This window comes from Rhineura floridana, chromosome 8 (genome assembly GCF_030035675.1).
Source record: "Rhineura floridana isolate rRhiFlo1 chromosome 8, rRhiFlo1.hap2, whole genome shotgun sequence".
NCBI lineage: Eukaryota > Metazoa > Chordata > Lepidosauria > Squamata > Rhineuridae > Rhineura > Rhineura floridana.
This window is the reverse complement of record NC_084487.1, coordinates 2875504-3016690: the sequence shown is the minus strand read 5'-3', so window position 1 is coordinate 3016690 and position 141187 is coordinate 2875504. Positions and strand designations below refer to the sequence as shown.

Below are 141187 nucleotides of genomic sequence, written 5' to 3'. Positions count from 1 at the left end.
GATAGTCACAGCCACTCCCCATAAACACAGACATTTTGCTGCTTGGTTGAGAATGCGCTCCTTCTTAATGCCTTCTTTCACAACAACAGATGTCCCTAGGAGCCAGTAAGCATGAAAGCGGGATTGTTAGCTACTGAAAAGAGTCTTCTCAATGGCTGACTCACTTCCTTTCATTCTGATTGGAAACCAGGAAGGGACAAGGAAGCATATTCCTTGGCAAGGTCCATGAACGAGTGGTTGCCAACCAGCTCCAGACACTCTTGGATGACACCGATTATCTGGACCCATTTCAGTCAGGTTTTAGACCTGGTTTTGGCACGGAGACAGCCTTGGTCGCCCTGTATGATGACCTTTGTCGGGAGAAAGACAGGGGGAGTGTGACCCTACTGATTCTCCTTGATCTCTCAGTGGCTTTCGATACCATCGACCATGGTATCCTTCTGGGACGACTCACTGATTTGGGAGTGGGCGGTACTGTATGGCAATGGTTCCGCTCCTACCTGGTGGGTCGTCTCCAGAGGGTAGTGCTTGGGGAGCATTGCTCGGCACCCTGGGATCTCCAGTATGGGGTCTGTCCCCCATGCTTTTTAATATCTATATGAAGCCGCTGGGTGTGGTCATTAGGAGCTTTGGAATGCGTTGCCATCAGTACGCTGATGACACGCAGCTCTATTTCTCCTTTTCATCTTCTTCAGGTGAGTGTGTCGGCGTGCTGAACCAATGTCTAGCTGCGACAATGGACTGGATGAGAGCTAACAAACTGAGGCTTAATCCAGACAAGACTGAGATGCTGCTGGTGGGTGGTTCTCCTGACAGGATGGGGGATGTTCGACCTGTTCTGGAGGGGGTTGCACTCCCCCTGAAGGAACAGGTTCGTAGCTTGGGAGTTCTTTTAGATCCATCCCTGTCACTTGAGGCTCACATAGCCTTGGTGGCATGGGGTGCTTTTTACCAACTTCGGCTGGTGGCCCAGCTACGCCCCTATCTGGACAGAGAGAACCTCGCTTCAGTAGTTCATGCGCTGGTAACCTCGAAATTAGATTACTGCAATGCGCTCTACGTGGGGCTGCCTATGAAGACGGTTCGGAAACTGCAGCTTGTGCAGAATGCAGCGGCTAGACTGCTCACAGGACCAGACGGTTCGACCACATAACACCGATTCTGGCCCGCTTGCACAGGCTGCCTATTTGTTTCCGGGCCCTGTCAAAGTGCTGGTTCTGACCTACAAAGCCTTACACGGCACAGGACCACAATACCTGTTGGAACGCCTCCCCCATTACGAACCTGCCCGTACACTACGCTCATCATCAAAGACCCTCCTCCGAGTTCCTACTTATAGGGAAGCTCGGAGGGTGGCAACGCGGAAAAGGGCTTTTTCTGTGGTGGCCCCCGAACTGTGGAACGATCTTCTAGAGGAGATACGCCTGGCGCCAACGTTACTATCTTTCCGGCGCCAGGTTAAAACTTTTCTCTTCACCCAGGCTTTTTAACATGTTTGTATGAGCTGATATTGTTTTAATTTTTTAACATTTTAAACTTTTAATGTGTTTATATTGTTACACATTTATTGTATTTTTGATGTTTCTTGTCTTGTGAACTGCCCAGAGAGCTTCGGCTATGGGGCGGTCTATAAGTTTAATGAAATAAATAAATAAATAAATAAATAAATAAATAAATAAATAAATAAATAAATAAATATTAGAAGACTCTTCTCAGTGGCTAACACACTCCCCTTTCATGCTGATTGGCTCATAGGCTGCTGGAGACATAAGGACCCTGCTCCCAAAAAAGTAAGGAGTCTAAGACCCTCCAAGATCCCGGATGGCTACCCCAGTTTACATCATGTATGAATACACAAGCTTGGGGGTGGAATGGAGCACCAGTCGCTCAGTGCTGTTCTCTCTTTGTGAAATAAGATTGCCTAAAAGGGTTACAGAACTCCAGCGTAAGCACTTTTCAAATCCTCACAGAGTCGTTGTTCAAAGCTGAACACATCACAATGTACTACACATGATTGATCCCACGTACATATCCACACTTTATTTTTATTATCAGTATTCATTGAATTTACATCCCGTCCTTCCTCCCGAAACAGCCCAGAGTGGCAAACTTTACAAAGTTAGATCCAGTGTTTGAACCTGCTTTGAGTTTGTTTGATGTATGTCATTCCTCAACGACCTATATCAGATTTGCAGAATCAAACTTAACACACACACACACACACAGAGGAAGCGAGACGGGGTGGAGAAGCAGATAGCGACAGCCCTATAAGAACTTTGAAAAAATGATGAATACACTGAAATAATATAAATAATGTAAAATCATGAAAAAAGATTTAGGCTAGCTCTAAACCATGACAGCAATTCTGACAGCAAATGTGTATAATTCACCCATGATATAAATACTGTGAAATGATGGAACAATCTGTCTGTTTTGATTTTCTCAGTTTCCCATTTTTCCAGTCTTAAATGCAGTTGGTTAATGTACAGATTTTTGCAAACATTTTCTCCCAATATAATGCATTTTTGTATGTTATTTTCACGAATATATACATTTTCATGACCCTTTCCTCTCATCTATGCATTTTTGTAAACACTGGTTAGAGAACTGCGTTGCAAAATGCAGATAAGTGCAAATTTCAAAGGTTGGCTGTGTTTCGGTTCTCATATTGCTTGGGAAAGTGAGAATTAGATAGAGTTGGCTTTAAATGCAAACTGAATCTAATCCCCCCCCCATCCTTACTATGAAACAACATAGCAAAAGGCTCTGAGCAGCAGATGATCTACAACCATGCACAAACTCCACCAGCCTGACCTACCTCACAGGCTTGTTGTGAGGATCACATGGAGAGGAGACACCATGGGTGAATAAATGAATGAATAATTTTATTTCTGTCATAGACCAGCCAGTATAATATAAACATCAAATGGGTGGTATTCAGTGCTAGTCCTACACAGAGTAGTAGACCCACTGAAGTTAATAGACATGACTAACTTGGGTTCATTAATTCCAATGGGTCTACTCTACTCTGAGTAGGGCTTAGTTAAATACAACCCCTTTTATTTATTTATTTATTATTTTATTCAATTTCTATACCGCCCACAGCCAACGGCTCTCTGGGCGGTGTACAACATAAATATAAAAATACAGTAATATAATAAAATCACATAGTAAATACAAACATACCACAAAAATTCCCCAGAGCTAAAAACATATTACACAATTTAAATTTAGAATACCAGAATGTGCTAAATATGCTAAAATATGTTAAAATGCCTGGGAAAAGAGGAAGGTTTTAACCTGGCGCCGAAAGGATAACAAAGTTGGCGCCAGGCGCACCTCATCGGGTAAACTATTCCATAGTTTGGGGGCCACCACTGAGAAGGCCCTAGTTCTTGTTGTCATCCTCCGGGCCTCTTTATGAGTCGGTACCCGGAGGAGGGCCTTCGATGTTGCACGTAGTGTACGGGTAGGTTCATATCGGGAGAGGCGTTCCACCAGCTATTAAGCTCCTTGGATCCCTGACTCATGAGATTTGTTTGAAATCCTTGAATTCTTTTTTTAATTTGCTTCTAAGCTACTGTTTCATGCTGTGTTTTTGTGTCAGAGCTGTTGTTTTTATGCTGAGCACCACTTAGAGTTTTTTTTGAACCCTGTGGGGTTTAAATAAACAGAAAGAAGGAGCTGAACAGCACCTCCCCTTGACTGCGGAGTCTCTTTCGCCCAGCTGTGGGGAACACCTCTGGCTTTCCAGAATTGCTGAACTACAACTCCCATCAACCCTGGTCATTGGCCATGCTTGCTGAGGCTGATGCGAGTGGCACATCAGCAACATCTGGAGGGCCCCCCTCCTTGCTTTTCCTCTTCTGGATCTCGTTTCCTCCTCTGTCTCCCCTCTCCTTTTGAGGGAGTGCCATGGGCACCCATTCATGGAGAGTGGAATCATCAGGCGAAGTCATAGAAGGCCATGTTTGGAAGTTAGTTTATTGACATCACATTCATCTTGGAGCCTGGATTTAGAGTCACTTTGGTACCAGATTGCAGGAACCAGATCATAGGCTTTTGTGGTTGTTTGAAGTTTGCTGGTTTAGGGGTCTGGGCCAAAAGGCTTCTCTGACTAACACCACCACCACCCATCACCACCCTTAAGAAAGTTTTTATTCTTTGTTGTCATGTTTCAAGGAGCAAATTTTCCTTACTTGGGGCTCGTCCAAACGACTGTTTAATCAGTGATATGATCGCTTTGTGTCTTCATTAATTTTCCATGGTCCATACGATGTCGCCCGTTTTCGCGGATGTTATAGCGTTTAAATCCGCATCTGCAGTATCACAAAAAATGTGATTTCCTTTTTTAAAACCAGGAATCACCCACTTCAACATAGCGCTAGGATGCAATACCCCGGACTTTAGCGATGTAGGCGGTTCATGGGTGGTCCTTGGCCATTTCCCCACACCCCTTCCGTCATTCCAGTCCAATCATTTTTGCGCATGTGCGCGAATGTCCGGGGGTTAGAAGCCCGGGAAAAGTGAACCAATCAGGAGCGGAGCTGGGGAAAAGCAAGAAGAAGTATGGGTCCTCCCCGCTGCGTGTGTGTGGGGGGAAAGCATTGTTTTTATATCGGCAAAGAGCGAACAAACAGGCTAGTGGGGACTGTCAGATGACAAAGCGCATATGGAAAACATGGATTATAAAGGTCAGTTTGGATGATCCTTTGGTCAGCATATAATGCAGTAACTTTGCACCCTTCTAACAGCCCAATCCTAACTATGTGTATTCAGAAGTAAGTCCCACTGAATTCAGTGGGGCTTACTCACAGGTAAATGGGGGTCTACCCTTCTTGCAATGCTATAGATGATGTTGGCTTCGAAGATCTTAACTGGTGCTGGCTATTGCTTTTGTGGGAAACTCCAGTAGAAATAACAATATATTTTTAACTACCCAGTGCAGGGCGAGTCACACAGCACCTCCCATCCCATCCCAAGTATTCATTGCAGGCCTTGGAGAATAGCTATCTACAAACTGCACAAGGGGCACCATTGTTTGGTTTGACAACGTGGATTGGTTTAACGAAGTGGATTGGCCTGACATTGTGGATGATGTACTGTTTGACATCAACGTGGATGGGCTTGTTTTTGTCATTGCTCTTGGCATCAGAAGTATGCTTGACACTGGCGTACTTGCAAAGATAGGGCCGCTTTCTACTGCAGTTCTCATCATTCCAGCGCAGATAATCTGGGGGGGGGGGAACAGAAGAAAATATCACCTGATTATCCTTGGCTCTCTTAGGCAGTTCCCCATCTCATTTCAACAAGGCTTGCCCATGCAAACGTCCCCCTGGATGGTGGCCTGCATGCCCTGCAACCAGTCCACAAAGGGAGCAGCAAAAGGGATGCTTGCAAAGAGAGGAGTTTGGGCTTGACTTTCTGTATTTTTATGGCAAAGCAGTGTGGAAAAATGAATGCAAGGGAAGAAAGGTGGCCTCCCAGCTTTGCTAAGGGAGGAAATGATTTGGAAGGGTGAGGAAGAGGGAGAAGACCTGGGAACATCCAAGGAAGAAAAGGAGGGTCACTTGGAGCTAGGGTTGCCAGGTTCAATCCCTGAGACTGATCCTGTATCTTTAGGAGAAGAGACAGTCAGCCAAGTGCAGGTGTTCTTGCAACGCTGTAATGGGAAAAACCACAAGGTGGAATTCTCCCTTCCTCCTGCACAACTTTTAAAGATACAGAAGACCTCCTGGTTGCCAGGCCCAGCCTCCAAGAGGACTTCTGTATCTTTAAAGGTTGTGCAGGGGGAAGGGAGAATTCCACCTTGTGGTTTTTCCCATTACAGTTTTGTCTAGTGGCAAGGGAAGAAGGAAGGGAAGAGGGATGCTTCCATCTCTTTCTCTCTGGGGCACTAAGTTCCTGTGAACAGGGAATCCATGGAGAGGAGAAAGGCACTGATGACCTCCACTTATGGCACACCCCATCTCCCCCCATCACAGCCACTCCCATTATTTCAGACAGCCTGCCGCCTGGACCGCCTCCTCACCTTGTCCGCTCCACAGCTCGACACAGTACTCTTGACTAAACAGAGAGAAATTGTTTGGTTCTCCAGGTCTCCAGGAATAGTAGCTGATAGTGGTGTGGTCTACCCATGACCACTGTTTCCTCTTCTCAGAAGAGGATGTGGGCTGGAAGAAGAAAGACCCCAGTAGTCCCAAGGGCACGATCAGTGTCTGTGGGCCATCATGATGATCAACAGCACTTCCATTAATAATACGCTGTATTAAAGGAGTGGCATGAGGGACCTAGTTCTGCGCCACCCAGGATGCAAAGGACTCACAATGGGGATTATGCACAGGATGGACAAAATGGAGAAGGAGACGTTTTTCTCCCTCTCTCATAGCACTAGACCTCAGGGGCATCCAATGAAGCTGAATGTTGGAGGACTTGGGAAAGACCAAAGAAATTACTCCTTTGCATAGTCGTCTGCAGTTTGCTCCCAGAGGACTCAATGGTGGCCACCAGCCTTAATGGCTTTGTAAGAGGATTAGACAAATTCATGAAGACTAGCAGTGGCTACTGGCCATGATGGCTATGTTCTCCCTCCACTGTGAGGGGCAGCATGTCTCTGAATACTTGTTGCTGGGGATCACAAGTGGAAAGAGTGCTCTTCTGCTCAGGCCCTGCTTCTGGGCTTCTTCCCTTTGGGGCACCTGTTTGTTCAGTGCTGAGAAGAGGATGCTGGACTAGATGGGCCCTCTTTGGCCTGATCCACCAGCCAGGCTCTTCTTAGGTTGTTATGGCTCCTCACAGCCCATGAACAGCCTCTGCGTTACAGAAGGCCACACAGGCTAAGTGCCACACTACCACCACCACCACTAGGGTCAAGAGCTCATCTGAAGAAGGCTAGCACTGGTTGTGGAGGAAGGGGACCTGGCTAGCAATGGCTGGGCGACCACGCATGCAGCAGAGGCAAAGGTGAAAAGGGGCACTCACTTTGTCAACGACGTGCATTCCAATCCACACATTTTTATCGCTAAGGCGGGACATAATGTATTCGGACACCTTCGCCATCTCTGCTCTGCTATGGATGGAGGCAAGGTTGGTATTCATGCTGTGGCAGTCAATCTGAAGTGGGGTGGAAGGAAACACATTTTTGGAGTATTTTCATGAACCTCTGGCCTTTGCCAGAGTGGTAGCAAAGTGGTGGTGAACCTCTGGCCTGTAAGGCCTCCTAAGGCCTGGAGAGGCCATTTTTACCCACCTGCCCTACATATATGATGTCAGGTGTGGGGCAGGCAAAAACGCAGCTCCCTGCCACAAATGGAGGGTTGCAGCTGACTGGTGATGACTGCAAACCTCTGATTTCAAACCATGTGGGCAAAGGAAGCAGGGTTTGACGCAAATCTCAATTTTAGCTGGGATGTAGAAGGGGTGATGTTTTTGTGTGTAGCCTGGTCGAATTCATAGACCAAGGGCGGGGAACCTTTGACACACAGGCCTAATCAGGCCCACCAGGCACCCCACATTTTGGCCAGACACATCTTTTTATCAAAGCCACACCTACCTGCCAACCACCTGTTATTTATTTATTTATTTATTTGATTTATAGCCCGCCCTTCCTCCCAGCAGGAGCCCAGGGTGGCAAACAAAAGCACTAAAAACACTTTAAAACATCATAAAAACAGACTTTGAAATATATTAAAACAAAGCATCTTTAACAACATTTTTTTAAAAAAGCTTTAAAAACATTTTAAAAAAAGAAAATTAAAGGTTTACAAACATATTAACTAGATGGGTCCCCTTTGGCCTGATTCATCAGCCAGCCTGCTGGATCAGGGCAAAGGAGGCCCATCTAGTCATATAAGATGCCAGGTGTGGGCAAGTAAAAAGACAGGTGGGCCAAGAGAGCAGGGCCGGATTAAGCTGAGGAGGGCCCCTAGGCTGATTTTGAGCCGCCCACCATCCCATCCCATCCCATCCCATTCTCTCCGCTTCACCTATCTTTCCACTTTTTTTGCGGCTGCGCGCACAGGTTTGTCATAAATCAAGATGGTGGCAGAGGCTTCAGCCCCTTAGGGAAACTTCGGCCGCCATCTTGATTGATGGCAAATCACAAAAAACAGCAGAGAAAAAGGTAAGTGAAGAGGGGGAATAGTGGGCGCTTTGGAAGCTCTTGTCCCGCGATCCGCGGCTCCTGTCCTGCTTCCGCGGATCGCGGGCCCCCAAGAGCTCCGGGCCCCTAGGCTTCAGCCTACTAAGCCTAATGGATAATCCGGCCCTGCAAGAGAGGCTTCTGAAGCACAACCAATCGGTTGATTGTCACGGCTTTAAAGCACCACGTCAACTGACATCATTGTGGCATCAGGTGATTGACAGGTGGGTGGCCCCACATAGTCATCACATTTGGCCTGCAGAGAGGAGGACAGGGAAGATAATAACTCCCCATCCCTGTGGTAGAGCATCTTGGATATCCCAAATGACAGCCTTCGTGGCTCCAAATTGTTGGGTTTGTGGCAAGGTAACGGGCACGAAAGTTATGCTATCTGAGCATGCGGGTTAATATGTAGTACAATGGCAGTTAACTATGTCATGATGTAGGTACCTATCCAATGAATAAAAGGGATTGCGGGAAGACCAGAGGACGCTGGTGCTGCGGAACTCGCTGCCTATTGACGTTGTGTAGACGCCCTCACAATATTGTTTTAGATGCCTGCTGAATAGTCTGTGTGACTATTTAGGGGACAAATTAAAAAAGACAAATTTTACACCATTTGGTCTGACTTCATTGATTGTATTATATACCTTCCTCTTTCAAGAAGCCTTTTAAGTTGAGACCTTATCCCAGTCTGCTTCTGTTAGAATTGCTTTTTACTATGTTTTTAAACCTTTTTTTTTTAAAAAAGTTTTTTTAAAAAATTTAAGACATCTTCAAAGCTTTTTAAAAAATGTTTTTAAAGTTGTTTTGTTTTAATTTATTTTAAAGTCTGTTTTTATGATGTTTTAAAGTGTTTTAGTGCTTTTGTTTGCTACCCTGGGCTCTTGCTGAGAGGTGGGGCAGGATATAAATCAAATAATAAATAAATAAATAAATATGTAGCAAATTCAGAAGATTCCCAACAGCATATCAGCAAAATATAGTATGTACTTATAGAATCATAGAATCCTAGAGTTGGAAGGGGCCTTGTAGGCCATCGAGTCCAACCCCCTGCTCACAGCAGGAAATCCACAGCTAGAGCATCTCCTGCAGATAGCTGTCCAGCCTCTGCTTGAAGACATCCAGCGAAGGGGATCCCACCACCTCCCTAGGCAGTCGGTTCCATTGCCGAACTGCCCTTACTGTCAAGAAGTTCCTTCTAATGTCCAATCTGAATCTACGCTCCTGCAACTTAAAACCATTAGACCTAGTCCTACCCTCTGGGGCAGCAGAGAACAAATCTGTACCCTCCTCTATGTGACAGCCCTTCAGGTACTTAAAGAGTGCAATCATGTCACCCCTCAGCCTTCTCTTCACCAGACTGAACATGCCAAGTTCCTTCAACCTTTCCTCATAAGACTTGTTCTCCATACCGGCTATCATCCTCGTCGCCCTCTTCTGAACCCGCTCTAACTTGTCTATATCTTTCTTAAAATGAGGCGCCCAGAACTGAACGCAGTATTCCAGATGAGGCCTGACTAATGCAGAATATAGTTTATATGGCATTAAGAAGTCAGTCCTTTCTCCTTCAGATATGCTTGGAGGACAAAATGAGTCATGCTTTATCAAACATGTCTGTGAAGTAACAGACGGATAATTTTTATTTATTTAATATTTGTTGTTATGGATTAATGCATGTATTATGATAAATGGTCCTGGAAAATTTTCTTCTAACTGTAACTAGTTTGAGTTTTGTTTTACTTAATGTTTTCTTTGAATTTGTTTTTCTTTTATCAAAAAAAGTTAAAAAACAAGCTTCCTTTTTGAAAAAAACTATCCAGACATGATTTAATAACTTATATTTGTTTTAAATGTAGTATTACATTTTTGTTTTTAAATTGATAACCTTTTTATGTATATTTGTTTTTAATTGGTTTATGTATTTTAGCCACATTTCACTTATAATTTTATATGTATTCCACTTGGAGACCTTTTTGATCACGTGGTTTACAATCCCACCCCCTAAATAAATAAATATATTCATAAATAATATATTGCAGGTCAGACCTAGAAGAGAAAGTTATAGACAACTGCTTGACACCACTCCAAGAGATCACCAGTGATCCACAGCCCCTCTAACCACAGATATGTTGGGTTTAAGCAAGCTTGCATGCCGCCCCCTTTGATAGGGAATGTCCCCTCTAGCTAGAATTGGAGGACATCTCTATGCTTGTTTACCATGATGTAACTTCCTAAAGGGTGGGGTTATTTACCTTCTCTTCCTCCTTCTTTGTTAAGAGGATATTGATCCTTTTTGCATATTCACCATTAAGCTTGAGGAGAGAGAAGCATCCACATACTTCTCTTCCAAGACGACCATTATCATGGACTAAGACTTCTACTTTTTCTAAGATAGAGCCTATGTTTCCTGAACATATGAGAATAAACATTCTTTATACTTTTTACCTAAGAAGACTGCCTATGTTGTTTATTTCAAATTAACTAGTGTGTATGAGAGGAAGGTGGGACTGGTTATTCTCTGTTCCGCTGTTGCGTATACACTTTGCTAAGAAGTAGGACTACAAACTGCTCCTATTTCATTTAAGCCAAACAAGATATTCACTCGCCACCACCAACAGGCCACATAACAGAGGTGCAAATGCAGGTACCAGAGCCTTCAACGAACCTGGATACCAACTCTTTCCCCACATCTTCCCTGGCAACCCTATTACAAGGACCTAATAATGTCAGCCACAACATCGGGTTCATTTACCCGGTCCCCTCTTCTATTATGATATATGGCACCATCTGCCAGCAATACCCTTCTGCATTCTACATGCTACGCAAAAAAATCAAGGAATATCAATCTGACAACAGAAATGGACATATCTTTAAACCAGTAAGAGAACATCTCAGTCTTCCAGGGTGCTCTGTCACTGATCTTAAGGTGGCCATACTTGTTCAAATATGGAATTGCAAAGGGAGGCTCCAGCATGAAACTGCTGAATCTGCAATTCATCAAGAAGCTCACATCTCTTCCTTTGGGTCTGAATGGAGACAATAGTTTCCTTTCCCACTACACGTGTGAATGAACTCAGCCTTGCCAAGCTGTTGTAAAGGTTCACTGTGCTTGTTTTGCACACATTCTGGCTCTAAGTTGAGCAGTTATTGTGCATCACCCAGCCATTGTCCACACTCACCTCTTCATGGAGAATATGCACACAATCTGTGCATGAAGAGGGAACTGTGCACATTTCACAGTCAATATGCATAAACTCTGAAAGGCTTTGGAAAATGTGCATCTTGACTGCATTTTGTACTTTGTCTTGCCAGAATGCAGGGTCCTGGCCTTCAGGGAATCCTGCTATACTGGAGCAAGTAGCAGGGGAACTGTGGGAACTGGTGTCTTGCAAAGCGAGCGGTCAATGAACTGCTCTTCACCATGACCCAACCACAGCAAGTGGACAATCCCACCAGTTTGACCCGTCACTTTCTATTCTGCTGTGTGGATTGCGGGCAGCAAGCATGGCAAAGTGTCCCTGTCTCCTAATGCCTGAGGTTTTGTCTGCATCAGACTAAAGACAAATCTCTCACCTGTGCATCTGCCCAAGTCTTCTTCTCGGAGAACAGCCCATAGCAAAAGCCTTGGAAGGACAACCAACCCTTGCCGCAGGAGGGTTTGACTTCTGCACATGAGGGTTCGGCTTCTGCAAATGTCCAATGGAAGGGAGGAATGCACAGTTAGCAACTCATGTCTAGAACAGGAGGCAGGCTTCTTCAGGCTAGATCATTGGCCAAGTAACAACCGCATGCCCTTGGCTGAGAAGCGATGTCAAATGGGAACTGCTGTTCTTTTCCATGCCTGGATGTCTTAGCAAAACTGAGTTACTTATTATGAAAACATTGCCCTGCTTCTAAGAACATAAGAACATAAGAAGAGCCTGCTGAATCAGGCCAGTGGCCCATCTAGTCCAGCAGCCTCACAGTGGCCAACCAGGTGCATGGGGGAAGCCCGCAAGCAGGACCCGAGTGCAAGAACACTCTCCCCTCCTGAGGCTTCCGGCAACTGGTTTTCAGAAGCATGCTGCCTCTGACTAGGGTGGCACAGCACAGCCATCATGGCTAGTAGCCATTGATAGCCCTGTCCTCCATGAATTTGTCTAATCTTCTTTTAAAGCCGTCCAAGCTGGTGGCCATCACTGCATCTTGTGGGAGCAAATTCCATAGTTTAACTATGCGCTGAGTAAAGAAGTACTTCCTTTTGTCTGTCCTGAATCTTCCAACATTCAGCTTCTTTGAATGTCCACGACTTCTAGTATTATGAGAGAGGGAGAAAAACTTTTCTCTATCCACTTTCTCAATGCCATGCATAATTTTATACACTTCTATCATGTCTCCTCTGACCCACCTTTTCTCTAAACTAAAAAGCCCCAAATGCTGCAACCTTTCCTCGTAAGGGAGTCGCTCCATCCCCTTGATCATTCTGGTTGCCCTCTTCTGAACCTTTTCCAACTCTATAATATCCTTTATGAGGAGGCGACCAGAACTGTACACAGTATTCCAAATGCGGCCGCACCATAGATTTATACAACGGCATGATGATATCGGCTGTTTTATTTTCAATACCTTTCCTAATTATTGCTAGCATGGAATTTGCCTTTTTCACAGCTGCCGCACACTGGGTCGACATTTTCATCGTGCTGTCTACTACAACCCCGAGGTCTCTCTCCTGGTCGGTCACCGCCAGTTCAGACCCCATGAGCGTATATGTGAAATTAAGATTTTTTGCTCCAATATGCATAATTTTACACTTGTTTATATTGAATTGCATTTGCCATTTTTCTGCCCATTCACTCAGTTTGGAGAGGTCTTTTTGGAGCTCTTCGCAATCCCTTTTTGTTTTAACAACCCTGAACAATTTGATTTGATTTGAGCTGCTTTGTATTTTTTTATTGCTTTGATCAGTTGTCCGCTCTGCCTTAGAGATCAAAGGTCAGGGGATACATGTTTGAAGGGACAGATCAGTAAATAAATATTGGTGTGTGGGTGTGTGATTTCACTGTGGTTTTTAATATAGCACTGTATTTTTAAGATTCTTGCGAGAAGCCAAATCGTGTAGCAATTGCAAGGCTCTGGTTCAAATCTGAGCTCTTGGCTGGAGTGAAGAATATACTGTAGCAGCAGAGCGGACCAGTAGCATGGATTTTCCCTGTATTGAACAATTTGGAGCCTGATTCTCACACAGGGGCAGAAATACAGGGACCAGGATACCTGAAAGACCATTTTATTCCTTATATACCCAGTTGATCATTGTGTTCTGCAGGTGAGGGCCTCCTGCAAATACCATCCTATCAGGAGGTCATACAATCACAGAATAGTAGAGTTGGAAGGGGCCTATAAGGCCATCAAGTCCAACCCCCTGCTCAATGCAGGAGTCCAAATCAAAGCATTCCTGACAGGTGGCTGTCCAGCTGCCTCTTGAATGCCTCCAGTGTCGGAGAGCCCACTACCTCTCTAGGCAATTGGGTCCATTGTCTTATGGCTCTAACAGTTAGGACGTTTTTCCTGAAGTTTATTAATTAATAGTTTATTATTTATTTATTTAGTAGATTTATATCCCACTCTTCCTCCCAGCAGGAGCCCAGGGCAGCAAACAAAAGCACTAAAAACACTTTAAATCATCATAAAAACAGACTTTAAAATACATTAAAACATCTTTAAAAACATTTTTAAAAGCTTTCAAGAAATCTTTTCTTTTTAAAAAAAGGTTAAAAACGTGTGTGTTTTTTTTTAAAAAAAGGTTTAAAAACATTAAAAATCAGTTCCAACACAGAATCAGACTGGGATAAGGTCTCAACTTAAAAAAGGGGGGTTGGGAACTGCTGGTCCAGTCCACAGGGGCCCTCGGTGGCAGTGGCATTACACCCACCACTGCTGGGGGCTTAAATAGGCTTGGCCATGTCATGGATTGGCGTGCTGTGTGCTCACACCTGCCATCACCCAAGATGGTGGGACCATGTTGGTGACCCCAACACTGTCTTGGGTGATGGCAAACATGCATGCACAGTGTGCTCACATGGCAGCGCAGGAAGTTGCACAGCTAGGGCTGGTTCTAAAGGGTGGCCAGGTGGGGCACTGGCCCATGGGGCCCAGAGCTTCAGGAGCCCCTGAGGGGCCCTCCGCTCCTCTTCCAAGATCTGCGGCACCATCCGCTGATTGCAGGGCTGGAGCTTCCGCCTGCCCGCCATTCCCTTGCCCCACCTACCTCTCTCCTGCCTTTTTGCATTGCCCTTAATGAAGATGGCGGCCACGGCTTCCCTAAGGTACTGAAGCCGCTGCCGCCATCTTAGTTGATGGCAGAGATGCGTGCGCGTAGCATGCACGTGTGCCATCAACAAAGATGGCGGCGGAGGCTTCATCCCCTTAGGGAAACCACGTCCACCATCTTCATTAAGGGCAATGGTAAAAGACAGGAGACAGGTAGGTGGGGAGGCGTGGGGGCTGCACGCATGTGCATGCTCGCACATGCCAGGGTTCAGGGCAACCTGATGCCCAAGGGTCCCGGCATGCTTGGAGCCGGCCCTGTGCACAGCCAGTCCTCACCGACGGTAGGGGAGCTGGGAGAGTGGCTGCTGCTCCGCAGTCTGCATCAGCATTGGATTGCAGGGCACACACTCTATGACTTGATCCTAGCACTGATTGTGGAGCAGGAACTACACCCACCCAGCCCCAGTAGCAGGGGCCCCTCTCAGCCCCAGGGACACTCAGCCAGTGCCCAATGTGGATGCCTGCTGGCGCCGAGCCTGTTAATCCATCGTTCTGTTTCCATCCAAATCCCAATATGATGTTTCTAAGCTGGGCCGGACAGGAACAGCCTCCTGCTGTGTTTGTCCTCAGCATCTATAATATCGTGGGTATACTGCCTTCGAAGGTGGTGGTTCCATTTTGACTCACCTTTTAAGAGCAGGCTGACGACAAGGAAGCCATGAAGGGAAAGGCTGAAATACGGATTGCGCCCCATCTTCCTGCTTTCCCTAGGAAAGGAATGCACAGGTGAAGAATGAGGCTGGGACGGGTGTGGAGGCATCATTCTCTTAGAGCAAGAGCACTGCACCCTTACTGGGCTGGACCAATGGCCCATCTCGCTAGGCATCCTGCCTTCCACCCCAAGAATGAAAACCAACTGACCAGAAGAAAATCAGCCTGACCTACTCAGCGGCAGGGCATCAGCTTTGCATGCAGAAAGTCCAAAGTTCAATCTTTGGCATCTCCAAGTAGTGCTGGGAATGTCTCCTGCCTGAAATCCTGCAGAGCCGCTGCCAGTCCAAGTAGGCAATACTGAGCTGCGTGGATCAAGGGTCTGATTTGGCCTAAGGCACCCTCCTGTGTTGCTATGCCTTTCAGAGGTGCAGGAATCAGCAGGTGGCATTTTCATGGCATTCGAAATAAGCATAGCCACTTGCTGATGTCACAGGGCTGTTAAAGACACATCTTTAGGGACCAGTTCTACAACTGGCAACCTGAGTAACCAGCCACCCTGGGGAAGTTTAATTTAATTTTAATTTAATTTTTTATTCAACAACATTTATATACTGCTTGATTGTAGAAAACCTCTAAGTGGTTTACAAAAAAAAAAAAAAATTAAAACTGCCCATAATTAAAAATCTAAAAACATTTTAAAACAATTAAAACAGCAATAGACTAAGAAGATTATAACACATGATCATTTATGTGTTTGGAGTCTGGATAAAAATGTAAATGTACTGCTTTCAAGTCGATTCCGACTTATGGCAACCCTATGAAGAGGGTTTTCATGAGGCTGAGAGGCAGTGGCTGGCCCAAGGTCACCCAGTGAGCTTCATGGCTATGTGGGGATTCGAACTCTGGTCTCCCAGGTCCTAGTCCAACACCTGAACCACTACACCACACTGGGTCTCATGGAGTCTGGATAGGCTTGCCTAAACAAAAATGTTTTAAGCAGGCTCTGAAAAGAAAAGAGCTCAGGCACCTGCCTGGTATCAATAAACCATGTGCGTGCAAAGTTGGGAGGAGGTCAACAGCAGGAGAGAAACCAGACCATGACACACATTGCAGAGGAGGAAGTTTGAGGTGGGGAAGTAAATTATCTGAGAAATTCTCTTAGGACGAACTTGCCTTCAAATTTCAAAAGTAGCAAAATTTTCTTCCAGCTCCACATTGGTGGTGCACTGCTGACTTTTCAAAAGAGGGATGTTGCTGACATGAAGCACCTGTCCAATGTCCAGCATGGAGAGTCTAAGAGACCAAAAGGGGGGATGTAACTCACCTGATTATCCGTCGGTCATTCTCTCTCTCTGAGCTGATAGTTGTCCCTTATTCAAAGCTATAAAACTCGATCTACTCCAGCGTTCAGTGCTGGTGGTCATGGGGCATTTATAGCCTGGATGCTGGAGGGGTGGGTGTGTGCGTGCGTGTGCGTGCGTGCACGTAAGGTCTATGGGATACATGGCTGCACAAGTGAAGCCTAATGGCTGAACACAGAGCTCATTGCCATTAGAAAGCTGCCATGGAAGACCAATTAACCAGCCACTACCAGGAAGTACAAACTAGCTAGAGTCATCCTAGGTCACTGGTCTTTAACATGTGGGGCTGGACCCACTACTGGGTCCCAGCCTGATCCAAGATGGGTTACAATAACAGCACTGCCACTATACGATATATAGTAAAAAAGAAAGAAAGGAAGAAGAAGAAGAAGAAGAAGAAGAAGAAGAAGAAGAAGAAGAAGAAATGGGTCCCTAAATGCATGTTTGGGTGAAAAGGTAAATCTGACTCTGGCAATGTTAAACAGCTGTGCTGTCCTAGGTGAAGAGGATGTAGGAGTGTGGAGGTGGTGGTATGCACAGATCGGGGGGGGGATGAGGAAGATGCAGCAGTGTGATGACAGGAAAAGCAATATAGGGTTGAGATTTGGGGACTGATAAAATGCCCAAACTCAACCTGTTGGACCCAGAAATGATTTCTTGAAGTGGATCCTGGTCCACTAAGTAACATCTGGAACAACAGAGTGGGTGCCCCTTTCGTAGCACATTTTGAAGACCTGCTAGTGACCTGCTTTTTGGGGTTGTAGAAAAAGTTCCCAGTACAAAGGGCAGGATTTTACTGCAGAGAGAATTGTTTTGGATTCTCCAACTGAAAAGTGTATTCACTAGTGGTTTGAATGAAGACCCAGAATTTGCACTTTTGCTGTGGTCTGTCTTCCTGTTTAAAAAGAAATTGGAATAAGCACTTTCAGTAGTCATACAAATGGAATCATTTTATAACCAATTTAGGTGTGCCTTAAAGTAGCCAAATCTTGAATATATTACAATTTTACCCATGAGTATGCTTTTTAGGAGTCCATTTCTTTTTGGCTCATTGTGTCTTTAATCATGACTTAAGATGGGCCACCTGGATTAGCTTTTAAGGTCTGTAAGGAAGATTCCCTTCTTAGTTGGAAGGGGCCTATAGGGCCATTGACTCTGACCTCTGCTCAGTGCAGGAATCCAAACTAAAGCATCCCTGACAGGTGGCTGTCCAGTTGCCACTTGAAGGCCTCCAGTGCTGGAGAGCCCACCACCTCCTTAGGTAATTGGTTCCATTGTCATATGGCTCTAACAGTTAGGAAGTTTTTCCTGATGTCCAGTCGAAATCTGGCTTCCTGCAACTTGAGCCCATTATTCTGTGTCCTGCACTCTGGGACAATCGAGAAGAGATCCCAGCCCTCCTCTGTGTGGCAACCTTTCTTGTACTTATCTCCCCTCAGTCTTCTCTTCTCCAGGCTAAACATGCCCAGTTCTTTCAGTCTCTCCTCATAGGGCTTTGTTTCCAGTCCCCTGGTCATCTTTGTTGCCCTCCTCTGAACCCGTTCCAGTTTGCCTGCATCTTTCTTAAAGTGAGGTGTCCAGAACTGGACGCAGTACTCAAGATGAGGATTAACCAGTGATGAATATAGGGGAAATAGTACTTTATGTGATTTGGGAATCAAACATTAGAGCAGTTTATATCCACTCTGATTATCATTTTCTGTTTGACCCTGGCACTTTGAGGGTCTTTCCTCTCCTAGGTTTGGTGTGTTTTGTGGTGCCTCCCTGTTGCTTCTCCTAGAACTGGAAGAAACCATCTGGGTCAAGTCATTCATCCTTTGCACAAAATACCCTTGCAAGAGACTTCACCAGCCTTTCCTTATAAGCCTCCATATTTCAGAACTTTTCTAGCCAGCCCTTTCTAGTCCTGCGGTTTACAGCTTGTGGACCAGAGTTTGCTGCTCTGCTTTTAACTGAAGTTCAGTCATGCCGCACAACTTAATTCCTGCACAGCAAGCTCCTATTAAAGGTAGAAAAGTGCATCAGGCTGTTTGTTGCAGGCCAGTTGGCAATAATGGCCATTCCTAAACTGCTCTGGGTTGAAGGTGAGGTCCTTAATTTGCCCCAGCGGACAAGGGGTGGAGATCAGATATGACCAGAGGCTGACATCTGTTTCAAAGATGTATTTAAAATACACATAGACCAGTGAAGTGCAGCACAGTACGTGAAAGATGCAAGCATAATCCACAGTTTATTATTTTATTTATGAACATATTTATATACCACTATTTCATTTTTAAAAACATCAGAGTAGTTTGCAACAAATAGAAAGCATACAGTGAAAATACCAATATTGATGTCAAAGGGAAATTAAAAGCACATTATACATAAATTAATCTTAGAGAAGGGAGGAACAATATAAGCAAAGCAGGGGGTAGGATACAAATACTGCATGAAAAAATGAAGAATGAAATACTCTATTAAAGCATCAGGAAAAGTAACAGAGATTGGATTGCAGTGAAGAATCTGAGCTTTATAGTGTTCCCCAATATCCCAGAAACTTTTCCTGCTCACTGATTGGTTCCTTTCATTCTCATCTTCACTCACACTACTAAAATTTAGTTCTTTAGTTTGTAAACGATAGCCCAGGAGGAAAGAGTTCATCACAAGACAACTTTTCTGTCATGGGGGCAGCTGATGCACTGCTTCAAAAATGATAAGGAACCTCCAGACTGTAGGCCTCATTAACCCCATGAGGTCTCCCCATTTTGTCCACAAGGCCCTCCTTGGCCAAGCCACACCCACCTGCCCTACACCTGACTTCATATATGACATCAGGTGAGGGGCAGGAAAAGGAGCAGCTGTGCTAAGAAAGGGTTTGCAGACACCACCAATAGGCTTGCATAGGGCCATGCATGGTGTTTTGAAGCCCCAATGATCAGATGATTGTCAGGGCTTCAAAGTGCTATGCGTGTCGTGCTTGCACCCACAGGGTTTAATTTCAAACTATGTGGACGAAAATGTCATTGTGCCATAAGGTGACCCAGCTGTCACACTTGGCCCACTAGTGATTGGGGGAGACAAGGATCTAGCCCCCTGACCGGATCCAGAGCCCCACCCCTGTCCTAGGGCCTTATCAGGGTGCATTGTAGACCCAGAGCTACTAAAAGAATCCAACTTCATACCTTCTTCACATTATGGTCCATTATGGCACAGTTTAGCCAAGGAGGGTAGTCACCATGGCGACCACTTGTCTGCCTTTTTCACTTCAGAATCTGGAGGTCCAGGCCAAGAGAAATCTCTGCCTCCCTTGCAACAGGAAACAGAGGGTCAGGCTCTTTCAGCCACAATTTGAACCAAAGATTTCTTCCATCCTATAGCTCTGTAGCCTTCAGTACCCCTACACCCACGCACCCACCCACCCCAAAATTTGTCAGACCTACATAGGTATTTAGGAAGTTCTCCCAAATGTTATAATTGCATAACAACTGCTCTGCAGCTGCCATATCCTGTTTCTTGTCCTTCTTGAAGTGGACAGTAGGAATGAGTTAAATATCCCCTACGCCAGTGATGCTGCTTCAGTAAAATTTGACCCTCTCTCTGTGGCTGCTTTTAAATAAACAAATACCTTGGAAGATCTGATCATGGCCCTCCACATCACATCTGTCTCATCCTTCAATTTTACACGGTTGGCAGCCAGGGAGGTAGATGGGCCTTTGGTGTGATCCAATGGAGCAGTCCTTAGGTTCTAATTCTGCTCAGCACCTATCCTACCTCACGGCAGGGCTGGCCTAAGACATTTTGCCTCCTGAGGTGTGTTGCGCTGTGTGTAATTGTGTGCTTAATTTCATTTAAAGCAGCACCACAGCAGCAGAGAGTAACAGCAGATGTTGAAATGCGAGTGTGCCAGCATGTGCTTGCGTTTGCCTAAGAAAGCAGCCTTTTACCCTGCATCAGCATCACTGAGACTTGAGACTTAGTAAAATAGGAAAAGCTACTTTATTTATAGAAATACATAGTAAATAGGAAAGGCATACCTAGTTCTAACTAACTAACTAAGTTGGAGGCATAACGCCCAGGTATGGGAGTTAGCCCCATGCTTGGAGAGAGCAGAGACAAAGGGATGTCTCCTCTCTCCCGGACAGTCAGAGGACAAAGGAATGGAAAAGGCGGAAGGAGGAGGGGCAGGTAAACTTCCCTAAAGACATCACAGTCTAGCGACAAAAGGAAGTCAGTCAGAGCATCACAGGTAAAAGGTAAACAAGCCTATCCATCTGGAGGACCCTAGCCCTATCTTCCCTCTGGAGCTTAAACAAAAGAACAAAACAGGAGTTGCTCTTGCCCCACTTCCAACAAAGTGAAGGACAAGATGGTTTCCCCCTCCCCCAGTTTCATTCTCAGAAGCCGACTGTACTGGCAGATTATTCTTATTTCAGCACTGGTGACACAGGACAGGTTGTGTGTGACACACACAGATCTGCCCCTCCAACATTTTGCTGCCGCTCGCTGCTCCTCCAATATGTGCCACCTGAGGCAGCCGCCTTACTCTGCCTAATGGTAGTGCCGGCCCTGCCTCATGGGATTTCCCTTTTGTGCCTGACATCCTCTAAGTAGTTCTCTCTGAATCCTTGCTGCCTTAAGAATGTCCTTCTTGAATGGTAGTGCCCAGGACAGACCTCGGAAATGAACAATTCCACACGGGGTTCTTGGTAATGCTGAGAGAATGGCTCAATTGCAGCTCCTGAGCTTGATGCTCCTTGAAAACCTGCAGCCTAAAATGACACCTGCAGCTTATGCTCCAACATTATGCAGACAGCTCATGTTCAGGCTATTTTATTCACTAAACTCCCTTGCAACATTCAGTTATCTCCCATCACTAAACAAATTTCACAAGGAAAGTTCTCCACGTTCCTGCAGTCATGAGCTCTCAGTAACAGTAACTGTTGGTGGGTGATAAAGAGAAGCTGGGGATTATGTATTTGGTGCTTAATGGGATACAACTGCCCCTAAGAGACCACATCCGGAGTTTGGGGGTCATTCTTGACTCCCAGCTATCCATGGAGGCACAGGTAGCAGCTGTTAGTTGGGCGACGCTTTACCAACTTCACCTCATTCGTAGGATACGCCCTTACCTCCCGAGCCACCTGCTCCCTAATGTGGTACATGCTCTGGTTCTGTCCCGGCTGGACTATTGTAATGCGTTATATGTGGGTCTTCCCTGGAGAACGTTCCGTAAGCTGCAGCTAGTGCAGAATGCGGCAGCTCGCCTGATTAAGGGCTGCAGCTGCCGTGATCATATTACCCCAGTACTTAAGGAACTGCACTGGCTACCGGTGGTTGCTAGGGCCAAATTTAAGATCCTGGCTTTAACTTTCAAGGCACTCCACGAGGCTGGCCCACTTTACCTACAGAGTCGCCTCCACTCGCACCAGGGGCGCCGGCTTACAAGATCGTCCTTGAATGGTTCGCTTCTTATTCCCCCAACAAAAGCAGCAAGATTGGGGAGGACACGGTCCAGAGCTTTTTCAGTAGTGGCTCCCTCACTTTGGAATTCTTTGCCAACTGACCTCCGTTAGGCCCCTTCCTTGTTATGCTTTCGTCGGGCCTTGAAAACCTGGCTCTTTAACCAGGCTTGAGAAGGGGGTTAGGGTGGCAGAGGGTAGTTCCGTGGGGGTTTATTCAGTTTTTAAATTTTATACTGTTTGCTTTTTGAATTGTTTTTAAGGGGATTATATTGTATTTTGTTGTACGTCGCCCAGAGTGGCAGATTAACCTCTGCCAGATGGACGTCTAATCAAATCTAATAAATAAATAAATAAATAAATAAACAAACAAACAAACAAACAAAAGGAAGTTACCGGCCTAATCACAAATTTCCAGTTGACTAAGGATCACTGGAACACAGAGAAATTTCCTCATGGAATGCAATTTCTTTTTTCTTTTTTTTTTTTTTTTTTCAATAATTTTTATTCAGATTTTCATAAAACATACAAGACGAAATCATAAAACATTCAAAGACAAAAAACAAAATCAAAAATAGTTAAACAAAAAAAAAAAACAAAAAAAAAAACAAAAATAAAAAATAAAGAGTAAAATATTGACTTCCCATTTGTCAAAGATCAAATCAGTTATAAGTCTATAATATATAACAATCCTGTCTCTTAAGTCATATTATAAAATCACTTTCCTCCAGTAGTTATCTTACTTAATCATCAAATCTCATAAACATTACTTTATTCTTTCCACAAAAAGTCAAAGAGAGGTTTCAATTCTTTAAGAAATATATCTATCAATTTTTTTTTCCAGATAAGCATATCGATTAATCCATCTCATTACTAATTATGATAATCTTATTGTCATAACCATAGTCAAAATAAACATTTCAATTAATCCATCACATCAGAATCTGTTAGGTTCAGTAATTTCAGTAGCCATTGTTCTATTATCCCTATTAGTTCCATTTTCCATCTTCCATCTTCAGTAGTCTTGTTAAGTCCAGTAATTTCAATATCCAATCTTCCATTATCAGTATTCCATAATAATCTTGCTGTCAAAGCCATAGTCATATAGTAAGAGTCTGATGGGAATTACCTCTATCCCAAATATTTTCTTGCCATCCATTCTGAATAGGTTGCTGAAATACTGCTGTAAAATCATATCTCTGTTCTTTTTTTCAAAATACACTGGGTCATCTCTTAAAAGTTTTTCCATTGTCACATGGCTGCAGTTAAGTCCATAGATTTTCTCTATATTGGGCTCCATCACATCATTCCAGTCCAGAAGATTATCCATGCCATTGATAACTTTATCTCTAGAATCTTCATTAATTTCTTCAGAGATAACATTGAGTTCCAAACAATAGATTTTATTTCTAAAGTCCATAGACTCCAAATCTTGTTCCTGTTCCACGTTTGTTCCAATCTCCGGGATCTCCTCTCTCACAGGGACCCCTGTTCCAGTCTCCAGGGTCTCCTCTCTCACAGGGACCCCTGTTCCAGTCTCCAGGGTCTCCTCTCTCACAAGGACCCCTATGTCTTTAATCTCCTGTGTCTCCAAACAATAGATTTTGTTTCTAAAGTCCATAGACTCCAAATCTTTTTCCTGTTCCACGTTTGTTCCAATCTCCGGGGTCTCCTCTCTCACAGGGACCCCTTCCAGGGTCACCTCTCTCACAGGGACCCCTATATCTTTAATCTCCTGCTTCATTTTACTCAATTCAATTTTCAGCTCCTTACAACCCTGTCGCAGGTTTTGTTTCGTTATCTCAATCTCATCCATTATTTTCTGAAACATAGTTATTTCCAGATTCTCAGCTACTTTCTTAATTGCCATTTTAAAAGAAAAATATAGGAAAACCACTTCTTATTTCAGCAACAATTGGGTTAATACTCCAAACTTGGTGACATCACAGTATAAACAGAGCAGACAGCCTTATCTCTCCATGCTTAAGTAAACAAAATGCAGTTCCCAGGATCGAAACAATTAATGGCGGTCGTCAGGAAACAGATTCGTCAAAATAAAATAGACCAAAAAGAGAGTAGTCTCAGACAATATAATATTCTTCAAAATAAAAATCTGGAATAGAAATCCCTCTTCTGTGTATATCTTTAGAATGCAAATCCAGGACAGCTTTTTGCAACAAAAACAGAGATAAGCTATTAATTAGTGAGTAGCAGAGAGAAGTTATGGCTCCCCAGTGAGATGTCAAAAACCGATCAATCTGGCAAATCTCTTTTAAACAGCAACAATTTAAGTCAAGTAAAAGAAAAATATAGAAAGAAGGGTGCTTGCCTGTTAGTGCGTTCTCTCTTAGAAGATAAGATGAACGTTCGCTTTATCAGATAGAGCTTGTTGTTGAAAATCCGTCCCACCTTCGTCGGCTGGACCTCGTCCCATAAATTAATGAGATCTGGTCGTCCCAACAAAAATAGGCTTTGAGGTTAATCTCTTCGTTTCTCCCTACCCGGGAGAAGTTTAATCAGTCAAAAAAAAAAAAAAACCTGACTGATATATCTGAATAAGCTTCTTTTGAGGCAGGAGCCCGTCTCAAAAGCAGGCACAGGCTAAGTCACCCTTCCCGGAAGTCCATGGAATGCAATTTCTGAAGACAATTAAGCATCCTGGCAGCCCAGCATGCCCTAGTTCAATTTGGCAGCCACTCTTTGGCTATGCACAGAAGCTGCCCATTGTAGGCCAGGGACCACCACTTTTTCGGTGGGCCTCAGCGCCACAGCCTGTCCTGTACCTCCTCCTATAGGCCAGCCCCTATATATGTTTAAAATGCGTATAAAATATTGCTGAAACAGCTTCCATTTGCTCATATTTGCTTAGCTTATAGCTCATTGATGCATAAGCTGCAAAAAGTAAAAAAGTATTCCTTTTAAAAATGGGCTTCTTGCCCTCCCTTCTGATTAAAGCAATGTTTTACTATGAGGCAAAGGACAAAGTGATAATGACGGCTAGGCGGTCAGCCAACGCTCTGGCTATATCAACAAGGAAGCCCCTTATATGGTGAAGTTAAGCAAACTAGTTGTTGATATAAAACACACTAGGTGTGTCTAGCTAACAACGTGAGGAAGTGGCAGGGAAAGGCACAACGAGAAAGTTGTAGTTGATAAGGCTATGAAGACACCCCCTTCTCTTTGATAAGAAAGTCTATAGAAGCTAAGATTTTACAGCACTCATTGTCCTCCCTGCCATCTGGAGTGAGGGTCGAAGAGAATGCAGGGGAAGCATCCATCTATTCCATCCATGACATTGGATGGGTGATGTATTTCCATGTAGTTTGTAACTTTGGCTCTGTAACAGGACTTTAACTCAGTCTTTCGTCTTTTGTAAACTATTTTAACTAAGAGGTGCCTTCAAAGTCTTATACTTTGATGCTAAACAGATATCCAGCAAAGTCTTTCTTGCTGATATGTATTCCTATTTTCTGTTTTGGCAATGCTGGCGAAAGCCACCTAGAATGCATTTTATTACTTGCGTACAACATATGAATAAATAGTATATATCATAAAGATTATTCTGCTGTCTGAAATCTGACTCCCAAACAGAAAATACCTGGTACCTCCCAAGACTCAAGAATCCTTGAGTGGGGTCTCCTCTATCATCCGCCTACCTTCTGACAACTGCTGTTGATAACCTGTGAGGACTCTGGGCAGATATGGGTGAAGGGAGAAAGCAAGAACCCTCAACCCTGTGCATTCACAAGAAGAGGGCTGGCTTTGCCAGTATCACTTTGAAATTTGCACTTCTCTGAATTTTGTGATGCAGTTTGCCAGCCAAACAATGTTTACAAAAATGTGCATATTAGAGGAAAGCATGCATTTAAAAATGAATATATTAATGAAAATAACACAAAAACGCATTATATTTGGGGGAACTGCTTGCAAAAAAAAGTGCACTTTAGTCAAAGAACCCATGACAGGAACTTCTTGGTGGTGGCTCCTCATTTATGGAATGAATCATAGAATCATAAAATCGTAGTTGGAAGGGGCCTATAAGGCTATCAAGTCCAACCCCCTGCTCAATGCAGGAATCCAAATCCAAGCATTCCCGACAGATGGTTGTTCAGCTGCCCTCCATGGTGAGATGCATCTGTCTGCCTTTGGGAGGGACTGAAGGTAGAGCCTGACACTGATTTTATGGTTTTATGCCTTCTGCATTAAATTTTACCCTTGTAGTCCCCTTTAGTACCACCCCCTATATATGTGTATATGTGTGTGTGTCTGTAGTATTTTATGTATTTTAATTGTACTTTATGTATTTTAATGTTTTTGTGATTTTATTGTTTACAATTTTATTATGTACGTGTTTGATTTTATTTTTGTAAGCCGCCCTGAGTGCCCTATTATAGGGTAGAAGGGCAGGATAGATATATTTTAAATAAATAAATAATACCTCATTATTAACTTTCAGGAAAGATTTGAAAACTTTATTGATTGCAGCAAACAAGCGAGGTTGGCATGGCACTTGGGTGAGGATCTCCAAGCAGCTGGTGGAAAGGCCCTGTGGAAATTGTCCAGCATTCGGACCCCAGGCATAGTGCAGGCCATGACACCTGGCGTCCTGCTGGGCAATCGGTGGGAGAGGACATGTGCTGCAGGAGACTTTGGCCCCATCCAAGCTAGTGGTGTTGCTCATGTATGTCCCCCACTGGACCCCTTACAGGGATCCCTCAAAGCCTGGCCCTGCCCAATGCCATTTCCGCTGAAGTTGTAACTGAGAAAGAATGACGCCAAACAATGTCTAGCCCCAACCTGCTCAACTGGGGCAGGGGGAACAGATTTGGCTGAGAGGACAAATTCTATCCTTCTCCACTTAGAGCAAATGTGGGGAACCTTTGGCCCTCCAGAGGTTGCTGAACTACAACTCCCATCAGCCCAGCAAGTATGGCCAATGGCCAGGGATGATGGGAGTTGTAGTTCAGCAACCTCTGTGGGGCCAAAGGTTCCTCACACCTGAGTTAGAGTTTCTGAATCAGCTGTGTGCAAGAGACCCACATTGAGCATTCTTTTGTGGACAGTCCCCATAATAACCCCTTGTTTCTGGCGGAGTTACTTCCTGTGAGAAGTCCAGCAGCTTTTCTCTTCTTAATATGAATATTTAGCATCATGGTCTCATCATCATTCCAGCTTTTTCCCATATGAGGTTTCCTCGGCATATTTACATTTGCTTACCCTAAGAACTACATGCAACTAAGCATGCTTGCTTGTCATTGCTGCAGCAGAAGCTTGCACACCACATGTACTTTGATATTTGGGGAGGGCAGCAGTGAAGAAGAAGAAGGGATGACATTTTTACACATTTCTGAAGCAGAGGCCATTACGTTCTTGGACAGCAGTGGCTGGTGCCCACTGGGACTGGTAAGGCTTAAAGCAAGGAGCACACCGGCAAGTTGGAGACAGACACCTCCTGGATTGGTTGTCACTATGAAGGCAGGCAGGTGGGGGCTGGCTGAGGCTTGGTGGGGCAGCACCACATTCACCCGCATGGAGCAGCCTCCACTGGTTGGGTCTACAGCAGAGCTTGGAAAAGTTACTTTTTTGAACTACAACTCCCATCAGCCCCAGCCAGCATGGCCACTGGATTGGGCTGATGGGAGTTGTAGTTCAAAAAATAACTTTTCCAAGCTCTGGTCTACAGTAGGGCCCCGCTTTTCAGTGGCCTGCTTTTCGGCGTTCCACTAATATGGCCGTTTTCAATTAGAGTAAGGCCCCACTCATACGGTGCTTGTTCCGCTTTTACGGCATTTTTCAAGTGTCAGGTGCCATGTTATTAATGGAGTTCCACTTTTCGGTGGGTTTCGCTTTTCGGCGGGGGTCTTGAATGTAACCCGCCGTATGAGTGGGGCCCTACTGTATCTTGGCCTCTTTCAAGTGGAAGAGTAAGAAAAGGAAACCAACAAAGTCCTTCTCTGGTCTGAGATGCAAATGGCATCTACAGTAACTTAAAAGGTTTTGTATGTTGCTTTTTATAGATGTCAAAGAGGTTACAATGAATAACCGTTAAAATTAAAATAAGCCATTAAAACGAGCGAAAATTACAGGGAGATAGGAGCAAGCAGCAGCAAAGGGTCAGCTGAAATAGCTCAGTAAAGTGCCACGTCTTGGGCAAGTGACAAAGTGCACAATGGGAAGGGGCTAAGTGGGTTTCTCTGGGAAGGGAATGTCAGAATATGGCGCTGCAGCCAAAAACTCCCTGCCCTTTTTACCGACTGCTTTGGACCTCCATTGACAGGGGGACCCAGAACATGAACTCTGCTGAAGGGCCTGCCCAGAGATACTCACACTCACACACATTTTTTTCTCGAAAGTGGTCAGTGAGCGTGGGGACTGCCTTCAAGTTGATTCTGACTTATGGCGACCTTCTGAATAGGGTTTTCATACGGCATTCAGAGGGGGTTTCCCATTGCCTCCCTCTGAGGCTGAGAGGCAGTGACTGGCCCAAGGTCACCCAGTGTGCTGCATGGCTGTGTGGGGATTCCAACCCTGGTCTCCCAGGTTGTAATCCTAGGACAGGTAAAACTGACCATGGGGGAGGAGGAGGGGGGAGGGGGGAGGGGAAGGGAAGGAGCAGGAGAGGGGGAAGGAGGGGATTGGAAGGGGAAGGGGGAGGGGAAGGGAGGGGTGAAGGAAGGGGGAGGGAAGGGGCAAGAAGGAGGAGATATGAGGGAGGAGGAGAGGAGGGCAGGTTTGATCATTTGCATATCTATTGAGTTCAATGGGATTTATTTCTGTGCAATCATGTTTGAAAATGGAAATGGACTGCCTTCCAGTCGATCCCGACTTATGGCTACCCTATGAATAGGGCTTTCATGTTAAGCGGTATTCAGAGGGGGTTTCCCATTGCCTCCCTCTGAGGCTAGTCCTCCCCAGCTGGCTAGGCCTGCTCAGCTTGCCACAGCTGCACAAGCCAGCCCCTTCCTTGTCCGCAACTGACAGCTGGGGGGCAACTGGGCTCCTTGTAACCCCTGAGCCACTCGCTATGGGGGTGATCTTTAGCTGGCCCTCGACACCCAGGAGACACGAGCGGGGATTTGAACTCAGACCCTGGACTCCCAGCCAGGCTCTCCTCCCCACTGGGCTATACCAGCTGTGTGCCTCCTTAATAACGGCTGCAGATGTTGGGGGTGGGGTCGCCAGTTTTCCCCTCCATGAACTGGGCAGCATTAGCAGATCTCAAAACAGCCAGTCCCTTTTCAGGCCAGTATCATCAGCACGAGGTCACAATGGCCAGTCTCAGAAGCCAGTGTGTGTGGGAACAGTCTCAAATTGAGGTGGGCATTTGCAAGAGCAGCCAGGCACAACCCTTTCTCTTCAAGAGGTTGGTGTTTTAGATGTAGATGCTTTGTTTTATTTTAAGGCCACCGAGAGAAGGAAAGGAACGGGGGGGGGGAGGGATGGCTGGACATTTTCAGGAGGGTTGGTTTGCTCCGCTTGACCCAGCAATGCACCCCAAGTGCTAGCATCTGTCTTTTCAGAATAAGGTCAGTCCAAAGAGAGAGAGTGGCTGCAGGAGTGTGGTGGCAAGTTCAGAAGTGCAGGTTCTCTTCATGACAGCTACAGCCACACTCCTGCCTCTTTTTTGCTGCTGGGTTGAGAATGAGCTCCTTGTTAATGCCTCCTCCCACAACAACAGACTTCCCTAGGAGCCAATAAGCATGGAAGGGGAGAGTGTTAGCTATTGAAGAGTCTTCTTGGTGGCTGACTCACCTCCTTTCACTCTGCTTGGCTGTAATCAGCAGGAAAGGACAAGGAAGTGTGTTAGAAGACTCTTCTCAGTGGCTAACACACTCCCCTTTCATGTTGATTGGCCCGTAGGATGGTGGAAACATAGGGACCCTCCTGGGACACTGCTCCCAAAAAAGGAAGGGGTCTAAGACCACTCAAGACCCTGGACTACTACACACTCGAGGGTAAGCAGAAATCCACAATCTCTTCTTGCATAAGAAGTGTGGGCTTCTTCCAGTGGTGTTACAATGGACAAAGGATCTATATTAAGGAGCTGCTGTTGGTTCCACCTCCGTGGGGGCATGAAATCTGTGCCAGGTTTTAGCCCAAACTTTAAAAAAATGACAGCTCCTTGAACGTTCGGATTAAAACCCAGAGCAGATTCCACTGCCTCACCGAGATGAAGCCACCAGCTGTCTTTGCAGATTTCAACTGAGCATTAACATAAGAGGTGAGAGATGGAGGACCTGGATGCAACAGCCATGTGAAGATCATGCTCAGTTGTGTAGGGTGACCACAGTGGGGGATCCCAGCAGCAGAAGGTTCCCTTTGAGGGGCACCAGCCGCTCCACCAACTCAGGTTCCAGCTGGGAGGCAGTGGGGTCCCACAATGTTGCCTGCCAGGGAAAACATCCACTCCGTTGAAACACTGGTTGGTGGGCAGCATAGAAGACCCCCGCAACCTGAGCCATTGAGTAAATGGTTTTTTTTTAATCCATTTAAAAGCAGTGATCACAGATAAAAATGTGATAAGAGCTTGCCAGAAAAAAATGTCTTTACCAGCTGGAGAAAGGCTTTTTCGCCTTTCCCCCCCTAAACTAAAAATAGAGGGCTGTCTCCAGTGCTAGTCCATTGATTTCAATGGGTCTAACGGTCACTGAGTAGCATTAGCACTGAATACCACCCATATGTTTCTTTACAGCTACAAGAAGATATTAAAAGCAATAAATAAATAAATAGCATAAGTAGTGGAAGCTAGAGAGGTCCTATTATTCCACGTCTGATTCCCTCCCCCAACCCTTGATGCTTGCTTAGCCTACAAGCTAAGCCAGCCTTGGCTGGGCAGTTTACTCACTGCTATCACCTTCCTCCTCTTCATCTCCTTCCAGAGCAAGTAGAAGGAGAGCACCAGAAGTTGGAGATGACTGCAGATGTGTGGGTGGGGAGCTGGCGCCCCCACCGGCCCAGAGGACCAATCGCTGCCCTCTACAGCAGCCCCGGGCCCAAATACGGTCTCCCAACCAATGTAGGTGAGTGAATGGGGGTGTGGTTTCCAGACAATGGGCACTGGCCCATTTCTACAAGAGGTGGCAGACTCCAGTATCCTTTTATCTCAAAACCCTGGAATAGGCCAAGCGGGAATTGGTGCTTCTGTAGCCAGCAGAGAATCAGCTTGTGGAACTCCTTGCCACTGGTTGTTGTGATGGTCAGAGGCATAAAAGGCTAAAAGAAGCCTAGATAGTGGAAAAAAGTCTATCAATGAATGCTACTTCCAGAAATCAAAGCCTTCTCTGTGTTCCAAGGCAGCAGAGCTTCTTCCAGCTGCTGGGGGCAACCAAGAGGGGGTGGGCAGTTGCCATTTTGCCCCGCTTGTGAGCTTTGCTGTGATTGGTCCCTGCCAATTGTCACTTCTTTTCCTCCTCCTTGCAGGCTATCACCAACATGACCCTTCTCGCTTCCGTGCTGCCGCGTACAGCATTGGCAGCCGCCGGTCCCAGAACCAAGAGAGCTGTTCCCCCGGGCCGGGCTACCTTGTCCCCCCCAATATGACCATGAGGGGCAAGGATGGGATTCCTGCATACTCCATCTTCGGACGCCCCAGGGATGTGGTGCCTTTTATGACTCCAGGGCCAGGTCAGTCTTGCGATCTGGGGATGAAATGCCTCCGCTCAGAAGGCTGACACCAGTTGTACCCCAAAAGCCTAAAAAAATAAGTGAGTTTTCAGGTTTCATAGAATCATAGTAGAGTAGGAAGTAGAGTTGGAAGAGGCCTATAAGGCCATCAAGTCCAACCCCATGCTCAATACAATGTTTCACCTGAAACACTGTTAAGATGTGGGACAAACTGCCTTCACATAGGAGGGAATTCCTTAAATAGGGGGCCACCACCAAGAAGGCTCTGTCTCACCATCCTACTTACCACCCACCAATCACAAAGCCAGGGTTGGGAGGACTTGGGGAGTACATTCCTTTCCCCATGATGCAATTTCACAGGGAGGGTGAATGGGGAGAGAGTAAAGAGGCAACTTCCAAGCTGGTCCCCCATTTTTCTCTGGGAAGAAAGGGGCATTTGCAAGGTGCAATGTTCCACTATGTCAGTAGGGATGCTTCCGGGCAGCAGTTTACTGCTGATGCTCAAATTTTGCCCAGTGTCCGTCCCCACAGTGTCATCCCCATGAAGATGCTATCCCATAAGATTTTCTTATTTAACCTCATTTTGCCATTTCTGTGGCAGTAAAAATCAACAACCCAAAACCATGAAAATGGTAAAACCAGGGGCAGCACGCATGCACGCGCACACACACACACACACTGTTGCAAATTGGGAGCCAGTTCGGCACTTTGGATCAGCCTCACTCTGAACGAGGACCATCCAGGGGTGACCTGACTGGGATCTGCTCTCCCCCCCCCCCATTTGATTCAGGGCCAGCCCTAACTCTACTTAAACATGTGGCCAGGAGGGGGAGGAAGAAAATGCTGCAGCCCCTCCACCACATATTTAATCAGGATTTTATCCCAGAGTAGCCCAAATTGGGCTGATTCATTATGTTCTTGGCTTTGGCCAGATCTGGTGCACAGCCCTAGTACATCCAGATTAAGGGGGGAAGAGTGGAGATGGGGCAGCATTTTGATGAGGACATCATCATGTGGGCACTGCAAAACACACACTTGTGTGAGCAACATCGAGTCCACAATACGTGGCTTAGTTTTCCAACTATCTTCCTTTGGGGAATACACTTTTTCCACATCAGCTTGTCTGAAAAGGAGCACTGAGGGTGCTGGCTGTGGAATCCCTGCAAGCTGCAAAGGATTCTGGGATATGTTCTCTTGTGTACACAAGATTCGGTTAACAGGGGGCTTCTCTCACCCTTCTGGCCTCAAGCACATTTGCCGGGAGGGAAAGAGGGATGGTCCGTGGCGTGGGTGACAGCTGTCTTTCAGGGAAGCTCGTCCGTCATTCCTGAGGTTTGCACCGAACCTTTGAAAATAGGGGCTCTAAAATGCAAGATGGGCATCCGTAGATACAGAGAACTCCCTGCTGCAGACAGTGGCCACTCATGAGCTGATGGTGTCAGATGGAGTGGCAGAGCCACCATCTTTGTCCCCTGCAGACCCCCATCACGTGTTTACTTTCCCCTCTTCTAAACCCCTGAAGAGGGCTTCAGATTTGCTGCTCTGGCTGGCCCGTGCCTCAAGCACTTAGGCTCTTAAGGAAGGCCATAGCTCAGTGGCAGAGCAACTGCTTTGTGTGCAGAAGGTCCCAGGTTCAGTCCCTGGCATCTCCAGGTAGGGCTGGGAGAGACTCCTTGTTTGAAACCCTGGGGAGCCGCTGCCAATCAGTGTAGACAATACTGAGCTAGATGGACCAAGGGCCTGACTCAGGATAAGACACCTTCCTGTGCTCCACTTTGTGCAGGAAGGTGGTTAATCTTACATTGGCCAGAAAACTCACCTGTCTCATTTGATTTATCTGGGACTGCAGTTTTTTAGTTGCATTCTTTATTCAGATATTAAGTGGCATATAAACAAATGTCTCTGTTTCCCATTAATGACAATCATCGGAGGCGGGGATGGGGGGGATGCTCAAGACTGAGTCTCAAAGCCTCATGTCTAAAGATGCAGGATGGTGTTATGGATTCGGCCTTGTCATGTGCCCTGGTCTTTCGCTTTTCACAGGCCGGTATTCTCCAGAGAAAGCAGGGAAGTTGGCCTATCCCAGTGCTCCCAACTACTCTCTTGCCTCCCGGACAAAGGACTTTGACTATGACCAGACGCCAGGTGAGAGAACAGGACTCCATCAGCTTGCTCCTTTCTGAGGCCCTAACAAAACGTCCCCTCCAGGACCAGTCTATAATCCAAATTAAAGCACCCTTGAGAAGGCCTGGTTGGTAGATTCCAGCCACACGTGGATCCTGTCTGGGCACTGGGATCTCCGCTCCCTTCCGTGATTTGAGGCAGGGTCGCTGCCTCATGTCGCAGGGCAGGAACTTCGGAGCCCCCACCATTGCCTTCCTCAACCTACCCTTCTCGGCTGTGTTGTGTGGCTGTGTGGGCACAGCACACACAGCGCTGCCCTTAACCAAGATGGGGGCCGAGGTTTCCCTAAGGGGCTGAAGCCTCTGCCGCCACCTTGGCTGATGGCAGGGATGCACGCTGCACACACACATCCCTGCCATCAGCCAAGATGCTTGCAAGGATGTGGGGGCCCAGAGAGCTCTGCTGGCTTTGCTTGGCGCTTCTCCTGCTGTGCTGCTGAACCCCCCCCCCTTTTTCATCTGCCAGTAGGCAGACAGGATTTCCCACTGAATATTTTCTCTCCACTTCCTCCCCCACTTTGCTGTCTTAGGGCCAGCGGCCTATGGCCTGCCCCCCGTGCTTGGGCCGAAGGTGATCAACAAGAGCTCAGCCCCCAATTACTCCATCTTCGGACGCAGCACAATCGGCAGCTTCTACGAGGACCTCAGCAAGGTGAGCAACAGAACTGCCAGGAATGGGAGATTTAGGGGCAAGAGGTTTAGGCAACCATAAAATGATGAAACCACATTCGAGGGAACTAGGCTAGTTATTTTGATATGAGCCCTGATTTGGGTCATAAGCAAAAGAATTCCATAAGCTGGAAATAGTCATATTTTAAAACACTTTTATTGTTCTCCTTGTAAAATCTAGTCTAACCAACTCCTGCTTAGTTTGAGGGCAAAGGCGCTGAGGTCTTGTTGCATTTGTTTCTAAAGCCGAAGATACAAACTATTTAGCAGCTCGGTTTTTGCAACGTTTATCCTATTCCGCACACAAAGGAGCTGAAGGACTACAAAGAATTCTGTTTTGACTTACCCACAGCTCATGTTTTGCAAGATTTAGTTAAGTTTGTAAGTGTTGCAACAAAGGCTTTTACTTTCATCTAGCAAGGCCACTTCTTGGAAAACGTGACTGAGTTGCCAGTTTTAAATGTTGTTTATCTCAACTTGATGAAGGTGGAATTACCCAGAAAAAAAGCTGCCTTTTCTAGACCCGTGGGAGGGGAGCGGGACCCTGCTCCTCACCTCCACACGGCCATAATAAGGGTGGGGGCACCCCAGAAGGGGCTGGAGGGCCACGGGGTGGAGGTGGGCCTTCTCCTGAGCACGCCTGGCTGCTCGTGACCGTTTGCCCCCTTGCACGACAGACTCCAGGGCCCTGCAACTACCGCCTGGTGGATCCCAGCATCTACAAGAACCGCCCGCCGCATTTCAGCATGCTCGCCCGCAACATGCCCCCGGGGGACAACACTGTGAAGCCAGGCCCAGGAGCTTACAGCCCCGAGAAGGTGAGGGGGGGAGGCGGGGTGGTGGTGGAAGGACTTCTGTGGTTCTCACGTAGGGGGTGCTTAGTTTTCCTGCAGCAAAGATGTGAATATTATGGGGTGGTGGTGGGACAGGGGGAATACCTTCTTCCCCTGTGGGTAAGTTTAGCTGCATCAATCTTGCCATGATCTGTGCAAACAGGAGCGTGTGTGTGCGGGCAGCCTGACCAGCCCCCTAAAACATTCTCCAGTCTTCAGCACCCCAGGACCTTCCCTCCGCTGGTGGCGACTAACCATGATCTTCTCCTTCTCTCCTGCCCCCCTCCCACAGTATACCCTGCAACGTGGCTTGACCTTCGGGATCCGCCACTCGGACTACGTGGCTCCTCTCATTGTGGATGTGGCAGAGTAAACCGGACCCATCGGCAGCGATGGGGTGGACAAGAAACGTTAATTTGGGAACCTTGGATCTCTTCAGCCTTTGTGTAGTTGCCGGAAATTTGGGGGGGGGGAGCGGGGTTGACAGTATCTAAGGCCTGGGTGGGTATTCATATATAGATATATATCTATTATTTGATTTATATCCAGCCCTTCCTCCCAGTAAGAGCTGAGGGTGGCAAGTAGGAGTACTCAGAGGTGGGAGTGGGTGGCCTCAGTGGGGCTCAAAGTCCACCCCCTCAGTTCTCTTGGGAGTGGAGGGAATGGTGGGTGGCACCCTTAGGTCTCTCTTTGACAGACTTTTTTGGCTCGATGGCTCTGTGCCCAGGGCTATCTCACCTGTAACTCCCCCCTTAGTAGTCCTAAGGTTGGGTAGGCTGAAGCAGAGCTAGGATAGCCCGGATTCCCCATCACTGCTGCATGGGAAGGAGAATCTAGGAACCTTTGGGAAGGGGGTCCAGGGAGGAAAACAGCCCAATATTTGTACCCTGCAGCTATGATCTATGTTATTTATTTATTTATTTATTTATTTGCCAATTTATAACCCGCTTTCGTTCACTGAATTCAAAGCGGCGAACAACAATATAAGCTCATACAGTGTAAATAAAACTCATAAAATCAAGTAACAAATCCATTAGGCATCAATTAAAAATTAATATTGGATAAAACAGTGACATTTACATTTTAAAACTTGGCGAAAATTAATATAAGATAAACCAATAACATTTACATATTAAAAGCTTGTAAAAGTTTTGCGTTCTTGAAACAAAAAACAATACTCAAAATTCTGTACCCAACAGGGCTGAATTGTGCAACCTGTATAAATTATGGAAAATTGAGAGCATTTACCTCCTTTCCCCAGTTTGCCTCATCTCCTCTTCTTTTGTCAGTTAAAGGTCCTAGCCCCTGGCAGGTGGCAGTCTGAATCAGAGGGTCCTCTGGCTTCTGACCACTTACTTGCCATGATCCCTATGCTTTCAAGCATATCTTCTGAACCATATGGGCTAGGAGGAGCCTGTTATCTTTCCAAATGGAAGCCAAGGTGTTTAGGAAGCTGAATTGTGTCTTCTTAGCATCACGGTCTGCCCTTTGTCAGTCGTTCTGCACAATCAAGGCCTCTGCTAGGGATGGAAAGATCTGTTGCTTTCGGTTCTCTCCATTTCTCACTTTTCTGGTGTTAAATTCAGTCTTCTACATTTCTGCAGCAATCTGCAATTTCTTTTTAAAATCCTCATGAAAATTCTCCACCATTTTAGTGAGAATTTCTCCAAATAAACACATTTTTGTAGGCAGTTTTGACAAACATACATATTTTTGCAAGCCATCGCTCATCATTTCATGCCTTCTTGCATGTTATTTTCACTCACGTATTCATTTTGATGCACACTTTCCCTTAATATATGCATTTTTGTAAATATTGTTTCGTTGGCGAGCTGCATCCCAAAATTCTAATAAATGCCAATTTTTAAGGATGGCTGTTTCACTTCTCATATTGCTTTGGAAAGTGTGAATTTGATAAATTCTGCAATTTTTGAAGCAGTATCAGAACCAAAACATAACCGTTCTTCAAAATAATGCATTTATTCAAATTTTGCAATGCAATTCACCAACCAATATTTACATATATTAGGGGAAAGCATGCATAAAAATGAATAAGAGTGAAAATGGCATGCAAACATTCATTACATTAGGAGAAATTGCTTGCAAGAATGTGTTTATTAGGAGAAATTCACACAAAAATGCTAGGAGAATTTTCGTGAGGATTTTTTTTAAAAAAAAAAATCACAAATGCTGCAGAAATGTGGAGAACTGAATTTAAGACTGGAAAAATGAGAACCGAAGTTGACAGACTTCCCCACCCCTACGTGCAAGAGTCATAGAATCATAAAATAGTAGAGTTGGAAGGGGCCTATAAGGCCATCGTCCAACCCCTTGCTCAGTGCAGGAATCCAAGGCTTCCTGCATTGTTATGATGATGACATAGTCAAATTTTGTCCTACAACACTGTGGGAAAACCATCCCCCCCTCCCCAAAACCGACATCAAGATCAAATGCCCACACACCCTTTTGCTGTGCAAGTTCTGTTGATGTATGTGCCAAGGAGCAGGGCTGGCAAGAAAGGGTGGCAATCATGCCTTCTGTTGCTTCAATGTGCAAACGTACGTGTGGCAAGAGAGGCCATAAAAGATCAATGTGCCAAAGGAGCATTCTTTCTGTGCCAATCCCAGCAGGGCATCCAGCTCCTCGGATTATCCTTTGTTGGGCTAGTTGTGTACTCCACTTGGCTCTGATGGTGGAAGTGCACTGGAAGCTCTCCCATGTCCCCACTGGCTGCTTTAGCTGCCCTTTTGAAGCAGTGGCTGTTGCGCTGTTGTCCATGCCATGTGCAGAAACTCTATGTGCATGCTGTGAAAAAAATCACTGGCCATATTTCTACTCATCAAGTACCACTAAATGCACAAGAGGAGGCCAGGCTGGGCTGTTGTTTCTTTCCTGATCAGTTCATACCTTACTGGAGCAAAAATATTGTAATTTCATATATGCACTCATGGGGTCTGAACTGGCGGTGACTGACCAGGAACTTTGGGGTTGTAGTGGTCCGGAAGCTGAAGTTGGTGCAAAATGCAGCAGCATGACTATTCACTGGGGCAGGGTATGACCAGCATGTCACCTCACTGCTGAAAGAATTACACTGGCTGCCCATTAGCTACTGGGCCAAGTTCATGGTTCTGGTTTTGGTGTACAAAGCCCTATACAGCTCAGGACCAGGATACCTGAAAGACTATCTCACCCTTATATACCCAGTCAATCACTGCGTTCTGCAGGCGAGGGCCTCCTGCAGATATCACAACATAGGAAATGGACCTTTAGTGTGGCGGCACCTACCCTGTGGAATTCCCTCCCCTTAAATATTAGGCAGGCGCCATCTCTGCTATCTTTTCGGTGCCTTTTGAAGACTTTTCTTTTTCAACAAGCCTTTTAAGTAGAGACCTTATCCCAGTCTGCGTCTCTGTTGGTATTGCTTTTATGATGTTTTTAAAGCTGTTTTTTTAACAAGAAGATTTTTTAATGTATAAATATATTTTAAAGTCTGTTTTTAAGATGTTTTAGAGTGTTTTTATTTGCCACCCTGGGCACCTACTGGGAGGAAAGGCGGGATATAAATTAATAATAATAATAATAATAATAATAATAATAATAATAATAATAATAATAATAATAATAATAGGATAGCTCAATGAAGATGTCAGCCCAGTGTGCAGCAGCTGTGAGAAAGGCAAATTGCACGCTAGGGATCATTAGGAAAGATATTGAAAATAAAACAGCCGATATCATAATGCTGTTATACAAATGTATGGTGTGACTACATTTGGAATAATGTATACAGTTCTAGTCGCCTCACTTCAAAAATGTTTATTGTAGAGCTGGAAAAGGTTCAGAAAAGGGTAACCAAAATGATCAAGAGGACGGAACAACTCCCCTATGAGGAAAGGTTGCAGGACTATGACCTGGGAGACCCGGGTTCGAATCCCCACATAGCCATGAAGCTCACTGGGTGACCTTGGGCCAGTCACTGCCTCTCAGCCTCATGAAAACCCTATTCATAGGGTCGCCATAAGTCGGAATTGACTTGAAGGCAGTACATTTACATTTTTAGTTTAGAGAAAAGGCGAGTCAGAGGTGGCATGACAGAAGTGCGTAAAATTATGCATGATATGGAGAAAGTGGATAGAGAAAAGCTTCCCCCCCTCTCTCATTAACACTAGAACTCGTGGGCATCCATTGAAGCTGAAGGTTGGAAGATTCAGGACAGAGAAAAGAAAGTCCTTCATGCGGCGCATAATTAAACTATGAGATTTGCTCCCACAAGAGGCAGTGATGGCCACCAGCTTGGATGGCTTTAAAAGAGGATTAGGCAAATTCATGGAGGAAAAGGCTATCAATGGCTACTAGCCAGGATGGCTATGCTCTGCCTCCATAGTGGGAACCCCAAGAGGGGCGAGTGTTGCTGTTGCGCTCAGGTTCTGCTTGTGGGCTTCCCATGGGCAACTGGTTGGCCACTGAGAGGACAGGAGGCTGGACTAGTTGGGCATGATCCAGCAGGCTCTTCTTATGTTCTTTTTGGGAACAAAGAAAGACCACACCTCCCTCGGGGAGGTCAAGGTGACTTCCAGCCCCAGCAACCTCTGGCATGGAAGGAAGGCACAGCTGGAGAGTGTCAGTATGGAGCAGAATAAGCCAGGTAGCATTTCTTGAAAGCCAAATCTGGGGTGCCAGGAAAGTGAGCTCCCTTTTGGAGCACCCCTCTTCCCCCCGCCTCCAGAAATCTGGCCTTCATGCTCTGCCATCAGTTTGGGCCACTCGTAGCTGACTCTGACCAAACCAACCCTCCACACCTCTCCCATTATCTCACCCAGTGGGGTCTACTCTGACCGGCAGCAGCTCTCCTACATCTCGGGCAGAGAGGAGCCTTTCCCAGCCCCTCTAGAAAATCTGCTTTTAGCTGGAGATGACAAGGAAGACTGAACCTGGGATCCTCGGCCTGAAAGCAGGGACTCCACCATTTTGACCTTTGCCTGCTCCTCCTGAGAAAGAATTGTGCAATAATAACCAGGACCTGTGGAATAATTTATTTTGGTGGATTAATCAATAGTGCAAACCCAAGTGCATGTGTTATGGGATGAGAGCACAGAGGCAGGCTGGCCACAAGCAAGCCTTCCATCCTAAGTGGCTGGTGGTGGAAAGGCGGCGCAGTGGGTTGGTTACCCAGAAGGGGGCGCCAGTGCTTCAAGAGAAACAGCCTCCCCTTCCCCTTGACAAGCAGACCAAACTCTTCGCACCACTCTCTCTTTGAAAGATTTAAAACTCTCTTTCTTAAAAGATTATTTAACCTGAGAAAACATGATATGCTCAGATCTGTCAGAATTGCTTTTTTATTTAACATTTGCACCCCGGGTTGGACACCCAACATGCTAAAGTGACTGGGTTCAGAAGACCTTTCGGGCCCTGTGGCAGTCTTTTTTGGGGGGAGAGGGGCTTTTCCTTACCTGCCAACCCTTTTTTGTCTAACGGTCCTAGCAGACAGGATAAGCCTCCTGTCGCAACCTAGCCCAGCCTCCTCCAACCTGGTGCCCGCCAGACATTTTGGATTACAACTCTCACCATCCCTGGCCATTGGCCATGCTGAATGAGGCTGTTTTGTAGTCCAAAACATCTGGAGGGCGCCACCTTGGCTACCCCTGTTCTATGTTCTCATACAGTATTTTGAAATAAACTAGTTTTTATTTTTTAAAGAATCTGTCAGAACCCGCAGTGAAGCTCAGGAGGCTCATTTTATTGTCACAACAGACCTTATATCACCTAGTTAGCTGATATCTTAGTGTTATCTAAATACCAGAGGGTTGAAAGTCTCCTAAGCGGAGTTGAAAGATGACAAATAAACCCTCTGCATTGCCCCCAAATTCTTCCCTACAAATGTTCCCTCTACACCCGGTTTCATGTGATTTTGGCAACTTAAATTTGGCAACAACAAAATGTGCTTTTTGCCATCTGTCTAAGGGAAAGTGCAGGTGGGATATTGAAAAAATCAGATTTTCACATCCTGGCTTATGAGTTCAGTCAAAGATTAAGTGCTGCCCATTCCAAGTCTGTTTGTTGTTGTTGTTATGAGCCTTCAAGTCGACTACGACTTATGGCGACCCTATGAATCAAGGACCTCCAAGAGCATCTGCCATGAACCACTCTGATCAGATCTTATAAGGTCAGGTCTGTGGCTTCCTTTATGGAATCAATCCATCTCTTGTTTGGCCTTCCTCTTTTTCTACTCCCTGCTGTTTTTCCCAGCATTATTGTCTTTTCTAGTGAATCATGTCTTCTCATTATGTGTCCAAAGTAGGATAACCTCCGTTTCATCATTTTGGCTTCAAGTGACAGTTCTGGTTTAATTTGTTCTAACACCCAATTATTTGTCTTTTTCGCAGTCCATAGTATGTGCAAAGCTCTCCTCCAACACCACATTTCAAACGAGTTGATTTTAAAAAGCAGGGACAGTGGCCGGTGGGGTGACCCTGTTTAGTCCCCCAAGCCCTGCTGCTGTTTATCTAACCCCCACCTCCACCACCAAGCCAGTCACTTTTTGTGGGAGAATCGTCTTCGCCACTTTTGAGCCAGGAGCAAAGGGCTCAGAATCTTCCAGGATCAGGGCCCCCTGCAGGTTGCGTCGGTCAGCATCACTCAGCTCTGGGTTTTCATAGTGGATCCGGATCCATGGATCTCCTAGAAAAGAGAGAGAGAGAAGACGCAGGCTGCTATGATCCGTATCCAGTCAGCTATAGGGAAGGATCTTGGAGAACTGGATGGGCGGGAAGGTGGAGGAGCAGGCAGCCACTGAGGAAAGTGGAGACTGCATCCCTATCCAGATTTGAGGCGGGAACATCCCTTAACTTCATTCACACAGCTGTTTCGTGGTAGCTCACAGGCAGTGCAGGCACATTAAACCTATTCAGAAACAAAGCAGATAGTAGCCTGTGGCTTCCTCCATTTTAGAATGGCTAAGAACATAGCAACCTGCCTTATACTGAATCAGATCACTGGTTTATCTAGCTCAGTACTGCCTACACTGACTGGCAGAGGCTCTCTCGGGCTTCAAGTGGGGAGGGTCTCCTAACTCCGCCTGGAGATGCTAGCAGGGATTGAACCTGGAACCTTCTGCACACCGGGCAGATGCTCTACCATTGAGCTACAGCCCTTCCCTCGAATGCCTGCCAACTGATGATGTCATCACATTGCCCAATTCACTGCTACTGTTGGTGGTCTGCAACCTGTCCTCCCCCTTCATGCTTTGATAACACACCTGAAACGAGACAAGACCTGCCTATGTTTGATTACATATATTTTGCTGAGCACCCAGCTCAACGAGGATCACAATCACGGTTGTGTTAAGAGGCCATTAGTGCAGATGGCTAAGAACTTGTCAGCACCAAGCACCCAAAATGGCATGTAGTAAAATCGTGGAACAAGAAGCCTGGTGGGAGGGGCAATGCTCAAGTTCCTGAGCCAATATCCACCCAAGGGTGTGCTTTTTGGCTCAGGATTCTGGCCTTTTGACCAAGATGTGAATTAGTTCCAGTCTGCATCTGTGCTGGAATTGCTTTTCAATATGTTTTTAAACCTTTTTTTAAAAAAAATGCTTTGAAAGCTTTTTTAAAAAAAAGTTTTTAAAGATGTTTTGTTTTCATGTATTTTAAAGTCTGTTTTTAAAGTGTTTCTAGTGCTTTTGTTTGCTGCCCTGGGCTCCTGCTGGGAGGAAGGGCGGGATAGAAATCAAATAATAAATAAATAAATAAATAGCTTGTTTATATAATTAATTAATTTGCATACTGCTTCATACTTTAAAAGAGGCCTCTAAGCAGTTTACAGTATTTTCAAAAATCAGAAATACAATAAAAATTGCATAATAAAAATTGCACATTTAAAGCAATGCAGAACATTTTAAAAGGCGAGCACAGGAGTCAGTCCTCCGCCGGCTGAGGCTGATGGGAGTTGTAGTCCAGCAGCTTCTGGAGTCCCGCCACAAGCTTCCCGTGCTTCATCTAGCCTAGGGGTAGCCCATGCAGCGCCCTCCAAACGTTTTGGACTACAGCTCACATCATTTGTGACCACTGGCCAGACTGGTCGTCCAAAACAGCTGGAGGGCACCATGTTACCTCTGACCTAGACTTATCGACTCTGACTTGTCTGTTCAGTCACAGCTAGGGATGGGCGAGAAACTAGATTCAATTTGCATTCCAAGCCAGATCCATCAAATGTGCACTTTCCAAGACAACCGAAACACAGCTACCCTTTGACATTCCGGGTTACCTGAATTTGGCGATGTAGTTCGCCAGCCAAACAAACATGCATATGTTTCGGGAAAGTGAGCATAAGAATGAATATATGGACGACTATAACATACCAAAATGCATTATATCAGCAGAAATTGCTTGAAAAATGTGTGAGTCAAAACTGCCAGCAAAAATGCGTTTAGTAAGAGAGATACTGGAGAATTTTCAAGAGAATTTTTTTTTTTAATGCAAATTGCTGCAGAGACATGGAGGACTTGATTTAAGATTGGAAAAATGAGAGATCTGAAATGGACAGATCTTTCCATCCCTAGGCACAGCCATCTAAAGGTGTCCTTGGAGTCTGGCCGTGCATGTAGATTCCACAGCCCTGGCATTCTGGGCACTGAACGGTAGGGATCTTCAAGAATTCCAGCGAAAGCAGAAATGGGGGCAGGAATTGCCAGTGTTGTTCTCTCCTTTGTCCCGTGTCTAGAACGGAGATCAATCCAATGAATACAAGCAGTATTCATCATTGTCGTTGCTTTCAGACTGCAAACAATACATAATTGACATAATCTATTCTTTCTCTCCCCTGTTTGCATTGTGTTTCCTTTGCATTGAAATGAATGGGGTGGGAAAACGTAATTATGTAACTTATTTTGCCACAGCAGACCATTTTTGGTGCAAAAAGGAACTGCAGCAGAATGGAAACAGTGCTGCAAGCGGCAAACACAGGGTGGAATGGGAAATGATGCCTTCTGACATCCCTGCTGAAGAGTTGGTATAACTCCCTCTTGGCACCTCAGGCTGTTACCTTTCCTCACTCGCTGCCCCACCGAGACCAGCAACTCAGCTCCCACTCGGTGATTGATCCATTGCCCCTCCTGGGTGCGGCCGGCTCCCAGACCATGTAACACCTGAGCAATGGGAAGGGCGAAGATCTGCTGAACTGTCCCTATGGAGGAAGGTCAGGAGGGCGGTTAGCAAAATGTGCACGCTGGGCTGGGCAGGAGGAGAAGATCAGACAGCTGCAGCACAAAGCAGAGAACCCTGGAATGTTGGATGGCAAGTCTTCCCCACCCTCCAAAGGAAATGCCGCTGATATAAGGCAATGACACAGTCATCTCTGCAGAGATTCCCACACATGTGGAGGAGGAGAGGCACCACCAACCAGAGCTTGGAAAAGTTACTTTTTTGAACTACAAGTCCCATCAGCCCAATCCAGTGGCCATGCTGGCTGGGGCTGATGGGAGTTGTAGTTCAAAAAAGTAACTTTTCCAAGCTCTGCCACCAACCCCCCTCATTGCAAACCCTTTCCCCTTGATGTTGGATGAATGACACTAGGGCAGCATTTGAACGAAGCAACCACAGCACTCACTCTGGCTCAGGTACATAAGAATGTAAGAAGAGCCTGCTGGATCAGGCCAGTGGCCCATCTAGTCCAGCATCCTGGTCTCACAGTGGCCAACCAGGTGCCCATGGAAAGTCCGCTGGCAGGACCTGAGCGCAAGAGCAATCCCGCCTCCTGCAGCTTCAGGCATCTGGTATTCGGAAGAATACTGCATCTGATTATGGGGGCAGAGCATAGCCGTTATGGCTAGCAGCCATGGACAGCCTTTTCCTTTTGTCTAATCTTGTTTTAAAGCCATCCAAGCTGGTGGCCATCGCTGCATCTTGTGGGAGCAAATTCCATAGTATAACTAAGTGCTATGTGAAGAAGTCCTTTATTTCCTCTGTCCTGAATCTTCCAACATTCAGCTTCGTTGGATACCAACAAGTTCTCAGTATTATGAGAGAGGGAGAAAAACTATCCTCTTTTTCCATGCCATGCATAATTTTAAATGCTTCTATTTCTTTCTTTCTTTCTTTCTTTATATGTGTTTGTATACCGCCCTATAGCTGAAGCTCTCTGGGCAGTTTACAACAATTAAAAACATTAAAAACAAATATACAAATTTAAAAACACATTTTTAGAAAGCAATTTAAAAACACATGCTAAAATGCCTGGGAGAAGAGGAAAGTCTTGACTTGCCTTCTCTCTAAACTAAAAAGCCCCAAATGCTACAACCTTTCCTCTTAGAATCATAGAATCATAGAATTGGAGGGGGCCTATAAGGCCATCCGGTCCAACTCTCTGCTCGATGCAGGAATCCAAATCAAAGCATTCCCGACAGATGGCTGTCCAGCTGCCTCTTGAATGCCTCCAGTGCTGGAGAGCCCACCACCTCCCTAGGTCATGGGTTCCATTGTCGTACCGCTCTGACAATTAGGAAGTTTTGCCTGAGGTTCAGTTGAAATCTGGCTTCCTGTTACTTGAGCTCCCCTCATAGCGGAGTTGCTCCAGACCCTTGACCATTCTCGTTGACTGCCTACTCCAACTTCTGGATGTTTTGGATTGTGGCTCCAGTGAGTATGGGGTAGCATGTAGGCATGGCCAATGGGAGTTGCAGTCCAAAACATCTGGGGTTCACCTGGTTTGGCAAGGCTAGGCTAGACAAACCAAACTCACCCACAGGAGGCCAGCGGTCAAATCATGTAATCCCCACAACTTGATTGATCCAATGTCTCCAGTCGTCCCCTCTCCTCTACAGGAGAGAAACCAAACCCTGCCACCCCACCCCTGGGATTTCCCATGACTCAGAGAAATGGGAGGAGCAAATGAGAGTTCCCCCCATGCCTGCCCTTGCCTTACCTTCATGCTGGGCCACCAGCTCCTCCTGGGACTGGGCTCGCCTCAGCACCTGGAAGCGCTCCTCCTGTGTCCCAGCACACAGGGCACGGGCCACCTCAGCCTCCACCCCTTGCGCCTGCAGCATGGCCCGAAAGGTACTCAGAGCAGAACCATCATCCAGCACTTTGGCAATGTGAGTAGCGCCGTGGGGCATGGAGCTGGCCCTCCCACATTGCCACAGTAAGATTCCCCCTGCAGTCATGGAAGTAAGAACAGAAGAACATCAGAAGAGCCTGCTGGATCCGGCCAGTGGCCCATCTAGTCCAGCATCCTGTTCTCACAGTGGCCAACCAGGTGCCTGGGGGAAGCCCGCAAGCAGGACCCGAGTGCAAGAACACTCTCTGCTAAGTATAACAAAATGAGTGAGGGGGTGGCTTGTGGGGAAGGAGGGGTTCCTCCCCTCCGACCCACACCCTTTCCAAAAGTCAAACTAGCCATTAGGAGGGGAAATAACACTCTCAAGGCTTCATGTCACCCGAATGCAGTGAGCTGGGCTTGGGTGGGGAACTCTTGCAAGAATTCAGATTGTGGAATTCAAATTGTAATACAGCAACACAGAACATATGAGAAATAAAAGAAGGAAGATGCCATAAACCATACAGCACCTAGCCCAGCACATTAGTGTTTCTAAAAAGGTGGGGAAAAGGGGTCCACCAAGTCCCTCAGCAATTTCCAAGTGGTCCTTGGGGGGGAAAGGCTTGAGAATCCCTGCTCTGCACCTATGTGTATATGTACCCACCAATTGAGGGTAAGAAGTGGATTCTAGTCCACAAAACCTTATGCCAAAATAAAGGTGCTCAGTCCAAGCTGCTAGAAGACTCTCCGTGCCATTTTTGCTGCAATGGATCAACACAACTACCTCTCTGGAAGTCCCCCGCTCTCTGTGCTCACTGTATGCACAGCAGACGGGCATCTGATGGATGACTTGCTCCAGGAGGTGGGGTAGACTGGTGTGGAGGAAGAAGACAGTTTGAACGGCTGAACAAACCCCTCAGCATATCCAAGAGCAGGCGAGCCCTAGTGGGCCACCCCACTGGCCCATTGAGTCCAGCATCCTAGTTCAAACCATAGCCAACCAGGTGCCTCTGGGAAGCCCACAAGGAGGACATTTGCCTTCTCCTGTTGTTGATCCTCCAGCAACCGTGGCACAAGTGACCTTCAGCACAATGCCCCTGCTGTGGAACCAGAGGCTAATATCTTTCACCCAGATGAATTGAACCAGGTGAAGAGAGTGGACTTGTGAATGCCCTCTGAAAGAAACCCCTGTGCTATCCTATCTCCCCTCAGTCTTCTCTTCTCCAGGCTAAACATGCCCAGTTCTTTCAGTCTCTCCTCATAGGGCTTTGTTTCCAGTCCCCTGATCATCTTTGTTGCCCTCCTCTGAACCTGTTCCAGTTTGTCTGCATCCTTCTTAAAGTGCGGAGACCGGAACTGGACGCAGTATTCAAGATGAGGCCTAACCAGTGCTGAATCGAGGGGAACTAGTACTTCACGCCATTTGGAAACTATACTTCTGTTAATTGCAGCCTAATATAGCATTTGCCTTTTTTGCAGCCACATCACATTGTTGGCTCATATTCAGCTTGTGATCAACGACAATTCCAAGATCCTTCTCACATGTTGTACTGCTGAGCCAAGTATCCCCTATCTTATAACTGTGCATTTGGTTTCTTTTTCCTAAGTGTAGAACTTTGCATTTATCCCTGTTGAATTTCCAATGTCAGTGTGGCAATGAAGCCACTCCAGGTTTGACTCCGAACTTTCAAGGAGCCTTGGACAGCTCTATTGCCGCACTGACATCAGAGCCACCCCAGAGTGCTCTCTCCTTCCTCTCACAGACAGCACAATGAGAGGCTTTATAATGCCACTAAGGTGCCTGTTGGTGCAGACCTAGTGTGGTCACCAGCTCACGGAGATCTCCAGGTCCTCGTCCTTCCAGGCACTCCAAAGACTCAAGGACCTCCAAGGAGTTTCCCACTCGGCACCCCAAGGGCCCATCCATCTTGGTGAGCACAGCCGCTGTGCATATCCCTAGCTGGCTTCCAACTGACACCTGAGAGAGAGAGAGAGAGAATTGTGGGTGGGACATCTAAGCCTGGTGCAGGGGGTTGGAGGCCTGTTGAATTCTCACATTTGCATCCAGGTTGAGGGAGTGTTGCTGTATTTATTTGTTTATTTATTATTTTGATTGATTGATGAATAAAGCAGCAGCACAAGGAAGGTGCATGAATAATTTAAAAAAAAAAACAATGGTGGCTTGAATTTTCCAAATTTCCAGTTTGTGTGAAAATGTTCTGAAGTAACAGCAGACCAGTCTTTTTATTAGGCCCACCTAGATGTCTGAGAGTAGTGAGCAAGCTTTCAAGTCCTCCAGAAGTCTCCTTCAGGCTGGAGTTCAAGTGTGTTGTTGAGCTAGAAGCAAGGCTAACGCCTGGCAGAGGTGAAAAAGCACCCACCTGCCATTGTTCTCTAATGTGTAATGGAAGAAGAACAATTTGGGTTAATTCGGTCAGAACATGGTAAGGACTAAAAAGTTCTCTGATTTGCACCCAAGGCTCCTGCCCTTTTGGGGAAAGAAAAGCCACCTGATTTCCAACTCTGTCTCTTGCATTAATCAGAAGTTCACACAGGGGAATCCAACAGAGCTGCCTCAACTGTTATTCTGCTCAGCTGCCATGGAAATATTATTTCCCCTGCACAGGTTGCCAGGAGAGAACCAACGTTGTCCCTGGGTGCAGGGCTGGCACCTGTCATGACTGGGCCCAATACAAGCAGTGCGAGGCTTAAGTCGGCCTGCCCACCCCACCTACCTCCTGAGTCAGTGTGCATGCCCCGCATGCTGCGTGTGCACGCCTGCCATCACCCAAGATGGCAGCAGGAGCATCAACCCCTTAGGGATGCTCCCACTTCCATATTGGGTAATGGCTGGCATGTGCATATAGTGCATGGGCCGTGCACATCGACATGCTACCATGACAGGTAGGTGAGGTGCGCACCAGTGCTATCTATATTGGGGGAGGTGCTTGGGAGGTCTGTGGTTCACAGCAGCATCGGGTTGCATGGCCCAGTGCTGCCCTGGATCAGGAGTTCCACCCTCCCACTCTCAGGAGGGGTCCCTCTGGGCCACAGGGACCCTCATGGAGGCCCATCCTGGCCGTTCGCTGGTGCCAGGCCTGCCTGGACATCCCTTAATCCAACACTCCTCTCAGCAAGAGGTGACAGTTTCCACTGCAGGAGAATCAAGGAGGGCCTTCAGTCCCCATCCCAAGCTGCACAAAGAGCGGAACAGCCCTCAAGGCAGAAGCAGCTGCCCCTCCCCAGGTGACTCACCAGGCTCTGAGCCAACTGCTGGGCACTCTCCAGGGTGGGGTAAAGGGCGGCGCTGCCAAACTTCACATCCAGCACGAGGGCAGAGATCTTCTCTGCAGCCTTCTTGCCCAGGATGGAGCCTGTGAGCCAAGACAGAGGCAGCCGCTTTGGAGTGAATTACTTGTCTGGGTGGGGCAGCAGCCCCAGAGGGTTACATCCTGTCCTGTGGGCCTGTGCACTTCACCCCTGCCTTGTATTCTTGGGCTCCAGTCCCATCAAGCAGACCACTCCCCACACAGACGTTCATCAGAGAGGCTGGACTAGCTGCTGATCCATATTATCTTCTACGCAAGCAATGGATGGTCATATGAAAAATGGCAGCAAGCCCCACCAGGGGAGCAATAACCTTTTACCTGCTTGTCGCCCTTCTCCATGGTCGGCATGATTTTGGTTTCCTGACACTTTCATAGAGTGGAGAGGGCGGCTTATGGGCTCCCCTTGGAGAATTCTGAATTTTACACTGTGTTTATGGATATGTTTATGGATATGGATATTGTTTATGTATTTTTCTTTGTAAATTAATTTGATATGTTTTTAATTGTACCTTGTGTATTCTATTGTAAACTGCTTTGAGATCTTTTAGATAGTAAGCGGTCTATAAATGGAAATAATAACAACAACAACAACAATAATAACAACAACAATAATAACAACAATAAGAAGGAGAAGGAGAAGCAAGTTCATCAAGTCAAACCATCTCAGCATGTAAGGAAGGGCTGTGGCTCAGTGGCAGAGCATCTGCTTTGCGTGCAGAAGGCCTCAAGTTCAGTCCCCAACATCTCCAGGTAGGGCTGGAAAAGACTCCTGCCTGAAACTCTGGAGAGCCTCTGCCGGTCAGTGTCAACAACACTGAGCTGGATGGAGCAACAATCTGACTCAGCCTAAGGCAGCAGACATTTTTCACTTAGTCACAAACTGCATTTGCCATTTTGTTATTCATGCCCTCAGTTTAGACGAGTGAATGCACCAGGGCAGCAGGAGACCAGACCTCCTCTCTGAGATTTTGTACTGCCCTACTGATTTATGAAAAAGCAAACACGACTAGGGTTGGTCTTTCACAGTCCAATCCACTGCCTGTGTAGCTTGGAAGAATTTGGTAACATGTGCCTCTGAGCATGTGGTGAGTACAATATCTCAGACAGGAGGTCAGGTCTCCTGCTCCCCTGGTGAATTCACTATAGCTGCCCACTTTCCCTGCTGTTTACAGTTTAATAGAAAGATCTGTTCGCTATAGGTAGGTTCTTAAACTGCAAGAGTTTTTGCCTGTTAGTGAATTTCTCTGCTTTTTAATCCGGGAGGTACGAAATATGATCCTGTGCAAGTTTGCTGAGAATGGATTGATCATTTGCATGCTTACTGAGTTCAGTGGGATTTACTCCCCTGCAATCATGCTTAGGATAGGTGAAACTGACCACAGGGGATGAGGGGAGGGGAGGAGGGGAGGTTTGATCATCTGCATGCTTATTGGGTACAGTGGGATTTATTCCCATGCCATCATGGTTAGGATAGGAAATACTGACCATGGGGAAAGAGAAGGGGGAGGAGAGTGGAGGGGAAGGAGGAGGAGGGGAGAGGAGGGGATTGGAAGGGGATGGAGAGTGAAGGGAGAAGGAAGGGGCAAGAGGGAGGGGAGGAGGACGGGAGGGCAGGTTTGACCATTTGCATGCTTTTTGAGTTCAGTGGGATTAACTCCTGTGCAATCATGCTTAGGATAGGTGAAACTGAACTGGGGGAGGGGCAGGGAGAGGAGGAGGAGGGCAGGAGGGGGAGGGGGAGGGGAGGAGATTGGGTGAGTGGGCACTGGGCAGAGGGGAGGCCCCTTTCCTTTCCAAAAGGAAAACATTGTGAACAGTTTCCCCCACCTTTTTATTCTACAGCAGGCACATGTAGCCTCCCACTCAAATTTAAACCAAAGCTGTCCCTGGCCACATCCACCCCAGACAGTTATTTCACTTTAGACAGTCATGGCTTCCCCCAAAGATTCCTGGGAAGTGGTTAGTGAAGGGTGCTGAGAGCTGCTAGGAGATGCCCTGTTCGCCTCATAGAGTTTCAATCAGAGCAGCTGACTGTTCAACCACTCTGGCCACTGGAGCTCTGTCAGGGGAAGAGGAGTTTCGTCTCAGCCCCCCTCACAAACTACACTTCCCAGGATTCTTTGGGGGAAGCCATGACTGTCTCAAGTGAAATAAAGGTCTGGCCATAGGTGTGGCCTCCTAATCAGGCAAGTCCAGCGTTGTGAGTCTGGCTTTTAGAACACTGACAGTTGGTTCTTACTGAGCATGCCCGGGCTTATCATTGACTTTAATGCTAAATTTATTAAATTAATTAAAAATCAGCTAGGCTTTTTTAACTTTTAAACTGCAGAAGATGAAGGTCAGAGTATGGGGCAAGGGCAGTAATAGGATTACAGGTTCTCTGTGAACATGGCTGATTTTTAATTAATTTCAACAAATTATGAGAACTCTGACAGAAAAAAGCCCAAAGGGGTCTGGTCTTTCTCTCTCTTTCTACACTTTGAACTCTCGATTCTCTCTGACTGTTTTGTGTATCGCCATGAAAATTATAGAGAGTTGTTAAGCAAGCATTTCTGAGTTCAGGACTATAAGTTTTGTAAGGTTTTGTTTTGAATGACCTTACGGGAAGGATCCAAATGGCATGGGGGGTATTTTCAATTTAACATTGCAGAATGTGAAAAATCTATGCTGGCTATAGGATACAGCCACTCTCGTGGCTGTATAATACCAGGAAAAGTCAAGTACGTCGTGTACACAAAACTGCTCCCTGGTTAGAAGGACACCACCACCCCAGCCAGGACCTCAGCACCAGCAGTTATATGACTGGGTCTCTCTCACCCTGTACCTGTGATGAGGGGCAAGCTGTCCACTGTGGCGGTGACGTCTCTCAGGGCATAGAGGACCTTGTCTGCTGGGACCAGCTCTTCACTCTGCTCCACAATGCAGCAGCCAACCTTCTCCAAGATCTGCATCATCTGCAGGGGAATGAGGCCTGGGCTGTCTACATAGACCACACATCTGTCCCATTCAGGAAGCCAGAATCTCACCACCACCCTTGATTGCCAAGGCAAAAGGTGAGTTTCAAGCAGACAGTACTGAAGAAGAGATCCTGTTTTTCAGGTGTCTGCATGGTAAGAAGCAGCTGTGGCACCTTCAGCTCCAGAAGGCTGACTTGAGTATCAGCCCAGCTTAAGAACATAAGAACATAAGAAGAGCCTGCTGGATCAGGCCAGTGGCCCATCTAGTCCAGCATCCTGTTCTCACAGTGGCCAACCAGGTGCCATCTTCCATCCCACCGTCTGATAGGTTAGGTACTGCCCCCTCCGGCCAATTGGCCCAGCAGTGTTCCAAACTGACCAGTTGGCTTCCTCTGAAATGCCATTTTAAAATGATTTTTTAAAATAAAACCTGCAAGAGCTGAGCAGCGACAGAACTTGATTGTGCCATGTCCTTGCTCTGAGGGTTTATTTATTTATTTATAAAGATATATTTGCAAACCATTATTTCATTAAAAACATAAAAGCAGTTTAAAATGTAAATGGACTGCCTTCAAGTCAATTATTTATTTATTTAATTAATTAATTTAAAATACTTATACCCCGCCCTTCTTCCGAGGGCGGCTCACAATTAAACAATAAACAATCAGAACAACCAATTCTGACTTATGGTGACCCTATGAAGAGGGTTTTCATGGTAAGTGGTATTCAGAGGGGGTGTACCATTGCCTTCCTCTGCGGCTGAGAGGCAGTGCCTGACCCAAGTCACTCAGTGAGCTTCATGGCTGTGTGGGGATTCGAACCCTGGTCTCCCAGGTCATAGTCCAAAACCTTAACCACTACACCACACTGGCTCTCAAAAGCAAAAAAACCATAGAATGAAAAAATTTAAAATGCAATAAACTTGTCTGACTTGCACTCAGTTGTTTTGCAAATGTGAAAACAGCATATTTTGGGTTGGGAGGAAAAGCTTGTGGGGAGGACATCTGTTGCGGATCTCACAGATAGAGAAGTCCTCCCAGTTGGTCCTTCCAACTATGAAACACAAAGCTGTTCCCTCTGCCCCCATCTAGCCATGGAGAGCCAGTGTGGTGCAGTGGTTAGAGCAGAGCTTGGAAAAGTTACTACAGCTGCCATCAGCCCCAGCCAGCATGGCCACTGGATAGGGCTGATGGGAGTTGTAGTTCAAAAAAGTAACTTTTCCAAGCTCTGGGTTAGAGTGCTGGACTGGGAGAGCCTAACGGGTTCAAATCCCCATGAAGCTCACTGAGTGACCTTGGCCAGCCACTCTCTCTCAGCTTGACATGGTTGTTGTGGGGATAAACTGGGGAGAGGCAAATCATGCATACAGCCTGTACATATTTCCCCCTGCCTAACATTTCCCCCCAAAAGCAGTCACGAAGGCTGCGATCCTCAGTAGAGAGCTGGGCAGTGGCCTTGCACCTCCAGCCATTTCCCTAGGCCACATTGCCCCCTGCTCATTCCTCCGCTGCATTTCTACTCACGGGAGGAAAGATGCACACAGGCCAAAAGCAGTTTGGTCTGTCATGCAGAGCAGGACAATGGCTAGAAAGGACAGGAGCCGGCCATTCCACTCCTCTGCCCAGCCTCTACTCAAGGAAGGCTGCATCTTTCTGCTACTTTTTTTTGGGGGGGAGGGGGTAAAACAAAAACAAAACCCAGGAAAAATAAAGGAAATATGTGCAGTTTGGGACTTAAAATTATTTCAGTAATCCTCACAACAGTGTGTCAACATTTTAGTGTGCATTTCCCCTAATGTACAGTACACATTTCTGTATGCAATTTTGCCTAACATGCACATTTTCTGCAAGCAATCTCCCCTCATGCAATACATTTCTGTATGTAATTTTCACTAATGCATTTATATGCACACTTTCTCCAAATTATATTTACTTTTGTATACATTACTTCGCTGGACAACTGCACTGCAAAATTCAGGTAAGTGCAAATTTTGAAGGATCCCTCTGTTTTGGTTCACATATTGTTTTGGAAAGTGCAGATGGAGTAGGTTTGCTTATAAATGTGAAGTGAATTTCCCCCCCATCTCTCGTCCTGCCTTATCTAAGGCATAGCTTAAAGCGATAGCTTCAAATAGCTTGAGAGTCAGCGGTGGTGAAATGATCAGAGTGTCGGACTAGGACCTGGGAGACCTGGGTTCAAATCCCCACTCAGCCATGATCCTGCAGGGTGGCCTTGGACCAGTCACAGTCTCTCTCAGCCTAATCTACCTCACAGGGTTGTTGTGAGGATAAATTGGAGAGGCAGAAGAACCATATGCGCCACTGGAGGAAAAATGGGACATGTACTTAATAATACAATAAAATTAGTAAAGGTAGGAATTTTTACGCAGCTGAGACCAGTTTACTGTTTTCATCCTCACCGAGTAGGATAGTGCTAGTATGTCTTTCCCTTGGCATTGCATCCCTGGCTGATGGCCGTTTCCCCCATCCGCCCGTGCCTACGCGTCTTGGCACACCCAAGAAAAGCCCCACAAGCCCCTTAGTCCCCATCGTGACCTGGGATATCTGACCTGTTCTGGGCTCTGAGAGACCAGGAAGCCAGGCACAGACTCCAGCTTGTCTAGTGTGCCGCCAGTGTGGCCCAGTCCTCGGCCACTGACCATGGGCACCTGGGAAAGAGAAAAGGGAAAGGGGCTGCACAGTTCTAGGTGATCATCAGCATGGCGGAGTGAGGCAAAAGGGAAGCTATCTCCTTGGAAGCCGGAAGCCACCAGGGCCAAGAGGATAGCTGCGTGCTCCAGCTCCGGTGGTCGATCGGTTTCTGGGACCAAAGTCTGGCCCCTGCACAGTGCATGCTCATTTCCGCATTTGAGAAGCTGTACGCAGGAGATTTAAACTTCACAACAAACCCCAGCAGCAGATTTAAGCCTTTGAGTGAACAGCTTCTTCAAGCACCACATTTTGTGGGAAGTTGCTCCCAACAAGAAATAAAGATGGCTTCAGTGTGGATGGCTTTAAAAGAGGATTGGACAAATTCAAGGAGGAGAATGTAATCCGTAACTGCTAGCCATGAAGGGTATGTTTGGCCTCCGCTGTCGGAAGGAGGATGCCCCTGAATGCCTGTTTTGGGGAATCACAAGTGGGTGAGTTGCTGTTGTGCTCAAATCCTTCTTATGGGCTTCCATTGGGCAGACTGGCTGCCCACGCCGCATGGTAAGAACAGGGTGCTGGACTAGATGACGGAGGCCTTATGTTCTTATGGCAAATAAGAACGGAAAAGCGCCCTCTCTCCAGAGGTTCCTCCTGGACGGCACGGGGAGGCTGGCTCCCTCCTGGCTTTGCAATTTGAAATGACAGACTTGCACAGCAGTGAACCAAGTGCTGAGTGGGCCCATCAGTCTTGAGTAGCCAAGTATTATTTCTCTTGGCTCTGTCAAAGTGCTTAACATGACACCTGCACTCCCTTGGCTGATTTTCAAAACATGAGGATTGATGGGCGCCCTTGTCTTAGTTCCCTTTGTATAAAGCAGGTCCTTACTCTTCTGACTGCTCATTTTGCACTTCCAGCCAGGCATGCTGGCAGGGAAAGTGGGCACCTTCCTTATATGTTTATCTCCTTACATTTACATTCCACCTTTCTTTCATCATAGGACCCACGGTGACCTACACTAGGTTCCCAGGTGGTCTCCCATCTAGGCACTGATCACACCTAAACCTGCTGAACTTCAACAAGATGGTGGTGGCCTCATGTGCCTTCAGACTATATCCTGAATTGCACCCTTTAGATGCCATTTCTCGTCCCTCGGATCCAGCACCAGGTCTTCCATGCACACTGCAGACCAGAGTCCTAACTTGAATTCTCTCGTCTGTGCTCCACTCCTTAGCAATCCTGTCAGCAGTACTGACTCCTTCTGTTCCTGGAATCTCAAAGACCCTGATTACTCTGGGGCTTCTGCTGCCTCCTCCTCCGCTTCTCCTCCTCCTGCAATTTCCTGTTGGCTCCTCCTTTGTGTGTACAGAAAATCCCCACCAAAAACTTGCACTCAGTACCCAATCAGAATGTTCCTTTCCATTTGGTGCTGTTTAAATGTGACACTGAGTGAAAGTCCCACCTCTCTTGGTGGTGATCATATCCACCTGGGAGCTCCCAATTACCTGTCATCTGATGTCAGGTGAGTGACAGGTGGGTGTGGCCAGCCAAAAAGGGGCTCACAGGCCAAATTGGGTGGCCTGGGGTATCTAATTTGCTCCAAGGGCCAAAGATTCCCCACCACAGTTCTGCACTCTTCTAGAGCAGTAGTCTTCAACTGGTTCAGACCCAAGACCCACCTCTGATTCCCAACCTCCAACATGGGACCCACCTTCACGTTTTCACCTTTATTTAGGTGAAAATAAATCACCTTTATTTATTTAGATCACCTTTACCTTTTGATACTTAATGGTGCTAATAATGCACATTATTAATCCTAAAATGGCAATTCACAGAGGAATATACATAGGGTTGTATTCAGCTAAGTCCTACTCAAAGTAGACCCACTGAAATAAATTAACCCAAGTTAGTCATATCTAGAACCAATGACATATGGAGGTGGTGGGCTCTCCAACACTGGAGGCCTTCAAGAGGCAGCTGGACAGCCACCTGTCGGGGATGCTTTAACTTGGATCTTGCAATGAGCAGGGGGGTGGACTTGTTGGCCTTATAGGCCCCTTCCAACTCTATGATTGGGTCTAGATTCTACACAATGGTGCCAGAGCCTTGACCTTTGTTCATCTGGTTAACCTATCATGGGGAGGCGGGGAGACGTCTAGAGGCTCAGATTTGGCAAAGTGTTCCTTAATTTGCAGAGGAGTTGGCGATTTCCACTATGTCCTAAATTCCAACTCTGAGTCAGGGAAAGAGAGCAAAAAAGCAAGCATGGCTTGGGAACAGGCTGCGGTCCCCATACTTTGCCCGGGCAGGTTTGGAGAGCTTCTCAACTCACCTTACAGCCACATGCAGCTAATGCTGGTGCCAGAGGCAGGCTGACCTTGTCACCCACTCCCCCAGTGGAGTGCTTGTCCACCAGGAGCCCTCGCCATTCCTCAGGCCACTCCAGGACCCTCCCTGATGTAGCTATCGCCCGGGTCAGCACCAGAGTCTCATCAGGCGTCATTCCCCGTAATCTGATGGCCATCAGCATCGCCCCTAGAAGAAAGTGATTTAAGGGATGCAAGTAAGGTGCTTAACTCAGAGGGATTTCTTCCGAGAAGACCTATCAAGCAACAGAAATGACCTTGCGTGCCGCACACACGCTGGATTCAGTGCAGTCAACAGGTTTTCATGGAGGATAAGGCTGTCAGTGACTACTAGCCAAGATGGCTCTACTCTCCCTCCATGGTCGGAAGCAGTATGCTGTGCCAGCATGCTTCTGAATACCAGTTGCTGGAAACGGCAGGAGAGGAGAGCTGTTCTTGCGCTCAGGTCCCACTCACAGGCTTCCAATGGGCATCTGGTGGCCACTGTGAGGGCAGGATCCTGGACTAGATGGGCTACTGGCCTGGTCCAGCAGAGTTCTTCCGGCATTCTTATGTTCTTCAGGTTTCCTGTACTGTTTCAAAACCTGCTAAAACTGTTTGACAAGAGGCCAAAGTGGAACAAAAGGAGTGTGTGTACTCCATGAGAAGTGAAGCTGTTCTCAGACCACTTTCAGCACTCTCTAAAACTATGGTCAGTGCATGTTGACTCAGAAGTAACCCAATGCTCTGAACAAGACGTGCTCCCATGTATGTTTTCCTGGGATGTTCCCAGTATCAGAATCGTTGTGGTTCTCTGTTGCGGTTCTCCTTTGTACCCCTAAATCTCCATTTGTATAGGTGTGGCTACACATAGATATGACTGCACAAATTGTATGTAGTTTCTAGCTTTGTTTTGCTTTAACGAAGTCTCTCAACCTTTTACTCATAAGGAAGGGCAGGCAGGCCAGATTCTGCCCAGCTGGTCAGGATGAAATCAACCAGGTCCTGCCTTCCATCGTTCTAAATAATGAGTGTAAGGGATCGGGCTCCGGTGTTCTCTGTAGCTAGGAGTGCCTTCTATCTACCTGTTGGTACCTATCGGAGAGAAAGGAATGGAGGCACTGTATTACGGTGGTTCCGCTCCTTTCTCTCTGATAGGTACCAACAGGTAGCATTGGGGGGGGAGGTTTCAGACCCTTGGCCTCTCAGTTGTGGTGTGCCACAGGGTTCTATCCTCTCTCCCATGCTATTTAACATTTATATGAAGCCGCTGGGGACAATCATTAGGAGATTTGGGCTGCAGTGTCACCAATATGCAGATGACACTCAGCTCTATCTCTCATTTAAATCTTCACCAGAGTTGGCTGTGGAGACCTTGTCCAAGTGCCTGGAATCCGTGAGTGGATGGATGGGAAGGAACAAGCTGAAGCTGAACCCCGATAAGACCGAGGTGCTGCTCGTGGGGGACAAAGGAAGGTTGGGAGATGTTGACTTGAAGTTCAACGGGGTGAGTCTACCCCTGAAGGACCAGGTCCGCAGCCTTGGGGTTGTTCTTGATTCCAGGCTGTCCATGGAGGCTCAGATTTCGGCAGTGAGCCGGGCAGCCTGGTATCAACTACACCTCATACGAAGGCTGCAACCCTACCTTCCTGTTCATCAGCTCCCACTGGTAGTACACGCCCTGGTCACCTCTCGTTTGGATTACTGTAATGCGCTCTACGTGGGGTTACCCTTGAAAACGGTCCGGAAATTACAACTTATACAAAATGCGGCGGCTCAACTACTTACGAACAGTCGCCGCCGGGATCACATCACACCAGTGTTGTTCGATCTACACTGGCTTCCAGTTGTTTTCCGGGCCCAATTCAAGGTGTTGGTATTAACCTTTAAATCCCTATACGGTTTCGGCCCAGTTTATCTTACGGAGCGCCTTCAACGCCACCAATTATGCCGCCCGACAAGATCAGCCACACAGGGCCTTCTCTCAATCCCGCCGACAAAAACAGCTAGATTGGCGGGTATAAGAGAGAGGGCATTCTCAATGGCGGCCCCACCCTCTGGAACTCCCTCCCACAAGATCTCCGGCACGCCTCTTCCCTAAATGTATTCCGCAAAGCCTTAAAGACTTGGCTCTTTCAACAGGCCTTCGGGATCTCCGGGGAGGGTTAATTGCTACGAATGAAATGCCTCCTGCCCTGTTTTAATATTGTTGTTCCAGCTGTATTGTTCTTATACTGTTTTTATATTGTATTATTGTATTTTATCATATTGTGTTTTAACTGTTTTGTACGTCGCCTAGAGTGGCCATCGGCCAGATAGGCGACACAGAAATTAAATTTATTATTATTATTATTATTATTATTATTATTATTATTATTATTATTATTATTATTATTAATCAGCTTCCTGAAGAAAAGGTCAGCGAATCTCTCGCCAGCCCTTGGGATGCCATATCCGCCAGAATATGTAAACATAACACCCTTCAGGTAGGGATGGCTGAGAATTTCAATTCAGTTCACATTTCACGTTGAATCTATAAAATGGACACTTTCTGAAACAATATGAGAATCGAAACACAGCCATCTTTCAAAAATCACACTTATCCAGATTTTGCCGTGTCATTTGCCAACCAACCAATGTTCACAAAAATGCACACGTTAGGGGAAAGTGTGCCTAAAAGTGAATATATGAGTGAAAATAACAGGCAAAAAGGCATGAAATGATGAGAAATGGCTTGCAAAATTGGGTGCATAAGTCAAAACTGCCTACAAATATGTGTTTATTAGGAGTAATTCACGCTAAAATGGTGGAGAATTTTGATGAGGATTTTTTAAAAAAAAAATCGCAGATTTCTGCAGAAATGCGGAGAACTGAATTTAACGTTAGAAAAGTGAGAAACTGGGAGAACTGAAGCAGGCAGATCTTTCCATCCTTACCTTCAGGTAAAAAGGCCAAGAATCAGTTGGGTCAAGTTTTTATAACTTGGATTTGCGGGAGGAAAGCTTTTTTTCCTAGAGTGAATTACACCAGGGTTACAGCCTTTAGAGGGTGAAAAAGTGAGTTTCTGGGAGTCTGATGCAAGACAGTGGTGGTGTTCTCTGCTGCAGGAATGTCAGTTTGCTTCCACTATGGTCTGTTTGTAAATAAAGTGAATACTCTGAATGCATCTGAAGTCTCCGGTGCCCTCTCATTTGAAGGAAACGAAACCTTGTAGCGTTACTCCTGGAGAGCAGTACAAGTTCTGGTTAACTGTCTCTCTCCACCTCAACTATATAAGAAACCTTGAGAAGGGATGATTGCCTTGATTGTACCTGTTGACAAATCTCTCCCCCTCATTCTTGAACTCCTCCGGCCTCCACCCAAAATCCCACCGCCTGGTCGTCCAGCCCCTCCGTCGTCCTCACCGATTTGCCCATCTTGCATGGTCCTCCTGGTCACGGCCTGGACAAAGTGCCAAATTTCCTCCTCCTCCAGCTTCTCCCCATCCCGCTTCTTCCGGATTACATCCGGGATGCTGACCCTGCTGCCTGCAGTGGGGGCCGCAGAGGAGCCGGTGGGTCCAGGAGCTGCCGAGGGAAGACAAAGCCAACACCCTCACTGTGGAAGGGATGATGGGAAAAACCCCAGCATCACAGGAATCTCCTGTATGCTGAGTCAGACTAATTGGTCCATCTAGCTCAGTACTGTCAACACTGACTAGCAGTGGCTTCCAGGGTTTCAGGCCGGGGACATGCCCAGCCCTACCTGGAAATGAACCTGAGGGCTTCTGCATGCAGTGCAGGTCCTCTCAAATCCGAACATTTGAAGCTGCCTCACACTGAGACGGAGCATAGGTCAATCTAGCTCAGTGTTGCCCGCACAGGCTGGCAGCAATTATCCAAGGTTTCAGGCAGGAGTCTTTCCCAGCCATACCTGGAGGAACTGGGGGTTGAACCTGGGACCTTCTGTGTGCAAAGCAGACGCTTCACCACTGAGCTACTCGCAGACACCCGGACAGAGAGGGAGAGGACAAGGTCCAGGGAACCCTCCAGAGAACTCATCCTTTCTGTGAAGGGCACGGGACATCTGCGGTGGGTGGACTGTGTGCCTGTTCAGCCGCAGGGTGGCCAGAAGCAACCGGGTGCCTGCGGTCAGCCCTGCACCCTGTTTCCGACGCCAGATCTCAGCCCTGGTGTGAGGGGGCTGGAGCTGCAGCAAAGCTGGGCAGGCCCGAAGGAACCAGGAAAAGGAGAGCAGGACTCGGAGCTCGGAGGCCACCACTGAGCAGCCATTGTGGGCGTGAGCAGAAAGGTGGAGTGGGAAGAGGACTGGGGAGGAAAGGGGCTGATGCCACAAGAGGGGACGGATTTGGGAGATTGGGGGCCTTAGAGCCAAATAAGAGGATAATATCCTGCAACTGGAGAGATTGCAGGAGGAGGCAATTAAAATAGAATCATAGAATAGTAGAGTTGGAAGGGGCCTATAAGGTTATCAAGTCCACCCTCCTGCGCAATGCAGGAATCCAAAACAAAGCATTCCCAACAGATGGCTGTCCAGCTGTCTCTTGAAGGCCTCCAGTGTCGGAGAGCCCACTACTTCGCTAGGACATTGGTTCCATTGTTGTATGGCTCTAACATAGAATCATAGAATAGTAGAGATGAAGCCATCAAGTCCAACCCCCTGCTCAATGCAGGCATCCAAATCAAAGCATTCCTGACAGATGGCTGATCAGCTGCCTTTTGAAGGCCTCCAGTGTCGGAGAGCCCACTCAAATATGAATGGGAGGTTTGTTTAGGGTAGCAGGGAGCCTGGGCAGGCAGGCAGGAATCTGTGTTCAACAGCAAACTTTCCAGGAGGGATCCCAGAATGCAATTTCATAGCTTTCCCTTGATGAAAGAAAACTGGTTGACGAGGCTCTGATACTTTATATCACAGGGCAGAAGGAACCTGCACACTTGTGGAAATTCCCTCCTCTGCCCAGCTAGTAGAGCATTAGGAGCCCTGTCCTCCTCAAGAAGGAAAATATACTCTGCATGTGCTCAGAGATACTCTGGGAGCCTGGGACTGAATTAAACCCATCCCACAAGAGCAAGGTCCTTCAGACATGTGCATAGGTCCCACACTCCCCCTCACACACATATCAACATGTTGATAGTTATTCCTTCACTTTCACTGTGGTAATAGAGTTTCCCTCCCTCACAATACACGCACACCTCAACTGCCCTTGAAGTCACATGGGCAAATCACCTGGGTCACTGAGTCCTTCTGAGGTTGACATCACCTGAAAAAGAGATGGCAAGATGGTCAGTGGCCAGATTGGGGAGGCGCTCTCCCTCCCTCCCTCCCCTCCCCTCCCCTCCGCTCTTCATTGGCCTATCTAGGCATCACTAACCTACAGCTCCGTCAACCTTGCAGGGTGGTAAATGCTCACCAGGAGCAAGCTAGCCCCTGACCCCTGCAACTCCTCACCATCTGTGTAATAGGTCACTCACTGCAGAGCTGTCTTAACAAAGACCGGCAACAACAAAATAGCAACACACCAAAACACAACCACCCAAAAGGCTCCAGCAATTTCAGGGATCCTCAGCTGGGCTTCCTTCTGAAAAGTAAGTGCTTAGGCCTTACAATGGCAGGTCATTGCTTGAGAACTAGGAGAGGTCCACTGGAAAGAAATGTGAATGTGGATCTGGAAGACCTGGACTTATGTCTTACTTTAATTCATTAATTATATTTATATCCCGCCCTTCCTCCTGGAAGGAGCCCAGCACAGCAAGCGAATGGCAAAACACAAAAAACATCTATAAAACAGATTGTTGCACACCACCTCAATCTCCCAGCAGTGTGAGACTTCCGTGGGGTACTGCGCTTTACCCAAGCTTTGGCTTCCTTGGTCAGTGCCATGCTTCCCCAGCCAAATAGGGGCAATCCAGGCACAAGTAGCCTATGTTCCTGCCCCTTACCCTTGTAGCCCCTCTACCAGCCCTACATTGGCCTCCTGCCTGTCCTCTTTGTGGCATGTTTTGGATATTGTACATGCATGAGTTTAGCCTCAGTTTTCTTTTTTAATACATTCACGTAGTGATTTGCCACATCAATGATTTCATGGATCCTTTTATTTTGCCAGCCCACTGTGGGAATCCTAATGGATTCACCCACCTTAGGCAGTAAACCTTGTACAAAAGCTGATACAGTTACCTGTTGTGCTGTGTTCTGGGCATCTTCCGTTCCTGAATGATGCTCAGACACCTTTTCCAGCCTCTCCATGTAGTCTGGTGGGTTTACATTATCTTTTATTTTAATTGCAATTATTTATTGCAACCCAATCTGCCTTCCTAGGGCAAACTGCTGGTACAGCATCCAAAAGTGCCTGACGTCTTCCTGGTAAATGATTTCTGGTTCAGCATTAGGCCATTCCGCCCTAGCTTTCAGCAGGAAGAACCATTCTTAAAAGCTAATTCATATCTGCCCAGGTAGGATTATAGCATGTTATAACTGTTTCCAATTCTTCTCTAAATTTCAAAGGATCTTCCCGGATGTTCGGGAATGTTTTTGCCAAATTCAGAAGGTCCCTGGGGACCAAGGAGCATGAACCATCACTACATTGCCATCTGCCTCCGGCAGCTGTCCGAGAGGAAAAATTCCCTCCAGCCTTTGGTGTGTATATTATGGGAGGATGACTTTGGGTGGCCAAGGCTAGCATTTGTCTAAGCTGGAGCTCCTCTATCAATTTCTCCTATTCCTCCCGTAAAGGTTCCAAGTCCTCCCTAAACCTCTCACATAGCAGGTATACTATGCATGCTGTTTGCTAGCATTGATGCATTGTGAACTACCCTTTTTATTGTGTCTAATTTCTCCCGAAGCCCAGGATAAGCCGGAGTGGATCCAGGATCCAGGGAGTAAGAGGGGGTCTGGGCACTGCTTCCCCATAAGATAGTGGCGCTGGCAAAGTTGCAGGTGTTATAGGTGGTGCGGAGGGCAATGGCGGTGCCTTGGGTATGGGAGGTGCCAGGGGTGGATGTAAGTCTCTTCGTATGCGAGCCGCGTTTGCCACTGTACAGAAAAGTTCCAATATATCTTCTGATGGCAGCAGCCCATCATCATGGGAAGCAGTCTTAGCCTCTTTCAGAGCTTTGAGAGGATATAGAGATCTGGTACCAAAAAAAATCTGTAGGGGTGCTTAATTTCTCCTGTGCCGCCTTTAGGTTCAGTTTTAATTTTTCTTGGGAGTCTTTTAGACTCCTTATCTGGGATTCGCTTTCCTTCAAGCTTATTTCATTTTCCCACATGAAAAAGACATCCCACTGTTCCCTGGGAACCAGAGTGCCATTTGCTTTTAAAAATTTTCTAAGATGTTCCAAACATTCGGAATCAAAAGTGCCATCCAAGGGAAACTGAAGTTTCTTCTTTGGAGCACTTGTATGGGCATGCCAAAGTGGTAAAAATTTGACAGCAGCCATTCCACGCTTTTCACACATGCGGAAAGCCGGGGTAAGTGGTGGAGTGGCCAGTTTTGAATTTGTAATACTCATTTTCCTTAATTTACTGTGGTGTGGGTCACAGGCCACCCAACGACAACCAGGTAAAGCTGGACTTCCCGTGGCCTGGCAACAGCAAACCCTACGCAAGAGCAATGCCATAGCCTCGAGTGTTGATTCATTGAATGAATAAGAGTCTAACGCACAAGTGACACCTTAACAGTATAAGGTTTAGTACAAAACCCTGACAAAGACATGGAGCCTAGCTGAAAACCCACAGAAGTGAGCATAATGTATTACTTCACTTCTGGCTTCTGACTGTTCCCGAATTAATGTATAGTTTTGTATCAAAGCCTTCCACTTCTCCTTTTTCTGATACTTAATTTTCCTTTTCCTTTGACCCTTTTCCCCACTTGCACACTTTAATTCTCTGTAAGCCCTTGACATGCCCTACCAGCAAGGACTCCTTCGCCCTGCAGATTTACCTTGCTCTAAGTCACCAGACCTCACAACAATTTTGTACGGGGCCAATAACACTGGACTTCACAAGACAGGCAGAATAATCCCCACCTTCTTAGAGTCAGGCTTTTCCATTCCTTGGAGCTGTCCAGACAACCTAAACAGTGTCCTCAGTTGTGACCGATGGCAAGGATCGCATGCAGCATGTACTTTGACCGCAGTTGCGAATCCTGCTACCAAGGCTGACCCAAATATGGCTGGACTTAGACCGCAGTTGCCATCCACCCAGGACACTCCTTTCCCCCTGAGAAGATAGTCACAGAGGAGAAGGGGACAGTGGAAAGGAACAAGACACCACCTTTCTTGCAGGGGTAGTTTGAGAACCTGGTCTCTACTAAGTCCAGAGAGCTTCAGCTATGGGGCGGTATACAAATGTAATAAATAAATAAATAAACTCCCTCAAGCCCTCAGGGTGATGAATGCCAGGATGCCATCTGGTTAAGTCACGGATTTGCTCAGCCTTTTCAGATTTTACTGACAAGGGGGAAGAGAGCTGCAAAATCAGCTATGCATCCCAGGGACCCCCTGAAACATACACACTCACACCAGCTCCACCAACCTACCATTATTGGCACAAAAATCTAATGTCCCCTCTTTCCCACAATACCAGTAGATTCATACTCACCACGGGTGTGTCCACCCAGCACAATTCCCTTTAGGCGATGCCTCTTCTCAATACGACAATCAGATAAACAAAAGAAGAAATAACACCCTCCTTCTATCCAACTGGAGTCTTAAAACAGAAAAAAAAGGTTTGAGATCGAGTCAAAGCAAGGGGCTCTCCCTGCAGCTCCCGGAGGCACCTCAAGCTCCAATTGGAGTGGTTTGAATAGAGGCCTCCAACATTCTATGGTGGTGCCCATAGGTTGGACACAAGACCGAAAGCCCCATAGAGAACCTACCAGGTTTTATCCATCCCACTTTTCACACCAAAACTGTTGTAGGAAAATAAACTTTCAGAGCCAATTGTAAATTGACTGCCAAGTGGACAGAAGTTTATTGATAAGAACAGAATACTGATGGCAGTCAGGAGAGAGTGCCCAATGACAGTCAGCAAGTCTCTCTTCCTTGCCATGGATACACAGGGTTACATAGTCACAGCAAGCAGCAAACAGCATTTTTCTGTGTATGGTAAGCAACGTATCTATTGGGGTGGAGTTATTCATGCATGTGATGTATACCTTCAAGTTGACATGTATCCCTTATATTCTGGCTGATACCAGTTTATCCCTCAGCAGTGCCCACTTTCATATGAAATTCTTCTCTAACCACAACTTCCCCATTTTCTTAAGAGCTAGCTGGCATGGCACAGCATTTCCTCGCTTCCTTCGTAGCTACACAAAATGTTCCTTAATATGTGGCTTTTAAGCTCTGCCCTTGGCCTGTTAGGCCTCCCAAAGCAAACTGGTTATTAATCTCCCTTCTATTGATAAGGGGGTCCAAGTCCAGCCTTCCCCAGGTAGCAAGGAGTCTGGGCAGGCAGGCAGGAATCTGTGTTCAACAGCAAACTTTCCAGGAGGGATCCCAGAATGCAATTTCATAGCTTTCCCTTGATGAAAGAAAACTGGTTGGCAAGGCTCTGATACTTTATATCACAGGGCAGAAGGAACCTGCACACTTGTGGAAATTTCCTCCTCTGCCCAGCTAGTAGAGCATTAGGAGCCCTGTCCTCCTCAAGAAGGAAAATATACTCTGCATGTGCTCAGAGATACTCTGGGAGCCTGGGACTGAATTAAACACAGTCCACAAGAGCAAGGTCCTTCAGACATGTGCATAGGTCTCACACTACCCCTCACACACGTATCAACATGTTGATAGTTATTCCTTCACTTTCACTGTGGTAATAGAGTTTCCCTCCCTCACAATACACGCACACCTCAACTGCCCTTGAAGTCACATGGGCAAATCACCTGGGTCACTGAGTCCTTCTGAGGTTGACATCACCTGAAAAAGAGATGGCAAGATGGTCAGTGGCCAGATTGGGGAGGCGCTCTCCCTCCCCTCCCCTCCCCTCCGCTCTTCATTGGCCTATCTAGGCATCACTAACCTACAGCTCCGTCAACCTTGCAGGGTGGTAAATGCTCACCAGGAACAAGCTAGCCCCTGACCCCTGCAACTCCTCACCATCTCTGTAATGGGTCACTCACTGCAGAGCTGTCTTAACAAAGACCGGCAACAACAAAATAGCAACACACCAAAACACAACCACCCAAAAGTCTCCAGCAATTTCAGTGATCCTCAGCTGGACTTCCTTCTGAAAAGTAAGTGCTTAGGCCTTACAATGGCAGGTCATTGCTTGAGAACTAGGAGAGGTCCACTGGAAAGAAATGTGAATGTGGATCTGGAAGACCTGGACTTATGTCTTACTTTAATTCATTAATTATATTTATATCCCGCCCTTCCTCCTGGAAGGAGCCCAGCACAGCAAGCGAATGACAAAACACAAAAAACATCTATAAAACAGATTGTTGCACACCACCTCAATCTCCCAGCAGTGTGAGATTTCCGTGGGGTACTGCGCTTTACCCAAGCTTTGGCTTCCTTGGAAGGAAGATCAGCAGAAACCTTGGTGTCTTTTAGGATATATGGTTTATTTACACATACAACCAGAGCTTAAGATGGAGGGGTTCACAGCGTTAACAGTCCAATAGATCTTGCTTTTCCATCAGGCTTCTAGGGAGGCATCCCAAAGCCATGGGGCAGGGGGCAGGCCTCTCTTTGTGTCTTCCTAGTTCCCTGCTTCTCCAGACTAGACTCAAAAGCATGAGTCTTGGCTGCAGCATGGGGGGAGGAGGGCTCCTCTAGCCCCAGGATCTCTCTTGGCCACATCCTTTTATGTATGCAGATTGCCCATTCAATAAGTCCATTTACTCCCAGGCCAGCTTAACAATGGGAAGTAGGCAGACCAATAGAGCAGGCTTCTTGCTCGCATATCTCAACATCAGACACAAGATCACAGGTTTGAAGGGGACCCAAAGAAATAATCTATCTGAACCCCTGGGGCCCCTGTTAGCGTAGTGACGGGTAATGGGAGGTATGGCGTTGTGAGGAGGACATGCCGGTTGAGGAGAACTCGGCACAGACAATTGGTGGCTGTACCGTGTTCCGGTCCTCCCCACATCCACAGGATGGCTGGTAGTTCTATCAGCCAACTCTCGGATCTCCAGTTGCTGCTTCTTAATGCCAGATCGGTAAATAATAAAGCTTCCCTCATCCATGATTTAATTGTGGATGAGGCGGCCGATCTGGCGTTTATTACTGAGACATGGGTGAGCGATCTGGGAGGCATTAATCTCTCCCAGCTGTGCCCACCTGGGTACTCGGTTCAGCATCTGGGTAGATCCGAGGGTCGGGGAGGGGGAATCGCTGTGGTCTATAGAAGTTCCATCCCTCTCATTAGGCACCCTATCCAGGTAGCTAATGGTCTGGAGTGTCTCCATATTACGTTGGGCCAGCGAGACACACTGGGAATACTGTTGGTGTACCATCCACCCTGCTGCCCAACAGCCTCCCTAACTGAGCTGACGGAGGTGGTCTCGGGTTTGGTGTTGCGATCCCCCAAATTTATGGTATTGGGGGATCTCAACATTCTTGCCGAGACCGCTTTGTCTGGGGCGGCTCAGGACTTCATGACCTCCATGACAGCCATGGGGCTGTCTCAATTTGTTACTGGCCCTACGCATATTTCGGGGCACACTCTAGACTTAATTTTTGCTACTGGAGCAGGGGATGGTGATCTGGGAGTGAGGGATTTTACATCTATTCCTCTGTCATGGACAGATCATCGCCTATTGAGGTGTAGGCTCACAATGTTTTCTCCCCTCTGCAAGGGTGGAGGACCAATGAAGATGGTCCGCCCCCGGAGACTAATGAATCCTGAAGGTTTTCAGAAGGCTCTGGGGAGTTTTCCGGCTGATAAAACTGATGCTCCTGTCGAAACCCTGGTCAATCTGTGGAATACGGAAATGACCTGGGCAGCTGACACGATCGCCCCAGTGCACCCTCTCCTTTGCAGAGCTCAAGTGGCTCCGTGGTTTACCCCGGAGCTAAGAGTGATGAAGCAAGAAAGGAGATGGCTTGAGTGCAAATGGAGACGAACTCCCGACGGATGTAATCTTGCACTTGTGAGGGCCTCTACCAAGCTCTATGTGAAAGCGGTGAGGGCAGCGAAGAAGCAGTACTTTCCTGCCTCCATTCAGTCATCTTCTAACCGCCCAGCGGAACTTTATAAGGTTGTTCGGGGACTTTTACACTCTGGTCCTCAGAACGCAATAATACCATCAATAGCCCGCTGTAATGAGTTTGCGAGACACTTCCAAGATAAGATCGCAAACATCCGCCGGGACCTTGACTCCAATATTGTAGCAGTTGAGCCTAATGAGGTGTCCAGAGCACAGTCCTGTCCTGTTTTATTGGATGAATTTCAGTTGGTTCAGCTCGAGGACATGGACAAGGTGCTTGGACAGGTGCGGGCGACCACTTCTGCTCTGGATCCTTGCCCCTCATGGCTAATAAAAGCTAGCAGGAACGGAACAGCCGGATGGGCCAAGGAGGTGATCAATGCCTCTTTACGAGAGGGAGTGGTACCACCCTGCCTGAAACAGGCGGTGGTGAGACCGCTCCTAAAGAAAACCTCCTTGGACCCTGAAAATCTTGACAACTATAGACCGGTAGCAAATGTTCCGTTCCTGGGCAAGGTTTTAGAGCGTGTGGTCGCTCACCAGCTCCAGGCTCTCTTGGATGAAACTGATTATCTGGATCCATGTCAATCGGGCTTTCGGCCGGGGTTTGGTACAGAAACAGCCTTGGTCGCCCTGTATGATGACCTCTGTCGGGAGAAAGACAGAGGGAGTGTAACTCTGTTGGTTCTCCTTGATCTCTCAGCGGCTTTTGATACCATCGACCATGGTATCCTTCTGGGACGTCTTGCGGACTTAGGAGTTGGAGGCACTGCTTGGCGGTGGCTGTGCTCCTTCCTCGAGAATCGTCTCCAGAAGCTGGTGCTTGGGGAGCATTACTCGAACCCCTGGATACTCCAATATGGGGTCCCACAGGGTTCAGTTCTGTCCCCCATGCTCTTTAATATCTATATGAAGCCGCTGGGCGAGGTCATTAGGAGATTTGGAGTGCGTTTCCAGCAATATGCTAATGATACGCAGCTCTACTTCTCCTTTTCATCTTCTTCAGGTGAGGCTGTTAATGTACTAAACCACTGCCTGGCCGCGATAATGGACTGGATGAGAGCTAATAAACTGAGACTCAATCCTGACAAGACTGAGATGCTGTTGGTGGGGGGGCTCTCTGCCCAGATGGTTGATGTCCGACCTGCCCTAGATGGGGTTACACTCCCCCTAAAGGAGCAGGTCCGTAGTTTGGGGGTCTTATTAGATCCGCTCTTGTCACTGGAGGCTCAAGTAGCCTCGGTGGCACGGAATGCGTTCTACCAGCTTCGGCTGGTAGCCCAACTACGACCCTATCTGGAGAGGGAGAACCTCGCCACAGTTATCCATGCTCTGGTAACCTCTAGATTGGACTACTGTAATGCACTCTACGTAGGGTTACCTCTGAAGACGGTTCGGAAACTTCAGCTGGTGCAGAATGCTGCGGCCAGAGTTCTTACTGGGACAAAAAAATTTGATCATATAACACCTGTCCTGGCCCAGCTGCACTGGCTACCAATATGTTTCCGGGCCAGATTCAAAGTGTTGGTTCTTACCTATAAAGCCCTTAACGGCATCGGACCGCAATACCTGGCGGAACGCCTCTCCCGCTATGTACCTACCTGGTCGCTGCGCTCGACGTCGAAGGCCCTTCTCCGTGTCCCAACGCATAGGGAGGCACGGAGAACGATAACTAGAGCTAGGGCCTTCTCAGTGGTGGCCCCCGAACTATGGAACGCCCTCCCTGATGAGATACGCCTGGCGCCTTCTTTGCTATCTTTTCGGCGCCAGGTAAAGACCTACCTCTTCGCCCAGGCATTTTAAAATTTTTAAAATTTGAATTTAAAATTGAAAATTTTTAATTATGTTTTATTGTGTTTTTGTATTTTAACCTGTTTTATCATGCTGTACACCGCCCTGGGAGCTTATTGCTATAGGGCGGTCTAAAAATGTAATTAAAAAAAAAAAAAAAAACCCCCAAACATATATCAATGTTAAAAACAACACATTTCATAAAAACAAAACATCTTTAAAAATCATAAAAACAAAGCATCTTAATAAACATATATTTCTAAAAATATATATTTAATAATAATTCTAACATTGCTTTAAAAGCTTGTTGAAAGAGGAAGGTCTTCAGCAGGCGCCAAAAAGATAACAGAGATGGCGCCTGTCTAATATTGAAGGGGAGGGGATTCCACAGGGTAGGCGCTGCAATATTCAAGATCCTCTTTCTATGTTGTGCACAATGGATCTCCTCATGAGATGGTATCTGCCGGAGGCCCTTCCCTGCAAAACGCAGTGATTGACTGGGTATGTAAGGGGTGAGACAGTCTTTCAGGTATCCTGGTCCCAAGCTGAATAGTATACACCCAAACCAACACCTGGAACTTGGCCCAGAAGCTTTAACCATTGGTCCCTGGGTTGTTTCTTTCTGCACTAGAGGACCTCAGTGCACTCAGACATTGCTTTTGTGCAATTACTGGAAGTAGAATTAAAACTATGGCACCATGTAGCATAGGATAGTTATGATCAAGCAATGCTTTCCCCCATAGCCAAGAGCCTTATATATTGGTCTATTCACAAGTTGATCCAATTCAGCAAAGGTCTGTTTCTATGTTAATTAAAAGCTTCCTGCTTGCAGGTTCAGCTCATTTCATTTTTTCCTGTTCAGAGCAGTGGGTGAGTAGGAGTGATGATTTGCTTATTAATTGCCCTGTAATTGGTCAGCTTCTGTTCTCTGCAGGGAAGAGCTTTTAATGTTGGTATCCCTGCACTTTCCCCCTTTTCTCATATAGTGGAAAATATTCCTCACCCACCCTCAGGATTATTTTATGTAAGGACCATCCTGCTAGATCAGACCAAAGGTCCATCTAACCTGATATCCTGTTTCCAACCACTGTCAGCCAGATGCTTTTGGGTACCCCAGTTGCAAAGCATGTACATACTGCAGCCCCCACCCACCCACACTGAGACCTCCCAATAGGTCTGAGGGGTTGCTGCCCCTTGCTTAAGCTTCCCAATCAGTCCCAGGCAGAGCTCTTATCCCTTTGAAAGCATACCTGGCAGAGAGAAATCAGCAAAGAGAGCCCAGGAAATGTTCCACCTGCTGACTTATGTCAATATTATTATAAGTGCTTGTTGGGAAACAGATGGGTCATCTCAGCTCATACAGAACCACCCCAGAACTCCAGCAAAGGGATAAGCAATACTGTGCTTCAATACTCTCTCCCTCTCTCCAGTTCCTCCTCTTTCTCAATCTTTCATCCCTGTCCTAAGCAAGTTCCCCATGCACCCAAAGGTGCACAGAATTTGCATTTCCTATCTTCTCCCCCTCTTGATTTATCCTCCCACTTGCCTGGAAGTCTCCTTTAGCCCTCCTCTATTATTTGGCTAGCACAGTGGGGAGGAGAGCCTGGCTAGGAGTCCAGAGTCTGTGAGTCCAAATCCCCACTCATGTCTCCTGGGTGTCAAGGCCAGCTAAAGATCACCCCACAGGGAGTGGCTCAGGGGTTACGTGCCCTGCCACCTGTGCAGCCGTGGGCAAGCTGCAGAGTCCCAAGTTGCCCCCCAGCTGGCAGTTGCGGACAAGGAAGGGGCTGGCTTGTGCAGCTGTGGCAAGGTGAGCAGGCCCGAGCCAGCTGGGGAGGACTAGTCTCAGAGGGAGGCAATGGGAAACCCCCTCTGAATACCGCTTACCATGAAATCCCTATTCATAGGGTCACCATAAGTTGGGATCGACTTGAAGGCAGGCCATTTCCATTTTCCTCTATTTGGTCAACACAACCACACCCCTTCCCACTCTTCACTTCCCACAGGTTGCCTCCTTTGTAGAACGGACCCTTTAGTTGCCAGTCCTACTAGGTTTTGCACATGTAGCTGTGCTTTTCATCAGTAACAAAATCTTACACTCATCTTGTCAGACTCCTGGCTAATATCCCATTTTAGGGAGCCATCATTAGTTCCCCATCCTGGCCTACTGATTCATGCTGCCTTGCACTGTAATTCTAGAGTAGCAATGGGCAAAAAATCCAGTTCAGTTCACATTTCAAGCCAAAGCTATCAAATTCACACTTTCTGAACAGTATAAGAAAGTAACGTGCAAAAATGCATTATATGATGACGAATGGCTTGCAAAATGTGTACAGCAGTCAAAACTGCATACCAAAGTGTGTTTATTAGAAGATATTTGTACTAACATGTTGGAGACTTTTTGTGGGGATATTTTAGTTTTCTAAAACTGTTTCTTTGAATCCAAAGCCATTCTCACCCACCCCCAATCTGAAATTTAATTCTTAGAATTCCACTTTGGGAGGCACTTAAAAAACAAAAAGTCAACCTGCCAAATCAAGTACTTTACACAGTGGTGTCACTAGGGGGGTGCGGGAGGTGCGGACCACACCGGGTGACACCATCTGAGGGGGTGACACCCACAGCCACCCCACCCCTAGGCACCAGGAAGCGGGGCAGTTGCAGGGGCCCAGGGAAGCAGCAGCAGCAACGACAAAGGGCACGCCAGAGAGGGGGAGAGAGAGAGAGATAAGCGACCCCCCACCCCCAGCCAATAAGCCACGAGGGCCCGCCCCCAGAGGAGAGGCAGTCTGCGGGGCCAATCAGCTGCGCCCTCCCATTTTACCTTCGGCCTCACTTCCCTCCCCTTGAGAGGCTGGCATCCACACCCCCTCCCGGTTGCCTGGTGAAGCCTGAGGCCTGGCTGGGGCCTGCTCGCCACTTGCCACCTGCCGAGATGCTGCACAGCTTCAAGGCCGGAGACCTTGTCTTCACCAAGATGAAGGGATACCCGCACTGGCCCACCCGGGTAGGTCTGTGTGACAGAGATTAAAAGAGTGGGGGGGCAGGGAGGGAGGGAGGAAGAGCACTCCTTGTCGCCTGGCAACCATGCCCCTCCCTCCCTCCCTCCCACACTGGGTGACACCAATCCTAGTGACACCACTGACTTTACACTCTGTTTTTCTAATCCTCCCCCCCAAAATTCAACACGTTGGAGGGGTGGGGATTTTGGGGAGCATAGGATATACATTTGATTTGTGCAGGCTATGAGTATGAAAAATTGCTTGAGGCCTTGCCCCCTCTCACCAGCCCCTGGTGGTTCCTGTCAGTGGGGCAGTGGAATCCGCTCAGGGTTTTAGTCTGAACTTTCAAGGAGCTGTCCAAGGTGCACATGGAGCCACCAGCTGCAACTGCCCCTCCCCAGACCTAGTTGCTGCCCCACCACCAAACTTGGCCTTCTCTTACCACACTTGTCTGGGCTCCATATTCAGGATATTTGCCTGCAAAACTCAAGCCTCCTCCTCCTGCTCAGGTGAGTTGACCATGAGCTGTCCCAAATCCTGCTGTAAAGAAGACCAGAACGCTGCTGCCCTCAGTCCCTGCTGTTTGTTTATTCCCTGTGCCCCCCTCCTTCCTCCTAAGGGAGGGCACTTAGGCATTTATTTATTTATTTATTGCACTTGTATACTGCCCCATAGCCGAAGCTCTCTGGGCAGTTTACAGCAATCAAAAACATTAAAACAAATACACAATTTAAAACACATACTTTAAAAACAATTTAAAACACAATTTTAAAATTTAAAACAATATAAAAACAATTTAAAACACATGCTAAAATGCCTGGGAGAAGAGAAAAGTCTTGACCTGGAGCCAAAAAGATAACAGTGTTGGCGCCAGGCACACCTCATCAATGAGATCATTCCATAATTTGGGGGCCACCACTGAGAAGGCCCTCTCCCTTGTTGCCACCCTCCGAGCTTCCCTTGGAGTAGGCACCCGGAGGAGAGCCTTTGATCTTGAACGTAGTGTACAGGTTGGTTTGTATCGGGAGAGGCGTACCATTAGGTATTGTGGTCCCAAACTGTGTAAGGCTTTATAGGTCAAAACCAGCACCTTGAATCGAGCTCGGAAACATACAGGCAGCCAATGCAAGCGGGCCAGAATTGGTTTTATATGTTCAGACCGTCTGGTCCCTGTTACAAATCTGGCCGCTGTATTTTGCACAAGCTGCAGTTTCCGAACCGTCTTCAAAGGCAGCCCCACATAGAGTTCATTGCAGTAATCTAATTTGGAGGTTACCAGAGCATGGACAACTGAAGCCAGGTTATCCCTGTTCTGATAGGGACGTAGTTGGGCCACCAACCGAAGTTGGTAGAAGGCACTCCGTGCCACTGAGGCTACCTGAGCCTCAAGTGACAGAGATGGTTGTAGGAGAGCCCCCAAGCTACGAACCTGCTCCTTCAGGGGGAGTGCAACCTCATCCAGAACAGGTTGGACATCCACCATCTGGTGAGAAGAACCACCCACTAACAGCATCTCAGTCTTGTCTGGATTGAGCCTCAGTTTATTAGCCCTCATCCAGTCCATTGTCGCAGCCAGGCACCGGTTCAGCACATTGACAGCCTCACCTGAAGAAGATGAAAAGGAGAAATAGAGCTGCGTGTCATCAGCATACTGATGGCAACTCACTCCAAACCTCCGGATGACCACACCCAATGGTTTCATGTAGATGTTGAACAGCATGTGGGACAGAACTGACCCCTGCGGAACCCCATATTGGAGAGTCCAGGGTGCCAAACAATGTTCCCCAAGCACCACCTTCTGGAGCCGACCTGCCAAGTGGGAGCTGAACCACCGCCATGCAGTCCTTCCCACTCCCAACTCAGCCAGTCTCCCCAGAAGGATACCATGGTCGATGGTATCGAAAGCTGCTGAGAGATCAAGGAGAATCAACAGAGTCACACTCCCCCTGTCTCTCTCCCAACAAAGGTCATCATACAGGGTGACTAAGGATGTTTCCATGCCAAAACCAGGCCAGAAACCCAACTGAAATGGATCCAGATAATCAGTCTCATCCAAGAGTGTCTGGAGCTGGCCTGCAACCACTCGTTCATGGACCTTGCCCAGGAATGGAACATTTGCTACCGGCCTATAGTTATTAAGATTTTCTGGGTCCAGGGAGGGGTCTTCAGGAGTGGTCTCACTACTGCCTCTTTCAGGCAGCCAGGGACCACCCCCTCTCGCAGAGAGGCATTAATCACCTCCCTGGCCCAGCCGGCTGTTCCATCCCTGCTAGCTTTTATTAGCCAAGAAGGGCAAGGATCCAGCACAGAAGTGGTTGCATGTTCAGGCACCTCAAGGCATTGCCAAAAAGAAAAAACAAAAAGAAAATACCTCACCCAAAAAAGAGACAGAAAGAGAACACTGACCTGCACACACTTGCTTGTGCTGATTCATATGTGTAGATGAAAACTGAGGAAAAGACAATAATGCTGGGAAAAACAGATGGGAGTAGAAAAAGAGGAAGGCCAAACAAGAGATGGATTGATTCCATAAAGGAAGCCACAGACCTGAACTTACAAGATCTGAACAGGGTGGTTCATGACAGATGATACTGGAGGTTGTTCATTCATAGGGTCGCCATAAGTCATAATCGACTTGAAGGCACATAACAACTGTTTTTAATTTAATGAAAACCCTATTCGTAGGATTGCCATAAGTCAGAATCAACTTGAAGGCAGTCCACTTCCATTTTGGCACAGTCATTAACCAAAATGGAGACAATAGTCAAGAAATCAGAAAAAGGCTAGGACTGGGGTGGGGTGGGGGGCAGCTGTGAGAGAACTAGAAAAGGTCCTCAAATGCAAAGATGTATCACTGAACACTAAAGTTAGGATCATTCAGACCATGGTATTTCTGATCTCTATGTATGGATGTGAAAGTTGGACAGTGAAAAAAGCGGGTAAGAGAAAAATCAACGCATTTGAAATGTGGTGTTGGAGGAGAGCTTTGCGCTTTGCGAACAAATTCTACCAGAACTATCACTAGAAGCTAAAATGATGAAACTGAGGTTATCATACTTTGGACACATCATGAGAAGACCTGATTCACTAGAAAAGACAATAATGCTGGGAAAAACAGAAGGGAAGTAGAAAAAGAGGAAGGCCAAACAAGAGATGGGTTGATTCCATCAAGGAAGCCACAGACCTGAACTTACAAGATCTGAACAGGATGGTCCATGACCGACGCTCTTGGGAGGTCGCTGATTCATAGGGTCACCGTAATCAACTTGAAGGCACGTAACAACAACAAAGAAATCCAATGCAGCTCACCAAAACTGTGGCCGGGTGAACTGTGGGCCTGTGCAGTCTGCTGTCCAGGCACTGCCAAGTGTGGATGAACAGTTTCACGCCTCCCCACGCTGCCCCCAAGGCTCTCTTCCTAGAGTTCCTTCTCTTTAACCCAGGCCCAGACAGCTCCTGAACAGACTACCCTTTGCCCTTGACCCGACATGCCCCATTTATTTCAGTGGCAGCTCAAAGTCTGTGCGCCCTTGGCTCACCTCTCCCTCTGCCTTTGCTGTTGATCCAACAAGCCCCGCTTGTCTGAACAGCAGTTCAACCCTCGCATGCTCCACACAGCCCAGGTGGGTGAAGGCCTTTAAGTCGCTCTTGGCCAGGCCTGTCAGCTCAGCCACTTTGGGGCGGGTTTCCTCCTGGCTTCTCCTTGTGCCACAAAAGTTGCCATCTGGAAAGGATGAGCTTCAAGCCCTGGTAATAATCCAAATGACATTTTGGAATCAGACAAGGGAGTGCCAAAAGGTCATTGTCCATGCCACACCCACTGGCACACTGGTTGCATTTCATTTCACTTGGGATGGTGCCAGTTTGTAGCATGGCCTTTCCTGGCTAAGTTCAACAGGAGTGTAGATTCTCCCAGAGGTTAACCTCAGGCAATACAAGTCCTCAGTGAGATAACCACTCCTTGGGAGAGAGGGGGGGGGAGGGTGTCACAAAGTTCATTGGAAGGAGAGGATATTGCTTTAAGTCTGCAACAGCCAAAAGTGCTCTGTCAATCTGGAAGGAGCGGAGAAGGCAGGAGCTTCTGGGGCCCACGGTAGCTCTCTTATCTCCAGCCTCCCCCCTGTGCCCCTCCCCAAGCTGGCCAGCGACTGAACCAGGATGGAGGTTGCAGCTGGGACTGCTTGCAAAGGCGGTTTACTATGCAGGCTGCAGCACCAACTACTCCTCTCTCCTTCTGTGCAGCCAACCCACTGTGCCACCTTTCTGCCATCAGCCGCTTACAAAGGAAGGGTTACGTGCCCAGCCTGACTCTGTTTTCTCAACCCTTACACAGGTATTTGACCCCCAGCAGTTTGGGCTATTGATTAATCCTCCCCAATCAATTATTACACAGGAAGTGGTTGTTGCTGCCCAATTATTTCTCAGGAGGAGAATGCAAAGGTCAAAATGGTGGAGGCCGTTTTCCAGGCAGAGGATCCCAGATCCAGTCCTTGACATCTCCAGTTAAAAGCAGCTTTCCTAGTGGGGCTGGGAAAGGCTTCTCTCTGGCCGAGATGTTGGAGAGCAGCTGCTGGTCAGAGTAGACCCCACTGGGTAAGATGATGGGGGAGGCCATGTTGGCAGTGGCACTTTGAAGCACCTTGAAAGTCTGGACTAAAACCCGGAGCAGATTCCACCCCTCCACTGACATAGAGCCGGCAGCTGCCACTGCATGGGGGGTTTGCTGGGTCAGATTCAGTGGCACATAGCACAAATTGACCCCTCTGGTAAAGCTTGAAATCCAGATCTTTGGGGGTGAGTGTGGGGAAGAGAACTGGTGCTTGGAAAGTTCTTTTTAGAAAGGAACTAGTTCAAGTTCGACATGTCCAAAAAGGAACTCATGTTTGTCCCTTTGCAAAATGAACTAGTTCAGTCCATGTTCAGTTCAATTTAAGTTCATCCAAACGTCAGCCATTTTTTTTTCCAGCATTTAGAATGTTACAGGCTGTTGTGTTGAACTATAAAATATACCTGTAAAGACTAAGAGAACACCAAAAACACACACACAGTGGAACATGGATTTATTTTCCCCCCACAATTACAATCTTGAAGCTTAAAGGCCCAAAGATTCTAAAGGGTAAAAAACACACATAAGAGAATGAACTTGAACTAGAAATCGTTCAAAGCTCTACCCCTCAAACAAACTTAATTCACATTCAGTTCACTCAGCAATTATGGGAACTACTTTCAGGTGCAGTTCAGAGATTTATGAACCATTTCAGGGAACGTCATTAAACCAAACCAGTCCATTCCAAGGACTGGGAAGAACTGAGCTGCAAAAGAGAGCTCAATTCCTTGGCAACCCAAAATTGGCCTTCAAAAAATGCTGCCTGGCTTATTCTGCTCCACAATGCACTCCTTCGAAGCCAGAGGTTTCTGTGACTGGAAATCGCCTTGAACTCCCTGATACAGGTTTCCAATGAGGTGCCATCTGATCAGGAAAGGAACAGCCCAGCCTGGCCTCCTCTTGTGCATTTAGCAGTAACCTGATGAGCAGAATTATGGCTGGCAAAGCTTTTCACAGCATGGAAATTGGCTGTGGAGTTTCTGCACAAGCCACTGCTTGAAAAGGGCAGCTAAAGTGGCCACTGGGGAAGTTGGCAAGCTTCCCGTGCAAGGCCAGCATCAGGGCCAAGGTGGCACATACCACCACCACCACCAAAGGACAACCCTAGGAACCAGATGACCTGCTGGAAGTGACACAGAAAGAATCCTCCCCTGACACATGCATTATATGGAAGGCTGGACTCAGACCTCTTTAAGGAGACTAATAACCAATATGCTTTGAAAAGGCCCAACAGGCCAAGGGTAGAGCTTAAAAAGAAAAAGCCACATATTTATTATTATTTGACTGATATCCCACCCTTCCTCCCAGCAGGAGCCCAGGGCAGTAAAGTACATTTTTGCTTAGCTACGAAGGAAATGAAGAAATGTTGTGCCATGCCAGCTAGCTCTTAAGAAAATGGGGAAGTTGTGGTTACAGAAGAATTTCATATGAAAGTGGGCACTGCTGAGGGATAAACTGGTATCAGCCAGAATATAAAGGATACATGTCAACTTGAAGGTATACATCACATGGATGAATAACTCCACCCCGATAGGTACGTTGCTGACCATATATGGAAAATGCTGCTTGCTGCTTGCTGCGACTATATAACCCTATGTATCCATGGCAAGGAAGAGAGACTTCCTGACTGCCATCAGTATTCTGTTCTTGCTTATCAATAAACATTTGTCCATTTGGCAGTCAATTTACAATTGGCTCTGAAAGTTTATTTTTCCTACTACACACTGAAGCATCATAATTGCCACCTTTTCTTGCCAGCCATGCCCCTTGGCACGTACATCAACAGCAGCTTACACAAACATGCATTGCAAAAGGGTGTGTGTGCATGGGGCATGCACACATGCAATCATCATGTACGTTTTGGAGAGAGGTGGAGGGGAATCATCTTCTCATGGTATTGCAGTAACAAAGTTGGGACACAACACCTTTTTCTAGTATAAAAAGGGACTCTTTTCCACTTTCCCTTGGCAGACATGTCCTTGGCAATGGGAACCTGGTGATCCTGTGGTGCCTTTAGGTGACAAGGGCGGGGATCATTGGGCTGAAGAGAAATCTTTCAATAACCAGGAAACAAAGAGAGGACCCATACTTCTCGCTTTTTCTCACCTCCACGCATAACACTCCCCCCTATCAGCCAATTGGTCTGCAAAAATATGACATATGCTCCTCTCCCCCTTTGCAACAAAGAACAAGGTGCATGCGCTTGAACGTACAAGCGCGAAAGTTTGAATTTCCTGATGGTTTGGTAGTAGTGGCTGTAATGGAGTTCCTTGTCGCTCACCACTCTGGAGCAGTGCCGGCTGCTGACCATCCAGGGGGATTGTGGGCAGTGCAAGGGATCAGCGCTTGTTATTGCCAGGCGAACCCCCCCTAACCCTTGGGCTCATTCACTGCAGGGTTCAGCCCCGGACCGTTATGCGGCTCGGCAGCAGGAACGCTGCCCCTGAGGGAAGCAAACAGCCCCACCCCACACGGGTGGCCGCTCTTGGCTCAGGCAGGGAATGCGGGCAAACAGCCCCACGTGCTGCTGTGTCAATCTGCGCTGAAGCGACCAGCACAGGCTTTGCGGTGTTCCCTCTGATAAAAGAAACATGCAAACCACTTATATGCCTATAATTCCTGTATTTTTGTTTGTTTGTATTTGCAATATTTCGCAAAACCGATTGTATGCTTTTCTATCTTTAACGTTTTTGGAGATACACATGATTGCAATTCCACTTATTTCTCCAGAACAGCAAGTAACAATGTGTCATGTCTAGGAAGGCAGACCACCAGTCTCTACGGTTGCGGGTGGCTGGGACGTTCTAGCAAACCACTTATATGCCAATAATTCCTGTGGGTTTTTTGCTTATATTTGAGATACAGACTGTATGCTTTTCAGCTCAGCTGGGCCCCAGAGAACCTGCAGTCTGTGGTTGAAACTGACAAGACTCAAAGAGAGTAGCCTTGCAGGCAGGAAAGCGAAATTGACTAAGGGTGCACCAGTGTCTGTAATCCAAGAGGAAAGCCTCTATTTCTCTTCTCCCCCCCCCTCTCCCTCGACTTTGGATGCCTGGAAGCAAAGACCAATACCTTCAAGAAGGGCATTTGATGCGGGGGGGTGAGGGGTGGAGGTTAGGCGAAGATAAATATTTTCTCCCTTGAAAAAGTTTACAAACAACCACAATTGCAGATCTCACCCTGAGCGGCAGACTGGTTGCTGCTTCTGCGCAAATGCGCTTTTTTGCATCTGCGCAGTAGAAGTTGCAGGGGGGGGGTCCCCAATACCACACCATTGCTCTGATAGGTTCCTTTTTCCCGGACTTTCCCCAGACATTCGCGCACATGCACAACAGTGGAAATACGTGATTGGCTGAGAATGAGGGAAGGGATATGGGGAACCACCCAAGAACCGCCAATCAAACGCCCACAGCTGTAAAGTCCGCGGTATTGTATCCGAGCTCCTGAAGGTACAGCGGATGATTCCCAGTTTAAAAAAGCAAATTGCATGATTTGAGGTATTGCAGAAGCGGATTTAACCACACGAAAATGCGCAAAAGCGCACGGCGTCATATGGACGACCGAAAAATAATGAAAACACAAAGCGATCATGTCACACATTTACAGTTGTCTGGATGAGCCCAAAGTCTGCAGTGACAACCCAGAAAGACAGAGAGCTGGAGCTTGCTTTTATATATTTTGTATTATTATTTTGCAAAGTGGTTTGCTGGCAATCATCATTCCTTTTTAATTGATTTGCTGAGTATTGTACACACAGCAGAGTCATGGGAGTCGGAGGCAGACAGGTGCAGCACTGAGTCCTACACATGCAGCAAACAGGCCTCAGGATGGTCCCAGCAGGGAGTGTGGCTCCTGGAAATGTCATGTCATTCCTGCAACATAGTCTCTCTGTGAAGGCTGGAGCTTCTCCTGGCCCCTTTGGCACAGATGATGCAGGATGTTTTGATATTTGCACAGCTTGCAACATTGCACAAGCCTGCAGAATGAAGCCCCCACCCCCCCAATCTCAGTATGTTTTCTAGAATCTGATGCTGATTTGGGATTGCATTCCATAAATTTGGCAAAATTTACAGGAAGAAAAACAGTTGCTAACCTTCCCCACACACACACACATACACCAAAGTAAGGCCAATCAGGTCCACTCATCTTCAGCTATAAACAGCCAGAAGACAGATTTACATTGATCATAGGGGGAAATATGTTCTCTAGAGGAAGATATCAGCAAGCAAGGAAGCATCTTGGCAAGCTGCCGCATTTCCTTTGCTGGAGGCTTTCAAGAAAACACCAGGCAACATCTACCATGGATGCCGTACATACAAACATCCCAATACAGCAGCCTGAACAAGACCAGAGTTCCTTCTTGCTCTGAGATTTCTACTGACTCCGTATGCAGAGCGGAGAACAGAGCAATTGTAGCAGTTGTACAGCCAAGGCTCTGCAGAGGCCCTGATTCTGCAGAACGGCTGACAAAGGGCAGACTGTGATGTTGGGCACGAAGTTCAGCTTCCTAAGAGCCATCTAGACAAAAAAATCCGGGAACAGGGAGACCCAACGGTGCAACCAACGTTCTCTCCACTCCCAAGAGAACTAAGGATGTGGACTATAAGCCCCACTGAGCCCACCCACCCCCAGCTCTGAGTACCCACCCAGGCCTTATATGCTGTCAACCCCCCCCCCAATTTCTGGCAACTACACAAAGGCTGAAGAGATCCAAGGTTCCCAAATGAACGTTTCTTGTCCAGCCCATCGCTGCCGATGGGTCCGGCTTACTCTGCCACATCCACAATGAGAGGAGCCACGTAGTCCGAGTGGCGGATCCCGAAGGTCAAGCCACGTTGCAGGGTATACTGTGGGAGGGGGGCAGGAGAGAAGGAGAAGATCATGGTTAGTCGCCACCAGCGGAGGGAAGGTCCTGGGGTGCTGAAGACTGGAGAATGTTTTAGGGGGCTGGTCAGGCTGCCCGCACACACACGCTCCTGTTTGCACAGATCATGGCAAGATTGATGCAGCTAAACTTACCCACAGGGGAAGAAGGTATTCCCCCTGTCCCACCACCACCCCATAATATTCACATCTTTGCTGCAGGAAAACTAAGCACCCCCTACGTGAGAACCACAGAAGTCCTTCCACCACCACCCCGCCTCCCCCCCTCACCTTCTCGGGGCTGTAAGCTCCTGGGCCTGGCTTCACAGTGTTGTCCCCCGGGGGCATGTTGCGGGCGAGCATGCTGAAATGCGGCGGGCGGTTCTTGTAGATGCTGGGATCCACCAGGCGGTAGTTGCAGGGCCCTGGAGTCTGTCGTGCAAGGGGGCAAACGGTCACGAGCAGCCAGGCGTGCTCAGGAGAAGGCCCACCTCCACCCCGTGGCCCTCCAGCCCCTTCTGGGGTGCCCCCACCCTTATTATGGCCGTGTGGAGGTGAGGAGCAGGGTCCCGCTCCCCTCCCACGGGTCTAGAAAAGGCAGCTTTTTTTCTGGGTAATTCCACCTTCATCAAGTTGAGATAAACAACATTTAAAACTGGCAACTCAGTCACGTTTTCCAAGAAGTGGCCTTGCTAGATGAAAGTAAAAGCCTTTGTTGCAACACTTACAAACTTAACTAAATCTTGCAAAACATGAGCTGTGGGTAAGTCAAAACAGAATTCTTTGTAGTCCTTCAGCTCCTTTGTGTGCGGAATAGGATAAACGTTGCAAAAACCGAGCTGCTAAATAGTTTGTATCTTCGGCTTTAGAAACAAATGCAACAAGACCTCAGCGCCTTTGCCTGCAAACTAAGCAGGAGTTTAGACTAGAAGAGAACAAAGTGTTTTTAAATTTATTATTGTTGTTGTTGTTTGCTTGTTACCCACAGGTCTCCAAACAACTTACAATATTGTTAAAAACAAAAGTAAATATACCATATAATAAAAACAAGTAACAAAACAACCACCTCTGTACTGACAGTCACAGACGCCCACAGGAGTGATGGTGCCTCAAGTCTATTCTGCACAACACAGGAAGCGGACCTTTAGTGTGGCGGCACCTTCCCTGTGGAATTCCCTCCCCTTAAATACTAGACAGGCACCATCTCTGTTGTCTTTGCGGCGCCTACTGAAGACCTACCTCTTTCAACAAGCCTTTTAAGGAGAGACCTTATCCCAGTCTGCGTCTGTGTTGGAATTGCTTTTTAATTTGTTTTTAAACCTTCTTAAAAAAAACACAACACTAAGTTTTTAACCGTTTTCTAAAAAAAAGGTTTTGAAAGCTTTTTTTTAAGGAATGTTTTAAAGATGTTTTGTTTTCATATATTTTAAAGTCTGTTTTTATGATGTTTTAAAGTGTTTTTAGTGCTTTTGTTTGCCACCCTGGGCTCCTGCTGGAAGGGCGGGATATAAATCAAATATAAATAAATAAATATATCAAAGTTTAAGAGATTGTTATTCTTTACTTATGAACTAAATCAATGCATATATTAAAATAACTAGCCTAGGGTTGGTTGGTTTGCTTCCATCAGATAACTTTGAGGTCATTGGGGCCAATTTCCTTCATCTCCCACCCTCGGCTTTCAAGATGTGGGCCATTCTGCCGCTCACCTTGCTGAGGTCCTCACAGAAGCTGCCGACTGAGCTGCGCCCATAAATGGAGTAATTGGGGGCTGAGCTCTTGTTGACCACCTTGGGCCCAAGCATAGGGGGGAGCCAATACGCTGCAGGGCCTAAGGTGGGAAAGGGGGTGGGGGCAGAAGTGGAGAGAAGAACAGAAGACTATAAGAAGCTGCCTCGCAGCACGTCAGGCCACTGGTCCATCTAGCTCAGTACACTGGCAGGCAGCATCTCTCCAGGGCTTCACGCAGGGAGTCTTTCTTAGCCCTGCTGGGGGCTCGAAGCCAGGACCTTCTGCATGCAGAGCAGATGCTGTACCACTGAGCCACGGTCCTTCCCACCCTCTCCCTCTCTCACCTGGCGTCTGGTCATTCTGAAATTCCTTCGTCCGGTAAGCAAGGGAGTACACGGGGGCAGAGTGATAGGCCCACCTCCCGGCTTTCTCTGGGGAATAGCACCCTGTTGAGAGCAAAGAGCCAGGACTTGGTCAAGGTGCAGAACGGGGCCGAATCCATCATATCATCCAGCCTTTTCAGACACGAGTCTCTGAGCCTTTCCAAAGCTTTCCCACCCCCTTGTTTTTTCTGTGACTGTCACCAATGACAAAGACAGGCCTTTGTCACGTAGGTGAGCATCCTGGTCCATGCAGGGTTTTATATTCACTGCATAAACTGCTGAAAGCCAGAGCCACCCAGAGGAGCAGCAACTCTGAGTCTCCCTGAAAATATCTAGGAAAAAGGATATGTGCGCACAATGAAACAGTGTTGCATGCAGAGTCCCCACCTCTAGGGGGAAGAACAGAATATGAGCACCAGGCTATCATGCCCAGTGATGGCTGGTAGCTGGTGGGGCTGTGGGCAGGGCAACTAATGGGAGGCAGAGCCGGGGGGGGGGACACTGGAGGCAGAGTCAAATTGTTCTGGTGTTCCCCCCATCCTCCTCCCTGGCACAAATGCAGTGGACATGCAAGCAATTCTCAGGCAAAAGCATCAGAGGAGAAGAGCTGGGGACCTAGACATTTCACATTTCTCGGAGTCAGCATCAAATACCTACATATAGCTGTACTTTTTCAGTTATCACCAAGAGACAGGGACAGGAAGGATTCTAAATGATAAGGAATGTACGAGTACAACTTGGGGGGGGGCACAGAACTGCTGGGTTATAGCTTTGAATTTTGGGCTACAGAACATTTCTGTGGGGATGACTGGGCGGCTGCTTTAAGTGGCACCTCCCTTGACATCCTCTTCCTCAACCTCACATGCAAATAGCCGCAAGAGACTCACTCAGTGGGCTGCCTATTCTCAACCTCCAGCTTTGAAGATCTGAAGCTGCCTTAGACCGGGCCAGACCACGGCACTCTGAAGGCTGCAGCAAATCCCCAGGGGCTCAGTTCCAGATCAGACCCTTTCACAGCCCTTCTCCCACCTCGGATCCTTCTTTATAGCAAGGCATGCTCAGGACTCATTAGTGAGCCCTCGTCTGCAGTCAGACACAGTGCCGACCAGAGGAAGGTTGACCAACTCAGTGGGAAAAGGCCTTTATCTCCCCAAAGCAGTCTCTGTTTCATTAGTCTTCCCCAAACAGTCTTTGTGTGACCCAAGAGTTGCATCCCAGCATTTTATGCAACTTTGGAAGGCCTCTCTAATCATATCTCTCTGCGAAAACTAAACCCAGAAGGAATGCAGAGTGATCCTGAGATCTAGAGACCTTGGGCCTTATGTTGGCAGCAACAAGGGCTACCATTTATTTCCAGATCATTAATCAACAGGTGAGCAATCCAGAGGTTTCCTGGGAGCTTATCAAAGGTTTAAACTTCAGGAATGATGGATGAATCCTTGACAGTCCAGTCTTCCTTATTTCTTTCCCAGGACATGCGATTGAGGCCATGATAAGAGTTCACAGGGAAGCCAACCACATCTAAACATATTCCAGAATCCTTTGCAATGTGCAGGGTCCCACAGGGCTGGCATCAGGCTTGGCTGGGACCTTGGGCACCAACCTGCAGCATCACACTCCCCAACACCTCCTCCCGATGCAAGTGGCGCAGGTCATAAAAAGGTCTGCACGGCCCACCTTCCTCCCATGTCAGCGCACACGCCATGTGTGCTACATGCACATGCCTGCCATCAGCCAAGATGGTGGTAGGCGTGTCAACCCCTCAGGAACGCCCCCGCCGCCATCTTGGTGGATAGTAGGCATGCATGCACAGCACGCAGAGCGTGAAAACTGACATGCTGATGTGGAGATAGATGGGGCAGGTGAGGCTATTGAAGCCCTTGTGTGTGTGTGTGCTGCCTGGGAGCTCCCGCTCTGTGATCTGCAGCAGCATTGGGCCACTTGGTCCCGCATCCTGACGCTGGTGCGGACAGGGAACAACACCCTCCTGGCCCAAGGAGGGGCCCTTCAGAGCTGCAGGGGGCCCCAGCCAGGGCTCAGTCTGGCTGCCCACTGGCACCAGGCCTGTGCAGGGATGAAGAACATAAGAAGAGCCTGCTGGATCAGGCCAGTGGCCCATCTAGTCCAGCATCCTCACAGTGGCCAACCAGGTGCATGGGGGAAGCCCGCAAGCAGGACCCGAGTGCAAGAACACTCTCCCCTCCTGAGGCTTCCGGCAACTGGTTTTCAGAAGCATGCTGCCTCTGACTAGGGTGGCACAGCACAGCCATCATGGCTAGTAGCCATTGATAGCCCTGTCCTCCATGAATTGGTCTAATCTTCTTTTAAAGCCATCCAAGCTGGTGGCCATCACTGCGTCTTGTGGGAGCAAATTCCATAGTTTAACTATGCGCTGAGTAAAGAAGTACTTCCTTTTGTCTGTCCTGAATCTTCCAACATTCAGCTTCTTTGAATGTCCATGAGTTCTAGTATTATGAGAGAGGGAGAAGAACTTTTCTCTATCCACTTTCTCAATGCCATGCATAATTTTATACACTTCTATCATGTCTCCTCTGACCCACCTTTTCTCTAAACTAAAAAGACCCAAATTCCAACCTAAGAGGAGCCCTGAGGCTGGAAGAGGCCAAAGGGGGCCCATCTAGTCCAGCATCCTGTTCCCACAGTGGCCAGCCAAATGGCCCAAGCAAGACCTGAGCACAACAGCACTCTCCCCTCCTGCAGTTTCCAACAGCTTGCATCAGGGGCAGCCTTAACGGGGCACAAGCTGAGCTCAGGGGCTGTGTTTTTTAAATGTACTGCCTGCAGTGAGCTAGGGTGGCAAAAGGCCAGTGTCTGTAACCATTTTTTCAAAGTTACAGTATATTTATTTATTACATTTATACCCCGCCTTTCTTTTCATGACTGAAACCCAAGGCGGCTTCCATTTGGTTGCCAGGCAGTCTCCCATCCAGGCACTGACCAGACCCAACCCTGTTTAGCTTCAGCAGGGAGCTAGCCTTATGAAAATCAGTGGTCTGGGCATGCAGTAATTCTCACATGTGGCCCCCAGCTTTGTACACACATGCATGGGTCCTTGGGGATGGGTAGCATCAGAGCCCCCAACATCACACGTGCACCAGGCCCCATAAACCCTCTATGTGGTCCTGCAAAGCTGACCTTGAGGCAGGGAAGGGCCCAAGGCATTGTTTATCCCAGGGCTGGCCCTGCTGGCATTGAGAGGTGTACTGCCTCTGAAAGTGGAAGAAGAGCATGGCCATCAGGAATGGTAGCCACCAACAGACTTATTAGCACTGTTGAAGTGGGAAAAGATGTTCTCCAACAGAGGAAGGTTTGAAAACTGCTGACCTAGAAAAGGAATATGTGGTCTTGTGAATGCTCCCATCTTCCCAGAGAAAATGGGGAGACCAGCCTGGGAAGTATCTCTTTACTCCCTCCCCATATCACCTTCTGTGAATGGCATCGTGGGGGTGTTTCATCCCCAGATCGCAAGACTGACCTGGCCCTGGAGTCATAAAAGGTGCCACGTCCCTGGGGCGTCCATAGATGGAGTATGCTGGAATCCCACCCTTGCCCTTCATGGTCATGTTGGGGGGGACGAGGTAGCCCGGCCCGGGGGAACAGCTCTCTTGGTCCTGAAACCGGCGGGCGCCAATGCTGTACGCAGGGGCACGGCAGCGAGAAGGGTCATGTTGGTGATAGCCTGCAAGGAGGAGGAAAAGAAGTGACAATGGCAGGGGCCAATCACAGCAAAGCTCATAAGCGGGGCAAAATGGCAACTGCCCACCCCCTCTTGGTTGCCCCCAGCAGCTGGAAGAAGCTCTGCTGCCTTGGAACACAGAGAAGGCTTTGATTTCTGGAAGTAGCATCCATTGATAAGACTTTGCTTTCCACTATCTAGGCTTCTTTTAGCCTTTTATGCCTCTGACCATCACAACATCCAGTGGCAAGGAGTTCCACAAGCTGATTCTCTGCTGGCTACAGAAGCACCAATTCTCGCTTGGCCTATTCCAGGGTTTTGAGATAAAAGGATACTGGAGTCTGCCACCTCTTGTAGAAATGGGCCAGTGCCCATTGTCTGGAAACCACACCCCCATTCACTCACCTACATTGGTTGGGAGACCGTATTTGGGCCCGGGGCTGCTGTAGAGGGCAGCGATTGGTCCTCTGGGCCGGTGGGGGCGCCAGCTCCCCACCCACACATCTGCAGTCATCTCCAACTTCTGGTGCTATCCTTCTACTTGCTCTGGAAGGAGATGAAGATGAGGAAGGTGATAGCAGTGAGTAAACTGCCCAGCCAAGGCTGGCTTAGCCTCTAGGCCAGAGGTAGCCAATGTGGTGCCCTCCAGATGTTGCTGGACTACAACTCGCAGCATCCCTAGCTATTGGGTGGAGTCTATCTGGCAGGCACCAGGTTGGCTACCTCTGCTGCAAGTTGCAGAACTGGGAGCCTCAGATGCAGAACAATAGTTTGGGGACTTTCCTATGCACAACATGTACTTATAGAGTTGGAAAAGGTTCAGAAGAGGGCAACCAGAATGATCAAGGGGATGGAGCGACTCCCTTACGAGGAAAGGTTGCAGCATTTGGGGCTTTTTAGTTTAGAGAAAAGGCGGGTCAGAGGAGACATGATAGAAGTGTATAAAATTATGCATGGCATTGAGAAAGTGGATAGAGAAAAGTTCTTCTCCCTCTCTCATAATACTAGAACTCGTGGACATTCAAAGAAGCTGAATGTTGGAAGATTCAGGACAGACAAAAGGAAGTACTTCTTTACTCAGCGCATAGTTAAACTACGGAATTTGCTCCCACAAGACGCAGTGATGGCCACCAGCTTGGATGGCTTTAAAAGAAGATTAGACCAATTCATGGAGGACAGGGCTATCAATGGCTACTAGCCATGATGGCTGTGCTGTGCCACCCTAGTCAGAGGCAGCATGCTTCTGAAAACCAGTTGCCGGAAGCCTCAGGAGGGGAGAGTGTTCTTGCACTCGGGTCCTGCTTGCGGGCTTCCCCCAGGCACCTGGTTGGCCACTGTGAGAACAGGATGCTGGACTAGATGGGCCACTGGCCTGATCCAGCAGGCTCTTCTTATGTTCTTACCTTTCTCTGTGACATCCTTCACAGATGGACTTGGGGCTTCTGTCAGCCCAGGGTCACATTAGAGCCTTGCTTTCAAGTCCACTGGAAGTTCTCTTAATTCTGGTGAAGTGCAGAAAGTGTCGGACTGTAGTAACTGATTGGATGAGGGTCAATAACCTGAGATACTATCAGTGGGTAGTTTGTCTACCCAAGGGGGGGTGATTGTGTTGCACTCCCCATGAAGGATCAGGCTTGCAGTCTGGAGAAGATTCTCTGTGATGAGTTTCTGTCCTAGAGTACATTTTGTCCAATCTGCTGTCAGTATGCCTAGTCTGCAACTACATGGCCTGCGCCCATCCCTCCTCTCCGCAGCTGCTTCTGGCCCACTGTCTAATCTTACATGGTCCCACACCATCCCATCCCACTGATCTGCCGACTGGGGGGGGGGGGAGAGGGCTCTAGATTAACCCTCTTTCTGCAGTCCAGCCTCTTTTGTTCACTGTTAGCTGTTGTTTGGACTGTAAGATTAGGCAGTCAGCCAGAAGCAGCAGTGGAAGGAACTTCCTCATCACAGACAGATTTTGTGCACCTTCTCCATGGAGTGTGGGACTGTGCACAATCGCTGGTTATTATGCACACGAACCCGCAAATTTACCTAACCGCTAACATGTACACATGCCAATGATATGTAAACAATAGCTTCTATGTAGCAATAAATATAGTGCAATATTAATATCCAATGATGTCCTTCCCCATTATTATTATTATTATTATTATTATTATTATTATTATTATTATTATTATTATTATTATTATTATTATTATTATTATTATTATTATTATTATGTGATTTATATCCAGCCCGCCTTCCCAGCAGGAGCCCAGGGCGGCAAACAAAAGCACTAAAAACGTTAAAACATCATAAAAACAAACTTTAAAACACATTAAAACAAAACATCCTCAAAAAAGTTACTTAAAAAGAAGTCTAAGATTTAAAACATTTTTAAAAAGAAGGTTTAAGAACATATTAAAAAGCAATTCCAACACAGAGGCAGACTGGGATAAGGTCTCCACTTACAAGGCTTGTTGAAAGAGGAAAGTCTTCAACAGGTGCCAAAAAGATAACAGAGATGGTGCCTGTCTATGATGTCCAAGATCCTTCTGTGATGTTTACTCAGAAGCAACTCCTCTTCAGGAATGATGACCGGCCACTTTGATTGGGAAAACAGAAAGCTGCCTTATACAGACTCAGAACCTTGGTCCATCTAGCTCAGTATTGTCTACCTCAGCTAGCAATGAGCAGGATTTCAGACAGGGTTGTCTCCAAGAGCTTCCTGGAGCAACCAGAGATTGAAAGTGGGACCTTCTGCATGCTAATCAGTCGCTCTGCCACTGAGCTACGATTAGGGGTGGGGAGAAATTTGATTCAGTTCAGGTTTCAAGCCAAATCTATCAAATCTGCCCTTCCCAAAACAATATGCACTTTCCCGGCTCCTGCCGGGAGGAAGGGCGAGATATAAATCAAATAAATACATAAATAAATATGAGAACCGAAACACTGCCAGCCTTTGAAATTCACCTTTATCCAAATTTTGCGGTGCAGTTTGCCGACCAAACAATGTTTACAAAAAAGCATATGTTAGGGGCAAGTGTGCATGAAAATGAATGAAAAGAACATACAAAGCATTATATGATGAGAAATTGGTTGCAAAAATGTGTGAGTAAAATAGCTGCCTACAAAAATGTGTTTCTTGGGAGAGATGCACATGAAAACAGTGGAGGATTTTCATGAGGATTTGTTTTTTTAAAAAAATTGCAAATTGCTGCAGAAATGTGGAGGGAAAATGAGAAGCTGATGTTTCCATCCCTTGCCACGGCCGCCCTTCCCCCAGATTTGATAAGAAGCGTCCTCCTCTCAGATCCTGCCTCCAGTTGCCTCCTCTCTTGAGTGGGAGGGGGGCATTACTGCCTATTTGCCTCTGTGTGAGGCACTTCCTGTTGCCTGCAGGGAGGTTTAGTTAGAGGTTTCCCTCTAAGAAGACTGATGGGTGGAGGGGTCAATGGATGCCCGGACAGCAGGTATGCAGGATGGGAGAGATTCTGTGGAGTGGGGCAGCCTCCGGTGGGGGATGGAGAGGGGCAGCAACCAGGGTTTGGGGCTGATCCACCTGACACTGAGGCTGAAGACCTGGCCTTTGGGGCAGATTCTGTATTCAGTCGGCTTCCTACGCAACAAGTATTTAGACACTTTTTGTGGCACTCCCATTCATTTCAGTAGGACAGCAGATGAGAGAGAGACATCTATTTTAGCTGTTCTTGAGTCATTTGCAAAATCAGCATCAATTTATAAAATGATGCACCATTGTAAGACATTTCCACACGGGATTGCTTTCGATTGGCCAGAAAGTGGAAATGAAGAAGACAAGCAAATTAGTCACATTTTTAAAATTGCTGTAGATGCATTTTCTTTGGTAGCTGGTTGTGATTTTAATCCATTGCTTCCCTTTCCAGTCCTTTGGCAATGTGCATGGAAAATTAATTCAAGTCTCATTTTGTCACTGAGCGTGAAGTTCATTAATTATTTTTCTTGTTGCTGTTCTGTACAAGTTTATCGTATCTCTGTCTTTGTGCCAAGAAATGAGTTCACTGTTCATAAACAATGGCAGCCTGACATATTTCAAAGGGATTTGCTCCCTAGGAAAATGCAATAAAGGGTGGGGGTGTTACCCTTGAAAAATATAAGACGAGCCCGCTGGATCAGGCGAAAGCGTCTAGCCCAAGGTGCCGTCCTCACAGTGGCCAACCTCTGGAACACCTGCAAGCAGGACCTGATGCATCATGCATCATGGCTACTAGCCATGATGGCTGTGCTATGCCACCCTAGTCAGAGGCAGCATGCTTCTGAAAACCAGTTGCCGGAAGCCTCAGGAGGGGAGAGTGTTCTTGCACTCGGGTCCTGCTTGCGGGCTTCCCCCAGGCACCTGGTTGGCCACTGTGAGAACAGGATGCTGGACTAGATGGGCCACTGGCCTGATCCAGCAGGCTCTTCTTATGTTCTTATGCAGATGGCACTCTCCACTCCTGTGGTTTCGAGCAACTGGTCTTCAGAACCATGCTGCCTCCTTTTTACTATCACAATTGTGAGTTAAACAGAGACAAATGGGTTTTTTTAGCATGTGCCTATTGGCTTAGCAATGCCAGGATGTCTGGATTATCAACAATTTTTTTGTGAATTACCACAGTTAATTACATAATTGCCACTGTCTGTACTTTTCTGCACCTTATTCCTGTCTGACCTCACTGTTGGCAATCTCCCTGCCTGCAGCCATGCATACACCCCCACACACAAACACCTCCAGTATATATTGATATTTGCATGCATAATATTTGCATGTATCTGCTGAAGTGGCGAGTAGTCCAATGAAGCTGATGCCATAATAAACGTGTTAGTCTTCAAGGTGCCACAAGGCTCTTCATTTTTTCCTGTGTTTGCCAGGTTCGTCTCCTAAATCGTTTTCAGACAAAGCAAGCGAACACACCACAGTCTCTCTCTCTCTCTGTGTGTGTGTGCTTTCCCTGGTCTGGTTGCTATGCCACTGAGGACAACAAAACAAACCCTGCCCATGTGCTGGGGGTGTGGCCATTCTTACACAAATCCCACACACACACAGCTGAAGAGCAATGTTCCAGGAGAACCAACCGGGTCGCTGGTGGCAACCACGTTTGCACAAGAGGCACTTGTGACCACAGCACATGATCCAAAAGGAATCTGCCAGGATCCTGTGCAGTGTTGCAAGAGGATAAAGGAATGCAATTTTTCTGGGATCCTGCAGTGCAGGCAGCTGTTAGGCCGGCTGCCACTGCCCTATACTCTCCTGTAGGACATTCAATAGCTGCAAAGCAGACAGGTGGGAATCAAGAGTTCTGAATCCTATGCTAGGTCTAAGGAAGACGGAGCCTTGGTGCCCTGCAAGAGGAACACAGAGCCAACACTCTCCACCCACTGTGCTCCCACTGTGGGAGCACCGATTGCCTTTCCAAGGGCCTGATCCGGAGAGACAGGAGCCTGTGTTCTCTCTCCTAAGGCCTGCGCAAGTTCTGTCATAAAGGACCAGGATGCGGACGGTGGAGTAACAAGGGTTGAGGCAAAAGGGGGCAGAGCAACAAATGAAAATTGCACCTTCGCACAGTCGGCTGGTTTCTATATACGCTTGCACACATCCCTCTCTGTCTTCCATCTAAGCAAGCCAGAGGCATGACCAGAGCTCAAGAGCACATCCTACCCAGGCAAAAACACTCAAGGGGGTGTGAAGCTGGGCAGGAAGGGGGTGGCCTGGAGAAGGGTGTAGCCCGAGGGCCAGAGAGAGAGGCCTGGAGGGCCAGATGGAGGCCTGAGGTGCGCCACCACTGACCCGGCGCACCCCAGAGGTGCACAGAACAGATGTTGAACTGCAGTAGGAACAGGGCCATCAAGGAGGCAACCATCACAGCACTGGGCCATGGACACTGCTGTGCTAGCGGTAGGTCACTGGAGGGACTGTACTCTGCCTTCAATCAATTTCTCAAAGCCCTGGGTTGCCTACACCAAGAAGAAGGTTGCCTGAGTGGGCTTTTTTAATTTCTTCACCTCATCTCTCTCCTCCCCCCACTACAGCCGGCTCTGAACTCTGCACGTGGGCAGGTTGCTTCTGCTCCCTCGGCTTCCATTTCCTACCTGGGGAACTCGGGGCAGAAGAGGAGCAGAGGAGAGCGGCAGAGTGCCAAATCAAAGAACTTTGGTGCTGCTGCATGACGAGTGCTCCAGGATGGGGTCTGGGGAGCCCAGAGCCTAGGAGGCAAGCAGGCAGCGTGTGGGATGGTCGGCGTGAGACGGGGGGATACCCCACGGATCCGCTGCCAGGCAACCTCCGTCCCTCATCCCTTCTCCACTCAAGGCCACCAGCCCCAAGCAGCAGGGACTGCCTCCAAACCCAGAGCTCCTCACCTCCCAGCAAGAGCAATCTCTGCCCTGTGGCTGGCTGTGGAGCAGCTGCTGATGCAGCGGGAGGAGGAGGGCAGAGGAAGGGGAGCGAGCAAATGAGCCAGTAGCAGTTCCCCAATCTCCAGCCTGTGCTTCTTCTTCCTCTGGCAAGGAGAGTGCACAGAACTGGGCCCTGATGTTGCCTCCACTGCTTGCACCCTTCATTTCCTCCCTCCTCCTCCGCCCCCCTTCCCCCTCCCCTCTCAGAGTAGCCATCCTCTCAGGACAACTGCTAAACCTCTTGCCTCTCCGGGGCTTTTCCCCACCCAGCGGGGGATTGTGAGCCTGGTGGTGCCTGGCCCTTCACCAGGGTCCTACTTAAAGCCCTCTTCTTCGGCACATGCCCACCACAGCTCCAAGGGCTGGAAAAGAGGGAGTCGGGCAAATAGGGGCTGCTGGGCACTTAAAAAAAATGGAAATGGGCTGCCTTCAAGTCGATCCCGACTTACGGTGACCCTATGAAGAGGGTTTTCATGGTAAGCAGTATTCCGAGGGGGTTTCCCATTGCCTCCCTCTGAGCCTGAGAGTCAGCGACTGGCCCAAGGTCACCCAGTGAGCTTCGTGGCTGTGTGGGGATTCGAACCCTGGTCTCCCAGGTCATAATTCAGCTCTTAAAATCAGTAAATGCTGCCCCGGGCTCCTGCTGGAAGGAACGGCGGGATATAAATAAAATAATAAATAAATTAAATAAATAAATGGCTGGAACTGATTTTAACCTTGTATTTTATATAGTTGTACCTGGGACCTTATGATGAAGAAATCTTAATAATAATAATAATAATAATGTGGTCTGACTCTGTGACTCTTATGTACAGTTTACATGTATTTCAGTGGAGCCCCATCCTACCAGCTGGCATTAGCAGCCCCCCTTATTATTTCCTACCGTCTTCCAGACCCCCCCCTTCCTTCCCCATTGTTCCTAATGGGACTTGTTCATTTTAAATCAGGCTTCCCGACCTGATGCCCTCTAGAGATGTTTTGCGCTATAACTCCCAGCAGCTCCAGCCAGCACAGTGCCGGGAGTTGTAGTTGGAAACATCTGGAGGGGACCCTGTTGGGGGAGACGTGGGGTTGCCTGAGGCCAGCAGAAACGTCTAGCCCTCTTTGTGAGACGTGTGTGGGCAAGAAAGAAGGGACGTGTTTAAGCGCCCTTTAGAAGAGAGCGCGCGAGAGTCGCAAGCGAAGGGGAAACTGCAAGTGAAGGTGAGCGGCGGAGGGGCACAGTGAAGGGCCCCTGCCCCCCATCCGTCGGGAGACCCTCGCCAGGGCCCCAGCTCGGAGGATTACCTTGCCGGATCTTCGGGTGCAAGCGGAGAAGAGTGGGCGGATCCAACCCGGCGGCCGGCCGGCCGGCGAGCGAGGCTTGCCGAAGCCCTGCGAAGAGAGGAGAGGCGCTGCTTGGGCGAGGGACCCGGAGGAAGACCCTGCGCGGGGACTGCCGCGGGGGAGCCACGCCAAGGGCCCCGCGGTCTCTGCCCGGCCCCTCCCGCCACGCCGCCGCTTCCTGCCGAGCGCCCCCTCCGCCCCCGCCCGGATCCCCGCCAGACGTGGCGGGCGAGACTCCCAGCCCGGAGAGAGGCCGCCAGCAGAGCCATTCTCCGGGGGGGGGGAGCCTTTGGGTGATCGGCCCGACGAGGGGCAGAAGCCGGGACGGGACGAACGGGCGGGGGGCAGGATCGCCCACCTGGCAGGGAGCGGCCGGGCGGGCAGCAGGAGCGCGACTGCCAGCCCTGCAGGCAGGCGAGGCGGACCCGGGCGCCAGCGAGGCCCGCGGGACTGAGGCGGGCCGGACCTCCCCCCGCCGCCCCCTTGTGTACGGCGTCTCCCGGCAACCGGCCCCGCGGCGCCTCCTCTTCCCCGTCCCGGGGCGGCTCCGGCCGGCGCGCCCCTCACCCGCGCCTCCGGCCGGCCTGCCCAAGGCTGCGATGCTTTCAAGAGAGCTGGCGGGGCGGGGGACGGTCCGGGCTCCTGGAAGCGGATAGGTGCAGGCTGGGTGCGGTGACCCGCAGAGGGAAAGGCACTCTGCACATGCTCAGGGAACTTGCCTTTTTGGGACCGCGGACCCCCACCCCTGGCACTGGAGGGCAGAGGATGGGCGGCCCGCCTGCGTCTGAGACTGAGCCTCCCAGCAGGGCTCTTCGCAGGGCTCTCAGTAGCTACAAAGGCCAAGAGTCAAGTCTTCATTTTCAGAGGCAGCCTGCCACCCATTACTAGTTTCCTGGGTGAGGTGGGAAGGAGCAAGGGGGCTTTTGTCCTCGGGGCTTGCCTGGGGTCCTTTCGCAGGCTGCTCGTGCGCACAAGCAGGCAAGACCAACCTTTGCTGTGGCTCAGCAAAGCCAGTCGTAGGGCTCTTAGGCAGCGGGGGCAAATGGAACCTCCAGGTTCAGGGGCAGAATACCTTGGAATACCAGGGAGACAAACAAGAGAGCTGGGCTGCTGTGTTCATGCCCTTCTTGAGGTTTTCTGGAAATACATGGAGAATCACAGCAGAAAAGTAGATGCCAGACAAGTTGGGCTTTTCCAGGAAGGGTAGGTGAGTGCAGAGTCTTTTTCTGGAGCCAGTAACAGCTCCTTTTCCATCCAACCAACGAAGAGCTCTGTGAACCTCAAAGACTGGCACACTTTGCTTTTCTGCATGCCCCCACTTGTTTACATATAGGTGATGTGATCCTCTACAGAAACCTTGGGATAAGTTCACACACATGTGTGTGTGTGAGGATGATGACAATTTATTAAATTTCTGCCCTGCCCTTCCCCCCAGAAGAAGCCCATGTGAATTGATAGCCTGTGTGTAGGATACAATATCGTAAATATTTGTCATTGTTCATAGCCATTGTCTATGGCAAATAATACATGCTTCATGTGTAAACAAACCATCATCGCTGAAACTGCTGGTCATTGGGCCAACTAGATGTGTTGTGTACATTGCGACTAAAAGCTCCCTCCATCCTCTGGCTTCAGTAGGCTCTGCAGAGAACTCTCACAGTGGTAATCATTGAGCTGTGCATTTTCTGTGTATCATCTCTACATTTTTAATCTGTGTAATAAAAAAAGGATGTGTATGTTTCTTTAAACCAGTGATTTCGCTGTAAATAATGCTCTTCCAGACACTGAATGGGAATACAAACCATCTGATTTTGCTACAACCAATTATGGAAGGTTGAAAGAAGGAATGCAGAAAATGACCGCCTTTGTTCTTAATCACCTGTTTAGGAATAACTAATTATTAATGATTGACATTTTACATATGTTTAAGGCACTTTGATACTCCTTTTAAAATACAAAAGTATGTTTATGCTGATTTGCAGCAGCAGGGCCCTGTTGTGCCGTAGCATCATAGTCGTATAATTGGTTATATGAAGGACATCTACACGCTGGTCTATGAGACCCCTGAGATACGTGCTTTTAGAACCTTCTCTAGCTGTGATTGTAATTTGTTTTAAACTGTTTTAATGTATTTTATATTGTTGTGACCCACCCTGGGACCTACTGGTGAAGAGCAGGTAATATATCTAATAATAATAATTTAGTAATAATCTAATATATTGTTGTTGTTATTCAGTAATAATCTAATAATAAATAATTTAAATAATTTATTAATTAATAATAAAGCCAGTGCAACAAAGTGGTTCGAGCGTTGGACTGGGACCTGGGAGACCCAGGTTCAAATCCCCACTCGGCCATGAAGCTCACTGGGTGATCTTAGGCCAGTCACTGCCTCTCAGCTTAACCTACCTCACAGGGTTGTTCTGGGGATTAAATGAAGAGGGGGAGAACCATGTAGATCACCTTGAGCTCCTTGGAGGAAAGGTGGGATAGAAATGCAATAATAAATAAGTAAATACAATTTTGAAATTAAATATGCAAGTTGTTATGCTAGTATAGTCTAAAAATTAAAGTTATCCATGACACTTTTGGCAGAACACGGGCCCATTGTCCGAGGGTGGGAAACCTGTGGCCCTATCAACCCCAGCCAGCACAGCCAATATTTAGGGAAGATGAGAGCTGTAGTGCTTGAACATCTGTTACTACACCTGCAGTCCTATAAATTGGGTGCCTAACCTGTGGTGCTCCAGATGTTGTTGGTCTCCAACATCCATCAGCCAGCGTGGCCCATGCTCTGGGATGATGGGAGTTGTATGTTGTCCAAGAACAGGTTAATCAGTCAGTATATGCACATATACCAGGGAGCATAGCACAGTGGGGAGGACAGCCTGGCTGGGAATCCAGAGTCTGTGAGTTCAAATCCCCACTCGTGTCTCCTGGGCGTCAAGGACCAGCTAAAAATCACCCTCACAGTGAGTGGCTCAGGGGTTACGTGCCCTGCCACCTGTGCAGCTGTGGGCAAGCTGCAGAGTCCCAAGGCGCCCAGTTGACCCCAGCTGGCAGTTGTGGACAAGGAAGGGGCTGGCTTGTGCAGCTGTGGCAAGCTGAGCAGACCTGAGCCAGCTGGGGAGGACTAGTCTCAGAGGGAGGCAATGGGAACCCCCCTCTGAATACTGCTTACCATGAAATCCCTATTCGTAGGGTCGCCATAAATCGGGATTGACTTGAAGCCAGTCCATTTCCATTTCAAGCCCCATTGAAAACAATGGGACTCACTTCTGAGAAGACAGTTGAAGAATTGTGCTGTAAGTGTAATTTAATTTGCTGTATATTGGTTACAATAATGATAAATATTCCTGCCTGTATACCTTAACAAACTTTATGCACTGCTTGATTGTAACAAAACTTCTAAGCAGTTTACAAAAAATAAAACATTTAAATGGTCAATAAAAGACACTTAAAAACGGGTATTTAAAAACATTCAAAAGATAATTAAAATTGACAGTAAGTTAAAAAGACATATGCTTTAACCTCAACTTCTGTGTGTCTGGATAGGCTTGCCTAAACAGAAAAGTTTTAAGCAGGCACCGAAAACAGTTCAGGAAAGGCACCTGCTTGATGTCAATAGGCAGAGAGTTCCAAAGTGTAGGTGCTGCCACATTAAAAGAATGATTTCTTACAAGTGCGGAATGAGCATTATGTGGCAACCTGCCTGATTATATGTTACTATGTTTGATTTTAGGATTGCATGAATTAATAACTTGAATTGATTTATGTCTCTACTACATTATAGAATAGTTGGTCAGGAGCACTCTGTAGGGTTACATTGGGACACCCTAAGTTCGGAGAGGTACTTGTGAGTTGCTCCGACATCAGCTGGGATGCCAAAATCAGGGAGTCTGGCTTCAGTTAAGCACTTTGTCTGGACCAAGCCTTGAGAACAGCTCACAGCTTTGTGGCTGAGAAAGCAGGGCTGGGCAATTATCATCTGTTGCCACCCCTGGGCATGATGCTGTTGTTCTGAAATTGTGCACCTGGACCCAGAGAATAAAGAACCAGGAACAAGGAAATAGCTCCACAGCACCTGGGCTTTCCCACCCAGCGGCATCACTGAATGTGCTGGATGCAAACTCCCAAATCCTGTTTATGGAGACCCCAGGAATGGGGCAATGGCTACATGTGCCAGGGCTTAATTTGAATGCCCAGGTTCATTTATTACCGATAAATGTCACAGGTCCTGAAATGCCACCTCTCAGCATTTGGACAGAGGGGGCTGCACCAGACAGAGGTATGCCCTGATTTAGGAAGAGTTAGTAAGAAAAAAATCCACTCATTTGAAATGTGTTAGAGGAGAGCTTTGTGGATACCATGAACTGCAAAAAAGATGAATAACTGGGTGTTAGAACAAATTAAACCAGAACTATCACTAGAAGCTAAAATGATGAAATTGAGGTTATCATAGTTTGGACACATAATGAGAAGACCTGATTCACTAGAAAAGATAATAATGCTGGGAAAAACAGAAGGACCAGGTTCGGAGCTTGGGAGTCGTTTTAGACTCTTCCCTTTCACTTGAGGCTCAAGTAGCCTCGGTGGCACGGAATGCGTTCTACCAACTTCGGTTGGTAGCCCAGCTCCATCCCTATCTGAGTAAGGAGGACCTTACATCGGTGGTACATGCTCTGGTAACCTCGCATTTGGACTACTGCAATGTGCTCTACGTTGGGCTGCCTTTGAAGACAGTTCGGAAGCTACAGCTAGTGCAAAATGCGGCTGCCAGATTGTTGACAAGGACCAAGCGGTCCGATCACATAACACCTGTTCTGGCACGCTTGCACTGGCTGCCAATATACTTCCGGGCCAGATTCAAAGTGTTGGTATTAACCTATAAAGCCTTATACGGCATGGGACCACGATATCTGTTGGAACGCCTCTCCCAATATGAACCTGCCTGCTCACTACGCTCTGCTTCGAAGGCCCTCCTCCGGGTCCCGACTCATAGAGAGGCCCGGAGGGTGGTGACAAGATCTAGGGCCTTCTCAGTGGTGGCCCCCGAACTGTGGAACAGTCTCCCCGAGGAGGTACACTTGGCTCCGACACTGCTATCTTTTCGGCGCCAAGTCAAAACCTTCCTCTTTCCCAATGCATTTTAACTTAAGCTATTGATCTTCATTTTTTGTAATTGTTTTTAGATTGTTTTATTGTTATATGTTTTTATTGTATTATATTGTGTATCTTAGTATTTTTGTGGTTCCCCGCCCAGAGAGCTTTTGCTAGTCGGGCGGTATATAAGTTTAATAAATAATAATAATAAAAGGGAGTAGAAAAAGAGGAAGGCCAAACAAGAGGTGGATTGATTCCATAAAGGAAACCACAGACCTGAACTTACAAGATCTGAAAAGGGTGGTTCATGACAGATGCTCTTGGAGGTCGCTGATTCATAGGGTTGCCATAAGTCGTAGTCAATTTGGAGGCACATAACAAGTATTTATTTATTTATTTATTAAATTTATTAGTGGCCCATCTGGCTGGTTATCCAGCCACTCTGGGCAACATACAACATAAAAACATACAAATTACATTAGAGCATTAAAAATCTCAAACAATGATAATAAAACCCAACCCATCGTAAAAGCCTGCCTGAAGAAGTGAGACGAACGTAAGAAGAGCTGCCTGCTGGAACAGGCCAAAGGGGGCCCATCCAGTCCAGCATCCTGTTCTCACAGTGGCCAGCCAGATGCCCCAAAGGGAAGCCCACAAGCAGGACCTGACCACAACAGCAACTCTACCCTCCTGTGGTTTCCAGCAAGTGGTATTTGAAAGCATGCTGCCTCCAACTATGGTGGCAGAGCATAGCCATCGTGGCTAGTAGCCATTGATAGCCTTATCCTCCATGAATTAAAGGGGAATCCCATGGCCCATAGGAGATTGTCACAGGAGCCATAGGATATTCAGGGACATTTCTGTTTCCTGACTCCTAACTGAGCGGAGCAGAGGGAACTGTGTCAGTTGGTCCAGAGGAGATACCAGCAAGCCAGCTTTCAGAGAGTGAGCAAACAGGGAGAGCGAACAGGAATTTGGCAGAGGGATTTGGTGGGGGGGGGTCCCCCAAAAAATTTTCCTCTTGTACAATGCATCACATACTTCCCATATACCTTGAAGTAGGACAGGACAAAGCACAGGCCATTCCAATACAAGTAGGAAGGAAGAATGAAAAGGCAGTAGAGAATACAAAAGGGAAGGACGCTCCAGTGGTGGTGACCTGCAAGTGTGTGCAATGTTTGTTTTCTTGCCTGAGAACAACATGGTGTACACGTGCAACAAGTGGAAGCTGGTGGCTCTGTTGGAAGAAAAAGGGGCCTGGAATGGCAGGTGGCCGCATTGGAGAGTATAAGAGAAGAGGCAGAGTTCTTAGACAGAATGCTGGAACAACAGCAAAGAGAAGTACAGGAAGTGGAAGACCAACAGCATGTTGGAGCAGAAGAGGAGACTGTTGTGGAGAGCAACAATGAAGTGGAAGAAACTCCGTGGAAAAGGGTGACAGGGCAGAAGAGCCAGAAGACACCCTTCACTGGTGGAACTATGGAACCGCTTTCAGGCACTGGAGGATGAGACTGGAGGACAGTCCGCAGGGGAAGAATTACAGGAGAGCCGACGCGACAGCGAGCGAGAGGCTGAAGCTCAGTCAAGCAGAGGCAATGAGACCAAGCCCTACAACAGGAACAAGAGAAGAGTAGTAGTAGAGGGAGACTCCCTACTGCGTGGGATTGAAACCCAAGCATGCTGAGAAGATCTATGGACTCACCAGGTATGCTGCCTCCCTGAAGGATGGATTAGAGATGTGACGGAAGGGTTGCCATCGCTCATAAAGCCCACTGACAAATATCCCGTTCTTCTCATCCATGTGGGAATGAATGATCTGCCAAATGCAGCTCTGAAGAAATCATGTCAGACTTTGCAGCTCTAGGAAGGAAACTGAAGGACTTTGGAGCCCAGATAGTTTTCTCATCCATCCTTCCAGTACTTAAAAGAGGAGTGGAAAGGGAAAGACAAATACTTCGGGTGAATGACTGGCTATGAAGGTGGCAGGGCCATAGCCAAGAGGGGGCAGAAGAGGGCTGAGCCCCCCTAAACATTTTTGTGCGCCCCCCCAATCATTGTGTGACTAATTTTTTAAAACTATTTAATGAAACAAATCTGTGTTTTATGAATATCACATTTTTTTATTCTGGATTTTATTTATTACTACTAAAAATAATACTGCTTTTTTATTTTCAACTAGCTCCTCTTACAACATCATCCACATCCTCTACATTTTGCTCCTAGCTATGGGCCTGGAAGGTGGTGCCGATGTGAGAGATTTGGATTCTGGGACCATGGGCTACGTGTCCTGGAAGATGGACGGCTGGCAAGTGCTGGCTTGCACCTCACAAGGACTGGGAAGGACGTGTTTGATCACAGCATGGAGAAAGTCATCAGCAGAGCTTTAAACTGAATTCTAAGGGGGAGGAAGACATAACTTTGGTGGTAATGACCAACAAAGGCTTGTGCACAGTAAGAGGAACTGAGGGAACGGCTCTCATGGGGCTCAGTAATAATCTTCATAAAAATGTAGGAAGAAAGCCAGGCTGTAAATCACATGGTGTTTGATGTCTGTATATTAATGCCCAGAATATGGGAAACTAACGGGACAAACTTGAGCTCTTAATACAGGAGAGTAAATACGACTTAATAGGTATACCTGAAATTTGGTGGGATGACCCCTATGAGTGGAACACAGTGATTGAAAGTTATAACCTGTTCACAAAGAACACAAGGAATACAAAGAGAGGCGAAGTAGCACTCTATGTTAAAAATATATATCCCTGCACAGAAATACAGGAAGATGAGCTTGGTAGCTCCACCGAGAGTACATATCTGAATTAAAATTAATGGGGCAAGGAATAAAAGGAACATGGTGGTTGGAGAATACTACCCACCACCCAATCAAGGAGAAGATGAAGATGAAATTGCCAATAGTTCGAGGAGGCATGATGATGTAGTAGTAATGGGGGACTTCAATTACCCTGATATCTGTCGGGAGACAAATTCTGCCAAACACGGGCCCCTCCAAGAAATTTCTGAAATTGTGTTGGAGATAACTTTCTCCTACAGAAATTGGAGGAAGCAACCAGAGAATCACCTATCCTTGACTTGATTCTAACCAACAGAGATGACTTAGCAGTTATGGGAACTCTGGGGCAAAGTGACCACGCTATACTAGAGTTTTTGATTTTAAAGGAAGCAAAAACTGAGGGTGGCCATATGCGTAACCTGGAGTTCAGGAAAGCCGATCTTCATAAACTCAGAACAATAATAAGTAAGGTTCCATGGCAAGCGACCCTAATGAGAACAGGAGTCCAAGATAGGTGGGAGTTTCTAACAGAGGAAATTCTAAAGGCACAATGGCAAATAATTCCCTCAAGGAAGAAAGGGGGAAGACAGCAGAAGAAGCCAATGTGGCTTCACAGAAAGCTTAGAGATGACCTGAAAACAAGGAATGACACATTCAGGAAGTGGAAGGAAGGCCAGACCACAGAGTACAGACAGGTAGCATAGAATTGCAGGGATGGCATCAGGCAGGCTAAAGCCGAGAATGAGCTGAGGTTAGCGAGAGATGCCAAAAGCAATTAAAAAGTTTTCTTTGGGTACATCCATAGTAAAAGACAGAGAAAAGAAATGGTGGTAATGAGGATGGCAAAACGATAACAAAGAAAAGGCAGAAGTGCTCAATTCCTACTTTGGCTCAGTCATCTGCCAAAAGAGGGTCTATAACCCTCCTGGGAAACGTGAAGTTGAAGGGGCAGGATTGCAGCTTGAGATTGATAGAGAAATGATTAAAGAACGCCTAATCACTTTGAATGAGTTCATATCTCCAGGGCCCAATGAACTAAAGTATTGGACGAACTGGCTGAAGAATTCCCTGAACTGCTGCTATTATCTTTGCAAAATTGTGGAGGATGGGTGATGTGCCAGACAATTGGAGGAGGGCTAATGTTGTCCCAGTCTTCAAAAAGGGGCAAAAAGGAGGAACCTGGGAACTACAGACCAGTCAGCCTGATATTAATCCCTGGGAAAATTATGGAACAGATTATAAAATGGTCAATCTGCAAGCATCTTGAAAACAATGCAGTGATTACTAGGCGGATTTATCAAAAACAAATCCTCCCAGACTAATCTTATCACATTTTTTGATCAGGTAACCTCCCTGGTAGACTGTGGGAATGCTGTGGACATATCTCAACTTCAGCAAAGCTTTTGACAAAGTGCCTCGTGATGTTCTGATTAGCAAGCTAGCTAAATATGGGCTGGATGGAACAACTATCAGGTGGATCGACAGTTGGCTACGGAATCATACTCAAAGAGTGCTTGTCAATGGTTCCTTCTCAAACTAGGGGGAGGTAACGAGCGGGATACCGCAGGGCTTGGTCCTAGGTCCAATGCTCTTCAATGTGTTTATCAATTACTTAGATGAGGAGGTGCAGGGAATGCTGATCAAATTTACAGATGATACAAAATTGGGAGGGATAGCTAATACCTTGGAAGACAGAAACAAAATTCAAAGTGATCTTGATAGGCACATTGGGCTGAAAACAACAGAATGAAATTTAACAGGGATAAGTGCAAAGTTCTACACCTAGGAAGAAGAAACCAAATGCACAGTTATATGATGGGGGTTACTTGGCTTAGCAATACTACATGCAAGAAGGATCTTGGGATTGTTGTTGATCACAAGCTCAGTATGAGCCAGTACAACTTGGCCGCAAAAAAGGCAAATGCTATTTTGGGCTGCATTAACAGAAGTATAGTTTCCAAATCACATGAAGTATTGTTCCCCTCTATTTGGCACAGGTTAGGCCTCATCACGAGTACTGCATCCAGTTATGGACACCACACTTTAAGTAGGATGCAGACAAACTGGAACGGGTTCAGAGGAGGCCAACAAGGATGATCAGGGGACTGGAAACAAAGCCCTATGAGGAGAGACTGAAAGAACTGGGCATGTTTAGCCTGGAGAAGAGAAGACTGAGGGGAGATATGATAGCACTCTTCAAGTACATGAAAGGTTGTCACACAGAGGAGGGCCAGGATCTCTTCTCGATCGTCCCAGTGCAGGACATGGAATAACAGGCTCAAGTTGCAGGAAGCCAGATTTCAATTGAACATCAGGAAAAACTTCCTAACTGTTAGAGCCATACGACAATGGAACCAATTCCCTAGAGAGGTAGTGGGCTCTCCGACACTGGAGGCCTTCAAGAGGCAGCTGGACAGCCACCTGTTGGGTTTGCTTTGATTTGGACTCCTGCATTGAGCAGGGGGTTGGACTGGATGGCCTTCTAGGCCCCTTCCAACTCTACGATTCTACATCTCCAATGTCAAAGAGGGAAATCCAGTGCTGGAGCTTCCCTCTCCATCCCTGCTGGCCCCATGAAGCCCCCTGACCCTACCCATATCGGGATGTGTGTGTGTGTGTGTGTGTGCATGCTTGCTTGCTTGCATGCAAGTACACACACACAGTCTTGCTCCTCGTTTCCACTCTGGGCTCCTACTGAAAGTAAGGGTGGGATATAAATCTAATAAATAAATAAATAACCATATCATGCATTTTGGTTAGTGAGCCACACTGCAAAATCTGGAGAAGTGTGAATTTCTAAGGATAGCTGCATTTTGGTTCATGTGGGAATTAAGTAGGTTCACTTAAAATGCAAGCAGAACAAAATTTCGCTATCAGCCACAGGCTGCAAACCTGGCAGTGGTTGAATTAGTCTTTGCCATGTGCCCTTAGATGCTCTGACATGCCCACAACAACCTGGCAAGCCTGGATCCCAAACTTTTCTCATGACTTCATAGGTCATTCCACCACCTGAGCCGAATTTCCTGGATTGCTTTTGTGCCATGATGGGCAGGATTATTTCTCAAACCTCCTTTTGTGTGGAGTCAGGTGGATGCCCGTCTTTTTCCCCTTCCTATAAATATAGGAAGGAAGGGTGATCACCAGCCGGGATCGATTTGTCCCGCTGGGAACGGAGCTGCTTTGGGACCCAACGGAGAGCAAGCAGGTGAGCCTTTGAACCTACACAGGTTTCCCCACCTACCCCCATGTTTAAAAAGAAGAACACAACTGCTAGATCAGAGCAAAGGGAGTCCAGCATCCAGTCTGGAAAGAGGGCAGAAAGGTAGTGCAGGCAGGTGATGCTCACTCAGATCACCCTGGAGGATGAACGAGCCCCTGGTGCTGTCATGGCTGATGTTGATAGGCCCTGAATATGGCTGGATCTTCCCCACCCTCTCTCCCTTAAAGTTGCTCATATATTCTTTTCCCAGGAGACCCAGAACATGGCACAAGTCATCTGTCTTGGACTCTGCCTGTTGGGCTGCCTGGTCCTTAACCCTTTGGTGGAAGGTGAGTATTAGGAGGAGCACTACTTCAATGGGAGCAGGGACACAGTGTTTTAATTTGCCTTTGTGCTGGGCTGTTACCCACTTATATAAACAACGTGCAATTCATTCATTCAAAAGGTTCGGGCAGCGGGCCTTGCATTGGACACACACAGGGTTGCCCAATTCTGCGGCCTGCAGCAAACATTTAAGCAGGTAATGCTTTTCGCAGCATTGGAGAGAAGTGATGGGGCGGAGGAGGGAACTTATCTATGTGCCAGGTTGCTGGGGAAGGCAGAGGAGCAAGGCTAGGGGCAGCAACTCTATTACACACATGGCAAGTGGGGAGGAGGGGGCTGGTGGCCTGGAGAGGTTTGTGTCTTTTAAAGGAGCCCACAAAAGCGACAACTAGCCTGCAGATCCAAACAAGACAATGTAAGGTAATTGCACCTGAAAGAAAGGATTCTTGTCGCTTTTCCAGAAAAATATTCCCTGTGTATTGGTCTGGAGGCTGTTTTAAAAATGAAATTATAATAATACTAATGTAGGCAAGCAGCTACTGCACTCTCGTGCTTAGCATGGCTGCTGCCCCATTGCTTCATGGGAACATACAAAGGAACGAGGAAGAAGCTGCCATAGACAAGTCAGGGCCCATCCATACAGCTGTATAATTGGCAATGTTATAACTCTGTGTCCTCATTAATTCACCATCGCCCATATCACATTGCAAGCTAGTAAGGATTTTCACATTAACAAATCCACATTAGAAATATCCCCCCAAAACTGATAAGCTTTCAGAAACTGATAATCAATCACATTAACATCTGTGCGATCGGACACAATGCTGTGGGCTTTCCTGCAATAGGCAGTCCATGGGCATTTGTCCATCATGCACCAAGCCCCTTGTCTCCTTCCTACCCAATGGATGGACTGCCTTCAAGTCGATTCCGACTTATGGCGACCCTATGAATAGGGTTTTCATGGTAAGCGGTATTCAGAGGGGTTTTTCCATTGCCTCCCTCTGAGGCTGAGAGGCAGTGACTGGCCCAAGGTCACCCAGTGAGCTGCATGGCTGTGTGGGGATCTGAACCCTGGTCTCCCAGGTCGTAGTCCAACACCTTAACCACTACACCACACTACCTGCTACTCAATTGCACATCCAAAAACCTGCACATGCATGGGAATTTTAAAAAAAATGTTTCTGGTTCCTTGAGTTTTATCATGCTATAATTCTTTTTTATTGCTAGCTTTACTTATCCATCTCTCTTATGTGGGACCATGGATACACTAATTCTATTGGTTGGTATCTTATAGAAATGTTAGGATCTTAGCAGGAAATCTGATTAAGTTGCATATATGCTTTCTATTGTTTTTACTGAATACATTTTAATTGCAATGGTTTGCAGCTAATGCAAATAAAGGATTTCATTTCATTTCTGCGCTCTTCTGAAAAAGCGTGTGAAAAGCAAACGGCCGTTATGGACCAATCACTAAAAAAGGGTGGGCTTAGGGGAGTGGCCAATGCTAAAGCAAAAAAAAGTCCACATGTATGGAGGCTTGATAATCGGGTTTTCACAATAATCCGACCATAAACAGGACATGTATGGATCTCGAGGCCACCAACCATATATGGAAAAGGCAGATTTCATGTTTAGGTATGGATGGACCCTCAGACAAATTGGCCGATCTATCTCAGTATTGCGTCCATTGACTGGCAATGGCTCTGCTGGACATCAGGCAGGAGAAATGCCCACCCTACTTGGAGGAGGAGATGCTACTAGGGACTGAAGCTGGGCCTTCTGCTCCACCACTGAGCTACGGCCGTTCCCAGCCCATCCAATTTCCATCTGACTTGCGCAGATGACTTGCCCAGTGCAAGAGGTCAGGAAGAGGGGCTGGCAAAAGGACCTGGGAAGGAATGGGAGAGAGACCCAGAACTGAAGCATCTCTGTTTGAAGACGACGGAGCAAATCTCTGGGTGGTGGACTGGAGATCCTGGCAGGACTCGATCTGTTTTGTGGTCTCGGATGCCCATGACATTGTAGAGGCTTGTAGCATTTGCTCCTGCCCAGAATGACCCTCTGTCTTTCACAGGTGCCAACAATGCCACGGCAGCCTCTCGATCTGTTTGCAGCAGTGGCATCCTCTACTACAAACGGTACTGCTACCAGCTGGTTAACAGTTACCTCTCCTGGGAATCGGCAGAAGTAAGTGCTGCAGCGGAAGGAGAAATGCATTGTCAGTCGGGGTGGGAGAGAGGCAAAAGAAGGAAGGGAGAGAATGAGAGAAGTGGCAAAAGAGGAAGAGCGACAGGATGGAAGTAGGGTTGCCAGGTTCTTGGCCTGAGACTGACCCTGTACTTTAGGAGAAGAGAAAGACAGCCAAGTGCAGGTGTTCTTGCTACTCCGTAATGGGAAAAACCACAGGGTGGAATTCTCCCTTCTCCCTGCACAGCTTTTAAAGATACAGAAGACCTCTTGGTTGCCAAGCCCGGACTTCTGGGCAACCTTCTGGGCAACCTTCCAAGAACCACATGCCAGTGATGGAGGGGGACGCAGGCAAAAGTTGTGCAGGGAGAAGGGAGAATTCCACCTTGTGGTTTTTCCCATTACAGAATTGCAAGAACACCTGCACTTGGCTGTCTTTCACTTCTCCTAAAGGTACAGGATCAGTCTCAGGCCAAGAACCTGGCAACCCTAGACGGAAGCCGTCTCCTATAGCCTTCTGTTGCGGGATGTAGAGAGCAAGTAAGGAGCCTGTTTCCCTCCAAATGTTGCTGGACAACTTCGCATCATCCCTGATCATTGGCCAGGCTGGCAGCTGGGGTTGATGGGAACTGGTGGTACCCACCAACGTCTAGAGGGGCACTTGTACCTCTGCAGCAGGCATTGTTCCAGTGCAGCCCCGACCGGCAGCAGTGTGGTTACAGGGTTCCCATTGGATACACTGTTGCTGGAAGTGGCCAGATACCTTCGAAGTGCCTCAGCCACAGGGCTGCCACATCACCCATCAGACCCACTGGAAGGGCCTTTATAGTTGCCAGTTTTTTGTGATGAAGGCTGTTTGGCCCTTTGAAGCAGGATCCTAGCAGTTCTCAAGTGGCTTCAGGGTGCCCAGCCAAGAGCTAACGTTGCTCACTTCTGTCCTCCATCCACTCAAGCAAGAGGCATAACAATGGTTATTGTTATTTAACCCTTGTAAATTGTCTTTTGTAAATTGTCTTGCTTATTGTATTGCTTTATTGTTTTATTGATGTATTCTTATATGGTATTTTGATATTTGTGTCTTTTGTAAGCCACCTTGAGGGCCTTGGGCCAAAAGGCGGGGTATAAATAATAATAATAATAATAATAATAATAATAATAATAATAATAAAGGCCACAGTCCAGCTGTGCAAAAAATCTTGGGGTGCGCAAAGCAGGCCCATTGAGGGGTGTCATTGACCTGGCAAGAGCTGGTCTCAGGAGAATTCTGAGGGGCAGATAGGGCAGTCTGGGGGGCACATTTGGTCCCTGGGCCTGAGGTTTCCCACCCCTGAGCTGGAGGATGGGGGCGAGGAGGGCCTCCTTAAATTCTGCACTGTTTGTGAGCAGCAAGACTGAGAGGGCCATTTTGCTGGCTGTTCTCTTGGTGTGGAGCAAGGGCACAATTCTAGAGCATTTTGGGGAGGGGGTTGAAAAGAAACATTTTCAGAAGGGAAATTGCTTGGAAAATTTCAGCTCCGCTCAGTGCAAATTGGTGAAAAGAGGGTGTCATTCTTTCCTTGTCTTCTCTTTGCAGATCAAGTGCCAGGAGTTGAACCCTGATGCTCAGCTGGCTTCCATTCTTTCCGCAAACGAGGGGAACATCATTTACAATTACCTGAAACGCTTCAACATTGACAGCGTCTGGATCGGTCTGCAGGCAACACCCATCAACGGGGTGGGTACCCTCCCCCAGGTGTCTTCATCTAATCTCTCTCCACTCTGAAACAGTGCCCCCTAAGGTGCCATGCAGAGGGTGGGGATGGAACTATGCCTCCTCCTCCTCCTCCTCACTCTGATGTTGCAGACACCTGGCTCTGCCTCTGCCTGACCTCTGCATGTGGGGTGAACGGGTGGGGGAGCGTCACCCGGGGCATAGCCTGAAGCATGCCCCCCTTGCACTTTGCACATGCATTAGCCTGTCACGTGTCCAATGCATGAAAAGTATGATAGTGTCAAGGTCACAGTACCCTTGAGGAGAGGGGATTGTTTGGGGAGGGACTGTTTGGGATGCGTTCCCACACTGGTTCCCAAAATGCCATTTGGAGATTTATTTATTTATTTATTTATATACCGCAGAGTGGTAAGTGGCACAGAGCGGTAAGTGGCGGTAACGCATCCGAAGCTCTGCTCATGGCCGGAGTTCAATTCCAACGGAAGGAGGAAGTCGAATCTCCGGTAAAAGGGGTTGAGGTCCACTCAGCCTTCCATCCATCCGTGGTCGGTAAAATGAGTACCCGGAATATGCTGGGGGGTAAAGAAAGGCCGGGAAGGAACTGGCAATCCCACCCCATATATACGGTCTGCCTAGTAAACATTGCAAGACACCCTAAGAGTCGGAAACGACTCACACTATAAGTGCGGGGACACCTTTACCTTTTACCATAGCCAAAGCTCTCTGGGTGGTTTACAGTTAAAAACATTAAAAACAAATATACAAATTTAAAACACATCTTTTAAAAACAATTTAAAACACAATTTAAAAATTTAAAACAATTTAAAAATGTGTTTGTGGGAGGGGCTTGCACACCGAGTCGCAAGCATTATTTCCCAAGGACCAGTTCAGACTTCCATACTGGGCATCCCTCCCTCCTACCCACCCAGCCTCACTTCTCCATTTTGCAAAAGTGGAGGATCGCTGGGTATCCTGTATTTGGGGCTGAGTGTCAGTTCTTCTATGCCTTCTGGGGCCTGGAGGTGGCCCAGGTCGGGTCCTCCTCTCTGTGCTGGGGCCTGGAAATCCTGTCACCAGCAGCCCTGCTCCCACCAGCTGTCCTTGGGATAAAGCTCAATCCCCCTGATTCTTCTGCGGCTCCTTCTCCCACTTTGTAGGGTGGCCACTTTCGCATTGCCACAGAAGAGGACAAAAGACGTGTCTTATCTGCATAAAAATTGCATGTGCCAATGTATGCATATCATTGCAAATGTTAGCGTACTTACTGTAACTTAGAAATGCAGAGTTAGGAAGGCTGTGGCTTGTGTGCCTGCTCACTCTGCTGTCCATAGTGCTGATTGCAGATGAGCAACTTCAAGGGCCCTCCCGCTCTTCCTTCTTAATTGTTCTTTACCTTTAAACTGGGCGGGACAGTTCCTTGCAGAGGAAGGGTCCTCCTCCCTCCCTTCCTCCCTCCCTCCCTCCCTGATGAGAATGTGGCCACTTGTGTTCCACCAGTATTTTATTTATTTATTTCAAAAGTATCGCCAGCATTACAAAAATTAAAAATGGAACACATCAGTTTCAAACCTGGGCAGGATATCCATTTGCTACCGGGCCAAGATCAAGGTTCTAGTTTTGGTGTACAAAGCCCTGTACAGCTTGGGACCAGGATACCTGAAAGACCGTCTTACCCCTTATATACCCAGCTGATCACTGCGCTCTGCAGGTGAGGGCCTCCTGCAGATACCATCTTATCAGGAGGTTTGTTCTGCACAACATAGGGAACAGACCTTTAGTGTGGTGGCACCTACCCTGTGGAATTCCCTCCCCTTAAATATTAGGTAGGCGCCATCTCTGCTTTCCTCTTCCAACAAGCCTTTTAAGTTGAGACCTATCCCAGTCTGCATCTGTGTTAGAATTGCTTTTAATATGTTTTCATTAATAATATGCTTTAACCCTTTTTTTAAAAAAAGATGTTTGTAAAGTTTTTTTAAAAATGTTTTTAACATTTTGTTTTAATGTATTTTAAGGTTTTTTTATGATGTTTTAAAGTGTTTTTAGTGTTTCTGTTTGCTGCCCTGGGCTCTTGCTGGAAGGAAGGGTGGGGTATAAATAAAATAATAAATAAATAAATAAATAATTGGCTATCAGGGCTTGGAAACTGCTTCAGCTGAGGCTTTGGAGAGATTCTGCCAGTCAGAGCAGACCAGGGGTCACCAACATATTGTCTATGACTGCAGTGGCACCCTTGAGGTCTTACACACGCACACACACAATGTCCCCTTTGTTCATGAGATGGTGACAGTAGTTACCCATTTCTCCCTTGAAAAGCGCATAGAAGGAGGAAGTTGGAAAAGCGACACTCTTTCTCGTTTCCTCTCCCAACTCTATGTGCTTTTCAAGACTTAGGCTAATTTTACTGGATCCAACGTTTACCCAGATCCCACAGAAAAGCAAAGTGTGTGTGTGCTTTCTCTTTGTGTGTCTTGGGGGGGCTGATCCAGAGAGGGGAGAGAGAAGGGACCAAAGGCACTCACTCAAAAATTCAAATGTGCCCACAGACTAGGGGTGGAATCCTCTCCTTTTTTACATTTTGTTTTTAAGTGTGGCCCCTTGGTGATGGTGAACAATCAGATTCCTTTTTCCTCCGATATCTTTTCATTTTTCCGATCTCCTCTGATTTTTTTTCTTTGCAGAGAATTATCGATATTATAATCGCTATTCATAAGTCTCCACTGGTATAGATCTTTATTTTGAACTCTGTAAAGATTGCCTGTTTCCATTCCTTTTCAAGTGCACTGCAGAGCAGACAATTAAGGTAGATAAAGTCAGTGTAAAACTCAACACCTCATTCCCCCCTGCTGCTTTCTGTCTGTCAGTTATAATCACACTTCATTGACAGTGAAAGGGAATACAGATTTGAAGAGCTCTCATAGAAAGTAGATCGATAAAAGTATCACTCACACTATCAAAGATTTCAAAGCTAAAAAAGAATGAATTGGTAACCAGGTGTGGAGAGTTGCTACTTCAAAATTCTCTCTGCAAAGATAGAGAATAACAGAAATAATCATTTAATCCGATGGCAAATCTGATTGTTGCAGAAATGGAGCCCATCGCTACCACAAACCTAAAAAGTTTGGTGACCCCTGGAGGAGACAGTGGATGAGAGTGGCCTGGGCTCAGCAAGTAGCTGCTTTCAGTGGTCACTGTTTCTCCTCCTCCTCCTTATGCACTCCCTTTCCTCACAAACGGTTTCTTTCTGTTTCTCTCTTGGCAGTATATGATCTGGCAATGGAGTGATGGCTCTTCTTGCACGTCACCTCTCTGGGATGGCAGGAGCCCCAGCTTGAGCATCTCCTCAAACAAGTGCATCTCCCTCTATAACGTCCAGTACTCAAGTATGCAGGAAGGCTCTTGGCAGAGAAACAGATGGACATGTGGGGCCGGGGGAGGGGGAAAGGAAGATGAGCCCAGGAGGAAATCCCACAAGGCCTCCTTAGTTGGCACCTCATGCCAACCATGCCTCCTGTCTCACCCTTTGATCCCATCTTCCTGAGAGGGGAAAGTGAATCCCTGATACTCCATGACCCTGTGAGGACACTGTACACTCACGCTTCCTTTGTGCAAATGTGGCATTTCTGAAAAACTAAGTTTCTAGTCCTTATAGATTTGAAGTAAGTTTGATATTCACAAATAGGCAAGAAACTTTGCCATTTGAGAATGTACCTACAGCCAACAGCTATTTCTATCAAACTTTAAAAAGCAGGGAAATTGGGCAGCTAGAGTGAATGCACCAGGAAAGCAGGAGACCTGACCTCTCCGAAATATTGTACTGCCCTACAAATTTGTAAAAATGTAAACACAATTTGGGTTGGTCTTTCACAGTCCAATCCACTTCCTGTGTAGCTTGGAAGAATTTGGAGGGAGAGGAGGAAGGGAGGGGAAAAGGGAGGGGGAGGTTTGATCATTTCCACGCTTATTGAGTTCAATGGGATTTACTCCTGTACAATCATTCTTAGGATAGGTGAAACTGATCTGGGGGAGGGGGAGGGGAGGAGATTGGGTGGGCCAGCACTGGGCAGAGGAAAAGCCCCTTTCCTTTTCAAAAGGAAACATTGTGAACAGTATCATTCTCTTTCAGGGTTCCCCCACCTTTTTCTTCTACAGCAGGCACATGTAGCCTCCCACTCAAATTTAAACCAAAGCTGTCCCTGGCCACATCTACACCAGACCTTTATTTCACTTTAGATACTCATGGCTTCCCCCAAAGAATCCTGGGAAGTATAGTTTGTGAAGGGTGCTGACAGTTGCTAGGAGAGGTTCTCTTCCCCTCACAGAGCTACAATCACCAGAAGAGGGGCTGACTAAACCACTCCGGCCACTGGAGCTCTGTCAGGGGACTAGGGGCCTCCTAATAACTCTCAGCACCCTTCACAAACTACACTTCCCAGGATTCTTTGGGGGAAGCCATGGCTGTTCAAAGTGGAATAAGTGTCAGGCAGGGTGTGGCCCCTGATTAGCCAAGCCAAACAGCTGGGAGTCTGGCTTTTGGAACTCTGACAGTTGGTTCTTACTGAGCATGCTTGCACTATTATAGGCTCTAATGTTAAATTTCTTAAATTAATTTTTTTAACTTTTAAACTGCAGAAGCTGAAGGTCAGCGTATGGGGCAAGGTCAGTAATAGGATTACAGGTACTCTGTGAACATGGCTGATTTTTAATTAACTTCATCAAATTATAAGACAACTGACAGAAAAAAGTCCAACAGGATTTGGATTTTTTTACTCTTGTTTTAGAGTTTAAAATTGACTGTTCTTTCTGAGTGTTTTGTGTATTGCCATGAAAACCTAGAGGACTATAAGCTTTATAAGATTTTATTTTGAAATGAGCTTATGGGAAACAGTAGAATTGCATGGGGGTATTTTTAAATTAGCATGGTGGAATTCAAAAGTATCCATGCTGGCTGTAGTATTCAGCCATCCTCATGGCTGTATAAATAGGCATGTAGACAGTGTCAACCAAAATCTCAAAAGCCACAAGGACTCTCCAGGTCAAGGGGCAACGAAGGGGTTCAGCATTGCTTGACTCTTCCACTCTTTGTGGCTGGCCAAACTAGATGAATGGTTTAATATACAGAGAAAGTTGCTTAGCTTATGTATTTATGAAATTTCTTAGTTGCTTTCTCCTAATGATAGTCCAATGCGGTGTAGAACTTTTTTAAAAAAAACAACCCCCAAACTTATCCATCAGAAAAGGACAAGACCATTGTCCATTGACATCAGGCGAGTGTTTTCACTGTGTTCTTTTCAGCGCTTGCTTAAACTTTTTTGTTTAGGCAAGCCTACCCGGACACATAGATGTTGATATGTTTTAATTGTTTTAAAAATGTTTTACTTACTTGTTTTTAACTTTTTTATCAGTAATTTTAATGTCTTTTGCAAACGACTTAGAGGGGTTTTTTTTACAATCAAGCAGTATATAAATTTTGTGAAATAAATTAAATATAAATAAATAAGTCCATTAAAAAGTGAAAATATAATGCCAGACGGAACAATATGGGTAGCTATAAAACCATCCTGGTCAGTAGCAGACAGCAAGCTTTTTAGGCTTGCTGGCCACATGGGGCATTCCACAAGCCTCCCTCGGAAGAGAACTGCCAGGCTGGGCACTTACTTGGGGAAGGTCCTTGGAGGAAAGGAGGTAACTCAGTGGCAGAGCATCTGCTTTGCATGCAGAAGGTCCCAGGTGCAGTCTCTGGCATCTCTACATAGGGCTGGGAGTGTCCCCTGTCTGGCACCCTGGAAAGCTGCTGCCAGTCAGTGTAGACAACACTGAGCTAGATGGATGAAGCCTGATTAATCCAGAGGCGTCATACTGCCAACCCATCACAGAGGGAGATGTTCTGCAAAGTCTCCTGGTTCAATCCCTGGCATCTCCAGGTAGGCATAGGAATTTTCCGTCATGAATCCCTTCAAAGCTACTGCCGGTCAGTGTAGACAGTACTGAGCTAGTTGGACCAGTGGTCTGGCTCAGTATAAGACAACTGCCTAAGTTCATGGCTTCATGAAGCAGAGACATTCGCAGCCAATGTCAACTCATGGGAATTTCCTTGAGGAGGAGGTGCATTGACAGCCAAAAATTCAGGGCACCAAAGGGAATTCTAAACACTTGGAACTGAGAACAGAACTTAATAGAAAGCCAGTGCAATTGAGCCAAGGTCAGCAAGGTAGGCTCCCTACAATGGGAACAAGTCACTACTTTGCATCAGGGCCAATATGTAGCTTTCAGAGGTGCAGAATTCAACTTGGCACAAAATTTGGCTCATTTTGGAACACAGTTTTCACAGCAATGGCGTGTGGATGTGGGGCACAGGCTTCATATGAAAGGATTCATGTACTTCAAGTACTTGAAAGGTTGTCGCACAGAGGAGGGCCGGGATCTCTTCTCGATCGTCCCAGAGTGCAGGACACGGAATAATGGGCTCAAGTTGCAGGAAGCCAGATTTTGGCTGAACATGAGGAAAAACTTCCTCACTGTTAGAGCCATACGACAATGGAACCAATTCCCTAGAGAGGCAGGCTTTTGGGGTGGGTTAGGTTTTATTGCTGTTGTTAAGATTCTTAATGTTTTAATGTATTGCATGATTTTATTTTGTACGTCGCCCAGAGTGGCTGGACAACCAGACAGATGGGCGACTAATAAATTTAATAAATAAATTTTTAAAAAATAGTTGGCTCTCCGACACTGGAGGCATTCAAGAGGCAGCTGGACAGCCATCTGTCAGGAATGCTTTGATTTAGATTCCTGCATTGAGCAGGGGGTTGGACTTGATGGCCTTATAGGCCCCTTCCAACTCTACTATTCTATGATTCTATGATTCAATGGGTGCATTTATGCCATCCACAGGTGAACAAGATTGCAGAACACCTCCAGTTAACCTCTCTGTGTCCTTCACATGCTCCTAGTCCTTAACATCCAGTCTAATGTTTTTTTCTCCTGCAGGTTACCAGAAATGGTTTCAGCGCTCATGTTCTGACTCTTTGCCATTCCTGTGCAAATATAAGGCGAGGTATTAGACCTGTGGAAGATGCCCAGTGTCCAGGATCTAAAAGGATCATACCCCTCCAATGACCAGAGAGGATCCAGCTACTTTGGACAACACATCCGATTCTTCGGCCCTGCGGTGTCAAGGGACTGATCGCCTGCCCCTTTCTTGAAATACCCATTTCCACACATCCCCTGCACAGTCCCTTTTCCCAAATGGCTGATCTGAAAACCTGTATAAAATCAAATCTTTTTCTTAAGCTTCATTCTGTCAGCCTGTTTCAGAAGCCAAAAGGGCTTCCTCTTGCAATTTGGGCTTCCTCTAACTCCACAAACAGCCAGCCAGAGGTGATGGCAGTTCAAAAGCTGATTTTTGAAACAATCACTGTGAGATTGGAAGTCTGTCCACATTGTTTATATATATATATTTCCCCTGTAATAAATCTGCCCCCATGTGGTGAAACAGAAAAATGTTACCACAGAGAACATCCCTCTGTTCTGTGATAAGGCTGAATTTAAAAATTCCCTTTGTATGAAGTGAAGGTCAAGGAGGACTCTATTTGTGCACTGTAATATATGCCAGCAAAAAAAAAAAGTGATGTATAACATCTTGCAAGCTGTATGCTGAAAACTGTACAAGTTTGGCTTCCTTTTTTAAAAAGAGGCCCTTGAAATCCACCTATGTAATACGCCGAATGATGTATGTTGACCCTCTGGCCAGTTTCTGCCTTCTTGCTGTCTCTCACCAACTCATATCACAATAAATTGTCTTCTGAGCAAACAGTTCTGACTGCATTTCCTTTCCCTTCATCCAGCCCATGATGTGATTGGCTGGCTCAGGAACAGCCCATTCCACATGTTAATATCCTGGCCCTTTCTGTAGCTCAATTGCAGAGCCTCTGCTTGCATGCTGAAGGCCCCAGGTTCAGTTCCCAGCATCTCTGGAAAGACCCTTGTCTGAAATCCTGCAGATCATAGAATCACATAATAGTAGAGTTGGAAGGGGCCTATAAGGCCATCAAGTCCAACCCCCTGCTCAATGTAGGGATCCAAATTAAAGATCTGCTGCCAGTCAGTGTCAGGCAATATTGAGCTAGATGCACCAATACAGAACTAGATGCATTCAGTATAAAGCAGCTTCTGATTTATTTTGTCTTAGCTGTTTTCATAACACTTCTACTTCCTAGACAATAATTCTAAGTGTCTGAGGCAAGCAGCAATTATCCACCATGTGGGTGTTGTGCAGTTTGAACCCCTCCCTCCACAGAGAGACTCGTGAGGGCGGAGTCTTTGCTTTCAATATGTGCCCATTTATTTCTCAATCTCAGCTTCCTAAATAGTTTTTATCAGCCATCCCGGTCCTATAGGTGTGCACTGTGCAGCCAGGGTCATATTTAGGAACACAGGAAGGTCCCCAAGAAAACAGAGTTCCCTTTTACCTGGGACACGGCAAACTCACGGCAAGCATCCTGATAGCCAAGTTGCCCTGGTGTGCAGATTCTATGCAAGACTCGAGATGAAATTGATGCCGGGTCCAGAACTTAACTTTGGGCAGAGACACACTTCCTGTTCTGCTGGTTCCAGTGCGTCTCCACCTTTCTCTTCTGAAAACAGGGACACGCAACCCTAGTCAAACCCTGCCCCCTTTTATTGTAAAACCTGGTGGGAGCAGCTGGACTGTTTTTCTTTAATTGGCTTCAAAGAGATTTCTCAGCTGATCAGCAGATCAACCCATTCCCCCTGCAGATGTGGCCAATGGAAACACTTTGCTGTAAGCGACTAGCATGCTCATAGCCTTTTTCTACTTCTGAGGAGATCTCTCCAGTCTCTGCCCCTGGTCCTTGGGGCTGTAAGCGGGAAGCTGCTTTGCCTCATGGGAGTTCATGGGGAAGGAAGCTGGAACAAGAGAAGGAGGGGGGAGAGAAAGAAGGCCACCCATTCTCCAAATTAGGGGGAACAGGGGACCCTACAATGAGGGAGGAGCTGGGGAAGAAGGAATAAATAGAAAGGGGCTGCCAGAGAGACAGAGAGAGAGAGAGAGAGAGATGGGGAGGGGAGAATTCTCCCTCTCTCATAACATGAGGACTCGTGGACATCCAATGAAGCCGAATGTTGGAAGACTCAGGACAGACACAGGAAAGGACTTTCACACAGAGCAAGGTTAAACTATGGAATTCGCTCCTGTAAGATGCAGAGATGGCCACAAACTTGGATGGGTGTAAAAGAGGATTGGACCAATTTATGGAGGAGAAGGCTATCAGTGGCTCCTAGCCAGGACGGCTGTGCTCTGCCACTATAGTCGGAGGCAGCATGCTTCTGAACGTAACTTGTTGGAATCCGTCGGAGGGGAGAATTGCTCTTGTGCTCAGGTCCTGCTTTTGGGCTTCCCATCGGGGCATCTGGTTGGCCACAGTGAGAACAGGATGCTGGACTAGATGGGCCCCCCTTTGGCCTAGTCCAGCTGTAGGGCTCTACTTATGTTCTCCCAACATTATATGCTTAGAGGTGGGGATCTGCCCCACTGAATCCAAGCATACAGATTGTATTATCCAGCTAAACTTGTCCCCCCAGTTGCCTCAGACTCTTTTCTGCCCCTTTATTCAGCTCCTACATCTCATATCTACCAAAATCCACCTTCTGACCCCTAAACCTAAAGGGGTATTAGCATATTTAACAGTCAGTATTAAGAGAATGTTAAAGATCATCACTATTAAATATGGAAGTTGCCTTAGACCAAGTGAGAGCACTGGCCATCTAGCTGAGTACTACACTGACTGGCGGCAGTACTCTAGGATTTCATAGGACATTCCCAGTCCGAACTGGAGATGCCAGGGATTGCACTTGGGACTTTTTGCATGCAAAGCAGAAGCCCTGCCGCTGAGCTATCACCCTTTGCCATGTGGCTCTTCCCCATGTAATGCTCCTTTATCTTGATATGCTCAAAGACCAGCGCCATAATCTTCTTCCATTTTCATGAGAGATAATTTGTGGGAGACCATAAACTGCAGAACTGGCACTTTTACAATGACAACATAATGTTCATTCCACGCTTGCAAGGAAACAGTCTTTCAGCTTGGCAGCACCTACACTCTGGAACTCCCTGCCCATTGATGCTAGGCAGGGGCTTTCCTCTATTGTTTCACATACCTGCTAAAGATTTTTTTTTTTTTTTAGGCAAGCCTACCCAGACATGCAATTTTAACAATTCTTTTTATTATATATATATATATATATATATATATGACTGCTGATTTTACTTATAGTCTGATAAATTTTAGGTTGACTTGCTTTTAACGCTCAATTTTATCAATTTTAACATTTTATATCCCATGTAAACTGTTTAGAGGTTATGGATGATTAAGTGGTATATTAATCCTATTACATAAAAATAAATAAAATGTGGAGGTGGTGGGCTCTCCACCACTGGAGGCCTTCAAGAGGCAGCTGGACAGCCACCTGTCAGGGATGCCTTAACTTGGATTCCTGCATCGAGCAGGGGGGTTGGACTAGATGGCCTTATAGGCCCCTTCCAACCCTACTATTCTGTGGTTATATGGTTCTACGAACATAAAATTAATACCTTCTACCAAGTCAAACCATTTATTCATATAGCTCAGTACTGTCTACCCTGACTGGCAGTGACATCCCAGGGTTTCAGGCAGGGGTCTCTCCCAGGCCCAGCCCTATCTGGAGATGCCATTGAGGATTGAACCTTGGGCCTTCTGCAAGCAAACAATGCACAATAATGAAAAATGCACGTCAATAGACCAGTTATTATTTTAAAAATTCATATTAATGAACCAAGAAATGAGTACAACGTTTATTTGATGTTATACATGCTAATCAACAGCCAAGAGGCATAAACAACTTAGCCCACAGCCCATCAACAGGGAGGGTTCATAAAGGGGCGTAGATCTGGGGTCCTTGCAAGAATGGTCCCTTTCTCAGTGCAGGCTCCCTTATCTGCAAGGCGTGTCTTCCTGATCCTGCCTCCCCAGATGCTGAACTGGAGGCCATGAGAAGCCGCTGCCCTTGCTACAGTGTGTACTGGCAAAGATATGCACGTGACGACAGGCAGTTCTCATCGTTCCAACGCATGTACCCTAAAACGCAGAAAAGAACCAGCATAAGATGCTCTGCTCTGAGGGATTTTCAGATTTTCCTTGGAAAGAGTAAATCTGGATTAAACGGAGGGGAAATACAAGGTGGCACATGGATGTCAATGACTTCATGTTGATTCCGGGGGGGGGGGGAATACACACATGAACAGCAGCCACCCCACAATAAACACCTGTCTAGGAACACCTGAGATGGTCTCTTTGATTAGCTGTGGAAGGGCCTTGTCTCTTGCCCTGGGAGGTAAGGCTGAGACAGCAAAAATCACAAATCTCAGAGGCAGCGAGAGTGATACCTAGAGAACAGCTCTGGGGAAAACTAGACTCAGCCTCCATGGATAAAGGTTGTTCTATGAGAATTCAGTAATGCAGATTAGATGCAAGGGAGATCCCACTGAGGTCATCTCAGTGTCACGTGAAGTTAGGGCAAGAGTGTGTCCTCCCAACCACTCTGACGTTTAATTTTCATTTGAACAATCTCTCTCCTAAACAATATATCCAAGAGCACCACTTACCCAGACTGGCTGCTACAGAAACCCCTTTGTTACTATCTGCCAACAGTGCTGTACTAACCTCACACAATCCCAGGTTGGGTAAAAGCTCCTGACTAAATTCCAAGCTACTGCAAGACAGCACAGTTGACAATTAACTATGATAAAGCTAAAGTGTTGATTTTTTTTACAACGGAATGTAAGAAATATCAATGGGCCCTGGCCGGGCATGCAGTAATCCAAGTCAACAGCTTTAACCACCTGGGAGTTATTTTTCAGTTCACTCTGTCCTGGTCACTTCAGATTCAAAACACAACATCAGGTGCATTGAGCATTCTAGCTGCACTATTGAGGCTCTACTACACAAGGAGAGAACAGCAGATACCTTCAGCTCTGAAGGTGCCCAAAGACAAACTAGCTACCAAAACTGTGCCCAGAGCCCAACTTTGGATACTGGGGATGAATGGATCCTTAGAGACAACTCAACCCACCTTTTTGTGAAAGATCTTTTGTGTACCGAGATGTGTCTCCAACATAGTGCTACATCATTAAGCAGGGCCTTTCCTCTTTGGAAACAAGAGTGTGGCCCTTTGCAATTGGTTACTGGGAGGGTGGGGCACCTCAGGCCCGCAGGCCAGTCTTGGCCCACCAGGGAGTCCAATGTGGCCTGCAAGGCCATTTCTCTTAAACCATGCCTACCTGTCAATCAACTGATGGGGAGAGGAAAAAGAAGCACTTTGCCAGCACCAAGCATAGGGTTACCAATGCCCCTTCCGCTGTGCTTCCCAAGTGCAAGGCATTTTGACAGGTGGATGGGAAATCCCACCTGTCAATCATCTGATGTTATAACAATGTCACGTGATTGACAGCTGGGTTTTCCCAATCCCCGTGTCAAGCCAACCTGCAGATCAACCAAAAAGTTTCCTCTTGCTTACGTTACTGGCTTTGCCTATATTAATCCTCAACAGATTTGGGCTCTCTCTCCTTGGCTTTACTTGACAATTATGCTTGCTTCTGGCTAAAATGTGTCAATTACAAAATTAATGAAATTGGCTACAGTATTCGCTATCCCATTGTCTGCCTTGGGTTAGAAAAAGCCACCGGTTGCATTAAACAGAGATGTCTAGATCTTAATTTGCAAAATTAATTTGCTCTGGGAAAAGGGGCTTGCTCACTACAGTACCTCAGCACACAACCAAATAGTAATTAGCAACCCTCCAGATATTTGTATGTATGTATGTATGTACTGCCTTCAAGTCGATTCCGACTTATGGTGACCCTGTGAATAGGGTTTTCATGTGGCTGAGAGGCAGTGACTGGCCCAAGGTCACCCAGTGAGCTTCATGGCTGTGGGGGGATTAGAACCCTGGTCTCCCAGGTCGTAGTCCAACACCTTAACCACTACACCATGATATTTAGCAATGTTAAATATTAGTAGACACAGGAGAACACTTATAACGGCTCAGTTCAATGCTCTGCTACCAGCAGTCATAGAAGGTCCATTTCTGAGGCTGCCTTGGCTTCTGCAGTTTGTCCTTGCAAAAGCCACTCAGTCAAAATCTTAGCCCATGTTCTCCTATACTGCATTTTTATAGGGATATGAGATCCCAATTTATCTCTGCAGTATTTGTTGGAATAAGCAAATGTTGCATGTTCCTTTTAAGGGATATTTGGGGAATATCCCATGTACCTGTTTTACCATGATGTAACTTCCTAATGGGTGGGGTTACTTACCTGACTTCCTCCTCCTTTGGCCTGGGGGATTTTTGAATATTCTCCATTGCTGATCTCTCCACCATTGAGAGAGGCTGAATGGCACAGATGCTCTCTCTGCTGACAGCATCCATACCAAAGATGGACTGAGACTATTTTTCTTTCATCTAAGCTAGAGCCTATGTTTCTGAACATATGAAGAATTCGTGAGTAAATGTTCTTTATCTTTTACCTACGAAGATTGTGTTTGTCGTTATTTATATAGAGAAAGGTGGGGCTGGTTTATTCTCATTCTGCTGCTTGTATTTTTTATACCTCTGCTAAGAAATAGGACCAACCAAATTAGTTCCTATTTCCCTCTGGTATTTTTATAATACCGAACAGTATTTTTTTCATGCTTGCGGGACTCAGATGAATTTTACGTTTAAATTTTAATAGCCAAGTTTCTTGCATGTAGCCATCAAAACTGGAGCACAAAAGTTAAAGTGAAGATGAGCATTGAGTCACAATTGTCTGTATTTTAAAACTATTTTTGATTACGGGTTATGTTACACCCTCTTTGTAGAAGGCACAATCTGTGAGAATGCATACTGTGGTGTGTGTGTGTTTTTCTTGATAAACTTCAGATACAGTGAAGGGTTATGGTCTGTAGACTAAACCTGACTTGGCACTTAAGGAAACCTAAAGTAATAAGGACCAAGACTGCTTCTCCTTCTTTCGACACATCTTCCTCCCCAGCAGACCCACGACTGGGCCGCCCAGTTCATTCTGCTCCCCCCTCCCCACAACAACTCTGGCTCCGTGTCACTGGGCTCACCTGACTGAGACCAAAGCTCAACGCAGTACTCATTGTTGTCTTTATTATTGGGCTCTCCAGCATTCCAGGACTTATAGCTGGCCGAAGATAGATCTGTCCACAACCACTGTCTGTTCTGTATTGACAGGAAAGCAGTTTTGGTCACCAAGAAGAGGCCGTGATGGCATTTAATGGCCCATAGGCAAAGCCAAGGTTGTTGTTAGGCAGTAAGGAGGCTTAAAGAAGCCGGCATGACCAACCGTGGTGCTTATTATTTTTCTCATTCATTAAACTTAATTTAAAATTATTCTGCAGTTGATAAATATATATATCATGCAACGGTTCACATTTCACAACAATTAAAAATCCCAATACAGTTCCAAATAAGAAAAATTAGGGGGGGGGGGGAGAAGGAAGAAGGAAGGAAGGAAGGGAGAGGGAGAGGGAGAGGGAGGGAGAGGGAGGGAGAGAGAGAGAGAGAGAGAGAGAGAGAGGGAAAGGGGAAGGAAGGAAGGAAGGAAGGAAGGAAGGAAGGAAGGAAGGAAGGAAGGAAGGAAGGAAGGAAGGAAGGAAGGAAGGAAGGAAGGAAGGAAGGAAGGAAGAGAGAGAGGGGGGGAAGGGGAAAGGGGAAGGAAGGAAGGAATTTGCTTAAGTTGCACCCTGTAATGACTATGGTGGAATCCTGTTCCTCAGTCTTTCCCAGTCTTCTCCAGCTGTTTTGGGTTACAATTTTCATGAGTCCCAGCCAGCACAGCCATTGCAGGGTGGAATTTTAAAATATGTTTTAGACCATGTATATAACACTTAATATACAAAATACCTCAAAGCAGTGTACAGCAAATTAAACAAATATTACAAAAATATACAACAAAATCATCAGTACGCTGAATCTGCTGTATCCTTTTTGGGAGTTGCTGAAAACATTTCTGTTTAGGCAAGCCTATCCAGACCCAGAGATGTTGATGCATTTTAACCCCTTTTTAGTCTACTGTTGTTTTTAAATCATTTTAAAAATGTTTTTAATTATTATTTATTTTTAACTGTTTGTAATTTTAATGTTTCTTGTAAACCACTTAGAGGTCTTTTACAAGCAATATACATTTTGTTAAAAACAATAAACAAACTAATAAATGAAATACAAATGCAAATTGATGCAATGCTAATGAGTGTGTGCTGATATCAGCACCATCACTGAGCCCTGCTAGTAACCCTGTCTCCTTCTAACATATCTCCTCATGCAACACTTCTCAACCTCCTAGGTCTCACCCAGGACTCCACCCATTCCACCCCAGCTCTTACCCAGGACCCAAATAAATTCACAGATCACCCCAAAATCTCTCACAACAAAGAGGGTCCCCTGAACCCCTCTTACTCTATGGTTTAACCTCACCATGGTATTCAGAAATCAAGAGAGCACCCCACAGACAACCTGCATTATAGGGGTATGGAAGCTCTGCTGGACCTTCCCTCGGCTACTGACAGCTGTAACCCATTCAGCAATCAATCCGCTGCACTCCATGGGGGGGGAGGGCTGGATGATGACAAATGGGATTCCCTCCACTCAGTTCAGTTCAGTTCAGTTTTATTACGGTCATAGACCCATATAGGTATTGGATAAAATACAAAGAGCAACATTGTACAAAGGTAAAATGAATAAAAATATAAAACAAGTAAAGATTGGTTAATTAATAAGCATGAAAGTAAAACATAGGGATGAGAGACTCTCATTATGTGTCAAACTTGTTTTGACGCTTATATTGAGCAACATAGAGAAATTTGGCCACCAACTCGGTTTGAGATCTGTTAGAACCACTCAGGAGGTAGATTATCAAACGTTCAGGGGGTAAATTGGGAAATTTCGTTATAAGTGGGGTGATATATTGGTATCGTTCCTGTTGATAAAAGGGACAGGCAAACAAGACATGGGCGAGGGTTTCCAGAGCACTCGTTTTACACGGGCAAAAACGTTGATCGTGTGGAATACCGTAGTATCTACCATCCATAAGTGCCGAGTCCAGACAATTAAATCTGGCTTTTGAGAAGGCGTGTCGGAATTTGGGTGTTGTTAGGTATTCAAGATATAAAGGATATTTTGACGGATTTAAAGGCAGTTTGTGATGTAGGGGAGAGCAAGTTTTGAGGGCTGCAGTAGTAGAAATTTGTCGGTCTAAATCTTTGAGTCTGGTACGAATGGAGAGACTGGCTGACTTAGAATCTAATAGGGTTAACTGTTCTAAGGAGAAGCCTAATCGGGGAAGTTTTTCGTGATAGGATTTCATCCATGAGGAGAAATAAGGATCATCCCAAAGGGAAGTTAAGTACCCAGGGGGACAGTTATAGGAGAGTTTAATCCAATAGTTAAAGGCAATTGTCCAAGCTTGGCATTCAATCGATGGTACACATGCTTCCAATCTAAGGGCTGCATTCGGAACAGATCTTGGCAACCCAAAGATTTGCCTGAGAAAAATTGATAGAACAGCCTCTATGTGGGGTTTGTAAGCCAAGATCCATAAAGGGGCATCAAACAGTAATTGAGGGATAATCTTGGATTGAAAGACTTGTATTGCTGCAGGGATGTAGTGCCCACCTTTGATGTAAAAATAACGTAAGATGTTCTTGGATGTGGTACGAGCAGTACACACCGCCCCATGAATATGTGGGGCCCAGGAGAGGGTAGAATGGAAGAGAATGCCTAAGTATTTATAGGAGGAGACTTGAGCAATTTCTTGCCCTTTAATTGTCCAATGAGAAAGTTTACGGCTCTTGGAAAAAGCTACAATTTTAGTTTTGTTATAATTGATAACTAAGTGATTTTCCAAACAGTAGGACATAAACACTTTCAGCAATCGTTTGAGGCCTACTTTGGAGTAGGATAGAAGGGCTGCGTCGTCCGCATAAAGCAGGACAGGGCATCTGTGCAGACCGATTCTGGGTGAGTGAAAATCTGGAGAAAGACAGTTGGATCTTAGATCATTCAGGAATAAGTTAAAGAGAAGGGGAGCCAGTACACAGCCTTGCCTAACCCCTTTCGTTGTGAAGATGGTATTGGTCAGTTCCCCGTTTCGGCCACAACGGACCCTAAGGGAAGTGTTCAGATGTAAGTTGTAAATAAGGAGCAATAGTCTTTTGTCTATTGTAGTATTTGCCATTTTTGACCATAGGAATTCCCTGGAGATGGAATCAAAGGCGGATTTTAGATCTACAAAGGCTGTGTATAATCCGCTTCCCACCTGATTCCTGTATTTTTCTGCTAGGTGATATAAAACAATGCAGTGATCTAAGACAGAGCGTCCGCGTCTAAATCCTGTTTGTTCCCATCCTAGAATGTTCTCATCCTCAATCCAGGATGAGAGTTTATTTTTTAAGTAGCTGGTGTATAATTTCCCTGTAACTGAAAGGAGACTAATTGGGCGGTAGTTATTAGGGTCGTCTCTGGGACCTTTTTTATGGATAGGAATGATTATGGCTTCCCTCCAAGCTTGGGGAATTAAGCCCGTGTTGTTGATAACGGTAAATAGGTTGGCCAAAATAGGAGCCCACCAATCCTTGTGGTTCTTCAATAACTCAGGAGGTATATTGTCGATTCCTGGTGCTTTGGCAGATTTTAATTTAATAATTAAATCGGCTATTTCTTCCTGAGAAACAGGGGGCCATAATATTGTGTTTGAGAGGTCAAAGGTGAAAGGGTAATATGAAGAAGAATGCAAAGTATCATGTTGTATAATAGTATAATAATGTTCCCATATATGGGCAGGGATATTACATGGCACAAAATAGGCAGGTCTCGTTATGCCTGAAATAATAGACCAGAAACCTTTAGAGTTTTTGGTTTTGGAGGCCAGCACTAGGGATTTCCAGCCCTCCATTTGAGCATGTCGTTTTTTGGTGGCTAGAATTGTCTTATATTTCTTTTTTGCTATGTAGTATTCCGGGGGGAGGTTGCTGCTATTACGTTGTCGGTAGCATGTATATACCAGATTTAGTTCCTTTTTAGCGGTTCTGCACTCTTGATCAAACCAGATAGGCAAGCCAGCTCTGGGGTTTGCCCTGTTGTTATTCGAATTGGGAGCTAATATCAGATTTAGTGACTCTATCAAGGATTCATATGTGATTAGGGCTGTTGGGATATTTGAGGTATTTTTTAAGTGCTGCTGGATGAGTTTAGCAGGAGGTGAAGCGATAAATGCAGCTATCTTAGAAGCTATTAGTGGGGTCCAAGTTTGTCTTTTGTGTGTGAGTTGGGCTGTATTGGATCTTGGTTGATGTTTCATCGGTAATCTAGTTCTCTCATTTAGCTGGATTGAAAAAGTTAGCGGGAGGTGATCGCTGTCAAGTCTCGTTCCCACGGAAAAGTTAACAATAGCATATAATAGATGGTGAGGGATGATAACATAATCTATGACACTGCCACCTCTGCTGGATAAGAAGGTATATTCAGCACATGCATCCCATGGTTTTAGACCGTTAAGAATGTTAAGACTACGGTTTCCTAATAGACAAGTTAAGCATATGCCCGGGTAGTTTACCTTGTGGTCTTTAGAAGCCCTGTCAGGTAAATGAGCATATTGATCGTTATCCTCCCCACCCCACAATTTCGAGGCCATAAGGGTGTCATTATTAGGGCCCATTCTAGCATTGACATCACCCATTATGATTAGGAAGGCTTTAGGATGACTTGCCTCCAACTTTGTTATATAAGCCTCTAATTCGTCCCATTTTTTATCAACTTCAGCCCTTGAGGTTAATGGAGGCATATAAACGTTAATTAATAACAATTCTAAAGTAGGCAAGGACAACAGAAGAGACACAGCAATGTTCGTACAAGGGGAGATATTGTACAGGTGTGCAGTCAAGGCGGTAGATATTAAGATTGCCAATCTGCCTTTGGCTCTGCCTTTACTGTCCCCATCAGGGGGATTAGCTGGAAGATCAACCGTATAGTAGCCATTGATGAGTAAAGAGTGTGTGTACCATGTCTCCTGTAAAAATATTATGTCATAATGGTGTAAATAAACAAGTAGTTCAGAATTGTTAAGCTTGTTGTTCCACCCTGCTATATTCCATGATATAATTTGCAGAGGCAGCTGGGTTAATGAAGGATTTCGATTACAACCAGGAGGGGATGGTGAAGGAGCAGTTGTGGGACCGCAAAGTAGCGATATTTTATGGGTAGGGTGTCACTGTATTTCTTCTATGCGGTTTAGAGAGCCAGAAGGGTCTGCAAAAATTGCTCCGGATTTCTTGATGGGGATAGAATTCGATTTCTTCGTATTGAAAGGATTGGCTTTAGAATGTTCCTTAGCTGTGCAGGGAGAATTTGGCCGGAGTTCCGGAGGGCTCTCTGTGTCGTTCATAACTTTCAGTCGGAGGATTAGATTATGAAGATTATTGATTATCTGCGTACGTTCTGAGTTTGGAAGTTGAAAGTATAGATCCTTGAGTTGTTGCTCCTCCGGATCCAGTTCATTCGTCAACATCGCTGAGGTGTGTGGCCGGGAAGAGGGGGCTTGTGTATTAACTTCCGATTGAGGGCTGCACTGTATAGAAGACACCGAGTTTTCATATGATGGAGTTGTCTGGATTTGCAAGATGGGCTCCTTGGAAGGTTGATGGAAGGATGTAACTAAAGGTATGGGGGGGGCAGAATTAACATAATATCTTTGAATTGTTAAGCCCAGGTCCATAAAATCCTCCCTTCTGTGATAGATCTGGTTGGCAAGTATTGACGAGTGCAAAGTGACTATCAGACGAGTATATTTAGTATCTATAGATATATTGATCAAGGACTTAATGTAGCTTGTGTTGTATAAAGGATGAAGCAGGCATTTGTCAAGAAAAGGGATACTTGGAAATGGAGGACATCTATCCAAATACCTTTGGTTATATGACAATACTAATTTGTCTGTTTGCAGAGCAAGGTTCCAGGGATGTCTCTGGGTATTGATAGTAAGAGTCTTTGTATTCTTATGTGGTGACATTCTCAGTTTGCTGAAATGTATATCGCAATTTGAAGGGTCTGGAATATCATTGTTTCCCCCAGGTTTTGAGTGGGCATCATTCTTTTGTAGACTGTTTGTATTGGTGAATTTAGAGTTGATCTGATATTGTTTCTTAAGAGTTGAGTTAGTAGTCTGAGAGTCGAGGAGCTTAAATAATGGCTTGAAATTAAGTTTATTGCTTGGGGAAATTTTGGTGGCTTTGAGATTTTTTGATTTCTTAGATTTGGTCTTTTGTTTTTGTTTCTTGGCCGTTAAAGGTTTTTTAGTTGATTTGTTGTTGTTATTCTTCACTTCAGATGTATCGCTTAAGTTTGAGTCCTTTTGCACCTTAGCATCTAACAGGGTTACCGGGGCTCTTTGCTCTGCCGACTCCTGGGAGAGGTGAGTGCAAAATGATTTCACCAGGGTGGTGAGTAGGCTGTTTGTTTCTGCAAGGAATCCTTTCACCAAAGTCAATTCCTCAAGCAGTTCTACTGGCCAACCGGAGTTGGAAATCATAGGTACCGAAGGGGGAGTAAAGGTTTGGATGTAAGGTGTTGGAGACAGTTCTGATAACGTAAATGATTGTCTTGGTGAATCATGAACTGAGTCAATGGTTATCATTTCAGTGTATGCGCTCTCAAGGTCTGTGTTTGACATACAATTAAAACCAGCGTCTCTTAGTTCATCTGCCAGGGATTTTGCAGCTACGGTTGCAGCATAAGCTTTGACTGAAAAAGGGTGTTCTAAAGTCCATTCATACGTCTGTAGGGAAGGAGGGTTAAGTGCCGGGTTGTTGGAAGAGCCTGTTGAAGTGTGCAGTGAATCCTGTGCATAAGGGAAGTAGTTCGTAATTTTTGTTTGCATTTTGCTCTTTGGACTAGCTCCCTCCATTGCCCCACTCACTGCTTATGCTAGTAATCACTTGTGGGCAGAAGCCGAAGAGCTTAGAGTGATTTATAGAGTCGTTTACAGTAACTAGTTCAAAGAACTGTTGAGGGATTGATGGGAGTTAAATGTCAGTGATCAAATTACACAGCATTCACAGCTTCGGCATTTTTTATGTAGAGACTGCTTCATTAGAGCCTTCGGCTGACGTTCGTGAGTAATGGCGATTTCTCCTTCTCCGCTTTAAAGCTTTCTTATCTTATCAAACGGAATGGAATAAAACTCACAAAGAGTGTACGACAGTTATAGATATTTCCTTTAAATCAACATGTATGATGGATCTCCAGAGTCAAGATAGTTTGTAAATCCCTTTGGCAAAAAGCTAAGCGAGCAAGGAATAGTTCTTACCGGAAGAAGATCTCACCGGGAGCCCTCCCCTCCACTCAGTTATTTCTGTAGACTCTGCACACCTCTCTCTTCTCCCAGCTGCTTGAGTTGTAATCCAAAACATCTGGAGGTCATCACCAGGTTGAGCAAGGTTGCTGTACCTTTTTGCTCAAGTCCCATATTTTAAAAGTCTCAATTTCTGCATAAATTGATACTTTTATTGTCTCTCCTCTTACTTGTATCATAATAGTGAGTTTAAGCACATAGGGTGTGTCCCAAACTCTCAGGCATGACTACTTCTTGTGCATTCATCAATATACGCAAACCAATTATCTGTCATTTGAGAGGACTGAATTTTTTACATATCCTAAAAGGACAATTAGGGAGTTCATAGTTAATTCAAAACCTATGTGTTTTAAATGTTCACTTAGACCTAGAAAAGTGCCATTTTAGCGGAAGTCCAAAATATGCACTATTCTGAGTTGCATCTCCAACATGTGCCTGATGCATTGACATGCATTCGACTCATTTGGGTGGTACCTAAGCCCACTACAAGCACAAAAGTTATTTAATCAAGCTTTTTTTATATAGCCACATCTTCACCAACTGACTGAGGCAATATAGTGATGCACCTCACTTGGCAGGACATGCCAGGGGGTTGATACCACAACTGAAAAAAACCATAAACTTATCTGAAATCAACCTCACCTCACAAGGTTGTGGGATCTGGAGCAGGGCCTCAGGTGATTATCAGAACATTAAGAGAGGAACATGAAAGAAGGCTTTCCTTGAGGTACCTGGTTCCCATGCTATCAAGGGCTTTAATGGTTAATAGCAGCACCTCGAATTGTGCCTGGAAGCTTATTGGCAACCGGTGTGATGCAATCAAATCACAGGACACCATCCGCACCCTGGCTACAACATTCAGTGCAATTTCCAAACACTTTGCAAGGGCAGCCCCCAGCATAGCACATTACAGTAGTCCAATCTGGAGGTCACTTGGCCATCAATGACAGTGACAAGGCCCACCTTTGTAAAGAACTGCTGTAGTTGACAAATCAGCTGAAGTTGGAAAAAAGGCACCCCTTAGAGCAGCAAACTAGCCACCCCTAAATTTTTCATTCCTAGAGACTGGCTGGAATATTTTTATTGATTTCAGCATATTTTTTAATGAGGTACCTGTATTCTGTTTCGGACTCAGTTGTCACAAAGGCCCTTAGAAATGATAAAATAAAACAAGCAAGGAAGCAAAGTAGGTACTCACCTTCTTGGGGTCACGCAGCCCAATCCAGACATTACCTTCATCTTTGCGATAGTTCACAACGTACTTGGCCAGCACAACCGATTCTGCTTGGCTGTGGATGGAGGCAAGGTGGCCGCCAGGGACGTGGTTTATGCAGGCGATCTGAGAGGAACAGAGCAACAGCCTTTTTACCCAAGAGGGCAGGAGCACAGGGAGGGTGAATTCAGTGAGTTGTGGCCCTCTGGGGCAGAGCTGGGGAACCTGGTGACTTTCAAATGTTGGACATCAGCCCCGACAACTGCATGGCCAATGGTCAAGGATGGGAGGTGCAATCCTGCCATCCCCGGAGGGCTAGAGATGTTCCCCAGCTGTGCTCTATAGTGTCAACAATTGTTTGAGCCATTGGTTAGATTAATTCGATGCTCGATTTCCTTGGGCAGTAGCCTCTGAACCCTGGGCTCAGGCCCTGGGATGAAGAATCTCAACTGGCCCCAATAAACTTCTGCCTTCGGATTCCCCACAGGACACCATTCAAAGCTTCATTTGTGCAGCCCTGTAATGTTCACCCAAAAACACACCAGACATCCGGGTTCCCCTTGGCCTGTCTCCAGACCCCTCAGAAGCCATTAGCCTGGCTGGAACAGAGAAGGTGCTCACAGGTCTTGGGAGTGGCCTGCCCAAAGCCAGTGTTGATGAAATCTTTGGTTCAGGCTTCTGTGAGCTCCCAAAACTGACTAGGCCTCTGGTTTAAGCAAGATAGCAAGATTATTAATAGGACTGCTGAAACCGCTTCTGTAAGGCTTATGGAGGATGTGGGAAGAACACGCTGTGCTTGCCAAGATGTGGCTAGGAAATAGGGTGCAGATATGTTGGAAAATGGTCACTTTGTGGGAAAAGAACAAACAAGTTGTTTTGACATGAGGATGTCTAGATACAGAATTGCTGATGCCAATGTTATTCCTATATGTATGGGTTTTTTTGTTTACAGTCGTGTAATCAATTAACGTCATTAAGGGTATATATACTCCCTGCATGGAGTCATTCGGGGGGCTTACACTGAGACTCTTTCTCTGTGTGGTTCCCCAAGGAATTGCTTGTATTTGAATAAATACAATAGATTAGTTTGTAATGTATTAACTGATGTTTTTGATGTTAGTTTTAATTGATGAATGTGGTTGTATTTTATAGTATTGTGTATTGTATTGTATTGTATTGTATTGTGTATTGTATTTTGTTGCTGCTGTAAGTCGCCTAGAGTGTCCGTTAATTCGGACAGATAGGCGACTAACAAATAAAATTTTATTATTATTATTATTATAAAGAAATCTAATTAAAGTGCCAACCCTTGGTCTTGAGAGTACTGATTTGGGCCTCCCAGGATTGGACCCAGTGGGTATATGCCGTATTTTGGCACCTGCAACACCAGAGAGGCATCGTCGGGGGTTGGCCCAGAGGGCCTGAGTCCCGGGTCTTTGGGGCTGGAGCCCCTGTCTCCTGACCCTTCCTCCTTTTGATAATATTTAAACTTTGATTTTTATTGTGCTTCCAGGACACACGTTAAAGCACAATGCAAGTGAGAAACCCCAGCCGGCCACCATCTCCCAGAGGCATTTGTTTTACTTGGAATATGCCCATAAGCAGCAATGCTTGCAGATAGCAGGTGGGAGAAAGGGGGGGGCTTTGTTGGTAGCACCCCATTGCTCAGAGTAAGTCCCAAGCGCTGGAGCCAGAGTTTATTTTTCTACCCTGAAGAAACTCCATCTAAATGGCATCTATACCTATAAACTAACATATGCAAATATTATGCACATTTATTTATTTATTTATTTATTATTTGATTTATATCCCACCCTTCCTCCCGGCAGGAGCCCAGGGCGGCAAACACAAGCGCTAAAAACACTTTAAACATCATAAAAACAGACTTTAAAATACATTAAAAGAAAACAACTTTAAAAACATTTTTTCAAAAAGGTTAAAAAACATTTTGTTTTTTTAAAAAAAGGGTTTAAAAACATATTAAAAAGCAATTCCAACACAGACGCAGACTTTTGAGACAGGGCCTTGAGCCCTGAGTCTGCTAAGTACCTGGCCACACCCTGGCCCAGAGCCAAAAACCAAGCACTTACCTCTGCATCAGCCCAGCGCACTTTCTCAGTGAAGAGCCTGTAGCAGTTGCCTTGGTAGGGCAACCAGTCCATGGGGCAGCAGGCCCCTTCGACACCTGTTCAGGGACTCAGAGGAACAGCTCAGTCAGAGTCTGGCCTGGGGTTGCAATGATGGGGGAGGAAAGGAGGGAGGAGGGTGCATTGAAAGCACGCAGATGTGAGAAGAGGCTGGAGGAGATGGAGGTTTGGTGCAGGGAAAGAATCCTATTTCAGGAGACCCCAAAACAGAGAATTTCTTCCAGTTTAGTAATTTTGTCCACAGTCATGGGCATTTGCAAAGGGAGTAAGGGGGATAGTTGCCCCCCTCTCAAGGAACCATAATCCCCTGATCCCCAGCTTTCATTTTTTTAAAAAAGGAATAGGTTTTTAGCATTTGTAAAGCCTGAGATGTGAGTCAAAATGTACAGGGACTATTCTTCTCAGTTTTTGTGAGAAACTAGCTTACTCCCTCCTTTCATCTTTACTTCACACAACCCGCCCCCCATCCCTGGGGAGATTCATGCAAATGCTCAGGCCCACAGAATTCTTTTGGAAGAGTTCCTACAGCAACATCCAATTAGATGGGGAGAGAGAGAAGGAGAAAGATCAGCTATACAGGATTTTTTAAAATCCTTTTGTGAGTGTGAAATAGCAAAATCCTTCTTGTGGGATTGTCCAAAAAATAAATAAATCAGGAGTGATTTCTTTTTCATGTGAGGCTTTCTACACATTTGCCTGTAAGGGTAAGAATAATTTCAAAAAGTTGTGCACAAACCACAGCCGTCCTCAACTAGCAATGGATATGCAGCTCTGGTGAGGATGGGGAAAGGTCATGGTTGGGTTTGCAGTGCAAACCTAGCGGGAATTTGCACTTCACAAACCAATCTTTCAAAATTCATATTAATTTTGAATGTGTGTACAAAAATATGCATCTTAGGGGAGAGTGTTCACAGAAATGCATATAGCAGTGAAAACAATGTAAAAGATGCATTAGGGAAAGTTGCTTGCAAAAATATGTAGACAATGGCAAAAAGTGCATGAAAAATGTACAAATCTCCATGCAGACGTAAAAAAAAAGAAAAGAAATGCAAACTGTTGCAGAAATGGGGAGAGCTGAATGTAAATAAAAAGGTTTTTTGTTCCCTAGCTCTTCAGGAAGGAACGCACCTCTGAGGAAAGGACTAGCAATTAGGACGCCAAGACAGAAGGAGGCCAGAAGTCCCATCTTTCGAAATTTCTTCCTTTCCTGTGGGAAGCAAGAAGAGATGAGGCTGAGAGAGGCACAGATGCCGACCCTTCTTTATGACACACACACACCTTGGATCAGCAATGGGAGTTGCCAAATCCAAGCTGGGACCACCCTTAAACACCAGCATTACTGGGAGAACCTTTACTAAAGTAGATGAACAGAACAGAGAGTTGCAGACATTCAATTTCTCCCATGAAGGTTTTGCAGTGAGAGGAGAAGCTCCACTTGCCAAAATTCTGCATTTGCTCAACTACATCCAGCACTGAGCTGTATCACAGGATGGAATCTGCCAGTGCACCTGGCACAGAGACCTCCAAGGGGCAGTTCTAGGGTTCACTACAACTCAAGTCAGGGGATCTATAGCAACCATGGAAAGCAACTTCCCTCGAAATAATTTAACCACAGTCGCTCCGACATGTCTTGGATCTGGGGACAGACTCCTTATGAGTGACCATTGTCTTTACCCCAGAAGCTATCATTAGAAGGCCGTCAGTGCTCACCCCAGGTGAAGAGTGCCAGGCTAAAACTTGTTGCTACAAGTTAGCAGACACCATACTTTGATAAGCTGTTTTGCAGACCTCTTCAGAGCAGGAGAGGTGAATGGGGGCAAAAGGTCTGGCATCCATTTCCCTTTGATCAAGTGGTGCATTAGAGGAACAGTGACCCCCATCTCTCTAAAACACGTGCACCCTTCATCCCTGATTGACAGGAGGCCACGTGAACCAAATCTAAGCTTTTGACACTGTCTCGCTGTGTCATCACTGCAACATCGTTGCTGCAACATCACTGGTTTTCATCTTGTCTTCAGTTTTGATAGCAGCTGTGTCTAAGATCATTGGGGTGTCCACCCAACTAAAGAGACACACCCAGGTCGGGTGAATTAATTTGCACAGTCCACTAAATTCTCCTTACAGGGAATTAGCTGCTACTGAACTACGGACAAAGTGGTCAGTCTGAGTACTCACCTGTCTGCCTGGATGATTAAACTGCTGTGGTAGCAATTCACACTCCACCTGAGCAAATGCAGACCGCACTGAGGCATTGATATACACTTGAGAGTCTTGTAACTAGATACTGAGCTGTATTTGCGTAGGTGGGGGGGGGTCACACAAAAGGTTACCATTATTTCTGCTGAAAAGCCAGCATGGCCTGGAAATCAGCAAATGTTTGACTTGTGGGTGGGTGGGTGGGGGGAAGTGCATTCCAAACAAGATTTATGTTGTACAAACAGATGGGGCAATTAAAAAAACCCCATGGGATAAGATAAAGGGAGGTCTTTGAGAGAGTCAGTGAGGTACTGGCAACTGATATGGGGAAGATTGTGTCAGAGAGATCAAAGGGTAAAAGTGTAAGACAACCTGTGAACATGAATGTTGTTGGTGGTGTTATGCGCCTTCAAGTCGATTATGACTTATGGCGACCCTCTGAATCAGCCACCTCCAAGAGCATCTGTCATGAACCACCCCGTTCAGATCTTGTAAGGTCAGGTCTGTGGCTTCCTTGATCGAATCAATCCATCTCTTGTTTGGCCTTCCTCTTGTTCTACTCCCTTCTGTAAACATGAACGAACAGATGCAAGTCGGAATGAATAGGCACTGGGCTGCCTCTCTCACCCACCATCTGCTGCTGTGTTCACAGTCAAAGGAAGTTTCTCTTGACCTCTACGGGGAAGGGCTATAGCTGGGCACCAGAGCATCTGCTTTGCATGACGAAGGCCCCTCAGTCCCGGCATCCCCAGGTAGGCCTGCGAGAGACCGTTGTCTTGAAACCCTGTACAGCCGCTGCCAGTTGATGTAGACCAGCGATTCCCAATGTGGGCGGTAGCACCCCCCTCTGGGGGGCGTTACAGCCTTTCAGGGGGGCATTGGCGTGACTACAAACTTTAGGGGGGTGTTTGGGTTCATTGGGGGTGTTGACATTTGGCAGTCTGATGCAACAGTTGAAGCATTTAAGTTTAATTTTGTTTAATACACAAATCATTAGTTTTTAACTGTTTTGTCCCTAGTTAGAATGTATTTAATAGTCTCAATTCATGGAAATAACACTATAAATAGTGTGTGCTCTTTAGTAAAGAAATTCTGAATAGCGGCCAGTGTCATATCAAGGAATAGGGATATTAGCCACGCCCCGGCACGAGGTAATGTTCCAATGCTGTCTTGAGGGATGTTGGAACCAATCACGAGAGAGTGTTTGATAAGCTGGGTGTATTGGTGGAGGGCGCATTTTTCCAACGGATGAGTGCCACGTGCAAATGGGGGACACAGACAGTCAGTTATTCGCTGGTTTTCTTCAGGAATGGGACACACTCACTGACAGTTGTTTCTGTGATGCTTAAATGAACTTG

General features: G+C 46.7%; 5 protein-coding genes across 11 annotated transcripts; 2 read left to right on the top strand and 3 right to left on the bottom strand.

Moving 5' to 3' along the window:
* Window positions 1-30807: 30807 nt before the first annotated feature.
* LOC133363250 (ciliary microtubule associated protein 1A-like) lies at window positions 30808-35593 on the top strand. Its single transcript, XM_061582640.1, has 6 exons — window positions 30808-30925; window positions 31326-31529; window positions 33573-33674; window positions 34243-34364; window positions 35059-35199; window positions 35507-35593. The coding sequence occupies exons 1-6, from the start codon at window positions 30817-30819 to the stop codon at window positions 35585-35587; spliced, it is 759 nt and encodes a 252-aa protein (XP_061438624.1). The 5' UTR covers window positions 30808-30816; the 3' UTR covers window positions 35588-35593.
* Window positions 35594-40531: 4938 nt separating this feature from the next.
* On the bottom strand, window positions 40532-78231 carry TYMP (thymidine phosphorylase). 5 transcript variants are annotated; one of them, XM_061637994.1, is made up of 13 exons: window positions 78009-78231; window positions 67406-67439; window positions 66121-66228; window positions 62749-62782; window positions 60927-61088; window positions 57510-57712; window positions 55098-55196; window positions 52396-52525; window positions 49498-49616; window positions 48058-48220; window positions 46129-46359; window positions 44251-44391; window positions 40532-41889 (listed from the first exon to the last, which is right to left on the bottom strand). In XM_061637994.1, the coding sequence occupies exons 4-13, from the start codon at window positions 62777-62779 to the stop codon at window positions 41711-41713; spliced, it is 1458 nt and encodes a 485-aa protein (XP_061493978.1). In that variant the 5' UTR covers window positions 62780-62782; window positions 66121-66228; window positions 67406-67439; window positions 78009-78231; the 3' UTR covers window positions 40532-41710. The 5 variants fall into 5 exon arrangements, with proteins under 5 accessions (XP_061493978.1, XP_061493979.1, XP_061493980.1 ...); XM_061637995.1 differs by lacking the exon at window positions 78009-78231 and adding an exon at window positions 77779-77925; XM_061637996.1 differs by lacking the exon at window positions 78009-78231 and adding an exon at window positions 77664-77730.
* A 5493-nt stretch (window positions 78232-83724) lies between these two features.
* Window positions 83725-98127, bottom strand: LOC133390092 (ciliary microtubule associated protein 1A-like). 3 transcript variants are annotated; one of them, XM_061637999.1, is made up of 9 exons: window positions 98045-98127; window positions 97439-97525; window positions 92210-92342; window positions 90155-90295; window positions 89549-89752; window positions 86014-86115; window positions 85648-85769; window positions 84230-84370; window positions 83725-83922 (listed from the first exon to the last, which is right to left on the bottom strand). In XM_061637999.1, exons 4-9 carry the CDS (start codon window positions 90261-90263, stop codon window positions 83842-83844), a joined length of 759 nt encoding a protein of 252 aa, XP_061493983.1. In that variant the 5' UTR covers window positions 90264-90295; window positions 92210-92342; window positions 97439-97525; window positions 98045-98127; the 3' UTR covers window positions 83725-83841. The 3 variants fall into 3 exon arrangements, with proteins under 3 accessions (XP_061493983.1, XP_061493982.1, XP_061493984.1); XM_061637998.1 differs by lacking the exon at window positions 98045-98127 and adding an exon at window positions 97836-98028; XM_061638000.1 differs by lacking the exons at window positions 92210-92342; window positions 98045-98127 and adding an exon at window positions 97836-98028.
* A 10726-nt stretch (window positions 98128-108853) lies between these two features.
* Window positions 108854-119993, top strand: LOC133390858 (snaclec A9-like). Its single transcript, XM_061640278.1, has 5 exons — window positions 108854-108920; window positions 110990-111102; window positions 112676-112816; window positions 116073-116193; window positions 119860-119993. Exons 1-5 carry the CDS (start codon window positions 108854-108856, stop codon window positions 119991-119993), a joined length of 576 nt encoding a protein of 191 aa, XP_061496262.1.
* Window positions 119994-123644: 3651 nt separating this feature from the next.
* On the bottom strand, window positions 123645-139892 carry LOC133390090 (C-type lectin lectoxin-Thr1-like). Its single transcript, XM_061637991.1, has 6 exons — window positions 139809-139892; window positions 138762-138840; window positions 137577-137671; window positions 135472-135612; window positions 126976-127090; window positions 123645-123942 (listed from the first exon to the last, which is right to left on the bottom strand). The coding sequence occupies exons 2-6, from the start codon at window positions 138817-138819 to the stop codon at window positions 123875-123877; spliced, it is 477 nt and encodes a 158-aa protein (XP_061493975.1). The 5' UTR covers window positions 138820-138840; window positions 139809-139892; the 3' UTR covers window positions 123645-123874.
* Window positions 139893-141187: the final 1295 nt, after the last annotated feature.

Coding starts and splice junctions, on each gene's coding strand:
- LOC133390858 (XM_061640278.1), top strand. CDS start 108,854: ATGGCACAAGTCATCTGTCTTGGACTCTGCCTGTTGGGCTGCCTGGTC. Junction 108,921..110,989: donor CCTTAACCCTTTGGTGGAAG/GTGAGTATTAGG, acceptor TGTCTTTCACAG/GTGCCAACAATGCCACGGCA. Junction 111,103..112,675: donor TCTCCTGGGAATCGGCAGAA/GTAAGTGCTGCA, acceptor TTCTCTTTGCAG/ATCAAGTGCCAGGAGTTGAA.
- LOC133390090 (XM_061637991.1), bottom strand. CDS start 138,819: ATGGGACTTCTGGCCTCCTTCTGTCTTGGCGTCCTAATTGCTAGTCCT. Junction 127,091..135,471: donor GGCTGCGTGACCCCAAGAAG/GTGAGTACCTAC, acceptor CTGTCAATACAG/AACAGACAGTGGTTGTGGAC. Junction 123,943..126,975: donor TGAGCTTTGGTCTCAGTCAG/GTGAGCCCAGTG, acceptor TCTGCGTTTTAG/GGTACATGCGTTGGAACGAT.
- LOC133390092 (XM_061637999.1), bottom strand. CDS start 90,263: ATGACTGCAGATGTGTGGGTGGGGAGCTGGCGCCCCCACCGGCCCAGA. Junction 86,116..89,548: donor TTTTATGACTCCAGGGCCAG/GTCAGTCTTGCG, acceptor TGCTCTCAACAG/GGTGCTATTCCCCAGAGAAA. Junction 83,923..84,229: donor GAGCTTACAGCCCCGAGAAG/GTGAGGGGGGGA, acceptor CCCCTCCCACAG/TATACCCTGCAACGTGGCTT.
- LOC133363250 (XM_061582640.1), top strand. CDS start 30,817: ATGACTGCAGATGTGTGGGTGGGGAGCTGGCGCCCCCACCGGCCCAGA. Junction 30,926..31,325: donor CGGTCTCCCAACCAATGTAG/GTGAGTGAATGG, acceptor TCCTCCTTGCAG/GCTATCACCAACATGACCCT. Junction 34,365..35,058: donor TCTACGAGGACCTCAGCAAG/GTGAGCAACAGA, acceptor CTTGCACGACAG/ACTCCAGGGCCCTGCAACTA.
- TYMP (XM_061637994.1), bottom strand. CDS start 62,779: ATGTCAACCTCAGAAGGACTCAGTGACCCAG. Junction 61,089..62,748: donor AGAAGGACTCAGTGACCCAG/GTGATTTGCCCA, acceptor TTCCCTCGGCAG/CTCCTGGACCCACCGGCTCC. Junction 46,360..48,057: donor TGAGCTGGTGACCACACTAG/GTCTGCACCAAC, acceptor CCATGACTGCAG/GGGGAATCTTACTGTGGCAA.